A 144,179-nucleotide genomic window follows, 5' to 3' on the forward strand; every position below is an offset into this window, starting at 1 on the left:
TAATAATTTTTTATACCCTCTACCATAGGATGGGGGGTATATTAACTTTGTCATTCCGTTTGTAACACATCGAAATATTGCTCTAAGACCCCATAAAGTATATATATTCTGGGTCGTGGTGAAATTCTGAGTCGATCTGAGCATGTCCGTCCATCCGTCCGTCTGTCTGTTGAAATCATGCTAACTTCCGAACGAAACAAGCTATCGACTTGAAACTTGGCACAAGTAGTTGTTATTGATGTAGGTCGGATGGTATTGCAAATGGGCCATATCGGTCCACTTTTACGTATAGCCCCCACATAAACGGACCCCCAAATTTGGCTTGCGATTGCTCTAAGAGAAGCAAATTTCATCCGATCCGGCTGAAATTTGGTACATTGTGTTAGTATATGGTCCCTAACAACCGTGCAAAAATTGGTCCATATCGGTCCACTTTTTCGTATAGCCCCCATATAAACGGACCCCCAAATTTGGCTTGCCGGGACTCTAAGAGAAGCAAATTTCATCCGATCCGGCTGAAATTTGGTACATGGTGTAAGTACATGGTGTAAGTACATGGTCTCTAACAACCATGCAAAAATTGGTCCATATCAGTCCGTAATTATATATAGCCCCCATATAAACCGATCCCCCGATTTGGGTTGTGGAGCCCCTAAGAAACGAAAATTTCATCCGATTCGGCTGAAATTTGGTACATGGTGTTGGTATATATTCTCTAATGACCATGCTAAAATTGGTCCATATCGGTCCATAATTATATATAGCCGGAGCTCTCTAACCGGAACCTCTTGAAGGAGCAAAATTCATCCGATACGGTTGAAATTTGGAACATGGTGTTAGAATGTGGTCTCTAACAAACACGCAAGAATTGGTCCATATCGGTCCATAATTATATATAGCCCCCATATAAACCGTTCCCCAGATTTGATCTCCGGAGCCTCTTGGAGGAGCAAAATTCATCCGATCCGGTTGAAATTTGCAACGTGGTGTTAGTATAAGGCCGCTAATATCCATGCCAAAATTGGTCCATATCGGTCTATAGTTATATATTGCCGATCCCCAATAACACAAAAATTGGTCCATATCGGTTCATATTCATGGTCGCCACTCGAGCCAAAAATAATCTACCAAAATTTTAGTTTTATAGAAAACATTGTCAAAATGTTATTTCTATAGAAAATTTTGTAAAAATTTTATTTCTATAGAAAATTTTGTCAAAATTTTATTTCTATAGAAATTTTTTTCCAAATTTTATTTCTATAGAAAATGTTTTCCAAATTTTACTTCTATAGAAAATGTTGTCAACATTTTATTTCTATAGAAACTTTAAACTTAATTATATACGTATTTAATCGACCTTTTTTAGTTTAATATATACTACGTATGGACTACCTTGTAATTTAGAAGACGGTATTAGGAAGTTTTAAGATACCTTGCCATCGGCAAGTGTTACCGCAACCCAAGTAATTCGATTGTGTATGACAGTCTTCAGTAGAAGTTTCTAAGCAATCCATGGTGGCAATCCATGGCGGCCGTATATACTTGTTTTTATTTCACATTCAATATCTACATTTTATTTATTTATTTATTTATCGATTAATTACATTTGCAATAAAATTATAAGCTTGAAGTTACCCTTTTCAATCATTCACTAACTGAAATTTTTGAAAATTATTTAAATTTTCTTCGTGTTCTCATTTACCACTCGTTTATTTCTCTGTTTTGTTTCGGTTTCATAAAATACTTGCTAGCTTCATTTCACATAAGATTTCGTTTGGTTATTAGAAGGTGAAAACAATTTGTATACCCTGCGCCACACTGTGGAACAGGGTATTATAAGTTAGTGCATATGTTTGCAACACCCAGAAGGAGACGAGATAGACGCATGGTGGGCTCCTGAGTCGCTATAGCCATGTCCGTCTGTCCGTGAACACATTTTTGTAATCAAAGTGTAGGTCGCAGTTTTAGTCCAATCGACTTCAAATTTGGCACAAGTATGTGTTTTGGCTCTGAATAGAACCCTATTGATTGATTTGAAATCGGTTCAGATTTAGATATAGCTCCCATATATATATTTCGCCCGATATGGACTTATATGGCCCCAGAAGCCAGAGTTTTATCCTAATTTGCTTAAAATTTTGTACTAGGAGTACAATTAGTAGTGTAGTCAAGTGTGCCAAATTTTATTGAAATCGGTTCAGGTTTAGATATAGCTCCCATATATGTAAATATACATTTGCTCGAAAATGTAAATATACTGGTATTGTATTCTTGTTACCGGTTATTTTGGTAAGTTATCGATATAGACCGATTTCTCTTCTTGATGGTACACCCAAAGGTTACGTTAGGTTAGGTGGCAGCCCGATGTACCAGGCTCACTTAGACTATTCAGTCCATTATGATACCACATTGGTGAACTTCTCTCTTATCATTGAGTCCTGCCCGATTCCATGTTAAGCTCAATGACAAGGGACCTCCTCTTTATAGCCGAGTCCGAACGGCGTTCCACATTGCAGTGAAACCACTTAGAGAAGCTTTGAATCCCTCAGAATTGTCACCAGCATTACTGAGGTGGGATAATCCGCCGCTGAAAAACTTTTTGGTGTTCGGTCGAAGCAGGAACCCAGATTATTCAAATTTTACTACTCGTAATCATTTAAATAATGGCGGTAAAAATCTATAGATTTAAGATTTCAAATCAAGGCGTTATTTCATCATTTGCAAGATATGTTTAGGATTTCTCTACAACTCAAAAAAATATGGTTCTTATAAATCCAGAATCTGATCTAGTTTTCGTAGTTAGAATCTTTTAATTTATCTTCGGGAAGGGTACTGGATGAACTGATTTGCTTGGGAGACTATTTGTCATCAAACCCCCTGAAATTATATATATTATCAACTAACCCGCCACGACGAAGAGTTTTCAAAGTAAACTATTATATTTGATTCATGGTGGTGGGTATTTAAGATTCGGCCCGACCGAACTTACTGCTGTATATACTTGTTTTTTATACCCACCACCATAGGATGGGGGGTATATTAACTTTGTCATTCCGTTTGTAACACATCGAAATATTGCTCTAAGACCCCGTAAAATATATATATTCTGGGTCGTGGTGAAATTCTGAGTCGATCTGAGCATGTCCGTCCGTCCGTCCGTCTGTTTAAATCACGCTAACTTCCGAACGAAACAAGCTATCGACTTGAAACTTGGCACAAGTAGTTGTTATTGATGTAGGTTGGATGGTATTGCAAATGGACCATATCGGTGCAATTTTACGTATAGCCCCCATATAAACGGACCCCCAAATTTGGCTTGCGAGACCTCTAAGAGAAGCAAATTTCATGCGATCCGGCTGAAATTTGGTACATGGTGTTACTATATGGTCTCTAACAACCACGCAAAAATTGGTTCACATCGGCCCATAATTATATATAGCCCCCATATAAACCGATCTCCCGATTTGGCTTGCGGAGCCTCTAAGAGAAGCAAATTTCATCCGATCTGGCTGAAATTCGGTGCATGGTGTTAGTATATGGTCTCTAACAACCAGGCAAAAATTGGTCCATATCGGTCCATAATTATATATAGCCCCCATATCAACCGATCCCCCGATTTGGCTTGCGGAGCCTCTAAGAGGAGCAACCTTCATCCGGTCCGGCTGAAATTTGGTACATGGTGTTAGTGTATTGTCTCTAATAACCATGCAAAAATTTGTCCACATCGGTCCATAATTATATATAGCCCCCATATAAACCGATCCCCATATTTGGCTTGCGGAGCCTCTAAGGGAAGAAAATTTCATCCGATCCGGCTGAAATTTGTTACATAATGTTAGTATATGGTCTTTAACAACCATGCAAAAATTTGTCCACATCGGTCCATAATTATATATAGCCACCATCATAAGCGTAGGAAGGCCTCCGGGGAGGGGGCTTAAACCCCCCCCCAGAAAAATTTTAGCCCCCCCCCAGAATTTGAAATAGTTTTTTTTAACTTTTTTAACAACTAAACAAGTATATACAATCGCACAAAGTTCCGCTAAAGACTTTCATGAACAATCGAATTACTTGAGTTGTGGTAGCAGTTGCCGATGGCAATGTTTGAAGTCAGATATTTCTGAAATAAAGCTGTGGTTGACCTTTTGATTAATTTAGTTTAGTCAATTTAATTAAAAAAATAGTAATTGATATTAAAACTATTCTTTCATAAATTAATATCTTAATAATGCTGCGAAAAAGCGTCGCCAAAAAAGTAGTGAAATGTTCTTTTTGGGTGTAGAAGTGGTGCAAAATTTGCGGAGAAGCAATGAATGTAATATGAGCTTGCCATAGGACAAATGTCCACCGTTTCAACAGCCGTTGCAATGAATTTGCATCACTTCTTAAGGTGAGATCCGAATTCAGTGTTTTGAATGTGAATTAAAAAATTTTGTGATATTTTCCCAAATAAATAATTTTTTTATTGTTTTTATGATTTTTAATGCATTCTGATGCTTGTTTGAAACGTTTTTCTTCGAATAATTTCCAAAAGTATCGATTTTTCTATAATGGATTTAGCAGTTTTATGGCAAAATTTGAATAATTTGTACCAATTTATTTATTCTTACTCTTTTTTTAAACTATTTAAAAAATAGAAAACAAAAAATTACACATTAAAATATGAAAAAAATGAAGTAAAAAAACTTCCTGTGTAGTTAAAAAAAACTGAATTGAGAATAATTTTTGGAAGTGCTTTTAAAGTTGTGCCTTTAGAACAACTCACAATTTTTTTGCTGGGAAAAGTGTGGAACTACTTTTAGTTGCTTTATGATAAATTAATTGTCCAGTTATTTTGATGTCTAATTTTTTATTCAATTTTATGAAATAAAACATTAATTGAACCTATAAGTTCAGTCTATAAATTTTTAGCTAGGGGGGCTATAGCCCCCCCCCTAGGAAAATTGCCTAGCTACGCTAATGGCCACCATATAAACCGATCCCCAGATTTGGCTTGCGGAGCCTCTAAGAGAAGCAAATTTGGTACGTGATGTTAATATAAGGCCTCAAACACTTATGCAAAAATTGGTCGATATCGGCCCATAATTATATATAGGCCCCATATAAACCGATCCCCAGATTTGACCTCTGGAGCACCTTGGAAGATCAAAATTCTTCCCATTCGGTTGAAATTTGGTACGTGATGTTAGTATATGGTATCCAACAACCATGCAGGAATTAGTTCCTATCAGTCCATAATTATATATAGCTCCCATATAAACCGATCCCCAGATTTGACCTCCGGTGCGTTTTGGAGAAGCAAAATTCATCCGATCTGGTTGAAATTTGGTACGTGGTGGTAGTATATGATATTTAACAGTTGAAATTTGTGGATGACAGTCTTTCGTAGAAGTTTCTACGCAATCCATGGTGGAGGGTACATAAGATTCTTCCTGGCCGAACTTACGGCCTTATATACTTGTTTTTTGTTTTTTGATTTTCATTGATTTGCCAGTTTTTTTTTTTTGGAGTTTTGATGTTCTTTCACCAAAATTGGAATTGTTAACAATACTCACGTTTAATTGGATGTTACCACGTCTTACAAGTAGGTGCTATATTCCTTTCACTCAGCCTGGCAATATTCATCAAGAAGGACAATTGTAATTCAGGACCTAGCTTACATCAATGTAATTGTCAACATCTTGTGTTTTTTCTTCTTTTTTTTGTATTTAGCTTATAAGAGAAAAATATGCTTAACCTTTAGTGCCAATTCATTGCGGGAAGGTGTTACATATGACGATGATGAAGATGGGAATTTTGCTGATGGTGTCGTAAGTTAATTATAACTCCTGTGCTTTAAGCTAAAATGAAGGCATATCCTAAATATCAGAAAGCACACAACGAATCCAAATGGAAGACGTGACATAATTTCCAAACGAGCACATACATTTTCATCAAAACAATAGGAAATGTGAAAATAGCTATACCTCGGTCGCCTATTCACCGATGCATGGAAACCGACAGATGTTGAGCAGAAAATAATTGTGTATTAGGGCTAGGGTGGAATTTAAATGGAATCTCAGTCCAAAGTTAAAGATACATATTGGGAGCTCCATGTGGGATATTTTCAAAAGGTTGAGAATTTATTTCAAGAAAAATTGCAACAGACTGATCACTCACAGTATTAGCCAGTACAAGTCACTACTTGTTCTATCTTTCTTGCCACATATGGATACAACGACCAAAAATCATTCGTCGTTTGACTCAATCCTCGAATCGACCCAATTTCTGGCTTCTTCATAACAACGAAAATGCTGATTAGCCTGATCATGCTTCATCCATCAGAACAAAGGTAATCAGAAGGAGCAATGTCTGGGCTATACTGCGGGTTTGATTGAACTTCTCATTTGTGTGTTTCCAAATAAAGGTTTACTAGTTTTTGTAACATACCTTTACAAGAGTTTTCGTGCTGGAAAATCACCTTCCTCGGAAGGCACTACAGGGAAGGGGCTTGTATCGCATCATTACTGGCGACCCACTACGAAATTCCCTAGCGAAAACCATCATATCGCCCAACAGTTTGGGTTAGATATAGTGTAACGTGGTTTTCTTTGTGGGCTGAGGTAGGCCGTCCAGGGTTACTTTTTAAGGATCCACAAGCCTTAAATAATAACACGACGGCGAATGGTACGGTGTCGGTTGGTGTCGACGAAGAAGCGCTGTCGCTGACGAAACGGTGCGGTGTTAGTGGTGTCGGGAGGACAGTGTGGTTTTGACTGGTAACTGTGGGTGGACGGTATGATGCTATTGTGGTGTCGGTCGGCGAAGCTCGTGTATGGAGTTAACGATGATGTCGGGCCAGCTGGTGTTCAGGAACGAGGATGACGAAGGTGTCGGGCTGGTTGTGTTCGTAAACGAAGATGACGATGACGTCGCGCCGACGGTGTTCGTGTGTACGGAAGTAGCGATGATGTCGGGCCAACTGGTGTTCGGGAACGAGGATGACGAAGGTGTCGGGCCGGTTGTCTTCGTAAACGGAGATGACGATGACGTCGCGCCGACGGTGTTTATGTGCGTAGATGACGATGGGGTCGTGCCGGAGATGACGATTGTGTCGTGCCGACGGTGTTCGTGTGCGGAGATGACGACGATGTCGGGCCGACGGTGTTCGTGTGCGTAGATGACGATGGTGTCGGGCCGGTGATGTTCGTATACGGAGATGACGATGGTGTCGGGCCGATTGTGCTCGTGCCGGTTTCTGTAACGAGAAGAGGGGCAGGGAAAAGGGCTCGGCTATACTAGAAATTGAATGATGCGATCGGAAGAACCGCGTAAGCAGCCGAACTGCGTAAGCGAACGAATCGCGTAAGCCGACGAACCACGTAAGCAGCCAAACTGCGTTAGCGAACGAATCGCGTAAGCGGACGAACCGTGTAAGCAGCCGAACTGCGTAAGCGAACGAATCGCGTAAGCAGCCGAACTACGTAAGCGAACGAATCGCGTAAGCGGACGAACCGTTTAAGCAGCCGAACTGCGTAAGCGAACAAATCGCGTAAGCGGACGAACCGCGTAAGCAGCCAAACTGCGTAAGCGAACGAACCGCATAAGCGGACGAACCGCGTATGCCGACGAACCGTGTAAGCAGCCGAACTGCGTAAGCGAACGAATCGCGTAAGCAGCCGAACTACGTAAGCGAACGAATCGCATAAGCGGACGAACTGTTTAAGCAGCCGTACTGCGTAAGCGAACGAATCGCGTAAGCGGACGAACCGCGTAAGCAGCCGAACTGCGTAAGCGAACGAATCGCGTGAGCGGACGAACCCCGTTAGGGGGGATGCTAGTATAACCTTAGGGAAGAGGGGGAGGGGGATAGGAGAAGGTAGTGGGGAGTGCTGGTTTATTACAAAGATTGGATGCGAACGAATCGCGTTAATTACAAACGGGATGCGAACGAATTTTGTTAGGATGAATCGTGTGCTGCTATCGGAAGTTCGGCTGCGTCGGTACCACTCGCTTGACTACTCGTCAAGCCTCGGTTGATTCATGCCTTCGTCCCAACAAACCCACATTCTTAAGTCGGTAGTGACACCAACCAAATGGGAATTATCAACGTATTATTGGAAAAAGTTGGGTGATGAAAGTAAACTCCCTTCGATATCACATGTACTTTATGCAAGTAATGACAACTGTTGCAATGCGTACAGTGACACAAAGCAAGTAAGTGGGTACAGTGGTACGAAGGGGGAAAAATGGGGAAATCAAATAAAATGAGGTACAGTGGTAGGAGGGAAAAATTAATTACATAAAAAACAATATGTACGAGCAATTGGCTCGTTACAATATTTGCAGCCCGTTATGTATACCAACTTTGTCGTTCCGCTTGTAACACATCGAAATATTGGTCTCAGACACCACAAAGTAGTCGATCTAGCGATGTCCGTTCGTCTGTTGAAATCACACGAAACAAGCTATCTACTTGAAAGTTGAAACAGGTAGTTGTCGGATGCTATTGAAATTGGGCTATATCCAATCATATATATCGGACTATATATCATCCGATTCAGTTGAAATGTGGTATGTGATTTTAGTACCCAAATTTTTACCCTGCCTTTTTTGAATCCACTGACCAATTTACTTTGATTTAAAATATTTGATGACTGATTTGTAGAATGCATGAATTTTAAAATCTTAAATAATTCGTACAATATTTTTTGGTTTTGGCATTGCAAAATGATTTTCTCAAATAATCAAATAATAGCTGATTGACTTTTTTGTCAAATATTTTTTTTTTTATTTCCCAGACTCTTTTTCCAACAAAATTCGTTGAGTGTAAAGTGCTACTCGAAGTAGCTATTGACTGTTTGTACATGAGCTATATAAATTTCAACATAACTCATTCTGAGGACCTTTCCGTTTACCGGTCAACATGCGACATGGGACTGCAGTCAATTTCAGTGATTCTGCAATGAAGGAGCTTGTTGGTGAATTTCTTTTTGTTCTGTAAAAAATATTTATGAAGTTATGCACATAATAATAACGACCAAGAGGGCGTGTGTATGGGTGAATTTAAGTGTAGATGTATACGAGATATGGATTTTAAAACGGAAAATATGTACACACTACTACATGTCATGAGCAGGTTGTACGCAACAGTGTGGCATATAATAACGTCAGAAACAAACATACACAGAACACCAACGATTGCTTTAGCATTTTAAAATTCATCTTTATCCTTCTCCATGGAAACATTGCTGAATTTTCGTTTTTTTTGTTTCTTTTTATTTTTGCAACACCACACCAACTGTGTTATACTGCGGACATATGACAAAGGAATATTTTATATTAAAGAATTTAAATTGACCAATAATATTGCTTATTCCAAAGAATGTCAAAAATTGGGCAAAGAACGTGTTGTAAGTTCCATTTACGACATATAAACATATTTTTAAAAACCATGAAGAAATAAAATTTTGGCAAAAGTTTCTATAGAAATAAAATTTTGACAAAATTTTCTATAGAAATAAAATTTTGACAAAATTTTCTATAGAAATAAAATTTTGACAAAATTTTCAAAAGAAATAAAATTGTACAAAATTGTCAACAAAAATCACAAATTGAAAAAAAAAAAATTATAGAAATAAAATTTTGACAAAATTTTCTATAAAAAATACAATTTTGACAAAATATTCTTTAAAAATAAAATTTTGCTAAAATTTTCTATAGAAATAAAATTTTGACAAAATTTTCAAAAGAAATATAATTTTGACTAACTTTTCAATAGAAATTTAAATTTTGACAAAATTTTCTAAAGAAATAATATTGTACAAAATTGTCAATAGAAATAACAAATTGAAAAAAAAAAATTTATAGAAATAAAATTTTGACAATATATATATAGATAATAAGACAATATTCTATAGAAATAAAAAATTGAAAAAAAAAATTCTATAGAAATAAAATTTTGGCAAAATTTTCTATAGAAATAAAAAATTTAGAAAAATTGAGGCTTCGAAGCGGTGCGGTCGTAGTGGTGTCGGGAGAACGGTGTGGCGTTGACTGGTGATGGTGGGAAGACGGTAAGATGCTGTTGTGGTGTCGGTCGGCGATGCTCGTTTACAGAGGTAGCGGGCCGGTTGTGTTCGTATACGGAGATGACGTCGGGCCGACGGTGTTAATGTGCGTAGATGACGATGGTGTCGGGACGGTGATGTTCGTATACGGAGATGACGCATGTGTCGGGCCGATAGTGTTCGTATGCGGAGATGACGTTTGTGTCGGGCCGATGGTGTGTTGGTTGGTTTCTGCAACGAGAATAGGGGCAGGGAAAAGGATTCGGCTATACTAGCACTTGAATGATGCGAACGAATCACGTAAGCAGCCAAATTGCGTAAGCGAACGAACCGTGTAAGCGGTTCGTACGATTAAGCGGTTAGTGCGCTTACGCGGTTCGTTCGCTTACGCAGTTCGGCTTCTTATTCGGTTCATCTGCTTACGCGGTTCGTCCGCTTACGCGGTTCGGATGCTTACGCAATTCAGCTGATTACGCGATTCGTTCGATTACACGGTTCGTACGTTATAAAAATAAAATTTTCAAAAAATTTCTATAGAAATAAAATTTGGACAAATTTTTCTATAAAAATAAAAATTTTACCAAATTTTCTATAGAAATAAAATTTTCAAAAAATGTTCTATAGAAATAAAATTTTGACAACATTTTCTGTAGAAGTAAAACGTTGGCAAAATTGTCTGTGGAAATAAAATGTTGACAAAATTTTCTATAGAAATACAAAATTGAAAAAATTTCTTTAGAAATAAAATTTCGACAAAATTTTCTATAGATATAAAAAATTGAAAAAAAAAAATCTATAGAAATAAAAGTTTGACTAAATTTTCTATAGAAATATAATTTTGACAAAATTTTCTTTAGAAATAAAATTTTGACTAAATTTTCTATAGAAATATAATTTTGACAAAATTTTATATACTAAAAAAATTTGACAAAATTTGCTATAGAAATATAATTTTAACAAAATTAAAGAACTAACATTTTGACAAAACTTTATTTAGAATTAAAATTTTGACAAAATTTTCTATAGAAATAAAATTTTAACATAATTTTCTATAGAAATTGAATTTTGGCACAATTTTGACAAAATTTTTTATAGAAATAAAATGTTGACAAGATTTTCTATAGAAATAAATTTTTGACAAAATTTTCAATAGAAACAAAATTAAAAAAATATATATCAACAGTAATATTTGATAAAATTTTCTATAGACATAAAATTTTGACAAAAATTTCTATAGAAATAAAATTTCCGTTTTGTTTTGTTATTGTTAATTTTGTTCTTTAATCATTGTTGTTGTTTTTTTGATTTCAACTTCAAAACCATACATTGACTAAACTACAAGTGTAGCTTAACAAACAGAGGAAAAGAATGTTTATCAAATTTATTTGGGCAAAGCCCTATAGACTGCAAGATGGTTGGATGGACGCACGTTTCGGAATTACAACATTCCTCATCAGCATCCTCTACTTGCAGCAAAACTATCATCCAATTATCAGAATAAATTCAGGCAGTTCATGATAGCCGGCTTATGCCGAAATAAATAAAATTTTGATAAACATTTCTAGAGTAAAAAAATTTTGACAAAATCTTCTATAGAAATAAAAATTTTACAAAATTTTCTATAGCAATGAAATCTTGAAATAAATTTCTATAGAAATCAACATTTTGGCAAAATTTTCTTTTGAAATAAAATTTTGAAATAAATTTCTATAGAAATAAAATTTTGACAAAATTTTCTATTGAAATAAAATTATGAAAAAATTTTCTATAGAAATAAAATTTTGACAAAATTTTCAATAGAAATGAAATTTTGACAAAATTTGCTATAGAAAGTGAATTTTGGCACAATTTTCTGTAAAAATAAAATTTTGACAAAATTTTTTATAGAAATAAATTTTTGACAAAATTTTCTATACAAATAAATTTTTGACAAAATTTATTTCTATAGGAATAAAGTTAAAAAAATATATATAAACAATAATATTTTGATAAAATTTTCTACAGAAATAAAATTTTCATAAAAATTTCTAGAGTAAAACAAGTAAGGAAAGCCTAAAGTCGGGCGGGGCCGACTATATTATACCCTGCACCACTTTGTAGATCTAAATTTTTGATACCATATCACATCCGTCAAATGTGTTGGGGGCTATATATAAAGGTTTGTCCCAAATACATACATTTAAATATCACGCGATCTGGACAGAATTTGATAGACTTCTACAAAATCTATAGACTCAAAATTTAAGTCGGCTAATGCACAAGGGTGGAACACAATGTTAGTAAAAAACCAGTAAGGAAAGTCTAAAGTCGGGCGGGGCCGACTATATTATACCCTGCACCACTTTGTAGATCTAAATTTTCGATACCATATCCCATCCGTCAAATGTGTTGGGGGCTATATATAAAGGTTTGTCCCAAATACATAAATTTAAATATCACTCGATCTGGAAGAATTTGATAGAATTCTACAAAATCTATAGACTCAAAATTTAAGTCGGCTAATGCACTAGGGTGGAACACAATGTTAGTAAAAAAAATATGGGAAACGTTTAAATCTGAAGCAATTTTAAGGAAACTTCAAAAAAGTTTATTTATGCTCGATATATATGTATTAGAAGTTTAGGAAAATTAGAGTCATTTTTACAACCTTTCGACTAAGCAGTGGCGATTTTACAAGGAAAATGTTCGTATTTTGACCATTTTTGTCGAAATCAGAAAAACATATATATGGGAGCTATATCTAAATCTGAACCGATTTCAACCAAATTTGGCACGCATAGCAACAATGCTTATTCTCCTCCCTGTGCAAAGTTTCAACTAAATCGGAGCTAAAAATTGGCCTCTGTGGACATATGAGTGTAAATCGGGCGAAAGCTATATATGGGAGATATATCTAAATCTGAACCGATTTCAACCAAATTTGGCACGCATAGCAACAATGCTAATTCTACTCCTTGTACAAAATTTCAACTAAATCGGAGTTAAAAATTGGCCTCTGTGGACATATGAGTGTAAATCGGGCGAAAGCTATATATGGGAGATATATATAAATCTGAACCGATTTCAACCAAATTTGGCACGCATAGCTACAATGCTAATTCTACTCCCTGTGCAAAATTTCAACTAAATCGGAGTTAAAAATTGGCCTCTGTGGTCATATGAGTGTAAATCGGCGAAAGCTATATATGGGAGATATATCCAAATCTGAACCGATTTCAACCAAATTTGGCACGCATAGTAGCAATGTTAATTCTACTCCCTGTGCAAAATTTCAACTAAATCGGAGTTAAACATTGGCCTCTGTGGTCATATGAGTGTAAATCGGGCGAAAGGTATATATGGGAGATATATCTAAATCTGAACCGATTTCAACCAAATTTGGCACGCATGGCTACAATGCTAATTCTACTCCCTGTGCAAAATTTCAACTAAATCGGAGTTAAAAATTGGCCTCTGTGGTCATATGAGTGTAAATCGGGCGAAAGCTATATATGGGAGCTATATCTAAATCTCCTAGTGCAAAATTTCGACCAAATTGGGGAAATACTTAGGCTTCTAGGGCCGTATAAGTGCATATCGGGCGAAAGATATATATGGGAGCTATATCTAAATCTGAACCGATTTCTTCCAAAATCAATAGGGTTCTATTTTGACCTAAACCACATACTTGTGCCAAATTCGAAGTCGATTGGGCTTAAATCCCTTGGTTACAAAAATGTGTTCACGGACAGACGGACAGACGGACATGGCTATATCGACTCAGGAACCCACCCTAAGCATTTTTGTAAAAGACGCCATGTGTCTATCTCGTCTCCTTCTGGGTGTTGCAAACATATGCACTAACTTATAAAATTTTGACAAAACGTTCTATAGGAATAAAATTTTGAAATAAATTTCTATAGAAATAAGATTTTGACAAAATTTTCTATTGAAATAAAATTATGAAAAAATTTTTTATAGAAATAAAGTTTTGGCGCAATTTTCTATAGAAATAAAATTTCGGCAAAATTTTCTATAGAAATTGAATTCTGACAAAATTTGCTATAGAAATAAAATTTTGACAAAATATTTTATAGAAATAAATTTTTGACAAAATTTTCTATAGAAATAAATTTTTTACAAAATTTTCTATAGGAATAAAGTTAAAAAAATATATATAAACAATAATATTTTGATAAAATTTTCTACAGAAATAAAATTTTCATAAAAATTTCTAGAGTAAAAAAATTTTGACAAAACGTTCTATAGGAATAAAATTTTGACAAAATTTTCTATAGATATAAAAATTTGACAAAATTTTCTATCGAAATAAAATTATGAAAAAATTTTCTATAGAAATAAAGTTTTGGCGCAATTTTCTATAGAAATACAATTTCGGCAAAAATTTCTTTAGAAATAAAATTTTGACAAAATTATCTATAGAAATAAAATTTTGACTAAATTTACTATAGAAATCAAATTTCGGCAAAATTTTCTATGGAAATAAAATTTCGGCAAAATTTTCTATAAAAATAATTTTTTTACAAAATTATCTATAGAAATAAAAATTTGACAAAATTTTCTATAGAAATAAAAATTTGACAAAATTTTCTATAGCAATAAAATTTTGAAATAAATTTCTATAGAAATAAAATTTTGACAAAATTTTCTATTGAAATAAAATTATGAAAAAATTTTCTATAGAAATAAAATTTTGACAAAATTTTCTATAGAAATGAAATTTTGACAAAATTTGCTATAGAAATTTAATTTTGGCACAATTTTCTGTAAAAATAAAATTTTGACAAAATTTTTTATATAAATAAAATGTTGACAAAATTTTCTATAGAAATAAATTTTTGACAAAATTTTCTATAGGAATAAAGTTAAGAAAAATATATAAACAATAATATTTTGATAAAATTTTCGATAGAAATAAAATTTGTATAAAAATTTCTAGAGTAAAAAAAATTTTGACAAAATGTTCTATAGGAATAAAATTTTGATAAAATTTTCTATCGAAATAAAATTATGAAAAAATTTTCTATAGATATAAAATTTTGGCACAATTTTCTATAAAAATAAAATTTTGACAAAATTATCTATAGAAATAAAATTTTGACAAAATTTTCTATGGAAATAAAATTTTGACACAATTTTCTATAGAAATAAAATTTCGTTGCTGTTTTTATTGCAGCTTAAAACCATACATTGACTAAGCTACAAGTGTAGCTTAACCAAAATTTCGGCAAAATTTTCTATAGAAATAAAATTTTTACAAAATTATCTATAGAAATTAAATTTTGTCACAATTTTCTATAGAAATAAAATTTAACAAAATTTTTCTATAAAAATACAAGTTTGACAAAATTTGCTATAGAAATAAAACTTTGACAAAATTTTCTACCAAAATAAAATTTTGCAAAATTTTTTATAGAAATAAAATTTTGATAAAATTTTCTATAGAAATAAAAAAAAAACAAAAATTTCTATAGAGTTTAAATTTGGACAAAATTTTCAATAGCAATAAAATTTCTTTCGTCTTGGAAGATGATTGTGGCCTCATTTTGACAACAAGTATATACTGTAGTAAGTTCGGTCAGGCCGAATCTTAAATACCCACCACCATAAATCAAATATAATAGTTTCCTTTGAAAATTTCAGGGGGTTTTAATGATCAGTGCGCCTTCGATACCCACAAGAAGTGAAATCGGTCTATATGGAGGACTTACCAAATTACCCGATAAAAACTAACTCCAATACACGTTTTTGTGAGTCTAAAATACGAGTATATTTGCAATTTCAGGCAAATCGGATAACAACTACGGTTTATGGGCCCTATACTAAAACATGGACCGATACTCACCATTTTAGCACACCTCTTTGTGGTCCGAAAATACCTCTAGATTTCAATTTTCAGGCAAATTGGATAAAAACTACGGATTCTAGAAGGCCAAGAAATATAATCGAGAGATCGGTCTATATGGGGGCTATACCAAAACAGGGACCGATGCTCACCATTTTTAGCACACCTCTTTATGGTCCTAAAATACCTCTACATTTTCAATTGCAGGCAAATTGGATAAAAACTACGGTTTCTATAAGCCCAAGACCCCAAATCTGGAGGTCGGTTTATATGGGGACTCTATCAAAACCTGTACCGATATAGCCCATCTTCGAACTTGAGCTGCCTGCAGACAAAATACGAGTTTGTGCAAAATTTCAGCACGATTGCTGTAGCGTGATTACAGCAGACAGACAGAAGGACATGGTTATATCTTCTTAGAATTTCTCCCTGATCAAAAATACATATATTTTATATAATCGGAAATCGATATTTCGATGTGTTACAAACGGGATGACAAACTTATTATACCCCCATCACCATTCTATGGTGGTGGGTATAAAAATGGCTAAATGTTTAATTATTGCCTCTAAAATCTGATCAAATAACTATAGTGGTTTATATAGATATTTAATCGGCCTATCCTATATAAAATTTCCAAATCAATTTTAAAAAGTTTTAAGATACCTTACCATCGGTAACTGTTACCTCAAAACAATAAGTTCCATTGTGGATGTCAGTCGTTAGTAGAAATGTGTATATGATCCAAGGTGGAGGGTACACACGATTCGTTCTGGCTGCACTACCGACCCTGTATACTTGTTAAATTATAAACGACTTTATTTTTGTGAGCATATATCAACTTCACAACATTCTCTACAAATTGCATCGTACACAATCATAACTCATTTCAAATGTGTGAATATAGTCGATGAGATTTTAACCGAATTAAACTTTGTGTCCATTTGTACACAGACTTAATACTCATACAAGAAAAGTAATTTTCGTTAAATCGTACCCGCCATGACCATGGCAGTAAAAAAGGACATTTTGCTTGAGCTAACCATACAAACACAAACAACATAAGCCTAGCCGATAGCCATGTCCTACCAACACAAGGTACCTATGGTATTCGATTGTAATGTAAAACAAAGTATTGCTACCAACAACGAGCTGAAAAGGATTAATTTGAATTTTCAGAAAAATAAAGCCATTCACGAAACATAAATTTTATGTAAATGATATTAAATTTTTTGTTTTGGCAAAATTTATAGCCAGAGATCAAATTACATCATATTATAGCAACCAATCATGGTAGTCGACTGTAGTTGGGGGAGAAGTTATTTACGACTTTTATACATAACAAGCGAAATGAGTTTATTGTGGCCAGGCGATAAATAATTTAAAGGGCTTAGTCAAAATTGCCTTTTTGTGCAGCTTTGAAATCAATGGCTTTTGAATTATGTAGAGTGTTTTTCTTTTTTCCCATCACCATGAGGTAATCTAACCTTGTCATACTGTTTGTAACGCATAAAAATATTAGCCTAAGCCCTTAAAAAAGTGTATGTAAATGAAATGTGAATGAAATAAAAAAAAAAAACAGCAACAACAAAATGACGCCAATTTTGTAACTCGTATTTAAGATATCTGCTTGAAATTTGGCACAAAGGATTCTTTTTACCATAGCTCACCTAGTATTGATTATATTGGCATATATCAGACATAGACCCCATTATAGATAGATCCTCAGAAAAAAAAATTTTTGACAAAAAATTCTTTAGACATTTTTTATAGATCAAAATTAAGACAAAATTTTCTATAGAAAACAAGTAGGGAAAGTCTAAAGTCGGGCGGGGCCGACTATATTATACCCTGCACCACTTGGTAGATCTAAATTTTTGATACCATATAACATCCGTCAAATGTGTTGGGGGCTACATAAAAAGGTTTGTCCCAAATACACACAGTTAAATATCATCCGATTTGGACAGATTTAGATAGACTTTTACAAACTCTATAGACTCAAAATTTAAGTTGGCTAATGCACTAGGGTGGAACACAATTTTAGTAAAAAACAAGTAAGGAAAGTCTAAAGTCGGGCGGGGCCGACTATATTATACCCTGCACCACTTTGTACATCTAAATTTTCGATACCATATCAAACCCGTCAAATGTGTTGGGGGCTACATAAAAAGGTTTGTCCCAAATACATACATTTAAATATCATTCGATCTGGACAGAATTTGATAGACTTCTACAAAATCAGTAGACTCAAAATTTAAGTCGTCTAATGCACTAGGGTGGAACACAATGTTAGTAAAAAAATATGGGAAACATTTAAATATGAAGCAATTTTAAGGAAACTTCGCAAAAGTTTATTTATGATTTATCGCTCGATATATATGTATTATAAGTTTAAGAAAATTGGAGTCATTTTTACAACTTTTCGACCAAGCAGTGGCGATTTAACAAGGAATCAAAAAACATATATATGGGAGCTATCTCTAAATCTGAACCGATTTCAATAAAATTTTGCACACTTGACTATACTGCTAATTGTACTCATAGTGCAAAACTTCAACGAAATGCGGGCAAAAATCTGGCTTCTGGGGCCATATAAGTCCATATCGGGCGAAAGATATATATGGGAGCTATATCTAACTCTGAATCGGTTTCAACCAAATTTGGCACACATAACTCCAATGCAAAATCTACTCCCTGTGCTAAATTTCAACCAAATTGGGCCAAAACTCTGGCTTTTAGGACCATATTAGTCCATATCGGGAGAAAGATATATATGGGAGCTATATCTAAATCTGAATCGATTTCAATGAAATATTGCACACTTGACTATACTACTAATTGTACTCATAGCGCGAAATTTCAACTAAATTCGGGCAAAAATCTTTATTCTGGGGCCATATAAGTCCATATCGGGCGAAAGATATATATGGGAGCTATATCTTAATCTGAACCGATTTCAATCAAATTTTGCACACTTGACTATACGACTAAGTGTTATGTTTGTACAAAATTTCAAGCAAATCGGTATAAAACTCTGGCTGCTGGGTCCATATTAGTGCATATCGGGCGAAAGATATATATGGAGCTATATCTAAATCTGAACCGATTTCTTCCAAAATCAACAGGGTTCTATTCTGACCCAAATTAGGATTATGTGCCAAATTTGAAAGCGATTGGACTTAAATTGCGACCTAGACTTTTAATCACAAAAATGTGTTCACAGACAGACCGACGGACGAACAGACGGACATGATTATATCGACTCAGGGACCCACCCTGAGCAATATTGCCAAAGACACCATGTGTCTATCTCGTCTTCTTCTGGGTGTTACACACATATGTACTAACTTATAATACCCTGTTCCACAGTGTGGCGCAGGGTATAAAAATTTTGACAAAAGTTGATATTGTTGACAAAATTTTCTATAGAAATAAATTTGGCAAAAAATTTTATAGAAGTAAATTTTTACAACATTTTCATAGAAATATAATTTTGACATAAATTTTTAGAAATATTAAATTTTGACAAAATTTTCTCGAGAAATAAAATTTTGGCAACATTTTGATCAAAAACTTTAAAATAAATTTTAATTTTTTTTTTTTTATATACCCACCACCATAAAATATTGGCGGGGGTATAATAAGTTTGTCATTACGTTTGTAGCACATCGCAATATCGATTTCCGACTATATAAAGTATATATATATTCTTGATCAGAGAGAAATTCCAAGACGATATAAGCATATCCGTCTGTCTGTCTGTCTGTTGTAATCATGCAACATACTTCAATAATGGCGCTATCGTCCTGAAATTTGGCACAGATTCGTCTTTTGTTTGAAGGCAGGTCAAGTTCGAAGACGGGCTATATCGGTCCAAGTTTTGATATAGTCCCCATATAAACCGACCTCCCGATGTATTTTCTGTCCGATTTGCCTAAAATTGGAAATCTAGTGGTATTTTAGAGCCATAAAGAGGTGTGCCGAAAATGGTGTGTATCTGTCCATGTTTTGGTATAGCCCCCATAGAGACCGATCTCCCGATTTTACTTCTCGGGCTTCTAGAATCCGTTGTTTTTACCCCATTTGCCTGAGATTGGAATTGTAGAGGTACTCTAGGAACATAAAGAGATGTACCGAAAATGGTGATTATCGGACCATGTTTCGATATAGCACCCATATAGACCTATTTCCAGATTTACTTCTTGGGCTTCACCCGATTTTACTTCTTGGGCTTCTAGAATCCGTAGTTTTTATCCAATTTGCCTGAAATTGGAAATGTAGAGGCATTTTAGGATAATAAAGAGATTTGCCGAAAATGGTGAGTTCCGGTCCATGTTTTCATATAGCCCCCATATAGACCGATCTCCCGATTTTCCTTCTCGGGCTTCTAGAATCCGTAGTTTTAATCCAATTTACCTGAAATTTGAAATCTAGAAGTATTGTAGGACCACAACTACGTGTGTCAAAAATACCCCCCATATAGACCGATCTCCCGATTTTACTTCTTGGGCTTCTAGAATACGTAGTTGTTATCAAATTTGCCTGAAATTGGAAATGTAGAGGTATTTTAGGAAACTAAAGAGATGTGCCGATAATGGTGATTATCGGACCATGTTTCGATATAGCCCCCATATAGACCGATCTCCCGATTTTACTTCTCGGGCTTCTAGAATCCGTTGTTTTAACCCAATTTGCCTGAATTTGGAAATCCAGAGGTATTCTAGGAAAATAAAGAGGTGCGTCGAAAATTGTGATTATCGGACCATGTTCCGATATAGCCCCCATATAGACCGATCTCCCGATTTTACTTCTTGGGCTTCTAGAATCCGTAGTTTTTATCCAATTTGTTGTAAATTGGAAATCTAGAGGTACTCTAGGACCATAAAGCGGTGTGCCGAATATATTGAGTATCGGTACAGTTTTTGATATAGCCCCCTTATAAACAGGCCCTCCGATTTGTGGTCTAGATTCTAGAACTACAATTAAATGTGCTGAATACTGTGTATTACACCGAACTCCCGATTTAACTCCTAGGGCTTCTAAAAATTGTAGTTTTTATCCTATTTGCCACAAATTGAAAATATAATGGCATTTTAGACCCATAACAAAGTGTATATGATTTAGTTTTATCGGTCAATTTGGTAAGGCCTCCATATAGACCGATTTCACTTATTGATGGTATAGAAGGCGCACTGATCATGAAAATTGCTTGGCACTGAATGCAAAATTTTCAGATTTTACTTCTCGTAATCATTTAAATAATTGGGATGAAATTCTACAGATTTTAGATTTCAAATCAAGGCGTTATTTCATCATTTTCGTGCACACTTACAAGAGATGTTTATGATTTTTCTAAAACTCAAACAGAAAATGGTTCTTATAAATTCAGAATCTGATCTAGTCTTCATAGGTAAAATATTTACATTTATCTGTGGGAAGCGTACTGGTTGAACTGATCTGCTTGGGAAAATATCTGTCATCAAACCCCCCCTGATATTTTCAAAGGAAACTAGTATATTTGATTCATGGTGGTGGGTATTTAAGATTCGGCCCGGCCGAACTTACTACTGTATATACTTGTTAACATGTATTTTATATCATCAATCGGCCCATGAAACTGCGTCATATATGAACGAACACCTATGCGTATACTTATTATGGCTAATAATCACAAGGTAAATCATACGCCACCGTATACATTGAAAACAGTAAGCTAACACCACGGTTAGTTTACTGTTTACGGTTATGCGATTTTAGTCGCATTATGCAAACTTGCTGACATCATGCGACTTTTTTAAAATATGTAAAATGTGCGACTTTAGTCGCACTTTAGACGCTAAAGTCTCACAAAAGGGAAATGCTTCAATTTGGAGCAATTTTTATACCCTGCGCCACACTGTGAAACAGGGTATTATAAGTTAGTGCATATGTTTGCAACACCCAGAAGGAGACGAGATAGACGCATGGTGTCTTTGGCAAAAATGTTCAGGGTGGGCTCCTGAGTCCATATGGCCATGTCCGTCTGTTTGTGAACACATTTTTGTAATCAAAGTCTAGGTCGCCGTTTTAGTCCAATCGACTTCAAATTTGGCACAAGTATGTGTTTTGGCTCAGAATAGAACCCTATTGAAAGAAATCGGTTCAGATTTAGATATAGCTCCCATATATATATTTCGCCCGATAGGGACTTATATGGCCTCAGAAGCCAGAGTTTTACCCTAATTTGCTTAAAATTTTGCACAAGAAGAAAATTTAGTACTATAGTCAAGTGTGCCAAATTTTATTGAAATCGGTTCCGATTTAGATATAGCTCCCATATACATATTTTGCCCGATATGGACTAATACGGTCCCAGAAGCCAGAGTTTTACCCCAATTTGGTTGCACAGGAAATACCATTAGCATTGTAGCTATGCGTGCCAAATTTGGTTAGGTTAGGTTAGGTTAGGAGGCAGCCCCATATTTCAGGCTCACTTAGACTATTCAGTCAATTGTGATACCACATTGGTGAACTTCTCTCTTATCACTGAGTGCTGCCCGATTCCATGCTAAGCTCAATGACAAGGGACCTCCGAGTCCGAACGGCGTTCCACATTGCAGTGAAACCACTTAGAGAAGCTTTGAAACCCTCAGAAATGTCACCAGCATTACTAAGCTGGGATAATCCACCGCTGAAAAACTTGTTGGTGTTCGGTCGAAGCAGGAATCGAACCAACGACCCTGTGTATGCAAGGCGGGCATGCTAACCATTGCACCGCGGTGGCTCCCAATTTGGTTGAAATCGTTTCAGATTTAGATATAGCTCCCATATATAGCTTTAGGCCGATTTACACAGATATGACCACAGAGGCCAATTGTTTGCTCCGATTTAGTTGAAATTTTGCACAGAGAGTAGAATTAGCCTTGCAGCTATGCGTGCCAAATTTGGTTGAAATCGGTTCCGATTTAGATATATCTCCCATATATAGCTTTCGCCCGATTTACACTCATATGACCACAGAGTCCAATTTTTAACTCCGATTTAGTTGAAATTTTGCACAGGGAGTAGAATTGGCATTGTAGCTATCTGTGCCAAATTTGGTTGAAGTCGGTTCAGATTTAGATATAGCTCCCATATATATGTTTTTCTGATTTCGACAAAAATGGTCAAAATACCAACAATTTCCTTGTAAAATCGCCACTGCTTAGTCGCAAAGTTGTAAAAATGACTCTAATTTTCCTAAACTTCCAATACATATATATCGAGCGATAAATCATAAATAAACTTTTGCGATGTTTCCTTAAAATTGCTTTAGATTTAAATGTTTCCCATATTTTTTTACTAACAATGTGTTCCACACTAGTGCATTAGCCTTAAACGTAAATTTTGAGTCTATAGATTTTGTAGAAGTCTATCAAACTCTGTCCAAATCGAATGATATTTAAAGTGGTGCGGGGTATAATATAGTGGTGCAGGGTATAATATAGTCGGGCCCGCCCGACTTTAGACTTTCCTTACTTGTTTTTGAGAGGTTGGTATTGATCCAATCCTCCTGAAATTAGAAATGTGGGGTCCGTGTTCAATCTAAAGTAACAACACCAAAATTTCTCTATAGCCCCTGTTTGGATTCATTTTCATCCGACCCACCTGAAATTCTGTACATAATATCGGATTGCACCCTTAAGTAATCACACAGAAATTGGTCTGTAACGGTCTATCTTTAGATATAGGTCCGATCCTCAGATATAACCGATCGTCAAATTTGAGCGTCCTTATGTTGTCTCTCCTAAGTTATCATACAAGAATTGATGCACATAAATCTATATTTGGGTATAGCCTTATAAAAAACGAGCAACTCTGAAGGTTTATTTTTCATCCTTTGTCTCAGTTTGTCCGTATTAATCCCAAAGCACATTATCACTATGCATCCATAATTAGAAGTAGTAATACGATGGTGAACGACCATTGTTAGTTGAATTGTGTAAGGAACAGCATTGCCAAAATGAATTTTTAATTTGGCCCAACATATTTCCAAAATTGGATTAAAATTGTTACCAGCAGACCTTTTTTCCAAATTAAATTAATATCATTTAAAAGTTAAAACTTTTCCAAAATTGTATTTCGATAGAAAATTTTGTAAAATTTTTATTTCTATAGAAAATTTTGCAAAATTTTATTTCTATTCAAAATTTTTATTTCTATAGAAAAAATTGTCAAAAATTATATTCCTATAGAAAAATTTAGCAAAATTTTATTTTAATAGAAAAAAATTGTCAAAATTTTATTTCTTTTATTTCTTCTTATTTTACCAAAGTTTTCTACAGAAATAAAATTTTGTCAAAATTTTCCACAAAAATAAAATTTTGGTAAAATTTTCTACAAAAATAAAATTTTGTCAAAATTTTCTACAGAAATATAATAGCAATTCAAGAGACATGGTTTCAAAATGCAATCACTCAAATTTATTCGATTCCTGGTTATAAGGTAGTTCATTGTTGTAAAATTTTGTCAACATTTTCCACAAAAATAAAATTTTGGTAAAATTTTCTACAAAAATAAAATTTTGTCAAAATTTTCTACAGAAATATAATAGCAATTCAAGAGACTTGGTTTCAAAATGCAATCACTCAAATTTATTCGATTCCTGGTTATAAGGTAGTTCATTGTTGTAGAGAAGATGGGTATGGAGGAACATCGGTTTATGTAAGGGATAAATGGGTATATATTGTAGATTATTGCAAAAGTGAATCGTTTTTGGATATTATTGCTATTTCCTTATTAAACTTTAAAGTTAATGCAAGACCAATGAAATTTGTAACTTTTTATCGTTCTCAGAAATGTTCTGTTGAACAATTTAAGTTTACACTGGAATCAATGTTGAATGATCACGCTGGAAGTCCAATAGTTTTGGTTGGAGATACTAATATAGATCGTTATCACAGCTCTTATTATAACGAAATGCTGGATCTCTTTCAGAGTTTTGGATGTGAGAATGCTCATGAGATGGTTACAAGACCTTTAAGTGATACATGCATTGATCATGTGTTTTCCAATTTTGTAGAGAGAGTCGATGTTGACTCTGTGGAATGTGATATTTCAGACCATAATTTAGTTTTTTGCAAGATAAAAAGTAAGATTATGAGAAATGATTTTGTGGAGGTAATGAAAACTAAGTGTGACTACCAAAAGGCCAAACGTTACTTATCAGATGAGTTGTCTCCTGACTTTGGTTCACTGAATGTACAGGATCAGACAGACAGATTAACATCTTGTATACAAGGTGCTATTGCACGTTCAACAACAGTCAGTAAAACTTTGAAACATGCTAGGTTTATGATGACCCCATGGATAAATGTCAATTTACAACATTTGATAACGATTAAGTTTAAATTGCTGAAGAGGAGAAAGAAGGAAAGAGGAAATGGGGCGATACAGGATTCCTTAAAGAGGATTAGTAGAATAATTAGTATTGCCAACAAGAGAAGTAGAGAGGCGTATTATGCAGAGAATATTGACAGGGCAGCAAATGATCCCAAAAGGGGATGGAATTTTATTAATGAGGTTCTAGGGAAAAAGGGGCATAAAGAACTAGAACTTAAAGACGTACAAGGACGAAGGATTTCAAATAACATGGATAAGGCGAATGCACTCAATACATACTTTTTAGATTCTGTAATGAGTTTGAGGCGAGGAATTTTAGTTGATCCTGGGGATAACATTAATATTTTCCATACATTGTCAGGTGATATAGATTTCGTATTTTCCATTGAACAAGTCGATAACAACTGTATTATGGAAGTTATAGAGAATCTGAAGGCAGATAAGAGTCCAGGACATGACGGCATTTCTTCCAAATTCCTCAAAGAATGCAGTGAAATAGTTTCACCTTTCTTAGCAAAAATTTTCGATGGGATGATCAGTTTATCGATATATCCAGACATTTTGAAATTACATAGAATTGAAAATAGTGAATGCTAGTGACGTATCTAACTTCAGACCAGTGGCCATATTGTCAACAATAGACAAGATTTTTGAAAAGATTATCTATGATAAATTATACACATACTGTGAATCGAATAATTTGCTTTATGAGAATCAATATGGATTTAGGCGTGGATGCGGAACAGAGGAAGCTGTATTAAATGTAATTAAGTTTATTTGTAGTGGTTTAGACGGGGGATTCAATGGAGTTGCTGGAGTATTTTTTGATTTTTCAAAGGCATTTGATCTTGTCGATCACCAATTATTGCTGAAAAAAATGCATATCTATGGGATTCGAGGGAAAGAGTTGTTATTATTTAGAAGTTTTTTGGAGAATAGGAAACAGTACGTTGATGTCAGTAAATCGAAAAGTTTTGTAGGGCCCGCAGTGCACGGAGTTCCACAGGGGAGTTGTTTGGGTCCATTATTGTTTTCCATTTTTATTAATGATATCCGGAATCTCCAGCTTAGAGGAAAATTATTTATGTTCGCTGATGACATTTGCTTGTTCTATCCCTATAAATATGACATCGCTCTGCGTGCAAACATAGAAAGGGATTCTGCATTACTCTGTGAGTTTGCACGAGTAAACAAACAGACTAGTTCTGAACGCTGATAAAACAAAACTTATTCGATTTCGACCAAATCCTTCAGTTAACAACGATTTCAGTGTCTATATTGATGGAAAATCAATACATGAATGTAAAAGCGTAACATATCTAGGCGTGATGTTACAAAATAATTTAGCATGGGATTGTCATATACGCAGTTTAAAAAGGAAAATAGCTCCAGCAATTGGATTTCTCTACAAGATGAAAAACAAATTAAACACAAAGACAAAATTAACAATATTTTCCTGTTTAATACAATCGCATTTAAATTATATGGTTACATCATATGCATACAATAAAAATAATAGTGAGCTAAGATCACTTCAATCTATGCAAAATAAAGCTTTGAAAGTTGTTTTTAATCTACCTCCAAATTTCTCAACCTTGTCGCTATTTGAAGAGTTTGCAAAAAATATTTTACCAATCAATGGTTTATATAAATATAATATTTTAAAGTATGTTTTCAAGTGTAACTACAACATTGGTTACCATACAATAAAGTTCTATACGAATCAAACAAATTTTAATACAAGGAATAGAATGAATTTGCGTTTGCCCAGGTGTAGATTCGAAAAAACAAAGCAACGGGTTGATTATATAGGTGGCTTAACTTACAATAATATTCCACTCGAATTGAAATCCATTCAACGTATATCGAGATTTAAGGAAATGAGCAAATACTATCTTTGCAATAGCTTTGAATCGCTTCTGCTATAATTGTAATATTTATAATATTGTAATTTGAAACAAATATTAAACCATATATGAATGAATCTTTTAAATACGTATAATTTTTGTCTTAAATATTGTATAAATAATTGGCCAACTAGTCCCATTAATGCCTTATGGCGCGGGACAAACTGGTATTGTATTAAAGTTGAATTGTTGAATAAAATAATAATAAAACAAAAAAAAATCAAATTTTGTCAAAATTTTCTATAGAAATAAAATTTTGACGACATTTTCTATAGAAGTAAAATTGTGGCAATATTTTCTATAGAAACAAAATTTTGACAAAAATTTCTCCAAAAGTAACATTTTGACAAAAATTCTATAGAAATAAAATTTTGACAAAATTTTATTTTTGTAGAAAATTTTACCAAAATTTTATTTTTGTGGAAAATTTTGATAAAATTTTATTTCTGTAGAAAACTTTGGTAAAATTTTAGTTCATTCGAAAATTTTGTCCAAATTTTATTTCTATAGAAAGTTTTGTTAAAATTTCATATCTATAGAAAATTTTGTCAAAATTTCATTTCTATAGAAAATTTGTCAACCTTTTATTTCTATATATAGTTGTCGCAAAATTTTATTTCTATATGAAATTTTTAAAAGATTTTCTTCCTATACAATTTTTTTAAATGTTTATTTCTGTATAAAATTTTGGCAAAATTTTATTTCTCTAGAAAATATTGTTAAAATTTTATTTCTATAGAAATTTTTGTCAAAAATTTATTTCTACAGAAAATTTTGCCAAAAATTTTTTTCTATATAAAATTTTGAAAAAATTACTGATTTAATGAAAATGGATCAAAATCAACCAAATTGCATTTGGTCCGACCATCTATAGAAAATTTTGTCAAAATTGTATTTCTATAGAAAATTTTGTCAAAATTTTATTTCTATAAAAAATGTTGTCAAAATTTTATTTCTATTGAATTTTTTGTAGAAATTTTTGTCAAAATTTTATTTCTATAGAAAATATTGTCACAATTTTACTTCTATAGAAAATGTCGTCAAAATTTTATTTCTATAGAAAATTTTGACAAAATTTGATTTCTGTAAAAAATTTTGACAAAATTTTATTTTTGTAGAAAATTTTACCAAAATTTTATTTTTGTGGAAAATTTTGACAAAATTTTATTTCTGTAGAAAACTTTGTCCAAATTTTATTTCTATAGAAAGTTTTGTTAAAATTTCATATCTATAGAAAATTTTGTCAAAATTTCATTTCTATAGAAAATTTGTAAACCTTTTATTTCTATATAAAGTTGTCGCAACATTTTATTTCTATATAAAATTTTTAAAAGATTTTCTTCCTATACAATTTTTTTTCTTCCTATACAATTTTTGTCAAAATTTCATTTCTATAGAAAATTTTTGTCAAAATTGCATTTCTATAGAAAATTTGTCAACCTTTTATTTCTATATAAAGTTGTCGCAAAATTTTATTTCTATATAAAATTTTTAAAAGATTTTCTTCCTATACAATTTTTTTAAATGTTTATTTCTGTATAAAATTTTGGCAAAATTTTATTTCTCTAGAAAATATTGTTAAAATTTTATTTCTATAGAAATTTTTGTTAAAAATTTATTGCTACAGAAAATTTTGCCAAAAAAATTTTTTCTATATAAAATTTTGAAAAAATTACTGATTTGATGAAAATGGATCAAATTCAACCAAATTGCATTTGGTCCGACCATCGGACCAAATTTAAAAATTAATAAATTTTTGGACCAATTATGGTCCGATCGGACCATAATGGCAACCCTGGTAAAGAATCCATGGTAGTGAATATATCGATTCGACATGGCCGAACTTTCGGCCATGTATATTTGTTGTTGTAGTTTTTCCAAGCATTATGAGCAAGTATTCTGCCATCGTATAGGAACAACAAAAAAAAAAATTATACCATTAACCATCAAGTTTAGAAAATTTTACCAAAATTTTATTTTTGTGGAAAATTTTGACAAAATTTTATTTCTGTAGAAAACTTTGTCCAAATTTTATTTCTATAGAAAGTTTTGTTAAAATTTCATATCTATAGAAAATTTTGTCAAAATTTCATTTCTATAGAAAATTTGTAAACCTTTTATTTCTATATAAAGTTGTCGCAACATTTTATTTCTATATAAAATTTTTAAAAGATTTTCTTCCTATACAATTTTTTTTCTTCCTATACAATTTTTGTCAAAATTTCATTTCTATAGAAAATTTTTGTCAAAATTGCATTTCTATAGAAAATTTGTCAACCTTTTATTTCTATATAAAGTTGTCGCAAAATTTTATTTCTATATAAAATTTTTAAAAGATTTTCTTCCTATACAATTTTTTTAAATGTTTATTTCTGTATAAAATTTTGGCAAAATTTTATTTCTCTAGAAAATATTGTTAAAATTTTATTTCTATAGAAATTTTTGTTAAAAATTTATTGCTACAGAAAATTTTGCCAAAAAAATTTTTTCTATATAAAATTTTGAAAAAATTACTGATTTGATGAAAATGGATCAAATTCAACCAAATTGCATTTGGTCCGACCATCGGACCAAATTTAAAAATTAATAAATTTTTGGACCAATTATGGTCCGATCGGACCATAATGGCAACCCTGGTAAAGAATCCATGGTAGTGAATATATCGATTCGACATGGCCGAACTTTCGGCCATGTATATTTGTTGTTGTAGTTTTTCCAAGCATTATGAGCAAGTATTCTGCCATCGTATAGGAACAACAAAAAAAAAAAATTATACCATTAACCATCAAGTTTTCCAAAACAAAAATTTAATGAACAATAAATATGAAATGAATTTTTTCTTTATGGTGCCATTAATTGTAAAACAGCAAAATCATGAACACCAAATATAATGGTCTTCAAACGCCCTTCAAAAGTTATTTCCATTGGCCTTTTTTTTAATAGCGGTTACTATGAAATATTCGCAATTTTTAATATTCGTTAATATGTATGTGTTTGTACATGTGTTTTTATTTGGTAAATTAATTCGAATACCGAAAAACATAATTTACATTTGATAAACCACAGTTATGGCCCAACCATTTTAGGAAAAGTGTATGGTTTCGCATGCCTTTTCATATTAAATAACAATTTTCCCAGCAAGCAAAACTTGTGTGGTTACTAGAGGAAAGTTCAACTAGTATTTTTTGGTAGTTTTTTTTTTAACCAACACTAAACGTTCACTTAGAAGACCAAATACAGTATTTAATTTACAAAATAAATGTTCGGTGGTATAGCAGGAATTTTGCATTGTTGTTTTGTGGTAACGAATAATGCTACCTCTAAAAATATATAACATATGTTACGTATTAGGAATAAACAAGTAAGTTCGGCCAGGCCGAATCTTATGTACCCTCCACCATGGATTGCGTAGAAACTTCTACGAAAGACTGTCATCCACAATCGAATTACTTGGGTTGTGGTATCTTAAATCGTTTTCCAAATTGTGAGTTAGTCCATACGTGGTATATATTAGACAAAAAAGGTATGTGTAGGTAAGTCTACAAATAATTACGAATCGATATGGACTTTTGCACGGTAAGTAAGAAGCCAGAATTGAAATATGGGGGTCGCTTATATGCTATATACAATTATGAACTTGATATGGACCAATTTTTGTGTGATTGGGCATCGGATTATCTGAGGGCTATATATAACTATAGACCGATATGGACCTAGTTAGGCAAAGTTGTTAACGGTCATATAATAGCACAATGTACCAAATTTCAATTGACTCGTATGAAATTTGCTCCTTCAAGAGGCTCCAAAACCAAATCTCGGGATCGGTTTATATGGGGGCTATATATGATTATGGACTGATATGGACCACTTTTGGCACGTACCAAATTTCAACCAGATCGGATGAATTTTGCTTCTCCAAAAGGCACCGGAGGTCAAATCTGGGGATCGGTTTGTATGGGGGCTATATATAATTATGGACCGATTTCGACCAAATTTTGCATGGGTGTTTGAGGCCATATATTAACACCACGTACCAAATATCAACTGAATCAGATGAATTTTAGTCTTTCAAGAGGCTCCGGATGTCAAATCTGGTGATCGGTTTATATGGGGGCTCTATATAAAATTATGCACCGATGTGGACCAATTTTCGCATGGTCATTGGAGACCATATACTAACAGCATGTACAGAATTTCAGCCGGATCGGATGAAATTTGCTTCTTTTAGAGGCTCCGCAAGCCAAATCTAGTGATCAGTTTATATGGGGGCTATATATAATTATAAACCGATGTGGACCAATTTTTGCATAGTTGTTAGAGACCATATACTAACATCATGTACCAAATTTCAGCCGAATCGGATGAAATTTTCTTCTCTTAGAGGCTCCGCAAGCCAAATCTGGGGATCGGTTTATATGGGGGCAATACATAACAAGTAAGAAAAGTCTAAAGTCGGGCGGGGCCGACTATATTATACCCTGCATCACTTTGTAGATCTAAATTCGATACCATATCACATCCGTCAAATGTGTTGGGGGCTACATATAAAAGTTTGTCCCAAATACATACATTTAAATATCACTCGATCTGGAAAGAATTTGATAGACTTCTACAAAAGCTATAGACTCAAAATTTAAGTCGGCTAATGCACTAGGGTGGAACACAATGTTAGTAAAAAATATGGGAAACATTTAAATCTGAAGCAATTTTAAGGAAACTTCGAAAAAGTTTATTTATGATTTATCGCCCGATATATATGCATTAGAAGTTAAGGAAAAACAGAGTAATTTTTACAATTTTACAAGGAAAATGTTGGTATTTTGACCATTTTTGTCGAAATCAGAAAAACATATATATGGGAGCTATATCTAAACCTGAACCGATTTCAACCAAATTTGGCACGCATAGCAATAATGCTAATTCTACTCCCTGTGCAAAATTTCAACTAAATCGGAGTTAAAAATTGGCCTCTGTGGTCATATGAGTGGAAATCGGGCGAAAGCTATATATGGGAGATATATCTAAATCTAAACCGATGTCAACCAAATTTGGCACTCTTAACTACACTACTAATTGTACTCCTAGTGCAAACTTTCAACCAAATTGGGCCAAAACTCTGGCTTCTGGGGCCATATAAGTCCATATCGGGCGAAAAATATATATGGAAGCTATATCTAAATCTGAAACGATTTCAACCAAATTTGGCACGCATAGCTACAATGCTAATTCTAGTCCCTGTGCAAAATTTCAACCAAATTGGGGTAAAACTCTGGCTTCTGGGACCGTATTAGTCCATATCGGGCGAAAGATATATATGGGAGCTATATCTAAATCTGAACCGATTTCAATAAAATTTGGCACACTTGATTGTAGTATTAATTGTTCTTCTTGTGCAAAATTTCAACCAAATTGGGGTAAAACTCTGGCTTCTGGGACCGTATTAGTCTATATCGGGCGAAAGATATATATGGGAGCTATATCTAAATCTGATCCGATTTCTTCCAAAATCAATAGGGATCTATTCTGAGCCAAAACACATACTTGTGCCAAATTTGAAGTCGATTGGACTAAAACTGCGACCTAGACTTTGATTACAGAAATGTGTTCGCGGACAGACGGACATCGCTATATCGACTCAAGAGCCCACCCTGAGCATATTTGCCAAAGACACCATGTGTCTATCTCGTCTCCTTCTGGGTGTTGCAAACATATGCACTAACTTATAATACCCTGTTCCACAGTGTGGCGCAGGGTATAATTATGAACCGATGTGGACCAATTTTTGCGTGGTTGTTAAGGACCATATACTAACACCATGTACCAAATTTCAGCTGAATCGAATGAAATTTGCTTCTTTTAGAGGGTCTGCAAGCCAAATCTGAGCGTCGGTTTATATGGGGGCTATACGTAAAAGTGGTCCGATATGGTCCATTTGCAATACCATCCGACCTACATCAATAACAACTACTTGTGCCAAGTTTCAAGCCGATAGCTTGTTTCCTTCGGAAGTCGCGTGATTTCAACAGACGGACGGACGGACGGACATGCTTAGATCGACTCATTTCATTTCACCACGACCCAGAATATATACTTTAGGGGGTTTTGGAGCAATATTTCGATGTGTTACAAACGGAATGACAAAGTTAATATACCCCCCATCCTATGGTGGAGGGTATAAAAAATTGAATTAAAAGAACTTCCTGATTAGTTAAAATAAATAACATCTCTGGAAGTGATTTTAAAGTTGTAGAAGTACTTTCAAATTTTGTTTTGCTGGAATGGCTATATACCATGGCGAAATATTGTTGGCTTTGCTTATAATGCCTGATAACATTATGAGCGAAGTCGACAACAAATTACACCCCATATTCTATTGTGTAGGGTGAAAAATAACAATTCTCCTTAGCAGACATTTTAGTCAGCTTCAGCTTCAGCTTATAATCTTCCAAGCTCATCAACAGATTGCTTTGGTAGCAAAATATAACAAAATGATTATGTTCTCTAGTCGATGGAGAAATGCTTTCTCAAAGCCTCAAAATTAAAAGTGCATCCCCATTTAGTGTGGCTGGAAGTTTCAACAAGCAATATTTAAGAAGTTTCATATAAAGTCCATTAATTATAAAATCTCTGTAAATACGAGAAATGAAAAACAAAACACCAGCAACAGCCATTGAAACTATAAAACAAGTATATACAGCAGTAAGTTCGGCCGGGCCGAATCTTAAATACCCACCACCATGAACCAAATATTAGGGGTTCCATTGAAATTTCAGGAGGGCTTGAGGACTTGAGGACACTTCCCGAAGATAAATTTTAAGATTTCACCTATGAGGACTATATCAGATTCTGGATTTATAAGAACCATTTTTGTTTGAGTTTTAGAGGAATCATTAACATCTCTTGTAAGTGTGCAAGAAAATTATAAAATAACGTTTTGATTTCAAATCTTAAATCTGTAGAAGTAAAATCTGGAAATTTTACATTGAGCAATTTTCATGATAAGTGCGCTTTCTACACCCTCAAGAAGTGAAGTCAGTCTATATGGAGGCATTACCAAATGGACCGATAAAACCTTAATCCGATACACGTTTTTGTGAGCCTAAAATACCAGAATATTTACAATTTAAGGCAAATCAGATAAAAACTACGGTTTCTAGAAACCCAAGGAGTTAAATCGGGAGATCGTCCTTATGGGGGCTATACTAAAATATGGACCGATACTCACCGTTTTCGGCATACCTCTTTATGACCCCAAAATACCTCTAGATTTCAAATTTCAGGCAAATAGGATAAAAACTTCGGAATCTAGAAGCCCAAGAAATAAAATCGGGAAATCGGTCTATATGGAGGCTATACGAAAGTATGGACCGATACTCACCATTTTCGGCCCTAAAATACCTCTAGATTTCCAATTTCAGACAAATTGGATAAAAACTACGGTTTCTATAAACCCAAGACCTCAAATCGGAAGGTCGTTTTATATGGGGACCATACCAAAACATGGACCGATACTCACAATTTTTGGCGCACGTATTTTTGGTACTACAATACCTCTAGATTTCCAATTTCAGGTAAATTGAATAAAAACTGCGGTTTCTATAAGCCCAAGAGTAAAATCGGGAGATCGGTCTATATGGGGGCTATACCAAAATATGGACCGATACTCACAATTTTTGGCACACATAATTGTGGCCCTACAATACCTCTAGATTTCCAATTTCAGGCAAATAAGATAAAAACTTCGGATTCTAGAAGCCCAAGAAGTAAAATCGGGAAATCGGTCTATATGGGGGCTATACCAAAATATGGACCGATACTCACCATTTTCGGCACACCTCTTTATGGTCCTAAAATACCTCTAGATTTCCAATTTCAGACAAATTGGATAAAAACTACGGATTCTATAAGCCCAAACCCCAAATCGGGAGGTCGGTTTATATGGGGACCATACCAAAACATGGACCGATACTCACAATTTTTGGCACACGTATTTGTGGTCCTACAATACCTCTAGATTTCCAATTTCAGGTAAATTGAATAAAAACTACGATTTCTATAAGCCCAAGACCCCAAATCAGGAGGTCGGTTTATATGGGGACTATATCAAAACCTGGACCGATATAGCCCATCTTCGAACTTGACCTGCCTGCAGACAAAAGACGAGTTTGTGCAAAATTTCAGCACGATTGCTTCATTATTGAAGACTGTAGCGTGATTACAACAGACAGACAGACAGACAGACAGACAGACGGAAAGACGGACATCGTTATATCGTCTTAGAATTTCTCCCTGATCAAGAATATATATATTTTATATAGTCGGAAATCGATATTTCGATGTGTTACAAACGGAATGACAAACTTATTATACCCCCGTCACCATTCTATGGTGGTGGGTATAAAAACGTCATTATCCCCAAAGACAATAAACTCTAGGAAGATAGGAAATTGGCTGCTGAGGAGATCAAACCATTTACCGTGTTCGTTTCATACTCGAACCAAACGCGTATACGTCAAGTATTGACATAGCATTAAAATGCAAATAAAAAGAAATTGAGTGCACGAAATAAATTTCCTTAAACGGGAAAATGTAATTTTTTTGTTGTTGTTGTTTTGTTTAACATTGTTTCATTAACAAAATTAAGTTTTTCATTTAAAAAATAAAAACGAAAAACAAATAAAAAAAATTACAAACATGTATGAAACTAACATGGTAAATGCAACATTTGGTATGACGCAAGCCAATTTCCTATCTTCTAAAAGTTTATTGTCTTTGATTATACCCATCGCCGCGTCATCATCGCCACTGCCACGACAACTATCACATCCACTAATATAATGTCTGCCAACAGAATTCTATGGTTAGAAAATAGTGTTAAACTTCACCAGTAAAAGCCACAGAGAATATAGGGAACCACATGGCTAAAATTGTCCAAAATGTTATCCAAGCCACACGTAATGTATTTGCGTTAGAAAACATTTTGAGATTTATTTACATTTTATGAACCGGTTCATCTACCTTAACCCTCTAATGCCCCAATTTTTTTGCCAACTGATTAAATATTCCATGGTAACGATACAAAAGCAAGAAAACTAAACAAGAAAAAATTTATATGGTAAAATTCAGTATATGCTGCAAAGCCTCATGAACAGTTTTAACTAAGTTTTCTTTTTATTTTATCCACTTTTGTTGTCTTAAGGCGTGCTTTACTAAAAGCTTCCTGAATTAATGAAGCCCGACTAAAGACGGGATTGGTCATTAGAGGGTTAATTGACATATCGAGCTGTCACTATAACTAACTTAGGTTAGGTTAGGTTAGGTTTAGTGGCAACCCGATATTTCATGTTCACTTAGACTATTCAGTCCAATGTGATACTTCAGTGGTGAACTTCACTCTTATGATTAAGAGCTAAATATAGAGGTCAATGACAAGGGGACCTCCGTTTTATAGCTGAGTCCGAACGGTGTTCCACATTGCTGTGAAACCACTTAGAGAAGTTATGAAACACTCAGAAATGTCACCAGCATTAATGAAAGGGGTCAATCCACCGTTGGAGAACTTTTTGTATCTCGGTCGAATGTGGGGTGGAACCCACGACCCCATGTATGCAAGGAGGGAATGCTAACCATTACACCACGGTGGTTCTCGTAAACTAAGATTTCTCTAAAATTCGGACAAACAGTTTTTATACCCTCCACCATAGAATGGGGGTATATTAACTTTGTCATTCCGTTTGTAACACTTCGAAATATTGTTCTAAAACCCCATAAAGTATATATATTCTGGGTCGTGGTGAAATTCTGAGTCGATCTGAGCATGTCCGTCCGTCCGTCCGTTGAAATCACGCTAACTTCCGAACGAAACAAGCTATCGACTTGAAACTTGGCACAAGTAGTTGTCATTAATGTAGGTCGAATGGTATTGCAAATGGGCCATATCGGTCCACTTTTACGTATAGCGCCCATATAAACGGACCCCCAAATTTGGCTTGCCGATCCTCTAAGAGAAGCAAATTACATCCGATCCGGCTGAAATTTTGTATATGGTGTTAGTATATGGTTTCTAACAACCATGCAAAACTTGGTCCACATCGGTCCATAATTATATATAGCCCCCATATAAACCGATCCCCAGATTAGACCTCCGGAACCTCGTGGAAGAGCAAGATTTAACCGATTCGGTTGAAATTTGGTATGTGAAGTTAGTATATGATATTTAACAACCATGCCACAAGTGGTCCATATCAGTCCATAATCATATATAGCCCCCATATAAACCGATCCCGAGATTTAGTTTTGGAGCCTCTTGGAGGAGCAAATTTCATCCGAGTCAGTTGAAATTTGGTACATTGTGCTAGTATATGGCCGTTAACAACCACGCCTAACTAGGTCCATATCGGTCTATAGTTATTATAGCCCTCAGATAAATAGATCCCCAATCACACAAAAATTGGTCCATATCTCTGCGTACCGTGCAAAAGTTCATATCGATTCGTAATTATTTGTAGACTTACCTATACATACATTTTTTGTCTAATACATACCACGTATGGATTAACTCACAATTTAGAAAACGATGTTATGAAGTTTTAAGATACCACAACCCAATTAATTCGATTGTGGATGACAGTCTTTCGTAGAAGTTTCTACGCAATCCAAGGTGGAGGGTACATAAGATTCGGCCTGGCCGAACTTACGGCCGTATATACTTGTTTTTTGTAAATCCATAATCTGATTTAGTCTTCATAAGTAGAAACTTCAAATCTAACTTCGAAACCAAGGGAGCCACCATGGTTACAATGGTTAGCATGCCCGCCTTGCGTACACAAGGTCGTGGGTTCCATTCCTGGTTGGACCGAACACCAAAAAGTTTTCAGCGGTGGATTATCCCACCTCAGTAACGCTGGTGACATTTCTGATTGTTTCAAAGCTTCTCTAAGTAGTTTCACTGCAATGAGGAACGCCGTTCGGACTCGACTATAAAAAGGAGGTCCCTTGTCATTGAGCTTAACATGGAATCGGGCAGAGAAGTTCACCAATGGACTGAATAGTCTAAGTGAGCCTGATACATCGGGCTGCCACCTAAGCTAACCTAACCTACCTTCGAAACCAAAGGAGACTATTATACTTGGTCCATGGTGGTGAATATTTAAGATTCGGTCTGGATAAACTAACAGATGTACATATTTGTTAAACCCACAATCAAAAAAAAGTCTCCTTGGATCCAAAGATTTTGAACTTCCCTTGAGGATTTTGGTATTGATTCCGAGCCATAGATGTGGCTTCTTTAAAATATAGACATTCTTAACGATCTATCCGTAGTGCAATGGCCGGCATACCCGTCCTTGCATACAAAGGGTCGTGGATTCGAATCCTTTTATTTAGTCGTTACTGAATTAATAAAAACCCATAAAATCAATTTTTGTCAGGCAGTTTCATTTTGGGCGTTAATGGGTTAATTAAAATAGCATTATTTCAAAAACAATTGTCCTTAATATTATGTAAATTGCGCATCTAAAAATTTTGGTTGCATAATCTTTAATATGGCGTAAAATTTTTTTATGTATGTGAGTATGTATATTCTTGATCAGGCAGAAATTCTAAGAGAACCTAGGATGTCCGACTGCCCATATGTCTGTTTTAGCCATGCTACAGTATTCAATAATGAAGCTTCCGTGCTGTTTTGTTTGCAGGCAAGTCAAGTTTGAAGTTGGGCTATATCGGCCCATGTTTCGTTATAGCCCCCATATAAACCGCCCCACCGATTTGACTTCCTGAATTAAAGGAAGCCATTTCTTTTTTTTTTTCGATTTCCATGAAATTGGAAATCCCGAAGTATTTCAGGTACATTAAGATCTATTCTAAATTTGGTATATACCTGTCCATTTTTTATACCCTGTTCCACAGTGTGGCGCATATATTTGCAACACCCAGAACGAGACGAGATAGACACATAGTGTCTTTTGGGAAAAAAATTATATCAGAGAAATACGTTTTCTATGTTAAGCAAAATTTGAATTTCGTAGTATTTTAAATAGTAATGAAAATAGTCCAACCTACCTGTTGAACTCCGTTCCCCAACTTTTTTGTTTTTTTATTAACTATTGAATACTTTGAATATCTACATTATTGAATATTTTGAATTTAACGTAAATAATTGAATTGCCAATACCTAATATGAATTATTGTTATCGATACTTGAATTCAACCTTTATGCGATAACCCTAAAGCTTTTACTCAAAATGAATTTAATTGTTGTTAATTCTAAACCACAATGTCTGACTGACACTTCGTCTGTTGTAAAACTTCACTTGTGCTTCGTCATTGCCCTTGGTAAGCTGCCGTCATCCTGAATAAAGCCATACTTTGAATTCTAAAACTTATAACTTGCCGTTTGTTTTCTTCTCTTTTCGTTACAAAAATCTTCACATTTCCGAGAGTTAATCTTTATATACAGTCCACTCAAGGAAACTTCTCTTGGAATTGTGCACTACCATTTGTGTATATATCCGGGTTTGTAAATGATCTAACTTTATTTTGTTTTTGCAATATTTCTAAATTCTATGGTAGCAGTATTTCACAGTGTTTACAAATTCTAAGCGGAAGTAGTTAGTGGTTTGCCAAAATTTATAAACTTCAACCAGAAAGGGCTGTAGTAACATTAGAGAGATTTTTATACCCTCCACCATAGGATGGGGGTATATTAACTTTGTCATTCCGTTTTTAACACATCCAAATATTGCTCTAAGACCCCATAAAGTATATATATTCTGGGTCGTGGTGAAATTCTGAGTCGATATGAGCATGTCCGTCCTTCAGTCCGTCTGTTGAAATCACTCTAACTTCCGAACGAAACAAGCTATCGACTTGAAACTTGCCACAAGTTGTTGTTATTGATGTAGGTCGGGTGGTATTGCAAATGGGCCATATCGGTCCACTTTTACGTATAGCCCCCATATAAATGGACCCCCAAATTTGGCTTGCGATTGCTCTAAGAGAAGCAAATTTCATCCGATCCGGCTGAAATTTTGTACGTGGTGTTAATATATGGTCTCTAACAACCATGCAAAAATTGGTCCATATCGGTCCATAATTATATATAGCCCCCATATAAACCGGTTCCCAGATTTGGTTTGCGGATCCTCTAAGAGAAGCAAATTTCATCCGATCCGACTGAAATTTGGTACATGATATTAGTATAAAGTCTCTAAGAACCATTCAAAAATTGGTCCATATCAGTCCATAATTATATATAGCCCCTATATAAACCGATCCCCAGATTGGAACTCCGGAGCCACTTGGACGAGCAAAATTCATCCGATCCGGTTTAAATTTGCAACATGGTGTTAATATATGGCCGCTAATAACCATGCCAAAATTGGTCCATATCGGTCTATAGTTATATATAGCCGATCCCCAATCACACAAAAATTGGTCCATATCGGTTCATAATCATGCTTGGCACTCGAGCAAAAATAATCTAGCAAAATTTGTCGAAATTTTATTCATATAGAAAATTTTTTCGAATTTTATTTCTATAGAAAATTTTGGCAAAATTTTATTTCTGTAGAAAATGTTGTCAAAATTTTAATTTTATAGAGAATGTTGTCAAAATTTTAAATCTTTTGAAAATTTAGTAAAAATTTTATTTCTATAGAAAATTTTGTCAAAATATTATGTCTATAGAAAATTTTGTTAAAATCGTATTTCTATAGAAAATTTTGTCCAAATTTTACTTCTATAGAAAATGTTGTCAAAATTTTATTTCTATAGAAAATTTTGTCAAACTTAATTATATACGTATTTAATCGGCTATTTTAAATTTAATATATACCACGTATGGACTACGTGGTATATATTACGGTATTAGGAAGTTTTAAGATACCTTGTCATCGGCAAAAGTTACCGCAACCCAAGTAAATCGATTGTGGATGACAGTATTCAGTAGAAGTTTTTACGCAATCCATGGTGGAGGATACATAAGCTTCGGCCTGGCCGAACTTACGGCCGTATATACTTGTTTCTGTTGCTTTTCTTGCGCGCGCTATGCACAAGATTGTAAATTTCAAACTAAAAATAAAATAAAAACACTATCAGCAGATGCAATATATTGTGGGCAACTGGAAATGTGTCCCTTGTCATTGAGCTAAGCATAGAATCGGGCAGGACCCAGTGGTAAGAGAGACGTTCACCATTGTGGTAACACAATGGATTGAATAGTCTCAGTAAGCCTGAAATATCGGGCTGTCACTGTAGCTGACCTTAACCCAATATAGTATCATATAGATCGATTAAAGTAAATGTGTCAGAAGTGTTGCGAAGATGGCAACAAATTTTAGTAACGTTTAGTTTTTCATCAGATCTCGTACTCAGGTCATACTTCGTGTGCTCCATATGAAAACTATATAAAAGTGACAACTTTTTAAAATGCAACAACAGAAAAAATGTAGCCAATCTTTTTTTTTTGTTTTTTTTTTTTTTTTTTTTAGCATGTATAGTAAACCATGATTATCCCATGGTTGAGAGACGAAAGTCCAATCACAATCCTATTTTGTATGATTTGATGTTCTCAAATACTATTCATGGTATTACATTAGTTCAGAAATCCATTTGTATGTTAGCCACAATATATGTACTGACTTGGACAAGAGAAATTCATGGCAATTCATTTCGTGTTGCTGTAATTGAAAAAAAAAAATCTTCTGCTTGAAAAGCAAATGATTATAACAAACCATTTGCTTTAAATGAGCATTCTCAATTTAAAACAAGTTCGGCCGGGCCGAATTTTTAATAAAGGGTAATCCGGTCAATATTTGGTCAATATAAACTTGACGTATTTCTTTCAATTTTGCATTTAAAAAACCTGAACACTCCTCATTTTGAAGGTGTGTGTGTGTAGAATTTGCTCCTATTTTGATTTTGGAATTCACTCTTCAGTTGTCAAAATGCCGTCCAAGCAAGAAGAGCAGCGTATAAAAATTTTGCTCGCGCATCGCGAAAATCCGAGCTACTCGCACGCAAAGTTGGCAAAATCGCTAAAAGTTGTAAAATCAACCGCTACAAATGTAATTAAAGTGTTTGGGGAACGTTTGTCGACAGCCAGGAAGTCTGGATCGGGGGGAAATCGAAAACCGGAAGCCGCTGAGACGACAAAGAGAGTTGCCGGTAGTTTCAAGCGAAACCCTAACCTCTCTCTCCGAGATGCCGCAAATAAGCTGGGTGTATCGTCTACAACCAGGCATCGAGCCAAAAAACGAGCCGGACTATCCACTTACAAGAAGGTAGTGACTCCAAATCGCGATGATAAACAAAATACGATGGCCAAAGCGCGATCCCGGAGGCTGTACACGACGATGCTGACGAAGTTTGACTGCGTGGTAATGGACGACGAAACCTACATCAAAGCCGACTACAAGCAGCTTCCGGGTCAGGAGTTTTATACGGCAAAAGGAAGGGGAAAGGTAGCAGATATTTTAAGCACATAAAACTATCAAAGTTCGCAAAAAAATGTCTGGTTAGGCAAGCCATCTGTACCTGTGGCTTGAAAAGCAGCATTTTCATAGCTTCCAGGACTATCAACCAAGAAATTTACGTGAAAGAGTGTTTGAATAAACATTTGCTGCCTTTCCTGAAGAAGCACGGTTGTTCCGTACTGTTTTGGCCGGATTTGGCATCTTGCCGTTACGGTAAAAAGGCCATGGAGTGGTACGCCGTCAACAACGTGCAGGTGGTTCCCAAGGACAAGAACCCTCCCAACACGCCAGAGCTCCGCCCAATTGAGAAATACTGGGCTATTGTCAAGCGGAACCTAAAGAAGACCAAAAAAACTGCTAAGGACGAGCAGCAGTTCAAGGCAAACTGGCTTTCTGCGGCGAAGAAGGTGGACAAGGTGGCTGTACAAAATCTGATGGCAGGTGTCAAGCGTGAGGCCCGGCAATTCGGATTTGGAAAAGCGAAAACCTAATTGAATATTTTTCCTGAATTTTATACTAATTGAACTTGAAAAAGAAATTTAATTTGATTTTTTAAATAAACGATTTCACCGATTTACACGCATTTTCCCTTGACCAAATTTTGACCGTATCACCCTTTATCCATCACCATGAATCACCAGCGCAAGGAGTTACATCGGGAAATCACTCTAAAATATCCACCGATACACAAAATTCAGCACACCTAATTGTGGTTCTGAAAAAAAACTATAGAATCTAGACCCCAAATCAGAGGTTGGTTTTTTTAAAGGGGGATATATCAACATCTGTACCGATACACAATATATTCGGAACACCTTTTTATGGTCCTACAAAATCCTCTAGATTTCAAATTTCAGGCAAATCGGATAGAAGATATAGTTTCTACATACTCAAGAAGTAAAATCGGGAGAGCGATCTATATGGGGGCTATACCAAAAAATGGACCGAAAGGCACCATGTTCCGCACACCTATTTGCGGTCTTAAAATACTTCTAGATTGCAAATTTCACGGATATCGGATAGAAAATACAGTTTCTATAAGATCAAGAATTGAAATCGGAAGACCGGTCTATATTGGGGCTGTACCACAACATGGACCAATACTCACCCGTTTCGGCATACCAATTTGTAGTCTCAAAATACCTCTAGCTTTGCAATTTTAGGCAAATCGGAAAGAAAATATAGTTTCTAGAAGCCCAAGAAGTAAAATTCGGAGACTGGTCTATATGGGGCTAACCCAAAACATGAACCGATACCCCCCCCCCCCCATTACGAAACACCTAATAGTGGTCCTAATAAAAAGTAAAATCGGGAGATTAGTCTATTCTCATTCCCATTCTCATCACATCTATTATCCCATTCTCATCACATCTATTTGTGGTCCCAAAATACCTCTAGATTTCAACGTTGAGGAAATTAAATTGATGATACGGTATCTAGAAGCCCAAAAAAATTAAATCGGGGTACTGGTCTATATGGGGGATATACCAAAACATGGACCGATACACCCCATTTTCGACACACCTATTTGTAGTCGTAAATTACCTAAAAATTTCCAATTCCAGGTAAATCGGAAAGAAAATACATTTTCTAGACTCCCAAGAAGTAAAATCGGGAGATCGGTCTATAAGGGGGCTATACCAAAACATGAACCGATACGCACCATTACCGGCTCACCTATTTACGGTCCTCAAGTAGTAAGTCGCCAAATTTTAGTTTTTTTACTGTACTTAAAAAAAAAAAAAAACAAGTATATACGGCCGTAAGTTCTGCCAGGCCGAAGCTTATGTACCCTCCATCATGGATTGCGTAGAAACTTCTTCTAAACACTGCCATCCACAATCGAATTACTTAAGTTGCGGTAACGCTTGCCGATGGCAAGGTATCTTAAAACCCAACACCATCTTCTAAATTGTATGTAAGTCCATACGTAGTATATATTAAATCAAAAAAGATCGATCCAATACGTATATAATTCAGTTTGACAAAGTAGACATAAAATTTCGGCAAAATTTTCAACAGAAATAAAATTTTAACAAAATTTTCTATAGAAATAAAATTTTCACAAAATTTTCTATAGAAATAAAAATGTTGACAAAATATTTTATAGAAAGAAAATTTTGACAAAATTTTCTATAGAAATAAAACTTTGACAAAATTTTCTATAGAAATGAAATTTTGACAAAATTTTCTATAGAAATAAAATTTTGGTAGATTATTTTTGGCTCTAGTGGCAACCATGATTATGAACCGATATGGACCAATTTTTGTGTGATTGGACCAATTTTGGTATGGTTGTTAGCGACCATATACTAACACCACGTTCCTAATTTGAACCGGATCGGATGAATTTTGCTCCTCCAAGAGGCTCCGGAGGTCAAATCTGGAGAACGTTTTATATGGGGGCTATATATAATTATGGACCGATATGGACCAATTCTGGCACGGTTGTTAAAGATCATATACTAACACAATGTTCCAAATTACAACCGGCTTAGATGAAATTTGCTTCTCTTGGAGACTTCGCAAGCCAAATCTGGGGATCGGTTTATATGGGGGTTATATATAATTATGGACCGATGTGGACCAATTTTTGCATGGTTATTAGAGACCATATACCAACACAATGTACCAAATTTCAGCTGGATCGGATGAAATTTGCTTCTCTTTTAGGCTCCGCAAGCCAAATCTGGGGATCGGTTTATATGGGGGCTATATATAATTATGGACCGATGTGGACCAATTTTTGCATGGTTATTAGAGACCATATACCAACACCATGTACCAAATTTCAGCGCGATCGGATGAAATTTGATTCTGTCTTAGGCTCCGCAAGCCAAATCTGGGGATCGGTTTATATGGGGGCTATATATAATTATGGACCGATGTGGACCAATTTTTGCATGGTTATTAGAGACCATATACCAACACCATGTACCAAATTTCAGCCCGATCGGATGAAATTTGCTTCTGTCTTAGGCTCCGCAAGCCAAATCTGGGGATCGGTTTATATGGGGGTTATATATAATTATGGACCGATGTGGACCAATTTTTGCATGATTGTTAGAGACCATATACCAACACCATAAACCAAATTTCAGCCGGATCGGATGAAATATGCTTCTCTTAGAGGCTCCGGAAGCCAAATCTGGGGATCGGTTTATATGGGGGCTATATATAATTATGGACCGATGTGGACCAATTTTTGCATGGTTGTTAGAGACCATATACCAACACCATATACCAAATTTCAGCCGGATCGGATGAAATATGCTTCTGTTAGAGGCTCCACAAGCCAAATCTGAGGGTCCCTTTATATGGGGGCTATACGTAAAAGTGGACCGATATGGCCCATTTTCAATACCATCCGACCTACTTGTGCCAAGTTCCAAGTCGATAGCTTGTTTCGTTCGGAAGTTAGCGTGATTTCAACAGACGGACGGACGGACATGCTTAGATCGACTCAGAATTTCACCACGACCCAGAATATATATACTTTATGGGGTCTTAGAGCAATATTTCGATGTGTTACAAACGGAATGACAAAGTTAATATACCCCCCATCCTATGATGGAGGGTATAAAAAGTCGGACAAAAGGGAGGCCCTCCTCGACCAAATATTGAAAAATAAGGTAGCTGTTCTTTGCCTAGACGTCCCCTTCAACCTTCCCTGAAAATTTCCAAGCAATTCGGATAATTTTGTTCCAATTTTCAAAATGTCGGGCAAGGGGGAGGTCCCCCTCCCCGTGCAAATATTAAAAAATCATATAATAAATTCATAACTTCAAAGCGTGTTCTCGGTGAATCTCCAGTAAATCAGAGAATTTTTGTTTTTTTTACTGAGTGGTCGACCTCCGCGACCAAATATCGAAATATAAAATAGCTGGTCTTTGTCCCTCCTTGGAAATTTCACCCAAATCGGAGAACTTTGGCCCAATTTGGAAAAAGTCGGGCATGGAGGATGTCCCCTTCCCCCATCAGATATCACCACATGATTACCCTCTACGTTCTCCGCACCCAATTTCATGTAAATCGGATAGAAAATACGGTTTCTTGAAGCCCAAGCCCCAAATCGGGAGGTCGGTTTATATGGGGACTATATGAAAACTTTGACCGATATAGTCCATCTTCGAACTTGACCTGTCTGCAGACAAAAGACAAGTTTGTGCAAAATTTCAGCACGATTGCTTTATTATTGTAGATTGTAGCGTGATAACAACAAACAGACGGACATGGTTATATCGTCTTAGAATTTCTCCCTGATCAAAAATATATATTCTTTATATAGTCGTAAATCGATGTTTCGATGTGTAACAAACGGAATGACAAACTTATTACAACCCCATCACAATTCTATGGTGGTGGATATAAATAAATTCACAATTTCTTATACCACATGCATTTATCCATAGAGGGCGACACGAAATAAAGACCTGCGATATAAATCTACAAAATCACAAATGAAACCGATAAGGAAACTCTATAGTCGGGCGGGCCGGTGGTACACTGCACCATTCTATAAACCAACATTTTCGATACCATCTGCAGTCTCTCAAATTTGTTGGGGATTATATAAAAGACTTAAAGGGTGATACGGTCAAAATTTGGTCAAGGGAAAACGCGTGTAAATCGGTGAAATCGTTTATCTAAAAAATCAAATTAAATTTCTTTTTCAAGTTCAATTAGTATAAAATTCAGGAAAAATATTCAGTTAGGCTTTCGCTTTTCCAAATCCGAATTGCCGGGCCTCATGCTTGACACTTGCCATTAGATTTTGTACAGCCACCTTGTCCACCTTCTTCGCCGCAGAAAGCCAGTTTGCCTTGAACTGCTGCTTGTCCTTAGCAGTTTTTTTGATCTTCTTTAGGTTCCGCTTGACAATAGCCCAGTATTTCTCAATTGGGCGGCGCTCTGGCGTGTTGGGAGGGTTCTTGTCCTTGGGAACCACTTGCACGTTGTTGGCGGCGTACCACTCCATGGCCTTTTTACCGTAATGGCAAGATGCCAAATCCGGCCAAAACAGTACGCAACAACCGTGTTTCTTCAGGAAAGGCAGCAGACGTTTATTCAAACACTCTTTCACGTAAATTTCTTGGTTGACAGTCCCGGAAGCTATGAAAATGCTGCTTTTCAAGCCACAGGTACAGATGGCTTGCCAAACCAGATATTTCCTTGCGAACTTTGACAGTTTTATGTGCTTGAAAATATCTGCTACCTTTCCCCTTCCTTTTGCCGTATAAAACTCCTGTCCCGGAAGCTGCTTGTAGTCGGTTTTGACGTAGGTTTCGTCGTCCATTACCACGCAGTCAAACTTCGTCAGCATCGTCGTGTACAGCCTCCGGGATCGCGCTTTGGCCGTCGTATTTTGTTTATCATCGCGATTTGGAGTCACTACCTTCTTGTAAGTCGATAGTTCAGCTCGTTTTTTGGCTCGATGCACGGTTGTGGACGATACACCCAGCTTATTTGCGGCATCTCGGAGAGAGAGGTTAGGGTTTCGCTTGAAACTACCGGCAACTCTCTTTGTCGTCTCAGCGGCTTCCGGATTTCGATTATCCCCCGATCCAGACTTCCTGGCTGTCGACAAAAGTTCCCCAAACACTTTAATTACATTTGTAACGGTTGATTTGGCAACTTTTAGCGATTTTGCCAGCTTTGCGTGAGAGTAGCTCGGATTTTCGCGATGCGCGAGCAAAATTTTGATTTCCCCCCGATCCAGACTTCCTGGCTGTCGACAAACGTTCCCCAAACACTTTAATTAAATTTGTAACGGTTGATTTGGCAACTTTTAGCGATTTTGCCAGCTTTGCGTGCGAGTAGGTCGGATTTTCGCGATGCGCGAGCAAAATTTTGATATGCTGCTCTTCTTGCTTGGACGGCATTTTGACAACTGAAGAGTGAATTCCAAAATCAAAATAGGAGCAACATTCTACACACACACTCCTTCAAAATGAGGGGTGTTCAGGTGTTTTAAATGCAAAATTGAAAGAAATACGTCAAGGTTATATTGACCAAATTTTGACCGTATCACCCTTTATATTCCTATATGTTAATCCGAATCCATAGAAGGGCATCGATAAATCGGAAAGATCAAAATCTTTAGATTTAAGAAAGATTATTTCTTTCACGAATATAGTTCTAGGGCAATTTTAAGGTTATTCCATTTTACATTGTATCCACTCATGTCCAGTCACTTGCATAAAAGTCGACCATGGATACATCGTGCATATAATAGTTCATTTGCAATGTTTCAAGTCCACATTGTCCCGGAGGAATCTGTATTGGTGAGAATCTAGGGTTCATAGTTCCATGTTATTGAAGCACTTTTATGCAATAACAACATTGCATGGATAGCTTTACCCTCTGATGGGGCTCCTTGCTATTGATTACTATCAATGTGGAATATTTGCATACATGAATGGATTTTGAGGTGTGGTTTTCAAGTAACGTAGTATGGAGGGAATGGGGCAATCAATGGAAAATTTATTTTCATCAGACTGAATGCCAGAGTAAATATTTAAGTTACAATTTACCAAGTGAAACACACACAATAGTACACAAATATTGATCCAACGTAGAAATAATCCTTTCACAAATGGAAATGATAAAATGTTGAAAAATTATCTGGTCCAAATAATGGAACTACATGGAGAAAATGTAGCATGTAGCAATTATATAAATAAAATTAAAACCTAGTTCTACTTATCTCATATAAATACCTTCGATAAACTATTTATAATTTTTTTTTTGGATATTGGCATAAGTGTTTGGCATATATTTTTTAAACGAATTTCTATAATATAGGTTATATTAGATTGAAAAGAGGATTCAGGTTGCCCTGTCTTATGTCGGATGTCATAAACTTAACACAGTGTTTGGCTTCTTGTGCGTTCTAACTTCTTCTTCTTCGTACCCATCTTTTAATCCAGGAACTCTGTGTATTTAACGAATTCACTAATTCCTTACATGTCCCTGCTGCCCAGCCGGGTCACCCCACCTCTTTACCGATATGGTTAACTACTTGCCTAGTAAAGGCAGAGAGAGGCTCATCATCCTCAAAACACGACCTAAGTGCACCATTTCTGCTGTTCCTAGTCGGCACATATGTGCTCTCAATTCTAGAAGCCCGGTCACTATTCCCATGGTCCTTTCGACTGTCGCCCTACTCTCCTTAAGTAGTTCTGCAATCTTTTTTTTATCATAATCACCCCTTAGGATATTCTTCGATCTTCCGACAGTTGTATTGGTCCACATCGATTTACGTTCTCTCGTGCACATTCATTCAACTGGACCCGCATTTCCCCTATTGGCTTTGTGTTCTATAAGTTCACTGTGTCCTAGTTCTTAATCTTAATGACCTTATCACCTCCGATGGGTGATAAGGTCATTATGGATTTTTAAACCCTAAACCACATATTGGTCAGGGTATAATAACTTTGATCTGCCAAAAAATTTGCCTAACAGAAATATTGTTTTAAGACCCCATAAAATATATACCGATCGACTCAGAATCACCCCCTGATCATCTCAAGACGGCACTTTGCCGTTTATATGCCAAAATATAGCAGATCCATTCTCGTGCAGCGTATGATGGCTTTTTCGGGCGTTTGAAAGCCATAATTCGTGTCTAAGGCAGCCATTTGGTGCAAAACTAAAGTGATTCCAAAATTTTATATTATTTCCGAAATTGTTTTCTTTTGAACTGTAATATAAAAAAAAACTAAAGTGATTTACTTTATTACACTACATATCAGCCAATCTGTCTGTGTCCATGGTTTCTTTTGTCTAACTTCCCAAAAATGGATTAATTTTTTTTTTTTCAAATTTTAATTTTTTTCCTTTAAATGGATTTAGCATTTTTTTTTTATCAAAATTTAAATAAGTAGTATCATTTTATTAATTCTTACTTTCTGTTTAACCTCTTTGAATAAAAAAAAAATAAATAAACAAATAAAATTATTTATTAACAAGTATATACAGCAGTAAGTTCGGCCGGGCCGAATTTTAAATGCCCACCACCATGAATCAAGTATAATTTGAAAATTCATTTGAAAACTCATCGTCGTAGCGGATTACTTGATAATATATAGCATTTTAGGGGGTTTGATGACAAATCTTCTCCCAAGCAAATCAGTTCAACCAGTACGCTTCCCGAAGAAAAAATTAAAGATTCTACCTAAAAAGACCAGCTCAGATTCTGGATTTGTGAGAACCAATTTTGTTTGAGTTTTAGAGAAATCATACACATATCATGCATATGATGAAATAACGCCTTGATTTGACTTCCTAGAAATAAATTCGGGAGTTAGGCCTATATGGGGCCAATACTCACCACCTCTTAATGTTCCTCAAATACCTCTAGAATTCCACTTTCAGACGAATTGGTGAAAACTACGAATTCTAGAAGCCCAAGAAGTAAAATCGAGAGATCAGTCTATATAGGGGCTATACCAAAACATGGACCGATACATATGGACCAATAGGTACCATTTGCGACACACCTATTTGTGATTTTAAAATACCTCTAGATTTGCAAATTCAAGCAAATCGGTTAGAAAATATAGTCTCTAGAAGCCCAAGAAATAAAATCGGGAGATCGGTCTATATGGGGGATATACCAAAAAATGGACCGATATACCTCAATTTCGGCACACATATTTGGGGTCCCAAAATACCTCCAGATTTCCAATTTCAAGCAAATCGGGTAAAAAATACAGTTTACAGAAGCTAAAGAATAAAAATCGGGAGATCGGTCTATATGGCGACTATACCAAAACATGGACCGATACGGACCATTTTCGACACACCTCTTTATGGTCCTAAAACACGTCTAAATTTCCAATTTCAGGCAAATCGGATAGAAAATACAGTTTCTAAACGCCCAAGAAGCAAAATAGGGAGACCGGTCTGTATTGGGTCTATACCAAACCATGGACCGATACGAACCATTTTCGACACACCTCTTTAAGGTCCCCAAATACTTCTAAATTTCCAATTTCAGGCAAATCGGATAGTAAATACAGTTTCTAGAAGCCCAAGAAGCAAAATCGGGAGATCGCTCTATATGGCAACTATACCCAAACATGGACCGATACAGACTATTTTCGATACACCTCTTTATGGTCCTAAAATACCTCTAAATTTCCAATTTCAGGCAAATCGGATAGAAAATACAGTTTCTAGACGCCCAAGAAGAAAATCGGGAGATCGGTCTATATGGGGGCTATACGAAACCATGGACCGATACGAGCCATTTTCGACACACCTCTTTAGGGTCCACAAATACTTCTAAATTTCCAATTTCAGGCAAATCGGATAGTAAATACAGTTTCTAGACGCCCAAGAAGCAAAATCGGAGGATGGGTCTATATGGGGGCTATACCAAAACATGGTCCGATGGGCACCATTTTCGGCACACCCCTTTATGGTCCTCAAGTACCTCTAGATTTTCAATTTCAGGCTAATTGGACTAAAACTACGTTTTTTATAAGCCCAAGACCCCAAATCGAGAAATCGGTTTATATGGGAACTATATCAAAATTTGACCTGCATGCAACCAAAAAACGAATCTGTGCCAAATTTCAGGACGATAGCGCAATTATTGAAGGCTGTAGCGTGATTACAACAGACAGACGGACATGCTTATATCGTCTTAGAATTTCTCCCTGATCAAGAATATATATACTCTATATAGTCGGAAGTCGATATTTCGATATGTTACACACGGATTGACAAACTTATTATACCCCCATCACCATTCTATGGTGGTGGGTATACAAATATGAAAAAAGTGAGTTATAAACATGTATATACGGCCGTAAGTTCGGCCAGGCCGAATCTTATGTACCCTCCACCATGGATTGCGTAGAAACTTCTACGAAAGACTGTCATCCACTATCGAATTAATTGGGTTGCGGTAACATTTGCCGATGGCAAAATATCTTAAAACTTCTTAACATCATTTTCTAAATTGTTAGTTAGTCCATACGTGTTAACATATATATTAGACAAAAAAGGTATGTATAGGTTGAGGCCATATATTAACACCACGTACCAAATTTCAACTGAATCAGATGAATTTTGGTCTTCCAAGAGGCTCCGGAGGTCAAATATGGTGATCGGTTTATATGGGGGCTATATATAATTATGGACCGATATGGACCAATTTTTACATGGTTGTTAGAGACCATATTCTAACACCATGTACCAAATTTCAGCCGGATCGGATGACCAATTTTTGGCATAATTGTTAGAGACCATATACCAACACCATATACCAAATTTCAGCCGAATCGGATGAAATTTGCTTCTCGTAGAGGCTCCGCAAGCCAAATCTGGGGATCGGTTTATATGGGGGCTATATATAATTATGGACCGCTGTGGACAAACTTTGCATGGTTGTTAGAGACCATATACTAAAACCTTGCACCAAATTTCAGCCGGATCGGATGAAACTTGCTTCTCTTAGAGAGTCTGCAAACCAAATTTGGGGGTCCGTTTATATGGGGGCTATACGTAAAAGTGGGCCGATATGACCCATTTGCAATACCTATCTGACCTACATCAATAACAACAACTTGTGCAAAGTTTCAAGTCGATAGCTTGGTTCGTTCGGAAGTTAGCGTGATTTCAACAGACGGACGAACGGACGGACATGCTCAGATCGACTCAGAATTTCACCACGACCCAGAATATATATACTTTATGAGGTCTCAGAGCAATATTTCGATGTGTTACAAACGGAATGACAAAGTTAATATACCCCCATCCTATGGTGGAGGGTATAAAAAATTTTTTTGTATGTAAAATATAGAATATCTTTGGGAGGAAATTTTTTGAAGTGCCTTTAGAACAAGTGCCAAATTTTTTGTTGCTGTTTTTCTATTTCCGGCAAAGTGAATTTGTTTGCACATTTCCCGGATCCCACTCGAAAAACAAAAAACACAACCCTTATAAAAAATGCGTAATATCTGAAAAGCTTTTAATATAAAAATTTTCATTTTCGATTTGAGAATCAATTATATAAAATAACAAGTAAGGAAAGTCTAAAGTCGGGAGGGGCCGACTATATAATACCCTGCACCACTTTGTAGATCTACATTTTCGATACCATATCACATCCGTCAAATGTGTTGGGGGCTATATATAAAGGTTTGTCCCAAGTACATACATTTAAATATCACTCGATCTGGACAGAATTTGATAGACTTCTACAAAATCTCAAAGACTCAAAATTTAAGTCGGCTAATGCACTATGGTGGAACACAATATTAGTAAAAAAATATGTGAAACATTTAAATCTGAAGCAATTTTAAGGAAACTTCGCAAAAGTTTATTTATGATTTATCGCCCGATATATATGTATTAGAAGTTTAGGAAAATTAGAGTCATTTTTACAACTTTTGGACTAAGCAGTGGCGATTTTACAAGGAAAATGTTGGTATTTTGACCATTTTTGTCGAAATTAGAATAACATATATATTGGAGCTATATCTAAATCTGAACTGATTTCAACCAAATTTCGCACGCATAGCTACAACGCTAATTCTACTCCCTGTGTAAAATTTCAACTTAATCGGAGCAAAAAATTGGCCTCTGTGGTCATATGAGTGTAAATCGGGCGAAAGCTATATATGGGAGCTATATCTAAATCTGATTTCAACCAAATTTTACACGCATACACGCTCACAAAAAATCGCTTCTGTAATATATACTCCCAAACATATTTTGCTTCAAGCATATACATTTTTGGCTATTGCCCAAACATTTATATGTTTGATCTCTTCCAATATATAATATGTTTGAAAGCATATTGGTCTAAACAATATATGTTTGGGTAGTCAATTTCCAAACATTTTGTATTTTTGCATCCAAATTCAATAATGTTGTCTTCCAAAAAACAATATGTTATTATGTGAACATATAATATGTTTGGAAGCATTTTGCACCCAAAAATATTATATGCTTAAAAACTTCTCCCAAACAATATTGTGCTCAAAATTTTATTTATTTATTTATATATTTACAATCATAATGAATTATGAAAATAAACAGGTAATATAGGTGCTAACAACATATGTTTTCGACCTGAATGCTCAAAATTTTGTTTTTGCCCAATTGTATATTCCTCCACATCTTTCTCACTTCCACGAGATTTTTTAGTTCTTAGCACCTTTTTCTGTAATAAAAACATTGTAGAAGAAATTATTCAATTGTATGATTTTTTTATTTATTTTAATTTTACCTTTTGCCGGACGGGGATTCGAACATCGGACCACACAGTTTGTAAGGATCAAAGAAGTAGCTGATCAATTGCCCAAGGAAAAATAAAATGTTAATTTTGTAATAACAAGCAACAACCACCAACTTAATTCAATATCGCTCCCTGTTAAATAGCGCTCCAAGCTACTAAACACATATATGTTTATAGGCTATTTCTAAATTAATATATGTTTGCATCCAAGCATATTATATTTACAAACATTTTATGTACGAAACATAATATGTTCTAACATATTAACATATATGTCCCAAACATGTTATGCTAGTTTATGAACATTATATGCTTGCACTCAAAAATATTGTGTTTAAAAGTTTGTGTTCCAAACATATAATGTTTATAGCCAAACATATGAAAAACAGTCTTTTTCATCCGTGTAGCTACAATGCTAATTCTACTCTCTGAGCAAAATTTCAACTAAATCGGAGCAAAAAATTGGCCTCTGTGGGCAAATGAGTGTAAATCGGGCGAAAGCTATATATGGGAGATATATCCAAATCTGAACCGATTTCAACCAAATTTGGCACGCATAGCAACAATGCTAATTATACTCCCTGTGCAAAATTTCAACTAAATCGGAGTTAAAAGTTGGCCTCTGTGGTCATATGAGTGTAAATCGGGCGAAAGATATATATGGGAGATATATCTAAATCTGAACCGATTTCAATCAAATTTGGCACGCATAGCTACAATGCTAACTCTACTCCCTGTGCAAAATTTCAACTAAATCGGACCAAAAAATTGGTCTCTGTGGTCATATGAGTGTAAATCGGCCGAAAGCTATATATTGGAGCTATATCTAAATCTGAACCGATTTCAACCAAATTTTGCACGCATAGCTACAATGCTAATTTTACTCCCTGTGCAAAATTTCAACTAAATCGGAGCAAAAAATTAGCCTCTGTGGTCATATGAGTGTAAATCGGTCGAAAGCTATATATGGGAGCTATATCTAAATCTGAACCGATTTCAACCAAATTTGGCACGCATAGCTACAATGCTAATTCTACTCCCTGTGCAAAATTTCAACCAAATTGGGTTAAAACTCTGGCTTCTGGGACTGTATTAGTCCATATCGGGCGAAAGATATATATGGGAGCTATATCTAAATCTGAACCGATTTCAATAAAATTTGACTATAGTACTAATTGCTCTTCTTGTGCAAAATTTTAAGTAAAGTAGGGTAAAACTCTGGCTTCTGGGGTCATATAAGTCCATATCGGGCGAAATATATATATGGGAGCTATATCTAAATCTGAACCGATTTGTTCCAAAATCAATAGGGATCTATTCTGAGCCAAAACACATACTTGTTACAAATTTGAATTCGATTGGACTAAAACTGCGACCTAAACTTTGATTACAAAAATGTGTTCACGGATAGACGGACATGAATATATCAAATCAGGAGCCCACCCTGAGCATTTTTGCCAAAGACACCATGTGTCTATCTCGTCTCCTTCTGGGTGTTGCAAACATATGCACTAATTTATAATACCCTGTTACACAGTGTGGAGCAGGGTATAAATATGGGAAACATTTAAATCTGAAGTAATGTTAAGGAAACTTCGCAAAAGTTTATTTATGATTTATCGCTCGATATATATGTATTAGAAGTTAAGGAAAATTAGAGTAATTTTAACAACTTTTCGACTAAGCAGTGGCGATTTTACAAGGAAAATGTTGGTATTTTGACCATTTTTATCGAAATCAGAAAACATATATATGGGAGCTATATCTAAATCTGCACCGATTTCAACCACATTTGGCACGCGTACTTACAATGCTAATTCTACTCCCTGTGCAAAATTTCAACTAAATCGGAGCAAAAAATTGGCCTCTGTGGTCATTTGAGTGTAAATCGGGCGAAAGCTATATATGGGAGCTATATCTAAATCTGAACCGATTTCAACCAAATTTGACACGCATAGCTACAATGCTAATTCTACACCTACTCCCTGTGCAAAATTTGAACTAAATCGGAGTTAAAAATTGGCCTCTGTGGTCATATGAGTGTAAATCGGGCGAAAGCTATATATGGGAGATATATCCAAATCTGAACCGATTTCAACCAAATTTGGCACGCATAGTTACAATGCTAATTCTACCTCCTGTGCAAAATTTCAACTAAATCGGAGCAAAAAATTGGCCTCTGTGGTCATATGAGTGTAAATCGGGCGAAAGCTATATATGGGAGATATATCCAAATCTGAACCGATGTCAACCAAATTTGGCACGCGTACTTACAATGCTAATTTTACTCCCTGTGCAAAATTTCAACTAAATCGGAGTTAAAAATTGGCGTCTGTGGTCATATAGTTGAAAATCGGGCGAAAGCTATATATGGGAGATATATCTAAATCTGAACCGATTTCAACCAAATTTGGCACGCATAGCTACAATTCTAATTCTACTCCCTGTGCAAAAAATTGGCCTCTGTGGTCATATGAGTATAAATCGGCCGAAAGCTATATATGGGAGCTATATCTAATTCTGACCGATTTAGCTGATATTTTGCAAGTTTTTCGAGACTCATAAAATATTCGAATTTACGGAATTTGAGAAAGATCGGTTGATATACACGCTAATTATGACCAGATCGGTGAAAAATGTATATGGCAGCTATATTTAAATCTGAACCGATTTTTTTCAAAATCAATAGGGATCGTCTTTGAGCCGAAATAGGACCCTGTACCAAATTTTAGGTCAATCGGACTGAAACTGCGAGTTGTACTTTGCACACAAAAATACATCAACAGACAGACAGACGGACGGACACCGCTAAATCGACTAAGAGTTTAATTCTAAGCCGATCCCTATACTAAAAGGTTGGTCTATGATTACTCCTTCTTGGCGTTACATACAAATGCACAAACTTATTATACCCTGTACCACAGTAGTGGTGAAGGGTATAAAAATTAATTCAATCAATTAAAAAATTAATTGAAATTTGCTAATGAAATCAATTAATTTGTGAATCAAATATTGTTTGATGCTCAATTAAAACTTTAATTGATACTATCATTTTCGTGATTGAAGACATTTCAATTAGAAAATTAACTGGATCAAATAATTTTGTGATTGAATCTGAAAACACAAAAAAAGTTTGTATGCATGTTTGTATTTTAGTAGTTCTCCAATTATATCGTTTATAATGTGAGATATATTTTAATTTATTTTTATCTATTCATAATTGTTTTTATTGCAAATTTATTCATGTTCTTTAAGCACATAGCTTCGCACGTAAACATAAAACCTGATTTGCTATTTTATAAAACTAATTGGCATTTTGTATATGTATGCCTTCTGCATCTGGCCCCATGACATTCTTAACAATTTAATTATTGTGAAATTGAAATTCCCCCTAGCATAAGAGTTCCGACAATTGACCATTTCATAATGTTGGCACATTCTGCCATCGACCAAAGCGACAGGTAGGAGTATAAATAACCAATAACACTTACGGATCTAAACCAGTCTATGGTGCACTTCACTCAAACATGAGTTCTCCCAAGAGGACAAACAATGCCAGTATGATTTTGCAAAAGTACTTGGACAAAAACGAAGCAAAATAAATGTTAAAAGCAGAGAAACAGAAAACATCGATTACCTTGATACAATCCGACCATGGTCATAGACATGGAGAATGCTACAATGGGATGGACACAGTTGAAAGCGCTACTGCAATATGGTCCCTTCCATTCACAAGAAATATTCTAAACTGTTGGTGTTGAGTAGGGATTGTAATGAGAAGCAAAAAGTCGATTTTTCGAATTCACAAAAAAGTAAAAATCTATAGTTTGTTTAATTTTATTGTTGGAAACCAAATAATGTCGAAAATAACATTAAATATAATATCTAATCCAGATGAGTTCGAACGGGCTAAATTTGGCTCGAATTATGCCCTTCAAACGTCAAACAAAACCATCATATTCTGCACAAGTGGATTGACAGTATTTTAGTCCATTCCCAGCGAGATTTTCAACACTTTTTAGTGTCACCCTTACCCTTCCTGAATTTTACAGCTCCAAGTGCAAAAGTCCAATGGTTGGAGATCGGGAGATTTTTCAAAAAAAAAAAAATGTTTACCAATTTCTTTCTATACAAAATTTTATCAAAATTTTTTTCTATAGAAGATCTTGTCAAAATTGTTTTCTAGAAAAAATTTTGTCAACTTTTTTTCCACAGTAAATTTTGTAAATGCTTTTCTGTAGAAAATGTTATCAACTTTTTTTTCTATCCAACAAGTTTTCAAAATGTTTTTCTATAGAAAATTTTGTCAAAATTTGGCCTATAAAAAATTTTGTCGAATCTGTTATTAATATCGAAAATTATGTCAATATTTTATTTACTCGTATATGGAAAAGTTTGTCACAATTTTATCTCTATAGAATATTTTGTCAAAAAGAAACATTTTTCAAAATTTTATTTCTATTGAAAATTTTGTCGAATATTTTATTATACCGAAAATTATGTCAAAATTTAATTTATATCGAAAATTTTGTCAAAATTTTATTTCCATCTAAAATTTTATCAATTTTTTTTTCTATATAAAAATTGGTCCAATTTTTTTGTATAGAAAAATTCGTCAAATTTTTTTTCTATAGAAAAATTTGTCAATTTTGGTTTTGTATAGAAAATTTGGTCAAACATTTTTTCGAACAAAAACTAAAGTTTTTTTCTATAGAAAATTTTGTTAAAATATTTTACTATAGAAAATTTTGTCAAAATATTTTACTATAGAAAATTTTGTCAAAATATTTTACTATAGAAAATTTTGTCAAAATATTTTACTATAGAAAATTTTGTCAAAATTTTGTTTTTTTTTTTCTTTATTGAAAACTTTATCAACATTTTTGTTGTATTTTCTATACAACAAAAAATTTTTTTTTTGGAAAACTTTATTTTTGTCCAATTTTTTTCTACATAAATTTTGCCAAAACCTTATTTCTATCTAAAATTTTATAAAATTTTTTTCTATAGAAAATTTCATCAAAACTTTTTTCTATAGAAAATGTTGTCAACATTTTTCCATCCAAAATTTTTTCAAAATGTTTTTCTTTAGAAAATTTTGTCGAATGTCTTATTTATATAGAAATTTATGTCAATATTTTATTTATCTCGAAAATTTTGACGAATATTTTATTACATCCAAAATTATGTCAATATTTTATTTATATCGAAAATTTTGTCAAAATTTTATTTCTATCTAAAATTTTATCAAAATTTTTTTCTATAGAAAAATTGGTAAATTTGTTTTCTATAGAACAATTTGTCAAAATTGTTTTCTATAGAAAATTTTGCAAATGTTTGTTGTGTATAGAAAATTGTGTCAAATATTTTTTCTATACAAAAATTAAAGTTTTTTCTATAGAAAGTTTTTTTTTCATAGAAAATTTTGTTAAAATATTTTACTATAGGAAATTTTGGCAAAAAATTTTTTTTGTTTTTCTATTGAAAATTTTATCAAAATTTTTGTGGTATTTTCTATACAACAAAACAATTTTTTTTAAACTTTATTTTTTAAAAATTTTTGTCCAATTTTTTTCTACATTAAATTTTGTCAACATTTTATTTCTATGGAAAATGTAATAAAATTTTTTTCTATAGAAAATTTCATCAAAACTTTTTTCTATTTTTCTATCCAAAATTTTTTCAAAATGTTTTTCTTTAGAAAATTTTGTCGAATGTCTTATTTATATAGAAATGTATGTCAATATTTTACTTATCTCGAAAATTTTGACGAATATTTTATTACATCGAAAATTATGTCAATATTTTATTTATATCGAAAATTTTGTCAAAATTTTATTTCTATCTAAAATTTTATCAAATTTTTTTTCTATAGAAAAATTGGTAAATTTTTTTTCTATAGAACAATTTGTCAAAATTGTTTTCTATAGAAAATTTTGCAAATGTTTGTGGCAAATATTTTTTCTATACAAAAATTATAGTTTTTTTCTATAGAAAGTTTTTTTTCATAGAAAATTTTGTTAAAATATTTTACTATAGAAAATTTTGTCAAAAAAAAAAAATTTTTTTTGTTTTTCTATTGAAAATTTTATCAAAATTTTTGTGGTATTTTCTATACAACAAAACAATTTTTTTTAAACTTTATTTTTTAAAAATTTTGTCCAATTTTTTTCTACATTAAATTTTGTCATAATTTTATTTCTATCGAAAATTTTATCAAATTTTTTTTCTATAGAAAATTTCATCAAAACTTTTTTCTATAGAAAATTTTTTCAACTTTTTTCTATCCAAAATTTTTTCAAAATGTTTTTCTTTAGCAAATTCTGTCGAATGGCTTATTTATATAGAAAATTATGTTAATATTTTATTTATCTTGAAAATTTTGTCGAATATTTTATTACATCGAAAATTATGTCAATATTTTATTTATATCGAAAATGTTGTCCAAAATTTATTTCTATCTAAAATTTTATCAAATTTTTTTTCTATAGAACAATTTGTCAAAATTGCTTTATATAGAAAATTTTGTAAATTTTTGTTGTGTTTAGAAAATTGTGTCAAACATTTTATCTATATACAACAATTTTTGTCCAATTTTTTTCTACATTAAATTTTGTCAAAATTTTATTTCTATCGAAAATGTTATCAAAATTTGTTTCTATAGAAAATTTCATCAAAACTTTTTCTATAGAAAATTTTGTCAACTTATTTCTATCCAAAATGTTTTTCTTTAGAAAATTTTGTCAAATGTCTTATTTATATAGAAAATTATGTCAATGTTTTATTTATCTCGAAAATTTTGACGAATATTTTATTACATCAAAAATTATGTCAATATTTTATTATACCCACCACCATAGGATGGGGGGTATATTAACTTTGTCATTCCGTTTGTAACACATCGAAATATTGCTCTAAGACCCCATAAAGTATATATATTCTGGGTCGTGGTGAAATTCTGAGTCGATCTGAGCATGTCCGTCCGTCCGTCCGTCCGTCCGTCCGTCCGTCTGTTGAAATCACGCTAACTTCCGAACGAAACAAGCTATCGACTTGAAACTTGGCACAAGTAGTTGTTATTGATGTAGGTCGGATAGTATTGCAAATGGGCCATATCGGTCCACTTTTAAGTATAGCCCCCATATAAACGGACCCCAAAATTTTGCTTGCGAGGCCTCTAAGAGAAGCAAATTTCATCCGATCCGGCTGAATTTTGGTACATGGTGTTAGTATATGGTCTCTAACAACCACGCAAAAATTGGTCCACATCGGTCCATAATTATATATAGCCCCCATATAAACCGATCCCCCGATTTGGTTTGCGAGGCCCCTAAGAGAAGCAAATTTCATCCGATCCGGCTGAAATTTGGTACATGGTGTCAGTATATGGTCTCTAACAACCATGCAAAAATTGGTCCACATCGGTCCATAATTATATATAGCCCCCATATAAACCGATCCCCCGATTTGGCTTGCGAGGCCTCTAAGAGAAGCAAATTTCATCCGATCCGGCTGAAATTTGGTACATGGTGTTAGTATATGGTATCTAACAACCATGCAAAAATTGGTCCACATCGGTCCATAATTATATATAGCCCCCATATAAACCGATCCTCCGATTTGGCTTGCGAGGCCTGTAAGAGAAGCAAATTTCATCCGATCCGGCTGAAATTTGGTACGTGATGTTAGCATATGGTCTCTAACAACCATGCAAAAATTGATCCACATCGGTTCATAGTTATATAGCCCCCATATAAACCGATCACCAGATTTGACCTCCGGAACCCCTTGGAAGACCAAAATTCATCTGATTTAGTTGAAATTTGGTACGTGGTGTTAATATATGGCCTCAAACTCCCATGCAAAAATTGGTCGATATCGGTTCATAATTATATATAGGCCCCATATAAACCGATCCCCAGATTTGGCCCCCAGAGCCCCTTGGAAGGGCAAAATTCTTCCCATTCGGTTGGAATTTGGTACGTGATGTTGGTATATGGTATCCAACAACCATGCAGGAATTGGTTCATATCAGTCCATAATTATATATAGCTCCCATATAAACCGATCCCCAGATTTGACCTCCGGTGCCTTTTGGAGAAGCAAAATTCATCCGATCTGCTTGAAATTTGGTACGTGGTGGTAGTATATGATATTTAACAACCATGCCAAAAGTGGTCCATATCAGTCCATAATCGTGCATAGCCCCATATAAACCGATCCCGAGATTTGGTTTTGGAACCTCTTGGAGGAGCAAATTTAATCCGAGTGAGTTGAAATTTGGTACATTGTGCTAGTATATAGTCGTTTACAACCATGCCTAACTAGGTCCATATCGGTCTATAGTTATATATGGCCCTCAGATAAATCGATCCCCAATCACACAAAAATTGGTCCATATCAAGTTCATAATTGTATATAGCCCCCATATAAGCGACCCCCATATTTCAATTCTGGCTCTCTACGTACAAAAAGTCCATATCGATTCGTAATTATTTGTAGACTTAACTATACATAACTTTTTTGTCTAATATATACCATGTATGGACTAAATCACAATTTAGAAAACGATGTTAAGAAGTTTTAAGATACCACAACCCAAGTAATTCGATTGTGGATGATAGTCTTTCCTAGAAGTTTCTACGCAATCCATGGTGGTGGGTACATAAGATTCGGTCTGGCCGAACTTGCGGCCTTATATACTTGTTTAGTTTTTTTTTTTTCTATAGAAAGTTCTTTTCCATAGAAAATTTTGGTTAAATATTTTACTATAGAAAATTTTGTCAAATTGTGTTTTTTTTCTATTGAAATTTTTATCAAAATTTTTGTTGTATTTTCTATACAACAAAACAATTTTTTTTGAAAACTTTATTTTTTAAAAATTTTTGTCCAATTTTTTCTACATTAAAGTTTGTCAAAATTTTATATATTTAAAAATTTTTTTCTATAGAAAATTTTATCAAAACCTTTTTCTATAGAACATTATTTTATTTATCTTGAAAATTTTGTCGAATATTTTATTACATCGAAAATTACGTCAATATTTTATTTATATCGAAAATGTTGTCCAAATTTTATTTCTATCGAAAATTTTATTAAAATTTTTTCTATAGAAAATTTTTTTCTTTTGTTTTCTATAGAAAAATTGGTCATAAGTTTTTTGTATAGAAAAATTTGTCAAAATTTTATTCTATAGAGAAAATTTGTAAAATTTTTTTCTAAAGAAAATTTTGTCAATTTTTGTTTCGTATAGAAAATTTTGTCAAACATTTTTTCTATACAAAAATTAAAGTTTTTTCTATGGAAAAATTTGTCAAAAATTTTAGCCATAGAAAATGTGGTTAAAAAGTTTTGCTATAGAAAATTGTCAAAATTTTATAAAAATTTTTGTTGTATTTTCCATATAACAAAACAATTTTTTTGGATTTTTTTTTTTTAGACATGTTAGGTTAGGTTAGGTGGCAGCCCGATGTATCAAGCTCACTTCAGTCCATTGTGATACCACATTGGTGAACTTCTCTCTTATCACTGAGTGCTGCCCGATTCCATGTTAAGCTCAATGACAAGGGACCTCCTTTTTATAGCCGAGTCCGAACGGCGTTCCACATTCCAGTGAAACCACTTAGAGAAGCTTTGAAACCCTCAGAAATGTCACCAGCATTACTGAGGTGAGATAATCCACCGATGAAAAGCTTTTTGGTGTTCGGTCGAAGCAGGAATCGAACCCACGACCTTGTGTATGCAAGGCGGGCATGTTAACCATTGCACCACGGTGGCTCCCTTTAAATTTTAATATAAATTTGTATATAAATTAAATTTTATCAAAATTTTATTTATATACAAAAATTTTATCAAAATTTTTTCTATAGAAAATTTTATCAAAATTTTTTTCTATAGAAAATTTTATCAAAATTCTTTTCTATAGAAAATTTTATCAACATTTTTTTCTATAAAAAATTTTATCAAAATTTTTTGTATAGAAAAATTTGTCAAATTTTTTTCCTATAGAAAATTTTGTCAATTTTTTTTTTGTTTTTGTAGAGAAAATTTTGTTAATTTTTGTTTATAGAAAATTAGGTCAAAGTGTTTTTCTATAGAAAATTTTTTCAAAATTTTTGCTATGGAACATTTTGTCAATTTTTTCCTATGGAAAATTTTTTTGAATAGAAATTTTTTTCTATTCAAAATTAGGTCAAAGTGTTTATCTATAGAAAATTTTGTCTCAGTGTTTTTTATAGAAAAAATTTTCAAAATGTTTTTCTATAGAAAATTTTGTCTAAATTTTTTCTATTGAAAATTTTTTAAACATTTTTGTTGCATAGAAAAAGTTTTATTTTTTTAGAAATTTTTGTAATTTTTTTTCTACATTAAATTTTGCAAATTTTTATTTCTATAGAAAATTTTGTCAAAATTGTTTTCTGTAGAAAATTTTATAGTTTTTTTTCAAGAGTTCTACAAAACTATAAAAAATCTACAATTTTTGGGAAAATTCTACCAACTGTGATAGCCGTGATTGAGATCCGGAGATTTGGTGGCCACTTGCGGTTGTAATGAATCAACAAACCTCTATTTTAAGTCATTCTTGGTTTACGCGTGTTGAGTACGTTGATGCCAAGACCACTGCCGATATTTTTGTCTTTCCAGGGCTCCACCACTATCTTGTGAATAATTTCCCGATAATATACATAATTTTGTGAACTCCACGGTCGATGAAACCAAGGGGGACCGACCGTCGGCCGTTACTGCGAACCACACCATTATCATCGGAGGTGGTAATGGTGACATAGAATTTTTGACAAAATGTCGATAAGTCGAAGAGTCGATTTTCATATTTTGTATATCTAATGCTAAGAACGTAGCATATGGATGTAAATGCCGGAAATCAAGTTTACAACTGTTCAGCGATTTGTCAAAATAGTCGACTTTTTATAACTACACGCAGAGAAGGAATATGATCACCTCAAACATGTTTCAAGATCAAAATGTTATTTTTGTATGGTGACCATGTAACATGTTTGTCACTAAAATGTTATTTTATCGTCAAATATAACCTGCTTGTCGAAATCACATACATGATTTCCGAGAAAATAACATGGTTGCAAACCCATGTTTTATGGTCACCACCCAAACATAACATTTTGCTCTTAAAACATGTTTGAGGTGATCATATTCCTTCTCTGGGTGTACTGCTAACTAATGCTAAACATTTTTACAAACACGGAAATTCGAAAACGATTTTCTAAATTAAAACAAGTAGGAAAGTCTAAAGTCGGGCGGTGCCGACTATATTATACCCTGCACCACTTTGTAGATCTAAATTTTCGATACCATATCACATCCGTCAAATGTGTTGGGGGCTATATATAAAGGTTTGTCCCAAATACATACATTCAAATATCACTCGATCTGGACAGAATTTGATAGACTTCTACAAAATCTATAGACTCAAAATTAAAGTCGGCTAATACACTAGGATGGAACACAATGTTTGTAAAAAACCAGTAAGGAAAGTCTAAAGTCGGGCGGGGCCGACTATATTATACCCTGCACCACTTTGTAGATCTAAATTTTCGATACCATATCACATCCGTCAAATGTGTTGGGGGCTACATATAAAGGTTTGTCGCAAATACATACATTTAAATATCACTCGATCTGGAAGAATTTGATAGACTTCTACAAAATCTATAGACTCAAAATTTAAGTCGGCTAATGCACTAGGGTGGAACACAATGTTAGTAAACAAATATGGGAAACGTTTAAATCTGAAGCAATTTTAAGGAAACTTCGAAAAAGTTTATTTATGATTTATCGCTCGATATATATGTATTAGAAGTTTAGGAAAATTAGAGTCATTTTTACAACTTTTCGACTAAGCAGTGGCGATTATACAAGGAAAATGTTGGTATTTTGACCATTTTTGTCGAAATCAGAAAAACATATATATGGGAGCTATATCTAAATCTGAGCCGATTTCAACCAAATTTGGCACGCATAGCTACAATGCTAATTCTACTCCCTGTGCAAAATTTCAACTAAATCGGAGTTAAAAATTGGTCTCTGTGTTCATATGAGTGTAAATCGGGCGAAAGCTTTATATGGGAGATATATCCAAATATGAACCGGTTTCAAGCAAATTTGGCACGCATAGTTACAACGCTAATTCTACTCCCTATGCAAAATTTCAACTAAATCGGAGCAAAAAATTGGGCTCTGTGGGCAAATGAGTGTAAATCGGGCGAAAGCTATATATGGGAGCTATATCTAAATCTGAACCGATTTTGCTGATATTTTGCAAGTTTTTCGAGACTCATAAAATATTCGGATGTACGGAATTTGAGGAAGATCGGTTGATATACACGCCAATTATGACCAGATCGGTGAAAAATATATATGGCAGCTATATCTAAATCTGAACCGATTTTTTCCAAAATCAATAGGGATCGTCTTTGAGCTGAAACAGGACCCTATGCCAAATTTTAGGACAATCGGACTAAAACTGCGAGCTGTACTTTGCACACAAAAATACATCAACAGACAGACAGACAGACAGACAGACGGACAGACGGACAGACGGACATCGCTAAATCGACTCAGAATTTAATTCTAAGCCGATCCGTATACTAAAAGGTTGGTCTATGATTACGCCTTCTTGGCGTTACATACAAATGCACAAACTTATTATACCCTGTACCACAGTAGTGGTGAAGGGTATAAATATGGGAAACGTTTAAATCTGAAGCAATTTTGAGGAAACTTCGAAAAAGTTTATTTATGATTTATCGCTCGATATATATGTATTAGAAGTTTAGGAAAATTAGAGTAATTTTTTCAACTTTTCGACTAAGCAGTGGCGATTTTACAAGGAAAATGTTGGTATTTTGACCATTTTTGTCGAAATCAGAAAAACATATATATATGGAGCTATATCTAAATCTGAACCGATTTCAACCAAATTTGGCGCGCATAGCAACCTGTGCAAAATTTCAACTAAATCGGAGTTAAAAATTGGCCTCTGTGGTCATATGAGTGTAAATCGGGCGAAAGATATATATCGGAGCTATATCTAAATCTGAACCGATTTCAATAAAATTTGGCACACTTGACTATAGTATTAGTTGTTCTTCTTGTGCAAAATTTTAAGTGAATTAGGGTAAAACTCTGGCTTCTGGGGCCATAGAAGTCCATATCGAGCGAAATATATATATATGGGAGCTATATCTAAATCTGAACCGATTTCTTCGAAAATCAATAGGGATCTATTCTGAGCCAAAACACATACTTGTGCCAAATTTGAAGTCGATTGGACTAAAACTGCGACCTAGACTTTGATTACAAAAATGTTTTCACGGACAGACGGACAGACGGTCATCGCTATATCGACTCAAGAGCCCACCCTGAGCATTTTTGCCAAAGACAACATGTGTCTATCTCGTCTCCTTCTGGGTGTTGCAAACATATGCACTAACTTATAACACCCTGTTCCACAGTGTGGAGCAGGGTATAAAAAGTTTAAATCTGGCTTCTGTGGCCATATTAGTAGATATCGGGCGAAGGATATATATGGGAGTTATGTTCTAAATCTAAATCGATTTCTTCCAAATCAATACGATTCTATTCTGACCCAAAATACATACTTGTGCCAAATTTGAAGTCGAGTGGACTAAAATTCCGACCTAGGCTTTGATGACATACAGACGGACATTCCTTATGTGTGTTGCAAACATATGAACTAACTTATTATACCCTGTTCCACAATGTGGCGCAGGGTATAAAAAAAACACGAAAATTCAACTTTTCCAAATTTTGAAAAAGAGTCGGAAGAACGAAAAAACGAATTTTAATTCTGATAACAATCCCTAGTTTGACAGTTTGTGACTGACAGCAACAGCAGTATTTATCCGTTTTTATTGAAAAGTGGTCACGAAGTAGGAAAACAAAAATGAAACGTGAATGAAATGAACAATTTTCCATGAATACCATCGAAGGAAAGAGTTACATTCCCACATATTTCACATATTTGTACGCTTTGCTTAACTCAAAGGTATTCGACTAGAATTCATTGTCGTTCTTTTTATTTTTTGTTTTGGGGAAAACCGTCAATACAATAGTGTTGTTTTCCTTTTATGTACGAGTATTCGTGCCAAATTCAAACAAAAATTTTGATCGATTATGTGAAAGTTGTAATTTTTTTTTAAACAGTTCCAAAAATGTCGATTTAATAAAGAGTAGGTGAGGTTAGGTATAGGGGCAACCCGATATTTCAGGCTCACTTAGACTATTCAGTCCATTGTGATACCACAGTGATGAATTTCTCTCTTATCACTGAGTACTGCCCGACTCTAATTTAAGCTCAATGACAAAGGGACCTACATTCTATAGTCGAGTCCGAACGGCGTTCCACTTAGAGAAGCTTTGAAACACTCACCATAATTACTGAGGTGGAATAATCCACCGCTGAGAAAATTTTTGGTCTTTGGTCGAAACTGGGTTTGAACCCACGACCCTGTGTAAATAAGGTGGACATGCTAACCATTGCACCACGGTGTCTCCCTTAATAAGGAGTAAGTATTTAATAATCTGCTTATATATACCCAGAAAAAAAATTTGCAACTTCTTCCAAAGGCACAACTTTAAAAGCACTTCCAGAAGATGTACTCCCAATGATGTTCTTTATTTTAACTACACAGGAAGTTCTTTTTATTCAATTTTTTTATAACAAAATTTTTCATATTTTTAATGGGTAATATTACTTTGTTTTTATACCCACCACCATAGGATGGGGGGTATATTAACTTTGTCATTCCGTTTGTAACACATCGAAATATTGCTCTAAGACCCCATAAAGTATATATATTCTGGGTCGTAGTGAAATTCTGAGTCGATCTGAGCATGTCCGTCCGTCCGTCCGTCCGTCCGTCCGTCTGTTGAAATCACGCTAACTTCCGAACGAAACAAGCTATCGACTTGAAACTTGGCACAAGTAGTTGTTATTGATGTAGGTCGGATGGTATTGCAAATGGACCATATCGGTCCACTTTTACGTATAGCCCCCATATAAACGGACCCCAAAATTTGGCTTGCGAGGCCTCTAAGAGAAGCAAATTTCATCCGATCCGGCTGAAATTTGGTACATGGCGTTAGTATATGATATCTAACAACCATGCAAAAATTGATCCACATCGGTCCATAATTATATATAGCCCCCATATAAACCGATCCCCCGATTTGGCTTGCGAGGACTCTAAGAGAAACAAATTTCATCCGATCCGGCTGAAATTTGGTACATGGTGTTAGTATATAGTCTCTAACAACCATGCAAAAATTGGTCGAAATCGGTCCATAATTATATATAGCCCACATATAAACCGATCACCAGATTTGACCTCAGGAACCTCTTGGAAGACCAAAATTCATCTGATTCAGTTGAAATTTGGTACGTGGTGTTAATATATGGCCACAAACTCCCATGCAAACATTGGTCGATATCGGTCCATAATTATATATAGGCCCCATATAAACCGATCCCCAGATTTGACCTCCAGAGGCCCTTGGAAGAGAAAAATTCTTGCCATTCGGTTGAAATTTGGTACGTGATGTTAGTATATGGTATCCAACAACCATGCAGGAATTGGTTCCTATCAGTCCATAATTATATATAGCTCCCATATAAACCGATCCCCAGATTTGACTTCCGGTGCCTTTTTGAGAAGCCAAATTCATCCGATCTGCTTGAAATTTGGTACGTGGTGGTAGTATATGATATTTAACAACCATGCCAAAAGTGGTCCATAACAGTCCCTAATCGTACATAGCCCCATATAAACCGATCCCGAGATTTGATTTTGGAACCTCTTGGAGGAGCAAATTTCATCCGAGTGAGTTGAAATTTGGTACATTGTGCTAGTATATGGTCGTTAACAACCATCCCTAACTAGGTCCATATCGGTGTATAGTTATATATGGCCCTCAGATAAATCGATCCCCAATCACACAAAAATTGGTCCATATCAAACTCATAATTGTATATAGCCCCCATTCGTAATTATTTGTAGACTTAACTATACATTACTTTTTTGTCTAATATATACCATGTATGGACTAAATCACAATTTAGAAAACGATGTTAAGAAGTTTTAAGATACCACAACCCAAGTAATTCGATTGTGGATGACAGTCTTTCGTAGAAGTTTTTACGCAATCCATGGTGGTGGGTACATAAGATTCGGCCTGGCCGAACTTACGGCCATATATACTTGTTTTGTTTCAAATTGGTTAAAAACGTTGTAAGAATTCATCGAATGGTACAAATTATTAAAATTTTGTCGAGAAAAATGCTACATCCAATCTGAAAAAATTGTGAATTTTTGAAAATATTTGATGTCAAACGTTCCAGATATGGACCAATTTTCGCACGGTTGTTATAGACAATATACTAACTTTATGTACCAAATTTCAGCCGGATCGGATAAAATTTGCTTCTCTTAGAGGCTCCGCAAGCCAAATCTGATCGTCGGTTTATATGGGGGCTATACGTAAAAGTGGGCCGATATGGCCCATTTGCAATACCATCCGACCTACATCATTAACAACTACTTGTTCCAAGTTGCACGTCGATAGCTTGTTTTGTTCGGAAGTTAGCGTGATTTCAACAGACGGACGGACGGACTGACATGCTCAGATCGACTCAGAATTTCACCACGACCCAGAATATACATATACTTTATGGGGTCTGAGAGCAATATTTCGATGTGTTATAAACGGAATGACAAAGTCAATATACCCCCATCCTATGGTGGAGGGTATAATAAAGGTTTGTGGACCAAATACTAGAAAATGACACCGGTATAGAAAAGTGCAATTTGAGTTCATCATCTGTCTGTCTGTTGTAATCACGCTACAGTCTTCAATAATGAAGCAATCGTGCTGAAATTTTGCACAAACTCGTCTTTTGTCTGCAAGCAGGTCAAGTTCGAAGATGGGCTATATCGGTCCAGGTTTTGATATAGTCCCCATATAAACTGACCTCCTGATTTGGGATCATGGGCTTATAGAAATCGTAGTTTTTATCCAATTTGCCTGAAATTTGAAATCTAGAGGTATTTTATGACCATAAAGAGGTGTGCCAATAATGGTGAGTATCGGTCCATGTTTTGGTATAGCCACCATATAGACCGATCTCCCGATTTTACTTCTTGGGCTTGTAGAAACCGCAGTTTTTATTCAATTTTCCTGAAATTTGAAATCTAGAGGTATTGTGAGACCACAAATACGTGCGCCAAAAATTTTGAGTATCGATCCATATTTTGGTATAGCCCCCATATAGACCGATCTCCCGATTTTACTTCTTGGGCTTATAGAAACCGCAATTTTTATCCAATTTACCTGAAATTGGAAATCGAGAGGTTCTTGAGGACCATCAAAAGGTGTACCGAAAATGGTCCGTATCGTTCCATGTTTTGGTGTAGCCCCCATATAGACCGATCTCCCGATTTTACATCTTGGGTTTATAGAATCGGTAGTTTATATACAATTTGCCTGAAATTGGGAATTTATAGGTATTTTAGGACCATAAAGAGGTGTGCCACAAATGGTGAGTATCGGTCCGTGTTTTGGTATAGCCCCCATATAGACCGATATCCCGATTTTACTTCTTGGGCTTCTAGAATCCGAAGTTTTTATGCAATTTGCCTGAAATTGGAAATCTAGAGGTATTTTCGGGCCATAAAGAGGTGTGCCGCAAACGGTGAGTATCGGTCCATATTTTAATATAGCCCCCATAAGAACGATCTCCCGAACTTACTGCTGTATATACTTGTTATACCCTCCACCATAGGATGGGAGTATATTAACTTTGTCATTCCTTTTGTAACACATCGAAATATTGCTCTAAGACCCCATAAAGTATATATATTTTGGGTCGTGGTGAAATTCTGAGTCGATCTGAGCATGTCCGTCCGTCCGTCTGTTGAAATCACGCTAACTTCCGAACGAAACAAGCTATCGACTTGAAACTTGGCACAAGTAGTTGTTATTGATGTAGGTCGGATGGTATTGCAAATGGGCCATACCGGTCCAATTTTACGTATAGCCCCCATATAAACGAACCCCCAAATTTGGCTTGCGATTGCTCTAAGAGAAGCAAATTTCATCCGATCCGGCTGAAATTTGGTACATGGTGTTAGTATATGGTTCTTAACAACCATGCAAAAATTTGTCCATATCGGTCCACTTTTATGTATAGCCCCCATATAAACGAACCCCCAAATTTGGCTTGCGATTGCTCTAAGAGAAGCAAATTTCATCCGATTCGGCTGAAATTTGGTACATGGTGTCAGTATATTATCTCTAACAGCTATGCAAAAATTGGTCCACATCGGTCCATAATTATATATAGCCCCATATAAACCGATCTCCAGATTTGGATTGCGGAGCCTCAAAGAGAAGCAAATTTCATCCGATACGGCTGAAATTTGGTACATGGTATTAGTATATGGTCTTAAATAAGCGTGCAAAAATTAGTCCATATCGGTCCATAATTATATATAGCCCCCATATAAACCGATCCCCAGATTTGAACTCCTGAGCCTCTTAGTGGAGCAAAATTCATCCGATCCGGTTGAAATTTGCAACGTGGTGTTAATATATGACCGCTAATAACCATGCCAAAATTGGTCCATATCAGTCTATAGTTATATATAGCCGATCCCCAATCACACAAAAATTGGTCCATATCGGTTCATAATCATGCTTGCCACTCGAGCAAAAATAATCTAGCAAAATGTTATTTCTATAGAAAATTTTGTCAAAATTTTATTTCTATAGAAAATTTTGTCAAAATTTTATTTCTATAGAAAATTTTGTCAAAATTGTATTTCTACAGAAAATTTTGTCGAAATTTTATTTCTATAGAGAATGTTGTCAAAATTTTAAATCTTTTGAAAATTTTGTATAAATTTTATTTCTGTAGAAAATGTTGTCAAAATTTTAATTCTATAGAGAATGTTGTCAAAATTTTAAATCTTTTGAAAATTTTGTATAAATTTTATTTCTTTAGAAAATTTTGTCAAAATGTTATTTCTATAGAAAATTTTGTTAAAAACGTATTTCTATAGAAAATTTTGTCCAAATTGTACTTCGATAGAAAATGTTGTCAAAATTTTATTTTGTCAAAATTTTATTTCTATAGAAAATTTTGTCAAACTTAATTATATACGTATTTAATCGGCCATTTTAAGTTTAATATATACCACGTATGGACTACGTGGTATATATTACGGTATTAGGAAGTTTTAAGATACCTTGTCATCGGCAAAAGCTACCGCAACCCAAGTAATTCGATTGTGGATGACAGTCTTTAGTATATACTTGTTATACCCTTCACCACTACTGTGGTACAGGGTATAATAAGTTTGTGCATTTGTATGTAACGTCAAGAAGGAAGGAGTATACCGATCGTCTTAGAATTAAATTCTGAGTCGATTTTACGATGTCCGTCTGTCTGTCTGTCTGTCTGTCTGTCCGTCTGTCTGTCCGTCTGTCTGTCTGTTGATGTATTTTTGTGTGCAAAGTACAGCTCGCAGTTTTAGTCCGATTGTCCTAAAATTTGGTATAGGATCCTGTTTCGGCTCAAAGACGATCCCTATTGATTTCGGTTCAGATTTAGATATAGCTGCCATATATATTTTTCACCGATCTGGTCATAATTGGCGTGTATATCAACCGATCTTCCTCAAATTCCGTACATCCGAATATTTTATGAATCTCGAAAAACTTGCAAAATATCAGACAAATCGGTTCAGATTTAGATATAGCTCCCATATATAGCTTTCGCCCGATTTACACTCATTTGCCCACAGAGGCCAATTTTTTGCTCCGATTTAGTTGAAATTTTGCACAGGGAGTAGAATTAGCATTGTAGCTATGCGTGTCAAATTTGGTTGAAATCGGTTCAGATTTAGATATAGCTCCCATATATAGCTTTCGCCCGATTTACACTCATTTGCCCACAGAGGCCAATTTTTTGCTCCGATTTAGTTGAAATTTTGCACAGGGAGTAGAATTAGCATTGTAGCTATGCGTGTCAAATTTGGTTGAAATCGGTTCAGATTTAGATATAGCTCCCATATATAGCTTTCGCCCGATTTACACTCATTTGACCACAGAGGCCAATTTTTTGCTCCGATTTAGTTGAAATTTTGCACAGGGAGTAGAATTAGCATTGTAGCTATGCGTGCCAAATTTGGTTGAAATCGGTTCAGATTTAGATATAGCTCCCATATATAGCTTTCGCCCGATTTACACTCATTTGACCACAGAGGCCAATTTTTTGCTCCGATTTAGTTGAAATTTTGCACAGGGAGTAGAATTAGCATTGTAGCTATGCGTGCCAAATTTGGTTGAAATCGGTTCAGATTTAGATATAGCTCCCATATATAGCTTTCGCCCGATTTACACTCATTTGCCCACAGAGGCCAATTTTTTGCTCCGATTTAGTTGAAATTTTGCACAGGGAGTAAAATTAGCATTGTAGCTATGCGTGTCAAATTTGGTTGAAATCGGTTCAGATTTAGATATAGCTCCCATATATAGCTTTCGCCCGATTTACACTCATTTGACCACAGAGGCCAATTTTTTGCTCCGATTTAGTTGAAATTTTGCACAGGGAGTAGAATTAGCATTGTAGCTATGCGTGCCAAATTTGGTTGAAATCGGTTTAGATTTAGATATAGCTCCCATATATAGCTTTCGCCCGATTTACACTCATATGACCATAGGGGCCAATTTTTAACTCCGATTTAGTTGAAATTTTGCACAAGGGGTTGAATTAGCATTGTTGCTATGCGTGCCAAATTTGGTTGAAATCGGTTCAGATTTAGATATAGCTCCCATATATATGTTTTTCTGATTTCGACAAAAATGTTCAAAATACCAACATTTTCCATGTAAAATCGCCGCTGTTTAGTCGAAAAGTTGTAAAAATGACTCTATTTTTCCTTAACTTCTAATACATATATATCGAGCGATAAATCATAAATAAACTTTTTCGAAGTTTCCTTAAAATTGCTTCAGATTTAAACGTTTCCCATATTTTTTTACTAACATTGTGTTCCACCCTAGTGCATTAGCCGACTTAAATTTTGAGTCTATAGATTTTGTAGAAGTCTATCAAATTCTTCCAGATCGAGTGATATTTAAATGTATGTATTTGGGACAAACCTTTATATATAGCCCCCAACACATTTGACGGATGTGATATGGTATCGAAAATTTAGATCTACAAAGTGGTGCAGGGTATAATATAGTCGGCCCCGCCCGACTTTAGACTTTCCTTACTGGTTTTTTGTTATATTTATTTATCTCTCTGAATTCTTTACTTTTTGTTTTTCGTTTTTTGTTGTTTTATTTAGAAGAAGGAATAAAGGAAAAATAAAATTATTTTCAGTTTGTTTATTACTGCTTATTTTATTAGTTTAGAAATGAAAAAAATAATTATGTACTCATTTCTGCACGCCACTGGATGTTTGCAACACCCAGAAGGAGACGAGCTAGACATATGGTGTTTTCGGCAATATTGCTCAGGGCCGGCCTCTGAGTCGATCTAGCCATGTCCTTCTGTCCGTCTGTCTGTGAACACATATTTGTAATCAAAGTCTAGGTCGCAATTTTAGTCCACTCGACTTCAAATTTGGCACATGCTTGTATTTTGGGTCAGAATAGAACCCTTTATATTTTACACAAGGAGTGCAATTAATAGTGCCGTAAAGTGCGCCGAATTTGGTTGAAATCGGTTCAGATTTGGATATAGCTCCCATATATATCTTCCGCTCGATATGCACTTTCCAGAAGCCAGAGTTTTGTGATAATTCGCTTTGAATTTTGCGCAGGAAGTAAAATTAATATTGCAGCTATACATGTCAAATTTGGTTGAAATCGGTTCAAATTTATATATAGCTCCCATATATATATTTTTCTTATTGCGGCAAAAATGGTCAAAATACCAAGACTTTCCTTGTAAAATCGCCACTGCTTAGTCGAAAACTTGTAAGAATGACTTAAATTTTCCTATACTTACAATATTACATGACTATCGACCGATAAACCATAAATACACGTTTGCAAGGTTGCCTAAAAATTGGTAACAAAATAGGTTAAAACCTTGATATAATCTACGAAAAGACAACTTTATAAAAACGTTAAAAACCCGTTTTGTATTTTATTAGAAGGTGATAATTCGTGGAAGCCATTGAATGAATCCCAATTATAATACAAAGTTAAATAATTATAATTATTTGATATTCATCTAATTTTTGTGTCATCATATTTGCTAACATTTTCCTTGCCCTACAAATGAACCCTTATATTTTTTCCCCAAAAAAATTTCATCATCGTATATTGTGCTGTAATCTAAACCATAATGTTATAAATTTTTAATAAAGGAAAACACCTCTTCGAATAAAATTCCAATGCTTCACAATCTCTGTTGTTATCCTCTGTAATTAATTTTATGGTATATCCGAAAAATTGTCATGACCCAAACTGCTTCTTTGGCATGACCGAAACAAAAAGGACATCATCAATTCTATCTCGACCTACGGAGGATGGAGTAACAGTGAAAAGTAGAATTCGTAAATCCTTAATGCATATTAAAGAGTTGAGAATGTTAAGGATATTTTCATAATATTATGTAAACATATCAATTCACTTGTAAGTTCATTCGTCCATTTATCCATGCTTCTTTGGCTCATCCAAGCGTTCATCCATTCAGTCGTAGCCACTACGAATAGCCACCGAAAAAAAGACTACACAAGTTTTATTTTCGTTTTTTATATGAGAGAAAAATGTGTAAAGGTCATGATGTAATTTGAATTTATAATTGTATAGAAAGAAGGTTTGTTCCAGGTTTATTATTCAGGAATATACATGTGAACACCATTTCTCAAATTCGAACAAAATTTTTCAAGTGTAAAAACATATTTTCAAAAAGTTAAAATGTTTATATGAAAAACTTATTTTGGACTATATCTTCCAAAATATCAGTCCAAGATCGAAAAAGATTCCAATTTGTGACCACCATCAAAAAAATCAAAACTTCAATGGAAATTCTCCAAAAATTTAAATATGCGTCCCAAAAAATATTATTTCAGTCCTATATGCTTCCTAGGGCGAAAAATCCCTAATTCGTTAGCACCCTCTAAAAATCAAAGTTTCGAAATTGCGCAAAAACAAAAAACAAATTTTTATATGAAAACATATTTTTTGTCATATTTTCTTACATGTGCATATGTTGGCGGCTTGAGAGCCACATTTTGTGTACGAGTATATGCGGTATGGTTTTTTTATTTCCACCACAAACGATAAAAATTTTAGTCTAAGACCTCATAGATTATAATTATTCTTGGTGGTAATGAAATTTTGAGCGAGGTCCGTCCGTTCATTGAAACTGCACTAACTTTAGAAGCTATAGAGATATTTGTCTCATAGGGAGTCTGTTGGATTGTATTTAGGTATTTAGGTATACCCTCTATGTAGACCGATCGCCAGTTTTGATTTTTTTTCTCGGAATAGGAAATGCCTTTGGGTCTATGCCAAATTTGAAGACAGGACGACAAACATCACAAAATTGATTAAAAATTTGATGTAAAGACTCCGTTGGAAGATACATACAAATTTGGCTCAGGATTTGATTCTAAGACGACTTGTTTACTAACCTCTAAGTTCAACCAATCTTTAGTTTTATGGTGTATAGGAGAGAGAGGGTTGAACGAATTGTTTAAAAAATGTTTAATATACTCCCAAATTTTCGGAGTTTTTTTGGAAATTGTGTAGATTTCTTTTTATACCCTCCACCATAGGATGGGGGGTATATTAACTTTGTCATTCCGTTTGTAACACATCGAAATATTGCTCAAAGACCCCATAAAGTATATATATTCTGGGTCGTGGTGAAATTCTGAGTCGATCTGAGCATGTCCGTCCGTCCGTCCGTCCGTCTGTTGAAATCACGCTAACTTCCGAACGAAACAAGCTATCGACTTGAAACAAGTAGTTGTTATTGATGTAGGTCGGATGGTATTGCAAATGGGCCATATCGGTCCACTTTTACGTATAGCCCCCATATAAACGGACCACCAAATTTGGCTTGCGAGGCCTCTAAGGGAAGCAAATTTCATCCGATCCGGCTGAAATTTGGTACATGGTGTTAGTATATGGTCTCTAACAACCATGCAAAAATTGGTTCACATCGGTCCATAATTATATATAGCCCCCATATAAACCGATCCCCCGATTTGGCTTGTGGAGCCTCTAAGAGAAGCAAATTTCATCCGATCCGGCTGAAATTTGGTACATGGTGTTAGTATATGGTCTGTAACAATCATGCAAAAATTCGGTGACATCGGTCCATAATTATATATAGCCCCCATATAAACCGATCCCCAGATTTGACCCCCCGAGCCCCTTGGAAGAGCAAAATTCTTCCCATTCGGTTGAAATTTGGTACGTGATGTTAGTATATTGTATCCAACATCCATGCAGGAATTGGTTCCTATCAGTCCATAATTATATATAGCTCCCATATAAACCGATCCCCAGATTTAACCTCCGGTGCCTTTTGGAGAAGCAAAATTCATCCGATCTGGTTGAAATTTGGTACGTGGTGGTAGTATATGATATTTAACAACCATGCCAAAAGTGGTCCATATCAGTCGATAATCATATATAGCCCCCATATAAACCGATCTCGAGATTTGGTTTTACAGCTCCCCAGATTTGACCCCCGGAGCCCCTTGGAAGAGCAAAATTCTTCCCATTCGGTTGAAATTTAGTACGTGATGTTAGTATATTGTATCCAACATCCATGCAGGAATTGGTTCCTATCAGTCCATAATTATATATAGCTCCCATATAAACCGATCCCCAGATTTAACCTCCGGTGCCTTTTGGAGAAGCAAAATTCATCCGATCTGGTTGAAATTTGGTACGTGGTGGTAGTATATGATATTTAACAACCATGCCAAAAGTGGTCCATATCAGTCGATAATCATATATAGCCCCCATATAAACCGATCCCGAGATTTGGTTTTAGAGCTTCTTGGAGGAGCAAATTTCATCCGAGTCAGTTGAAATTTGGTACATTGTGCTAGTATATGGCCGTTAACAACCATGCCTAACTAGGTCAATATCGGTCTATAGTTATATATAGCCCTCAGATAAAACGATCCCCAATTACACAAAAATTGGTCCATATCAAGTTCATAGTTGTATATATATATACCATATTTCAATTCTGGCTCTCTACGTACCGTGCAAAAATTCCAGTTGGAGACTTAACTATACATAACTTTTTGTCTGACCACGTATGGACTAACTCACAATTTAGAAAACGATGTTAAGAAGTTTTAAGATACCACAACCCAAGTAATTCGATTGTGAATGACAGTCTTTAGTAGAAGTTTCTACGCAATCCATGGTGGAGGGTACATAAGATTCGGCCTGGCCAAACTTACGGCCGTATATACTTTTTCTTATTTACCTTTTTTAGTTGCTTTGCATTTTTCGATTTTAACACAAAAAGGACATCTAACTTAAAAATGTGTTTGGGCTTTGTTAATTTCAACAAATGGAAGAGACAAAAAATTGTCTATTTCTCTTCCATTTGACAGCCACACTTTGAATATTCCTACTTCTACGCAATGTAATTATGCAAATCAGTATCTGCTGGTTTCTAATTAGAAGTGTCCTTTTTTAAGGATTCTATGATAAGCCCACAGAAGACAAAGAGTAAATGGAGGTCATGTCTCGAAGGTAGTTCTTGAGAAAACCGGCCTTAAAACTACCTTGTTATAAAGATAATCATATGGTTACTATCGAAGAGGTTGTCATCACCTCATGGCATACTTAAGGATAATAGGCCAGGTAATTAGCTAAATATGTGATGGTTGGCCGTGTACTGTCACCTTTAATAAATAAGTAGGGTTGGTAAGAAAATAATTTCATATTGTTAACATGATTTAAAATCTTAATAACAAAGCAGAGCACAAAAAATTATTATAATCATTTAATTTTGCATTGACTATCAATGGAGATTTTGTTCATTTATTAAGGATCAGCTGCACTTATTTCACTTTAGGTGTCATTACCAAACAAAAACTAGTGAGTAAAGTAGAAAAACAAGTGAGTAAAGTAGAGCATATACATGGGAGCTATATCCAAATCTGAACTGATTTCGGTTCAGATTACTTTGCACCAAATTTGACGATGATCGGTTAGTAAACAAGCGCAATGTGGCCACGGTTGTCACTCAATCCAAAAAATAATCTACCAACAAATGGAGAAAATTTTACCAAAAAAAACTACCAAACAAAAAACCTATTTTGCAAAATTTTATTTCTATATTTAGGAAATTTTGACAAAATTTTATTTCTATAGGAAATTTTGTCAAAATTTTATTTCTATAGAAAATTTTATCAAAATGTTATTTCTGTACAAAAATTTTATCAAAATTTTATTTCTTTAGAAAATTTTGTCATGATTTTATTTCCATAGAAAATTTTGTCAACATTTTATTTCAATCGAATATGGAAATTGTACCAAAAGTTTATTTCTACGGAAAAATTTTGCCGAACGTTTATTTTCATAGAAAATTTTGCCAAAAGTTTAATTCTACAGAAAATTTTGCCAAAAGATTATTTTTTTTTTTAATTTTGGAAAAAATGTTATTTTTATACCCTCCACCATAGGATGGGGGGTATATTAACTTTATCATTCCGTTTGTAACACATCGAAATATTGCTCTAAGACCCCATACAGTATATATATTCTGGGTCGTGGTGAAATTCTGAGTCGATCTGAGCATGTCCGTCCGTCCGTCCGTCTGTTGAAATCACGCTAACTTCCGAACGAAACAAGCTATCGACTTGAAACTTGGCACAAGTAGTTGTTATTGATGTAGGTCGGATGGTATTGCAAATGGGCCATATCGGTCCACTTTTACGTATATAAACGGACCCCCAAATTTGGCTTTCGAGGCCTCTAAGAGAAGCAAATTTCATCCGATCCGGCTGAAATTTGGTACATGGTGTTAGTATATGGTCTCTAACAACCATGCAAAAATTGGTCTATATGGGTCCACTTTTACGTATAGCCCCCATATAAACGGACCCCCAAATTTGGCTTGCGATTGCTCTAAAAGAAGCAAATTTCATCCGATCCGGCTGAAATTTAGTACATGGTGTCAGTATTTGGTCTCTAACATCCATGCAAAAATTGGTCCACATCGGTCCATAATTATATATAGCCCCAATATAAACCGATCCCCCGATTTGGCTTGCGAGGCCTCTAAGAGAAGCAAATTTCATCCAATCCGGCTGAAATTTGGTACTTGGTGTTAGTATATGGTCTTTAACAACCATGCAAAAATTGGTCCACATCGGTCTATAATTATATATAGCCCCCATATAAACCGATCCCCCGATTTGGCTTGCGAGGCCTCTAAGAGAAGCAAATTTCATCCGATCCGGCTGAAATTTGGTACATCGTGTTAGTATATGGTCTCTAACAACCATGCAAAAATTGGTCCACATCGGTCCATAATGATATATAGCCCCCATATAAACCGATCCCCCGATTTGGCTTGCGAGGCCTCTAAGAGAAGCAAATTTTATCCGATCCGGCTGAAATTTGGTACATGGTGTTAGTATATGGTCTCTAACAACCATGCAAAAATTGGTCCACATCGGTCCATAATTATATATAGCCCCCATATAAACCGATCCGCCGATTTGGCTTGCGAGGCCTCTAAGAGAAGCAAATGTTATCCGATCCGGCTGAAATTTGGTACATGGTGTTAGTATATGGTCTCTAACGACCATGCAAAAATTGGTCCACATCGGTCCATAATTATATATAGGCCCCATATAAACAGATTCCCAGATTTGACCTCCAGAGCCCCTTGGAAGAGCAAAATTCTTTCCATTCGGTTGAAATTTGGTACGTGATGTTAGTATATGGTATCCAACAACCATGCAGGAATTAGTTCCTATCAGTCCATAATTATATATAGCTCCCATATAAACCGATCCCCAGATTTGACCTCCGGTGCCTTTTGGAGAAGCAAAATTCATCCGATCTGCTTGAAATTTGGTACGTGGTGATCGTATATGATATTTAACAACCATGCCAAAAGTGGTCCATATCAGTCCATAATCATATATAGCCCCATATAAACCGATCCCGAGATTTGGTTTTGGAGCCTCTTGGAGGAGCAAATTTCATCCGAGTGAGTTGAAATTTGGTACATTGTGCCAGTATATGGTCGTTAACAACCATGCCTAACTAGGTCCATATCGGTCTATAGTTATATTTATCCCTCAGATAAATCGATTTCCAATCACACAAAAATTGGTCCATATCAAGTTCATAATTGTATATAGCCCCCATATAAGCGACCCCCATATTTCAATTCTGGCTCTCTACGTACCGTGCAAAAAGTCCATATCGTTTCGTAATTATTTGTAGACTTACCTATACATAACTTTTTTGTCTAATATATACCACGTATGGACTAACTCACAATTTAGAAAACGATGTTAAGAATTTTTAAGATACCACAATCCAAGTATTTCGATTGTGAATGACAGTCTTTCGGAGAAGTTTCTACGCAATCCATGGTGGAGGGTACATAAGATTCGGCCTGGCCGAACTTACGGCCATATATACTTGTTTTATTTGTTGTTTTGATCTCAGCTTTAAAACCATTGAGTTGACTAAACTACAAGAGTAGCTTAACCAACAGAGGAAAATAATGTTTGTCAAATTTATTTGGGCAAAGCCCTATAGACCGCAAGATGGTTGGATGGACGCAACGTTTCGGACACTATTGGACACACATTTTCCCGGAAATCAGACGGTTGAACTATGCACTGGCGGTGCCACAGTGGCTCAGCGGTCGTTTCCTATCGAGGAAATTGTATCAGAATCTAGAATAAAATGGGCGTTAAATAGCTTTGGGTCATTCAAATCCCCCGGACCTGATGGAATTACTCCGGCGGAGTTACAAGCGGTGGCTGACAGATTTATCCCCTGGTTGTCGGCGATATATATAGGATGTATCAACTTAGCATATATTCCACGAAAGTGGAGGGAATCAAAAGTCGTTTTCATACCTAAAGCGGGAAAAGCCTCTCACTCGAATGCGAAGGATTTCAGACTAATCAGCTTATCATCATTCCTACTTAAGACTCTGGACAGGATGAGAGATATTTATCTTAGAACTAGCGTCGATTCAAGTTTGCTCTCGAAACGACAACATGCATACTCGAAGGGCAGGTATACTGAGACCGCATTACATGAACTAGACAGTTTTATTGAAATCTCACTATCTGTCAAAGAATACACAATCGTGGCATTTCTAGACATCGAAGGGGCGTTCAATAACTTCCATCCGAGCTCGATATTAAATGGACTGACAACTCTGAATGTTGATCCATGTATATTTAGGCTGTTAGACGAACTTCTAAGGAAGAGACGCATTTCATCCACACTAGGACAAGCAAACATACAAAGGTATGTGAACAAAGGCACTCCTCAAGGAGGAGTTCTATCACCTCTCCTTTGGAATGTTGCTATAAACGACCTTCCGGTTTCCCTAGAAAAAGAAAGGATACAAGTGGTGGCATACGCAGATTATGTGGCGCTAGCAGTCAGGTGAAAATTCCCTTCAACAGTTAGAGATATTATACAGAGAGCCCTCAGGATGACTGAGAAATGGGCGAAAGATAATGGTCTTGCGGTAAATCCTGCAAAGACAGTACTAGTCATATACTGCAAAGATAGCAAAACTCCCACGGTTAGGCCCATTTCTTTAGGGGGTACTGAAATTCCGTTTAGGGAGTGTGCAAAATACCTTGGCGTTATTTTGGACAGGAAGCTGAACTTTAAGCTTAATATTGAAGAAAGGGCGAGGAAAGCAACGATAGCTTTATACTCGTGCAAAAAGGCAATAGGGAAGAAGTGGGGACTAAAACCAAAAATTGTACATTGGCTATACACGGCAGTGGTTAGACCTATAATGCTATATGGTGTTGTAGTCTGGTGACCGGCACTTCACCAGCCGACAAGTTTAGACAAAGTTTAGCGTATGGCGTGCTTGTGTATCTCAGGTGCATTCAGCAAGACAGGAACAAACTCCCTTAATGTCATACTGCATCTATTGCCTTTAGACATTTTGGCCAAACAGTCAGCTGCAACAACGTCTGTGCGGTTACTTGGGCTATCGCTGTGGTCGGAAAAAAGTTACGGTCCCAGTTCGGTCCTCAAAATAATGCCAGATGTGCCCAACGTAGTGGATTATACTTTGGCGAGTCCACTTTTCGACAAAAAGTTTGAGAGTCAAATTCCCAACAGTGAGGCGTGGTGTACACGGACCCCGGGGAATAAAGGATATATAGATTTCTACACTGATGGCTCCAAATTGGATGGCCAAGTGGGTTTCGGAGTATATTCTAAAGATCTGAAACTTCGAATAGCGAAAAGATTACCTGATCACTGTAGTGTTTTTCAGGCTAAAATATTGGCAATAAGAGAAGTGGTGAATTGGCTGAGAAGTAATGCTTCAAGCAATATTGGCATTAATATATACTCAGACAGTCAACCTGCAATAAAATCCTTGGACTCTGTGTTCATCAACTCGAAAACGGCCATCGACTGCCGCAAATCTCTCAATGAGATGGCTGAGCAGAACAATATTCACCTAATATGGGTGCCTGGCCATAGGAACATACCGGGGAACTGCGAAGCAGATGAGCTAGCAAGGCTAGGAACTACCTTACATATTCCAGGGGAACTAGAATCTGTTGGCATGCCTCTGGCTACATGCAAGCTCTTACTGCGTGAGAAGGCTGTCATGATGGCAAATGTTCGATGGGAGAATTGTAAGGGTTGTAACGACACCAAGCAAATATGGCCCCATTTAAACATAAACCGCACACTAGATATGCTAGTGTTCTCGAGACGCCTGATATCACTCCTGATATCTGCTATAACTGGTCGCTGCCTGATAGGCGATTTTGCAAAAACTATTGGTGCGAGGTATAATGACTATTGTATGAGCTGTCATGATGCGGAGGAAAAGGAATCAATAAAACACCTCTTGTGTGAGTGTCCTGCATTTTGTGTAAGGCGTAAGCAAATTTTAGGGGCATATAGCTTCAGATTAACTTAAGCAGTCTGTTAATGTTTTTGGAACAATCTGGTTGGTTCAACAGAAGAAAATAATCGAGAAGGTTCAACGGTTAAAACTAGAAGTGCCCATATGTAATAGGTACTTTTAGTTAATGTGGTATCACAATGGACTGAATAGTCTAAGTGAGCCTGAATCTTAATCGGGCTGCCACTTTAACCTAACCTAACCTAACCTAACGTTTCGGAATTACCACATTCCTCATCAGCATCCTCTACTTGCAGCAAAACTATCAACCAATTATCAGAATAAATTTAGGCAGTTCACTAAACCCATGGTGAACCACACTTGAACCTTCCGAAAAATGGTTTATGATAGCTTGCTTATGCCGAAATAAATTCATACAAACATTTCTCTTTTCCTTTGCCACCATCAAATCATCGATTTGAGTGCAGTTGGCTGGGTTTATTTTGAGCGTGCTTCCTCTTACTTCATTCGTGTTTTGTTTTTTATTGTGGGTTTGTACTTCAATCATATTTGTTGTTTTGATCTCAGCTATAAAACCATTGAGTTGACTAAACTACAAGAGTAGCTTAACCAACAGAGGAAAAGAATGTTTGCCAAATTTATTTGGGCAAAGCCCTATAGACTGCAAGACGGTTGGATGGAGGCACGTTTTTTATTTTCGTAGAAAATTTTATTTTTCGTAGAAAATTTTGTCCATATTTTATTTCCATCGAAAATATTGTCAAAATTTTATTTCTATCGAAAAATTCGTCAAAATTTTATTTATATTGAAAATTTTATCAATGATTTATTTCTATACAAAATTTTGTTAAAATTCTATTTCTATATACAATTTTGTCAAAATTTTTTTTCTATTCAAAATTTTGTCTAAATTTTATATCAATAGAAAATTTTGTGAAAATTTTATTTCTATAGAAAATTTTGTCCATATTTTATTTCTAGAGAAAACTTTGTCCAAATTTTCTTTCTATACAATTTTTTTGTCAAAATTTTATTTCTATAAAAAAATTTTGTCAAAATTTTATTTCTATGGAAAATTGTACCAAAATTTATTTCTACGGAAAAATTTTGCCGAATGTTTATTTTTATAGAAAATTTTGCCAAAAGTTTACTTCTATAGAAAATTTTGCCAAAAGTTATTTTTATACAAAAAAAAAATGCCAATATTTTATTTCTATAGAAAATGTTGTCTTAATTTTGTCAAAATTTTATTTCCGCAGTAAATTTTGTTCATATTTTATTCCCTTCGAAAATTTCGTCAAAATTTGTTTTCTATCGAAAATTTTGTCAAAATTTTAATTCTAAGCAAAATTTTTTCAAAATTGATATTCTATTCAAAATTTTGTCAAAATTGTATTTCTGTACAAAATGTTGTCAAAATTTTTTTTCTATAGAATGATTTATCCAAATTTTAGTTCTATAGAAAACTATGTCCATATTTTATTTCTGTAGGAATTTTTGTCCGTATCTTATTTCTATAGAATAATTTGTACAAATTTTATTTCTATAGAAAAATTTGCCCAAATTTTCTTTCCATAAAAAAATTTGTCAAAATTTTATTTCTATAAAAAATTTTGTAAAAATTTTATTTCTGTAGGAATGTTTTTCCGTATCTTATTTCTGTTGAATAATATGTGCAAATTTTATTTCTATAGAAAAATTTGTCCAAATTTTCTTTCTTTGTCTTTATTTGTCCAAATTTTATTCCTATTTAAAAATTTTGTCCAAATTTTATTTCTATAAAAATTTTGTCAAAATTTTATTTCTATAGAGAATTTATGGAGTACACCATAGCTGGACAGGAATATTGTGCAAAATCTACCAAAGCATCAACAATTCTTTTAGTCTTCCAAACAGTGAAAAATCTACCATTTTCGGGTATAGCTGTGTCAACCGTGAATGTGCCACATTTATAGAAATCGGGCGATACATATGCACATTTTATTTCTATAGAAAATTTTGTCAAAATTTTATTTCTATAGGTAATTTTGTCAAAATTTTATTTCTATAGAAAATTTATGGAGTACACCATAGCTGGAGAGGAATATTGTGCAAAATCTACCAAAGCATCAACAATTCTTTAAGTCTTCGAAACAGTGAAAAATCTACCATTTTCGGGTATAATTCTACCCCCTGTGGCAACGGTGAATGTGCCGCATTTATAGAAATCGGGCGATACATATGCACATTTTATTTCTGTAGAGAATTTTGTCAAAACTTTATTTCTATAGAAAATTTTGTCAACATTTTATTTCTATAGAATATTTTGTCAAAATTTTATTTCTGTAGAAAAATTTGTCGACATTTCATTTTTATAGAATATTTTGTCAAAATTTTATTTCTATAGAAAATTTTGTCAAAATTTTATTTGTATAGAAAATTTTGTCTAATTATACAATTATTTTTCGAGCTTTATGGACAGATATAGATTAAGGAACATGGTCAATAGAGCCATTGAAAAGAAAACGCCAGATACAAATCTATACACGCCTGGACTGTACATGTTTCGGTTCGGGCGAATGAACCTTTCCACAGCCTTTAGTATAGATCTGGCTGGGAGATTTTTGTCAAAATTTTATTTCTATAGAAAATTTTGTCAAAATTTTATTTCTATAGAAAATTTATGGAGAACATCATAGCTGGAGAGCAATATTGTGCAAAATCTACCAAAGCATCAATAATTCTTTTAGTCTTGGAAACAGTGAAAAATCTGCCATTTTCGGGTATAATTCTACAAACAGTGGCAACCGTGAATGTGCCGCCTTTATAGAAATTGGGCGATACATATGCACATGGGCGTTATATCTTAATTTGATGTGATTTTTTTCCAATAATTTTTTCAATTCAAAATCTTATTGCTATAGAAAATTTAGTCAAAATTTTATTTCTATATAAAATTTAGTAAAAATTTTATTTCTATATAAAATTTAGTAAACATTTTATTTCTATATAAAATTTAGTCAAAATTTTATTTCTTTAGAAAATTTTGTAAAAATTTTATTTCTATAGAAAAATTTGTCAAAATTTTATATCTATCGAAAATTTATGGAAAAATGTCTGTAGAAAATTTCATTTCTAAAGAAAATTTTTTTAAAATGTTATTTCTATAGAAAATTTTGTCAAAATTTTATTTCTATAGAAAATTTTATCAAAATTTTATTTCTATAGATTTTTTTTAAATTTTATTTTTATAGAAAATGTTGTCAAAATTGTATTTCTATCGAAAATTTTGTCAAAATGCCATATCGACAAAATTTTATTTCTATAGAAAATGTTGTCAAAATTTTATATCTATAGGTTAGGTTAGGTAAATTTTAGTTAGGAAAAATTTCTATGGAAAATTTTATATCTAAAAAAAATGTTTTGAAATGTTATTTCTAAAGAAAATTTTGTCCGAATTTTATTTCTGTAGAAACTTTTGTCAAAATTTTATTTCTATAGAAAATTGTGTCCAAATTTTATTTGTATAGAAACTTTGAAACTTTGTAATTTCACATTGCAGTGAAACCACATAGAGAAACTTTCCAACATTCAGAAATATCACCAACATTACTGAGAGGGGAGAATCCACCGCTGAAAACTTGTTTGGTGTTCGGTGCGATGTATGCAAGGCGGGCATGCAAAACATTGCACCATGGTGGCTCCCTTTATGTGTTCTAAAATCAATATTTCTGGTGGGTACATCATTTTTTGCAAATCAATGTTATTATACCCCGAACACTTTATTATTTTTACATTAATTTTCCAATTTTGTTTTATATTTGATGCATTTTTCAATAGTAGTTTCACATCTCGGCAAACTAGCATTTTTTCTCGATCCAGAAGTGGTACAAAATTGGATCAGAGGCAATAAATTTCACATGGATTTTTTTTATAGGGCGAGCATTATCTTATCAAAAATTTGCTTTCATAATTTCGTATTAACCCGCTAATGACCCATTTTTAGTTTAGCCGAATTTTAAGTTGTTTTTTCGACATTTTGTATAAAAAGTCGACGATGTTCGACTCATGTATCTCTAATATTCATTGAGAAGAAAAATTCACAACTATCGCAAGCATGTTTACAATAGAAGCCTGTCACCATATGTTAACTAACTAACCCCTCTCTAAAATTTCTCCAACATTTTGTCCAGCTGAGCTTGCTGCTGTATATTCGTATTTCTTTATTATTCTTGCAGTGAATTTCCTCCTTATTAATATCACCCAACATAAAGTTCACATGTTATGACATTTTCGTATATTAAAATCGTATATGATTTATTACAGAAAGTTCGTGTGTTATTTTATTCAAATGAGACTGCCTTTAAATTATAATTATGAAACACAAAAATTTGCACTTTACTTCTGTCCTCCATGGACATTTAAAATAATTTCTGAGAATTCCGGCCAACCCACAGAGAATTTGAACAAAACTTCCATTGCCAAATGAAATAGAATGAAGAGAGCCTTTGAATTATAATTAAAAAAGGCATTACAGTTATTGAATTTTCTTACTTGGCAAAGTAGAAAATGTGACAATTCCCCCCAGCATGTTATCCAAATTATTTAAATATCTGGATAATATTATACATTTTGTTTGTCATTAGCTGTGTATGGTATGGAGAAACTCCACAATTAATTAGTTAAGATTTCAGATATACAATGACGGACAGAAAAATAGGATAACCTTTCGGGCACAAACACTTTTATCAGTATGAGTCATTTTTATTACATTCATCTAAACATGCTTTTTGAAATTATTTATAATGCTGAGTTTCTCGAAATGCGATAGTACGTCAATGATGCTCTTCCTATTAAACCTAAAACTATGCCCCATAGTGTATAATCATGGATGCCACCTATAACGATAGACAACCAAATAGTGTCAAAGACATATTAGAATACAGGGTGACTGATATGAATGAATCCAATGAAGTAAATTGTTTCATTTTATTGAAACAACATCAAATTTAGAATCAGTTTAGATTTGTTCGAATTGGCTATCTTTGACAAGAGTTATGGCCTTGAAAAGGACGAGAAAGCCGTAACAGGAAAATGATTCTGCGGTATCTGTGTCGTATTGAGATGATCGACACTTTGGTATTTATTCTCCCAAATTTCACAGGTAAAAAAGTCCAATTGATTAAGATCCGGATAAAGCCATTTTTGGTTGAGTGTTATGGTGCCGAAACTAGTTGGAATGTCCATGGTCTGCCACCGAAATGTTTGTCTGCCCAGGGCTTCAATACTGTCTTTAGGATATTTTTCTGATAATATACGGCATTTATTTTGACCACAAGGGTATCGACTACATCGGCAAATATTCATCTTACCTCTTTGGCTAGTAAAATCGATCATTTTGTTTGTTCACAACTGCTCAATTTTGAATGACTTCTTATCAGAGAAAACTAACAGCCACTTTCGTACAAACGAGGCAACTCCCTAGCTATTATCACCATAACTGATTTTATGTAAATGCAAGGCAAAATCTTTAGATCAAGCTTATTTTTCAATATCACAGAAGAAAAAAAAAATCGTGAAAAATTTTCCAATCAAAGCCTTAATTGAGTTTTAAAACATATTCAATTAAAATTTAATTGATTCAATAAATTGTTTAATTGAAACACAAACCAATCAAAAAATTAATAGTATCAATTAATTTCTTATTTGGATCAATTAATTTTTTAATTGACTTTCAATTATTTTTTTAAATGATACTATCATTTCTGTGATTTCATTTTCAATTAAAAAACAAGTATATACAGCACTAAGTTCGGCCGGGCCGAATCTTAAATACCCACCACCATGAACCAAATATTAGAGTTTCCTTTGAAATTTCAGGAGAGCTTGAGGACTTGAGGACAATTCCCGAAGATAAATTTAAAGATTTCACCTATGAGGACTATATCAGATTCTGGATTTATAAGAACCGTTTTTGTTTGAGTTTTAGAGGTATCAACATCTCTTGTAAGTGTGCAAGAAAATTATAAAATAACGTCTTGATTTGAAATCTTAAATCTGTAGAAGTAAAATCTGGAAATTTTACATTGAGTTTGAAGCAATTTTCATGATCAGTGCGCCCTCAAGAAGTGAAGTCGGTCTACATGGAGGCATTATCATGTGGTCCATATCGGTCCAAAACATGGACCGATATGGACCATTTTCGAAAAAACCTCTTTATAGTCCCAAAATACCTCTAGATTTAAAATTTCAGGGAAATCTGATAAAAACTACGGTTTTTATAGGCCTGTTTATTTGACTACTTGTCTCTAATATAAGTAGACTATAATTTATAAATTTGAACTTAGGTTCAGACGTATACCGAAGTACACGTATGGCAAAATGGAGCTTATGTTCCGAGAGATTTATAAGAGAGTGGAAATCTGTGAAGGTTTCCAACTCTGCTTCAATTTTGTGTCCAACAAACCGGCAACCCAAAGACAATATCAACACAACAAAGTTTCGTTGAACTTACATTTATTATATATAGGGATATGTGTGTATGTATACAACGAGAGTGCAGAACGCAAAAGGGCGGCTGTTCGATCTGGTCGCACTGATGGTCAGCAGAAAAAGAAGGACGAGAGTTCCTGTCTTAAATGACAGGTGGCCTTTGAAAAGGAGGTGTGGAGAAACGGCCAAATCGAGTTGCCACTCTTCTGTTGAAAATAGGAGTTTTGCTTACAACTAGTTTAAGATACGTTTAAGTAATTCATAATGTACGTAACTGAAAGAAACTTATGCACTATATATAAATTCATATGTATAGATCATTGTTTCAATTATTTAATTCATTTTCAATTTAATACTATTTGCAAATATATTTGGTGAAAGACAAAAGTAAGTTGAACATCCTCCCCGCCTTGACGGAAGGTCAATGATTACTCCTCGAGGACCCACTAATTGCGTTCAAGGACTTCATTCAATCGCCTCAAAGCGCGAATAGCTATTCGGAGAATATGCTGGGACAGGGACCGTTGAGCACGTTCAGGTCTAGCAAGGCGTAGCTCTCTTCGGCGTTCTGCAGCTACTCGTCTTATGGCTTCCATGCGGTTGAGCTCATCTCGTAAATCATCTTGGTGCTCCCGGGGTGGTAGACGATGTTCCGAGTTGTTAAGATTTCGATTTCGTTCGATGTCCTGAATGCTGACCCTTGGCACGGGGTACAGGTGAAGAAGAGAATGATGGGCGTCATTACATATTTTGCACCCATTTTCTGAAGTGCATTCATATGTTCTGTGGGACCGCGCTAAACAGTTAAAGCAGTACCCCAACCGGCGAACTTCTCTTCGTCGTGCCCCTACGTCCAAATCCAAAAATTGACGACAAAATCGAAGGGAGTGAAATCGCTCGCACATTAAACATTTATGATGGTTGGGGTTCCGAGGAGCCCTGCGAAAATAAATAAAGGATTTTGTAAGAATTTGATAAGATTACGCTTACTGGCTATATGTATCTAATAAGTAAATACGGAGAAGATTTGGGAGAAAGAAAATTGGGAGTAGTGATTTATGTTTGAGGAGAGGATTCCAGTGTTAATGGACATAATTTAGTTATATCTCTAGTAACTATTCCGCTAGAGGTTTGTATGTCCACCACCCGCACATAACCGTCGTTACCTTTATGTACTTTACATATTCGCCCAAGTCTCCATTCACAGGGAGGGAGTTGATCGTCTTTAATTACGACAAACTGATTAATTTTTACACTTTCTTTTGGGCTCTGCCACTTGTATCGTCGTTGCAATTCCTTTAAATATTCGTCCTTCCAACGCCTGGCGAATTGGTGCTGTAGTGTTTTCACTTTTTCCCATCGATCCGTGAGAGATAGCGTATCACTTGCAACTTCAGGTACAGCTACTAGAGGAGCACCTCGTATGAAATGACCGGGAGTAAGAGCGTTCAATTCGAGAGGATCATCCGTGATTGGAGAAAGAGGACGCGAATTAAGGACGGCTTCGATTCTAGTTAATAAAGTTGTAAACTCTTCATATGTATACTTGTAATTCTGAGCAACCTTTTTAAAGTGAGTTTTAAAGGATTTTACGCCAGCCTCCCATAAACCACCCATGTGAGGGGCGTTAGGAGGAATAAATGACCATTCAAGTCCTTGAGACATAAATTTTCTAGAGGTATAGTCGGCAACGTTGTTAAGAAATAACTGGAATTCTTTCCGAAGTTTTCTCTCAGCACCAACGAAGTTCGTTCCGTTATCGGACATTATTTTCTGCGGCAGCCCTCTTCGGCTAACAAATCTTGTGAATGCAGCTAAAAATGATTCAGAGGAAAGGTCAGAGCATAACTCTAAGTGAATCGCTTTTGTGCTGAAACATACAAACAAACATACGTAACCCTTCTGATATACTGCGTTTCTAAGTGTTGAGGTTTTTATAGAAAATGGACCGGCAAAATCTAATCCGGTTATGGTGAATGGGAGCGAATAAGAACTTCTCTCTTGGGGTAGAGGTGCCATGAGTTGAGCTTGAGTTTTCCGTTTATAAATGACGCATATTTTACATCGACGAATACATTTTTTGATTGCCGAGCGCAGTCTCGAAATGTAGTATTCCTCGCGTATACTCCGTAATAGTAGATTATTTTCTGCATGTAGTAACAAAATATGAGTAAATTCGATTAAAAGTTCGGCATAACGCGATTGTACGGGAATGACGATGGGGTGACTCTCATTAAATCTGAGATTTCCATTTGATATTCGTCCGCTGACCCGTATAACTCCTCTCATATCTAGAAACGGGTTCAAAGGGAATAGACAGCTTTTCTTAGGGACAAATTTATTATTCTCCAATAATGAGTATTCACGACTGAAGTATCTCTTCTGAGTCAATACAATTAATTTCTCTTTCACACTCTGAAATTCGCTATGTGTTATGGAAACTGAAGTGAAAATTGCCGTCTTGCGGGTTCTAAATATAAATCGGAAAACATACACCATCACTCGTATTGCTCTATCCCATCTTGAAAAGCGACTCAGAATGTCGTCTTCTTCAAGAGAAAGAAAAGTTTCAACCCTTCGTACCTCGGGGGGATTTTCAAGAGAAACTGTGGGCTTAGGCCATTCCTCTGGGGGACTTTGTAGCCAAATTGGTCCATGCCACCAAAGAGCATTTTCAGCGAGCTCTTGTGGACTACATCCTCGGGATCCAAGGTCAGCAGGATTGTCAACAGAACGTACATGTCTCCAACTACAATTTCCTACGTTTCTTATAATCGTTGCTACTCGGTTTGCTACATATGTCTTCCAAGTAATGGGAGGTTTCCTTAACCACGCAAGTGTGATAGAAGAATCACACCATAAAAAGACTTCAGTCCGTTCAAAGTCTAAGTTCGACAGTACATGTTTAACTAGTTTTGATAACAGCACAGCTCCACAGAGTTCTAGTCGAGGAAGGCTTATAGGGTCGATGGGAGCTACTTTAGTTTTCGATGTTAACAGATGGGAATAAATAGACTCGTCTGTTTTTACTGTGAGATACAGTACTGCACAATATGCCTTCTCGGAGGCATCACAGAAACCATGCAATTGAGAACAGTAAAAGGGAGAAAACTTAACCCACCGCGGAAGTTTTATGAGGGATATGTGTCTCATGTTTTCAACGAACGTTGTCCACTTCCGCAACGTAATGGGGTTCACTTCTTCATCCCACTGTGTTCCGTCTATCCACAACTGCTGAAGCAATATTTTCGCTTGAATAATTATTGGTGATACCCATCCTAAAGGGTCAAATAACTTCGAAACCGCTGAAAGAATTTTTCGTTTCGTCACGGAGGACTCAATCGGAGATATTTCGGTATTATACGCAAATTCATCACTCATTGCATTCCATTGAATGCCTAGTGTCTTCGTACCACTTGTTTCATAAAATTTCAAAAAATCTGTGTCTAACGTATTTTCTTTGGGAACTGATTCAAGAATTTCAATGCAATTGGATGTTATTTTCTTCAATGGAAAACCTGCAGATTTTAACATTACGTTCAATTGTGAAAGGGACCGTATAGCTGTCGATGGGTCGTGCGAACCTGATAATATATCATCTACGTACGTTTCATTGAGAATTATTTTAGAAGCATGCGGAAATGTGTCTTGGCAATCTCTAGCGAGCTGAATTAAAGTTCGTATAGCTAAGTAAGGAGCACAGTTTACTCCAAACGTCACAGTGTTCAAAGCGTAATCTTTTATTGGCAAACCTGGGGACGGTCTGAATAAAATTCTTTGATACGGAACATCATCTTTGTGCACAAGTATTTGGCGATACATTTTCTCGATGTCGCCACAGAAGACGTATTTATATAGACGCCACCTAAGAATAATGGTGGTTAAATCCAATTGAAGAGTTGGTCCGACATGGAGAATGTCGTTAAGAGACGTACCAGAACTTGTACGTTTTGAAGCGTTAAATACCACTCTGACCTTTGTACTACGACGTTCAGGTTTTATAACGGCATGGTGGGGTAAGTAGTAAGAGTGAAATGAAGAGTTTAAGGATATTTCCTGGGATGTTGTTTCGGACATATGTTTCAAGTCCAAGTATTCCTGAAGTACGTGATTGTATGCTTGAGAAATTTCAGGATTTTTCAAGTTAGATTTCTCCATTCTAATGTATTGACATAATGCCTGAGACCTAGAGTGACCTAATGGCGAGTGTATTTGATGATCCTTTCTGAATGGTAGTCGAACTACGTAGCGGCCGTCTGAATTCCGAACTGTTGTTTCCCTGAAAAGATTCTCACAATATTCCTCATCTGGTGTAGAGAGAACTTCTTTTGGAATCTCCTCCTGTTCCCAAAACTGTCTAAGTTGCTGACCGAGCATATCATTTGAGATTTCCGTAGCCTGTATCGAAAATGATGAGACAGAAGAATCTGCTACCGGACCACTAATCACCCAACCAAATATCGTTGCCTGTGCAATCAAAGAACCACATACATTTCGGACACCTTCTAGAAGCAAGTGAGGAATCACGTTACTTCCCAAAAGCAAATCGACGTGGCCGGGAGAATCAAAATTAGGATCAGCTAAATCCAATTGATTCAAATCGGAGGCCGAATTTGGCCTCGGTACAAAGAAACTAGGGAGAAGACGCGTTATTTTCGGAACAACTATCGTCTTTATGTCAACCACTTTGTCATTTAATTCAGAAAATAGGGATATGGAACATACGGAATTAGAGTTGGCTACAATTTGACCACCTAAACCTCTAATTTCGAATTTCCTCGTCTCAGTTGGAAGCATTAACCTTTGTTGTAGACCTTTAGAAATAAAAGACTTTTCAGAACCTTGATCGAGAAAAGCCCTTGCCTTAAAAGTATCACCCCTATGACGAGTGGTAACGACCGCAGTCGGTAAAAGCGTATGCTCACAGTCCACCGTTTTATGGGAAGAGAAATGAGAAGAAGTTTGATGAATATTTGCAACCTCTATCTCCTCGGAAGTTCCATCGCAAACTCCTTGAGAAGGGGCAATGTTCTGTGAGCTAGTTGACGCCTGGCAGTTCGAAATATCTGGCCCTATTACTTCTTTTGGCTTGACATTCGGGAAATGCAATAATGTATGGTGATTTCTTTTACACACTAAACAAAGTGCCTTACTTTTACATTCTTTGCGAGAATGCTTATCCGAGAGACAATTCAGACACATATTGTTCCTTGAAACAAATTGTGAGCGATCCGCAGGATTGAGATTTTTAAACTTCTGACAATTCTTCAGAGGATGATTCTTATCGCAAAATTTGCAGGTAATTTGAGAAACACTTTCAGTATTGAAGGAATTCACTTCAGGCAATTTACGAGATCCTGTCCGCGACCCATGTATACTATCCAACCTTTCCACTACCTCGTACCTATCAGACAAAAAGGTATCCATTTCCGACCATTTCGGCAAATCCTTATGAGACTTCAATGACTGTTCCCAAAGCGATAAAGTTTCATGAGGTAATTTCGTTGAACACAAATACACTAATACGGGGTCCCAATCTTTTGTGGAAATACCTTGCGCCGTTAGGGCTGACAGACAATCATTTATGGTTGTCTGGATCTTCTGCAAAGCCTCGCTGCTCTCCAATGGAATGGTCTTCAAATTCAAAAGTATCTTCAGCTGATTATCTACCAGTATCCTCTTATTTTCATACCGACATCTTAGTGCCTCCCAGGCTATTGGGAAGTTGTCCCCACATAGCGTATATTTCCTTACAATAGCTGCGGCCTGACCCTTCACTTTCAGGCGAAGATGGTATAATTTCTGAACCGCAGATAATTTCGAGTGGTTAATGTAGACGGCAGTAAACATATCCCGAAACGAGGGCCACTCCTCGTATCCTCCCTGAAAGTTCTCAGTGTCACAGGGAGGGACCTTCATACAACTAAAGTTCGAATCTGAATTCTCTAAAGGAATCGACACTTTTGAGGAATCCGGCGGGGTAACGAAAGTTCTTTGAAAATCCAAAATTTTCGTCATAAGCCTATGAAAACTTTTTGTACAATTTCCATACTTCTCCAAAGCAGACTCTTTGAAAGCCTTCTCAATATCAGTATCCGGTGCCATAGACACCCTTTTATGAAATTCCTGAACATTCGCCCACCTTTCCTTCAAATCCTGCCGTAATATCTCCAGGGATGAGTCCGTGTAATCAGCAGGTATCTCATCGAAACTTGAGCAAAACACAACCAAGTCGTCCGAATGGTAAATGAACTCCTTTTTTATCGCCTCCATTTCCCCACGAGAAATGACAAAAAGGAGAAACGGTCGTTGTCAACGAGATCCAATAAAAGATAAATGAGTGCAAAGATAATTGCGAACCAGACAAACACGGGTGATTCTAATCTACCAGCTCATACAAACTCAAAAAATACATTAAACCTGTTTAACGATTGAATTCACGAAAGAGCCCTTGAGAAAAGTCTCACGAAAGCTTGGTGACAATGTTTGGGAAGGCAAAATTCAGTAATGAGAATTCCACTAAGACGAGGTTGAAACTTGGGAGTATTTTCCGTTATGCCCACTGAGAAATTAGAACTTCCGTGTGAGTTGGAATACGAGAAAAAAAAACTAGGAGACTAAGTTATCCAATCAGCCAAATCCCAATCAGCATATAGTCCAGTGATGATGATGAAAAAACATAGAAATCCCTGAACGAAATGTACGAAAAACGCAGAAAAATGAGTTGCACCGAATCATCAACTGTTGACAAACTCGTGCCAAAAATTAAAGCTCAGTATAATATAGCAATGTAGTTTCACAAGAAACAATGGCAAAATCACCTAGTGTGATAATGAACAAAATTCCGTTCAAAAAATAAAATGAATAGATTTCAGTTTCAAGGGAGACAGCTCATATAGTAATTGAGTGAACAATTTTCAAGGTATAAAATATGAGTGCGTGTAAAACAGTTCCAAAAAAGAAATAAATAGGTTTCAGTTTCACGAGAAACAAGTTATATAGTAATCCAGTAAGTGATACTTAAGGTGGCAAATATGAGTGCGTGTAAACAAAAAATTCCTCTTTTTTTTTTTTTTTCAAAAACTGAGACCCGACAAAGGTTCAAGATAGATGTAGCTTGGAATTATATTCCACTAGTCAGATCAAATCCCGAGGTGAGAGTACACCATATAAGTATCTATCCCAGTAACTTCATGTTTTAGATAAATTCCAAATCGTAAATTAAGAGACCAAGGGTGCACTGGAGAATCCGAGGATTGATGTAGATGGAAACTACCGAAGTGAGACATACACTATAGCCGACGATCTAAAAGAGGTCAATTTGTGACCGCCTTTGAATCCCTCTCAACCTCGGAAGCCATTTGAAACCATGACACAAGCCAACAAGTTTGAGATCAGACCCCAGGATTTAATTCAGATCGAATTTATGGCGAGCAATGTTCAATTAGGCAGTTTTCAGGTAATCGCTCACTCGACACACACCAGAGCGATCGAAAAGGCCTTAATACGAGATATGAGGAAGCAGTTATCTGCGGAAATGTTATAGATATCGGACTCGTTTTATTTATTTTATTATGGAGCTTAAGGGGAATCAGTACTTCACACAAACCCCAAACCGTAGAAGTAAAATTGTATTCATGAGAACCATAAAGTTTCTATACAAATTAATTCGCAAAGAGTATAACGATACAATTTATATGGTAGCACTATGTTATCGGTTTTATTTTAAATTTTCCAATACGGGAGCAAAACCCTAGTGCAATGGATGTAAGATCTATTATCAATAATAATATTAAAATCCTTAAGTATTCAAGACCCGTAAGAATAAAAAAAAACTCCGAACTGCTTAACGAGATGTTTTGTTAGGAAATTTCAATACAGCGAATTGCGGTACACTGAATTTGTACTCGTTCTTAATATTCATTTAGCGAATGGAAATACGCTATATCAGTGGCGAAGAGTTGGGTCAAATATCCACAGACCCCTGTCTTAGTAATTTCCAAAAAAATATATATATATATGTATTTCCAGGAGAATGTGATTAACTAAACGGTTCGAATTTGTGGTTTACAGTGCTTCCATTTATTTATTCATGTCCATTAATGTATCATAGAATTTCGTGTTATGGTAGCTAACACAGCGTAAGTATCAATGAGTATTGGATTCAGCCCTAATGCCCGTATCTGGGCTTAAATTTATCTATTTTATTTTTTTTTTTTTCAAATTACGTGCCCTCGTTGTATTGAAAATTTGCCATTGGGATTTGTATTTCAAGTTTTTATTAAATTATTTAATGGGCACTTTCAGTGATGGTATTATATATGCCAATACTGTGGTCTAATTTAATATATATACTAGAAATTTCCTTTTTTTTTTTTTTTTACGAAATATTTCTTACTGTCAGTAAAGGACTGCTTATTCAAGACAATATTAATCGCCACCACGGCAAACCAATATAAAATATTTTTACTTATTATTTTAAGTTTTAATTTGTTGTCGTTGCAACTTTTTCCAATTAAATCAGCATTCCTTTACTAAAATAGTTTATGCAACATTGATATTGTTTTTTCTGATATTTAAAAAAAAAAATTAAAATGCATTGCATATCTTTAGGATCTTAATAAATGCAGTGAATTACATTGACGTATGAGACTGTTGCTTAGACTTTGCAACGTCCTTTAAGAAAACTCGACAATGTTGTAGAATGAATAAAATGAATGGACTTACAGATATTTCCACATTTAAAAAGTGTTCATTCTGCTTCAACCCAAGACACATTCAAAAATTCGTTTTACTGCAGATGCGTTATCGATGATGTGGTATGTTTCAGACAGATGGAAAGATTCAATGTTGCGATGTTTACTCTTATTTGGTTCACTACTGGTGTGCTTGCAGCGATGTTGATGATAGTGACGAGAGCTTTTGAGAATGTTGATGCCTGCTTTGTGACGAGAGCTGTCGAAAATGTTGCGAAAGATCTTGCGGCCTGTGTTGTGAAGAGATTTTTTGTAAATGTTGCGAAAGATTTTTGCGGCCTGTGTTGTGAAGAGTGATGTAGCTGACTAATGATGAATTCCATAAATGAACATGTCACAGTAGCATTTTCAAATGAACTGGTTGAATTATTCTTAAGTGTTGGTTGTGATTGAATACGGAGTAAATGTTTTTGAGAAAGGTTTCGTGCTGGTATTACGATGTTGCGCTATCACAAAATTTTTTTTGGATTCCAAACTCGAAAATGTTGCCAATACCTTTTGATTGTTGCTTTATTGTTGAAAGTTAATTGTATTCCACATAAAATGTTTCCAATCTTGAGACGGGACAATTCTTTTTGATGACTTATTGACCATAGAGTTTTGATGATTCATATGACATCTTCGATGTTGGCTACGATTGGATCTGAAATATAGTGAACGTTTACCAAAATGCTAATACAAAATTCAACCATATATAATTCCTGGAATACAATTATTTGATTACCGGGACACAGTGGATCTGCCAGCCGATTTGTAGACCAGATTACTTATTATTTTTTTTTTTTTACGTTTTGTTTGAGTTTAGTCTCGTACCCAAATTTATTTGTTATTGGCGCTGCGTGTTGTTAGCTTCGAAGGATGAGAGTATGAAATATGATATGCTACCGACGATTGGCGGTGTCGTGTCCTCTGACAATGACGTAATTTGTGGCAAGATTTTGCTAGAGCACGTACCACTACACTTCTGTTCTTGCAATTGTGACTTTACTTACGCCGGCTTATGAAGAATGCTGAAGCAGAGATTAAGGTTATGCGCAGATAGTTCTGCAGCTGCGTCTCTGCTTACACGAAGGAGTCTCCGTCCTCACCTTAACTTTTAGGTTATGTACCACGTTGATAATCTCTTATTAACCAAATTTAGGGAAAAATTCTGCAAAATAAATACATATATATCTGACTCCAAATTCACTTAAATAAATTTGCCAAATAAATTATTCCAACGATTTCCATTCTTAGTTATATACCTGCCGCAGTTAAACCATTTATGTTTGTGGTTGCTTTAACCAAATTTATCTTTTCCGCTCTACAGTAAAGCTTATAAATTTTTCACTTTCAATATTGCTAGGTTTGACAAATTAGTCTTTTTTGCAATATTGTAATTAAATTTCTGCGCTTTCTGGTGGCGTGTTGGTCAAAAGAGAAAATGGAGTTTTATACAATGACAGGTTTGAAGTTACCGTATCTCCAATATAAAGGTTCTTAACAACCCTGTGTTTTATGGGTAATTTTCTCCCATCATCACCATTACAAATCCCCGAATAGATGATTGTCTCGGATTTTATCTTGTATTTCTTGTAACATTTAATTTTTATGTGCAATATTTAATAATAAGACGATTCACAAGATATTATTATGAAAAATTTTCAGGATGGCCAATCGGGTTTTGCTTGCCTTTTCTCGTGCTTTGTTTTCAGTGATTTTTCACAATATATTCTTTGAGTCGTCTTCTTACCATGAACTATATAACGCATAGAGCTGACGAATTAAATTTCGAAGGACCATGTTTATTTGACTACTTGTCTCTAATATAAGTAGACTATAATTTATAAATTTGAACTTAGGTTCAGACGTATACCGAAGTACACGTATGGCAAAATGGAGCTTATGTTCCGAGAGATTTATAAGAGAGTGGAAATCTGTGAAGGTTTCCAACTCTGCTTCAATTTTGTGTCCAACAAACCGGCAACCCAAAGACAATATCAACACAACAAAGTTTCGTTGAACTTACATTTATTATATATAGGGATATGTGTGTATGTATACAACGAGAGTGCAGAACGCAAAAGGGCGGCTGTTCGATCTGGTCGCACTGATGGTCAGCAGAAAAAGAAGAACGAGAGTTCCTGTCTTAAATGACAGGTGGCCTTTGAAAAGGAGGTGTGGAGAAACGGCCAAATCGAGTTGCCACTCTTCTGTTGAAAATAGGAGTTTTGCTTACAACTAGTTTAAGATACGTTTAAGTAATTCATAATGTACGTAACTGAAAGAAACTTATGCACTATATATAAATTCATATGTATAGATCATTGTTTCAATTATTTAATTCATTTTCAATTTAATACTATTTGCAAATATATTTGGTGAAAGACAAAAGTAAGTTGAACAAGGCCCAAGACCCCAAATCGGGAGGTCGGTTTATATGGGGACTATATCAAAACTTGGACCGATATAGCCCATCTTCAAACTTGACCTGCCCGCAAACAAAATACTAATCTGTGCCAAATTTCGGGACGATAGCGCCATTATTGAAGGCTGTAGCGTGATTACAACAGACAGACAGACGGACAGACGGACATGCTAATATCGTCTTAGAATTTCTCCCTGATCAAGAATATATATACTTTATATAGTCGGAAATCGATATTTCGATGTGTTACAAACGGAATGACAAACTTATTATACCCCCGTCAAAATTTTATGGTGGTGGGTATAAAAATATGGGAAACGTTTAAATCTGAAGCAATTTTAAGGGAACTTCGCAAAAATTTATTTATGATTTATCGCTCGATATATATGTATTAGAAGTTTAGGAAAATTAGAGTCATTTTTACAACTTTTCGACTAATCAGTGGCGATTTAACAAGGAAAATGTTGGTATTTTGACCATTTTTGTCGAAATCAGAAAAACATAAATATGGGAGCTATATCTAAATCTGAACCGATTTCAATCAAATTTGGCACACATGACTATATCACTAATTGTACTCCTAGTGCAAAATTTCAACAAAATTGGGTCAAAACTCTTGCTTCTGGCGCCATATAAGTCCATATAGGGCGAAAAATATATATGGAAGCTATATCTAAATCTGAACCGATTTCAATCAAATTTGGCACACATGACTATACTACCTTGTGCAAAATTTCAAGCTAATCGGGATAAAACTCTGGCTTCTGGGTCTATATAAGTGCATATCGGGCGAAAGATATATATGGGAGCTATATCTAAATCTGAATAGATTTCAACCAAATTTGGCACGCATAGCTACAATGCTAAATCTACTCCCGGCGCAAAATTTCAACCAAATTGAGTCAAAACTCTGGCTTTTAGGACCATATTAGTCCATATCGGGCGAAAGATATATATGGGAGCTATATCTGAATCTGAACCGATTTCAATCAAATTTTACACACTTGACTATACTACTAATTGTACTCCTAGTGCAAAATTTCAACCAAATTCGGCCAAAATCTGGCTTCTGAAGCCATATAAGCCCATATCGGGCGAAAGATATATATGGGAGCTATATCTAAAACTAAACCGATTTCAATCAAATTTTGCACACTTGACTATAGTACTAATTGTACTCCTAGTGCAAAATTTCAACCAAATTCGGCCAAAACTCTGGCTTTTAGGACCATATTAGTCCATATCGGGCGAAAGATATATATGGGAGCTATATCTGAATCTGAACCGATTTCAATCAAATTTTGCACTTTTGACTATACTACTAATTGTACTCCTCGTGCAAAATTTCAAAATCGGCCAAAAATCTGGCTTTTAGGACCATATTTGTCCATATCGGGCGAAAGATATATATGGGAGCTATTTCTGAATCTGAACCGATTTCAATCAAATTTTGCACACTTGACTATACTACTAATTGTACTCCTAGTGCAAAATTTCAACCAATTTCGGCCAAAAATCTGGCTTCTGGGACCATATAAATCCATATCGGGCGAAAGATATATATGGGAGCTATATCTAAATCTGTACCGATTTCAATCAAATTTAGCGCACTTGACTGTACGACTATGTGTTATGTTTGTACAAAATTTCAAGCAAATCGGTATAAAACTCTGGCTGCTGGGTCCATATTAGTGAATATCGGGCGAAAGATATATATGGGAGCTATATCTAAATCTGAACCGATTTCAATCAAATTTTGCACACATGACTATACTACTAATTGTACACCTAGTGCATAATTTGAACCAAATTCGGCTAAAAATCTGGCTTCTGGGGCCATATAAGTCCATATCGTGCGAACGATATATATGGGAGCTATATCTAAATCTGAACCGATTTCAATCAAATTTTGCACACATGACTATATGACTAAGTGTTATGTTTGTACAAAATTTCAAGCAAATCGGTATAAAACTCTGGCTGCTGGGTCCATATTAATGCATATCGGACGTATATGGGAGCTATATCTAAATCTGAACCGATTTCTTCCAAAATCAATAGGGTTCTATTCTGACCCAAATTAGGAACATGTGCCAAATTTGAAGGCGATTGGACATAAATTGCGACCTAGACTTTGATCACAAAAATGTGTTCACAGACAGACGGACGGACAGACGGACATAGCTAGATCGACTCAGGGACCCACCCTGAGGATTATTGCCAAAGACACCATGTGTCTATCTCGTCTCCTTCTGGGTGTTGCAAACATATGCACTATCCGGTTGAAATTTGGTAAATGGTGGTTATATGTGGCCTCTAACAACCTTGCAAAAATTGGTCCATATCGGTCCATACTTATATATAGGCCCCATATAAACCGGTCCCCAGATTTGACCTCCGGAGGCTCTTGGAGGAGTAAAATTTATCCGATCCGTTTAAAATTTGGTAGGTAGTGTTATTATGTGGTATCTAACAACCATGCAAAAATTAGTCCATATTGGACCGTAATTATATATAGCCCCCATATAAACCGATCCCCACATTTGACCTCCGGAGCCTCTTGGAGGAGCAAACTTCATCCAATCTGGTTGAAATTTGGAATGTGGGGTTAGTATGTGGTCTAGTATATGGCCGCGAACAACCATGCCAAACTTGGTCCATATCGCTTTATAGTTATATATAGTCCCCCAGATAACCGATCCCCAATCACACAAAAAATTGATCCATATCGGTTTATAATTGTATATAGCCACCATATTGTATATAACCCCATATTTCAATTATGGTTTTCCAGTTATCGCCCAAAAGTTCATATTGGTTCGTAGTTATTAGTAGACTACCCTACATAGTTATTTGATCTGCCTTATATGTCTAATATATACTAGAGGTCTGCACAATTCCATTTGTAAATGCAGAGTTCACGTGTACTTGCTACATGAGTACATCTATTTGAGAGAGTCGTAAAACTATTGGTACACATTTTGATGAACACCAAAAGCCACGAGTAACTTCTTGTTGCTACTCTGATGTCTTCACTACCAACAAAAACATATTCCTCTTTCTCTCTTATTGAAGTGTACTCAGAGTGATCACGTCGAGTATGTTGCGAGAACAAAACTTCATAGAGTACTCCATGTACCACGTGCAGTTTCAGAAATACAAAAAAAACAGTTACTCTCCATAATATATGTTTTGGTTTGTTATAAAGAACGGCAAACGTTAAGGTAAGTGTGTGACATACATAAATATATGAAATATGTGATATACATACATATCTATGATTAATAATAATGGAAAGTTTTGCTTCGCACATAACTGAGCAATACTTGTGGTACCACGTGAAGTGAAGAGAATCCATGTTGTACTTTTTCTCAAGTACTTACATTTTTATTGTTCCTTTTTTTCGGAACACATATTGTTTCGGATAAGTACTTGGTGGTATTTGACAAGCAAGTGTTCTCCTCACTTCACTACTTGCGCTCTGAGAGAAAGACAGAGTACGTACTATATTCGACAGCGAATTGCATACATGTAGTGAAAAGTTATTCGATGCAGACCTCCAATATATACCACCTAGGTTATGTTAGGTGAGGTTAGGTGGCAGCCCGATGTATCAGGCTCACTTAGACTATTCAGTCCATTGTGATACCACATTGGTGAACTTCTCTCATATCACTGAGTGCTGCCCGATTCCATGTTAAGCTCAATGACAAGGGACCTCCTTTTTATGGCCGGGTCCGAACCGCGTTCCACATTGCAGTGAAACCACTTAGAGAAGATTTGAAACCCTCACAAATGTCACCAGCATTACTGAAGTGGGATAGTCCACCGCTGAAAAACTTTTTTGTCGTCGGTCAAAGCAGGAATCGAACCCACGACCTTGTGTATGCAAGGCAATGACTCCCACCGTGGTGCAATGGTTAACTTTAACTGAGAGTTCAGAAGTCGATGTTAACAAGTTTTAAGATACCTTGTCATCGATAAGTAATGCCACAACCCAAGTAATTCGATTGTGGAGGACGGTCGTTAGTAGAAGTTTCTACGCAATCCACCATGGATTAAGATTCGGCCTGGCCGAACTTACGGTCGTATATAATTTTTTATCATTTTATGAATTTAATTTTTATGGGTACAGTTCTTGGTAAAACCTCCATATAATCCGATCGATTTAACTTCTTGTGAGAATAGGAAGCGCTCTGGTCATCCGAATTGCTCGTAACTAAAATTTAAAATTGCCACATTTTAGTTTTCGTAATAATTCGAAATGAGAGTAAACATCTACACTATTAAAGGGTGATACGGTCAAAATTTGGTCAATATAAACTTGACGTATTTCTTTCAATTTTGCATTTAAAAAACCTGAACACCCCTCATTTTTAAGCTGTGTGTGTGTGTAGAATGCTGCTCCTATTTTGATTTTGGAATTCACTCTTCAGTTGTCAAAATGCCGTCCAAGCAAGAAGAGCAGCGTATCAACATTTTGCTCGCGCATCGCGAATATCCGAGCTACTCGCACGCAAAGCTGGCAACATCGCTAAAAGTTGCCAAATCAACCGTTACAAATGTAATTAAAGTGTTTGGGGAACGTTTGTCAACAGCCAGGAAGTCTGGATCGGGGAGAAACCTCTCTTTCCGAGATGCCGCAAATAAGCTGGGTGTATCGTCTACAACCGTGCATCGAGCCAAAAAACGAGCCAGACTATCGACTTACAAGAAGGTAGTGACTCCAAATCGCGATGATAAACAAAATACGAAGGCCAAAGCGCGATCCCGGAGGCTGTACAAGACGATGCTGACGAAGTTTGACTGCGAAGTTGGACGACGAAACCTACGTCAAAGCCGACTACAAGCAGCTTCCGGGACAGGAGTTTTATACGGCAAAAGGAAGGGGAAAGGTAGCAGATATTTTCAAGCACATAAAACTGTCAAAGTTCGCAAAGAAATATCTGGTTTGGCAAGCCATCTGTACCTGTTTGAAAAGCAGCATTTTCATAGCTTCCGGGACTGTCAACCAAGAAATTTACGTGAAAGAGTGTTTGAATAAACGTCTGCTGCCTTTCCGGATTTGGCATCTTGTCATTACGGTAAAAAGGCCATGGTGTGGTACGCCGCCAACAACGTGCAGGTGGTTACCAAGGACAAGAACCCTCCCAACACGCCAGAGCTCCGCCCAATTGAGAAATACTGGGCTATTGTCAAGCGGAACCTAAAGAAGACCAAAAAAACTGCTAAGGACGAGCAGCAGTTCAAGGTAAACTGGCTTTCTGCGGCGAAGAAGGTGGACAAGGTGGCTGTACAAATTCTGATGGCAGGTATCAAGCGTGAGGCCCGGCAATTCGGATTTGGAAAAGCGAAAGCCTAACTGAACATTTTTCCTGAATTTTATACTAATTGAACTTGAAAAAGAAAGTTAATTTGATTTTTTAAATAAACGATTTCACCGATTTACACGCGTTTTCCCTTGACCAATTTTTGGCACCCTTTACTGAACATGCTTTTTACGATTCCTCTAAAAACTCGAACAAAAAATCCAGAATTTTATATGTAGAAACATTAAAATTATCATATGGAATATTAGTTGAATCTCCCATAATTCGTAATTGAGTCGACCGAATTAGTCAGGTGACACCCCTGCCAACAAATAATTGCTGCAACTGCCATATTAAGATTGTCAATAAATTCGGTTATCGCAACCAATCCGTATCCAATCTGTCTGTGCATGTATATGGTTGACGAGACAACAATTTTACGACAACAAAAATATTCCATATTCAAAATAACATTTTGCCTGTGGAAGCCTCTTTAAGATGATCATATTTCCTCTCTCCGTGAAAGTAAGGAGTTGGGAATTTTTCTTTTTCGGGGTACCATTGTTGTAGCTCTGCTTCGAAATAAAACCCCCGTTTTCATTTGTTCAGATTTAAATTGACAATTTATCATATCGAACTGCAATAACATGTAAAAACTATTGCCCAAAACGTTCATATTAATATACGCAAAAAACAACAAAACTTAAATAAAACATCCCTACGACATGGTGATTGGTGGCAGTTCACATATCATTCATTTCATTACATGCCAACACCCTTGGAGATCTTAATTGACGGGTACACAATTGGCGATATTGGTGTTTTAACATCGGGAGCTCGGTGCTACAACATGGTTGAGTTTTGGGGGGGTCATTTAACGATGAAAGATTGCCCGGACACGCTGATAGTAAAATCCAACAGTGTTAATGGCTATGACGAATTGCCGCCAATATTGTCATCCATCCATGCGGAGAATGTTATTTTGTCATTAAACCATTATCGTATGATGTCAATTTTGTGAACTGGAACGAAAAAAGAAAAGAAATACAACAAATCCTAAATGAATGAAAGAAAATCAAATGTGAACAAAAAATGCCATAAATAATGTAATCATCGATATGTCATCGATTCGGAGCATGTGTTGCTTGAGGCGATAGTCCAAAATGGCTACAAAGATAGCCTACCAAGAAGTCTCCATTTTGGATCTTTAATTTGTGCACATTCATATCCGATGCCATCGTCATCATCATCATCATTAGCAGAAGCAGCAGCAGCGACAGCAGCATTGTCCATCTATCCATTTAAAGAAAGGCTGAGTAAGAGAATCCAGGGGCTGGAAAAAGAAAACAATAAAAGTAAAATAACTCACATTAGAGTAAGAAAAATGTCCTTCTGTTATTGTCTTTGTTCTTTCGATATCCTTTTTATTTTGATACGGTAGGTATATGGCGCAGGGAAGCCTTGTGACTGGCTTAGCTGATACAGATAATAAATGAACAATGCCTACTACGAAAAATTTATTACTTTCATAATGAAGAACTATGATTGTCATCAACATTTTCAACAATCCCGTCCAAAATCCCAAAACAAATGCCCTAGGATTCCAAAAGTCACTAAAAGAAGAAATGTTTACGTTTCAAAGAGGTTAGGCTGCAGGCATTAATCCATCATAATAATCATCGTCGTTGTCCAGAATGGTCAGGTGATAAAATAATCCATAAAATGCGAAATATGAATGTTTTGCTTCTAATTTGATTTTTAATATCCTTTTGTCTTCTTTGAACTTTTATAACCTTCTGTTACGACATGAGAATTATATAAGAGATTTTAGAAGTTCTGTATAATACAAGACGGAACAAGTATATACGGTATATACGGTATAAGTATATACCATATGTTCGGCCAGGCTTCGGCATTATGTTTCCTCCACCATGGATGGCGTAGAAACTTCCACAACAGAATTACTTGGGTTGTTGTAACAAAATTTTATTTTATAGAAAATAGAAAATTTTTTCAAAATTTTATTTCTATAGAAAATTTCTACAAAATTTTATATATAAAGAAAATTTTGTCAAAATGTTACTTCTATAGGAAATTTTGTCAAAACTTGATTTCTATAGAAAATTTTATCAAAATTTTATTTCTATAGAACATATTGTCATAATTTTATTTCTATAGAAAATTTAGTCAAAACTTTATTTCTATAGAAAATTTTGTCAAAATTTTATTTAAATAGAAAATTATGTTACAATTTTATTTCCATAGACAATTTTGTTAAAATGTTACTTCTATCGAAAATTTTGTCAAAATTTTATATATATAGAAAATGTTGACAACATTTTATTTCTATAGGAAATTTTGTCAAAATCGTATTTCTAACTAAAATTTTGTCACAAATTTTATTTCTATAGAAAATGTTGTCACAATTGTATTTCTATAGAAAATTTTATCAAAATTTTATTCACATAGAAAATTATTTCAAAATTTTATTTCTATAGAAAATTTTATCCAAATCATATTACTATTTAATTTTGAAAAATGAAAAAACTTTATATTTTTATGTTAGCCTGATATCAATGCAGGCTGGTTCAATGTCCAAATCATTTTAAACTAGAAATTATTACAATATCTATTCGAGCTTATTGGACAGGAAGATTAAGGGAATTGACATCATTAAGTTACTGAAAAGAAAATGCCAGATACCCATCTCGCAAGCCTGACTATACATATATGTTTCAGTGTTGGCCACTACACATTTCCATAGTCTTTAGCGAGATCTGGCCGGGTGAGATGATTCAATTTGATTCTTTTATGTTAATTTCTTATGAAATTTACATACGAGAATTATTTTTCCCAAATTTAACCATTTTTCACCCGTAATAATTTCTAGTAAAAAACTTTATACTATTGAAAATTTTGTAAACATTTTATACTATAGAAAATTTTGTCAAAATTTCATTTCTATAGAAAATTTTGTCAAAATTTCATTTCTATAGAAAATTTTGTCAAAATTTTATTTCTTTAGAAAAGTTTATCACAAATTTTATTTCTATAGAAAATTTTGTCAAAATTTGATGTTTGTAGAAAATTTTGTCAAAATTTGATTTCTATAGACGATTTTGTCACAATTATATTTCTATAGAAAAATTTATCCAAATCATATTTCTATTGAAAATTTTGTCAAAATTTTATTTCCATAGAAAATTCTGTCAAAATTTCATTTCTTTAGAAAATTTTGTCACAAATTTTATTTCTATAGAAAATGTTGTCACAATTTTATTTCTATAGAAAATGTTGTCACAATTTTATTTCTATAGAAAATTTTATCAAAATTTTATTTACATAGAAAATTATTTCAAACTTTTATTTCTATAGAAAATTTTATCCAAATCATATTTCTATTGAAAATTTTGTCAAAATTTTATTTCTATAGAAAATCTTGTCACAATTTTATTTCTATAGAAAATTTTGTTACAATTCTAATTTTTTAGAAAATTTTGTCACAAATTTTATATCAATAGAAAATTTTGTCAAAATTTGATTTCTATAGAAAATTTTGTCACAATTTTATTTCTATAGAAAATTTTGTTACAATTTTATTTTTTTTTTTTTTAGAAAATTTTGTCACAAATTATATTTCCATTGAAAATTTAGTCTACATTTTTTTACAAAATTTTATTTCTTTAGAAAATTTTTACAAGTTTTATTTCTTTCGAAAATTTGTTCAAAATTTTATCTCTATAGAAAATTTTGTTAAAATCTGATTTCTATAGAAAATTTTGTCAAAATTTGATTTCTATAGAAAATTTTGCAAAATTTTTATTTCTAAAGAACATTTCTACAAAATTGTATTTCTATAGAAAATTTTGTCAACATTTTATTTCTTTAGAAAATTTTGTCACAAATTTTATTTCTCTAGAAAATATTGTCAAAATTTGATTTCTTTAGAAAATGTTGTCACAAATTTTATTTCTATAGAAAATTTTGTCAATATTTGATTTCTGTAGAAAATTTTATTAAAATTTTATTTCTATAGAAAATTTAGTCAAAACTTAAATATTATAGAAAATTATGTCAAAATTTTATTTCTACAGAAAATGTTGTCATCATTTTACTTCTATAGAAAATTTGCAAGATTTTTCGAATTGTCTACCTTTAGCACAAATTATGTCATTCAAACGTCCTTCAAGCCACTGACGTCGAGGCCAATTGAAAGTGTACAGAACAAGTATATACGGCCAGGCCGTATCTTATGTGTCCTTCACCATGGATGGCGTAGCAAAATTTTATTTCTATAGAACATTTTTTTCAAAATTTTATGTATATAGAAAATTTTGTCAACACTTTATTTCTATAGGAAATTTTGTAAAAAATTTATTTCTATAGATAATTTTTTAAAATCTTATTTCTGAAGAAAATTTTGTCAAATTTTTGTTCCTATAGAAAATTTTGTCAAAATATTACTTCTATAGAAAAATTTGTCAAAATTTTATTTCTGTAGAAAATTTTGTCACAATTTTATTTCTATAGAAAATTTTGTCAAAATTTTATTTCTGTAGAAAATTTTGTCACAATTTTATTTCTATAGAAAATTTTGTCACAATTTTATTTTTATGGAAAATTTTGTTACAATTTTATTTCTATAGAAAATTTTTTCAAAATTTTATATATGTAGAAAATTTTGTCAACATTTTATTCCTATAGGAAATTTTGTCAAAATTTTATTTCTATAGAAAATTATTTCAAAATCTTATTTTTTTGGAAAATTTTGACAAATTTTTATTTGTTTAGAAAATTTTGTCAAAATATTATTTCTACAGCAAATTTTGTCAAAATTTTATTTATATACAAAATTTTGTCAAAATTTTATTTCTATAGAAAATTTTTGCAAAATTTTATTTCTATAGAAAATTATGTCAAAATTTTATTTCTATAGAAAATTATGTCAAAATTTTATTTCTATAGAAAATTTTATCTAAATTATATTTCTATTGAAAATTTTGTCAAAATTTTATTTCTTTAGAAAATTTTTACAAAGTTTTATTTCTTTCGAAAATTTGTTCAAAATTTGATTTCTATAGAAAATTTTGCCAAAATTTGATTTCTACAGAAAATTTCGCAAAATTTTTATTTCCAAAGAAAATTCAAAAAAAAAAAAACAAGTATATACGGCCGTAAGTTCGGCCAGGCCGAATCTTATGTACCCCCCACCATGGATTGCGTAGAAACTTCTACGAAAGACTGTCATCCACAAATTTCAACTCACATGGTTGTTAAATATCATATGCTACCACAACGTACCAAATTTCAACCAGATCGGATGAATTTTGCTTCTCCAAAAGCACCGGAGGTCAAATCAGGGGATCGGTTTATATGGGACCTATATATAATTATGGACCGATATCGACCAATTTTTGCATGGGTGTTTGAGGCCATATATTAACGTCACGTACCAAATTTCAACTGAATCAGATGAATTTTGGTCTTCTAAGAGGCTCCGGAGATCAAATCTGGGGATCGGTTTATATGGGGGCTATATATAATTATGGACCGATATGGACCAATTTTTGCATGGTTATTAGATACCATATACTAACACCATGTGCCAAATTTCAGCCGGATCGGATGAAAATTGTTTCTCTTAGAGGCCCTGCAAGCCAAATCGGGGCATCGGTTTATATGGGGGCTATATATAATTATGGACCGATGTGGACCAATTTTTGCATGGTTGTTAGAGACCATATACTAACACCATGTACCAAATTTCAGCCGGATCGGATGAAATTTGCTTCTCTTAGAGGCCTCGCAAGCCAAATTTGGGGGTCCGTTTATATGGGGGCTATACGTAAAAGTGGACCGATATGGCCCATTTGCAATACCATCAATAACAACTACTAGTGCCAAGTTTCAAGTCGATAGCTTGTTTCATTCGGAAGTTAGCGTGATTTCAACAGGCGGACGGACGGACATGCTCAGATCGACTCAGAATTTCACCACGACCCAGAATATATATACTTTATGGGGTCTTAGAGCAATATTTCGATGTGTTACAAACGGAATGACAAAGTTAATCCTATGGTGGAGGGTATAAAAATGCATATCTTTATAAAATTTTGTGGAAATTTTATTTCTATAGGAAATTTTGTCAAAATGTTATTTCTATAGGAAATTTTGTCAAAATTTTATTTCTATAGAACATTTTTACAAAATTTTATTTCTATCGAAAATTTTGTAAAATTTTTATTTCTATGGAAAATTTTGTAAAAATTTTATTTCTACAGAAAATTTTGTAAAAATTTTATTTCTATAGAAAATTATATTCAAATTATATTTCTATTGAAAATTTTTTCAAAATTTTTATTTCTAAAGGAAATTTTTTCAAAATTTTTATTTCTAAAGAAAATTTTTACTAAATTTTATTTGTATATTGTATTTTTTTTTTAGTAAAATTTTATTTCTTTAGAAAATTTGTTCAAAATTTGATTTCTATAGAAAATTTTGTCAAGATTTTATTTCTATAGAAAATTTTGTCAATATTTTATTTATTTAGAAAATTTTGTCACAATTTTTTCCAATAGATTTTTTTTTTTTTCTTAAAATCGGTCTCAATTCAAAGCTATACCTAAACATTTAGCGATGCACACCTTATTATTGACGTATAGAGTCGGAAATCGATATTTCAATGAGATATTTATCATCATGATTTCATGGTAGTGGTAATAAAAATATTACAAATACAATAAATATCAATTAGAATTTAATGCAAAATACCTATTCACTCCATTAAAAACCTACGAACCTCTGTGCTTTTCACCTCTAAACACCCACAGTAACTGCCTCCGTATTTTGCCTTCGCCTATCGCATTAGCATAAGAATGCAATTAACTTTTGCAATTTCGGCAAGCAATAAATTCATGAACTTGCTATGCTTTATTCGTATCACTAGTCGAAACACCAAAAGGAATTCCAACTCAAATTTATTTACACCGGAGATCTATAATAATATCCCGTGGCATAGGCCCCCTACTACACATCAGTAGGATTTTGTCGATTTGCTTTTATTGTTGAAATATTCCATAATAAATAACATCATTTTCAAAAAAGATTAAATGACAGCAATATTGTAAATTACAGCCATTTAAGTGAACACCAATATACACAGCTATGATGACTACGTCGTTAATGGCCACAGATACAAGGATGAATGGTGGTTAACCATGGGACAGGGCCACCCATCCAGCCAGCCAGACAGACAGACAGCCTAGGGAGATAGCTCAATAACACCCAATAACCATCTTATTACCACAAAACTCCAATACACATTGCCACACTACACCACCACACATACTTGCCCACACACACACATCCATATGAGATTTCGTGTGGTTAATGATAATGACACGACATAAAATTAAAATTAAAATAAAATTAATGCTTGTCTTTAACACGGAATTGATGAAATGCAAAAAGGAATAATTGAAAATAAACAAAAGCCATTAATTACACACGTCAAGTATGTGTTCGTGTGCTTCAAATCCTAAGAGGCTGGTGAGTGAAGAAAAGAACATCGCCAGCATTGTCTTTGAGGCTGACATGAGCATACTCCTTAAAGAAGTCGCTAATATACACATAGCGAAATACGAAACATGAATTTAAGAAGATGTACTTAAGGTGTTATTAGAAGAGGGAAGTAAAATTAACCAACTCATATATATCGAAATATTTGATTGCAGTTCGGTTATAAAACCCCTTGACTGGAGATTTGTAATACGAATACTGCAAATCGATATATACACATAGCTAAGTAATATTTACTCGATAATCCTGACCTGACTAACATATACTCAGCGTGTCATTTTAAAATTTTGAAAGAAATTGAAGTTTGCCAAAATTTTATCTCTATATACAATTTTATCAAAATTTTATTTCTATAGAAAATTGTGTCAAAATTTTATTTCCAAAGAAAATTTTCTCAAAATTTTATTTCCATAGAAAATTTTGTCAAAATTTTATATGTATAGAAAATGTTGTCAAAATTTTATATATCTAGAAGTTTTTTTATGAAAATTTGATTTCTATAGAAAATTTGATTTCTATAGAAAATTTGGTTAAGATTTCATTTCTATAAAAAATTTTGTCAAAATTTTATTTCAAGAGAAAAGTTTTGTCAAAATTTTATTTCTATCGAAAATTTTGTCAAACTTTTATTTCTATAGAAAATGTTGTCCAATTTTTATTTCTATTCTGTCAATATTTTATTTCTATAAAAATTTTTGTAAAAATTTTATTTCTATAGAGAATATTGTCAAAATGTTTTTTCTATAGAAAATGTTGTCAAAATGTTATTTCTATTGAAAATTCTATCAAGTTTTTTTTTGCAGAAAATTCTATCAAGAGTTTTTTTCTTTATTTCTATAGAAAATGTTGTCAAAATTTTATTTCTATAGAACATTTTTACAATTTTGAAGATATATATATATAAAATTTTGTCTAAATTTTATTTTTATAGGAAAATATGTCAAAATGTTACTTCTATAGAAAATTTTGTCAAAATTTTATTTCAATAGAACATTTTGTCGAAATTTTATTTCTATAAAAAATTTTGTAAAAATTTTATTTCTATAGAGAATATTGTCAAAATGTTATTTCTCCATCTGTTTTGTTTTGTTATTGTTGGTTTTGTTCTTTAAGCATTGTTGTTGTTTTTTATTTCAGCTTAAAACCATACATTGATTAAACTACAAGAGTAGCTTAACCAACAGAGGAAAAGAATGTTTGTCAAATTTATTTGGGCAAAGCCCTATAGACTGCAAGATGGTTGGATGGACGCACGTTTCGGAATTACCACATTCCTCATCAGCATCCTCTACTTGCAGCAAAACTATCAACCAATTATCAGAATAAATTCAGGCAGTTTATGAAACCCAACAAAAACCACACTTGAACCCTCCGAAAAAAGGTTTTACATTGATAGCCGGCTTATGCCGAAATAAATTCGAAACAAACATATCTCTTTTCCTATGCCACTGTCAACAATAACAAAACAAAACAGATGGAAAAAGAAGAGGAGGCACGCTCAAAATAAACCCAGCCATGTGAATTCAAATCGATGATTTGACAGTGGCATAGGAAAAGAGATATGTTTGTTTCGAATTTATTTCGGCATAAGCCGGCTATCAATGTAAAACCTTTTTTCGGAGGGTTCAAGTGTGGTTTTTGTTGGGTTTCATAAACTGCCTGAATTTATTCTGATAATTGGTTGATAGTTTTGCTGCAAGTAGAGGATGCTGATGAGGAATGTGGTAATTCCGAAACGTGCGTCCATCCAACCATCTTGCAGTCTATAGGGCTTTGCCCAAATAAATTTGACAAACATTCTTTTCCTCTGTTGGTTAAGCTACTCTTTTATTTTAATCAATGTATGGTTTTAAGCTGAAATAAAAAACAACAACAAAATGTTATTTCTATAGAAAATTATGTGAAAATGTTATTTATATTGAAAATTCTATCAAGTTCTCTATAGAGAATATTGTCAAAATGTTATTTCTATAGAAAATGTTGTCAAAATGTTATTTCTATTGAAAATTCTATCAAGTTTTTTTTTTGCAGAAAATTCTATCAAGATTTTTTTTTCTTATTTCTATTGAAAATGTTGTCAAAATTTTATTTCTATAAAAAATTTTGTCCAACTTTTATTTCTATAGAAAATTTTGTCAAAATTTTATTTCCGTTGAAAATTTTGTCAAAATTTTATTTCCGTTGAAAATTTTGTCAAAATTTATTTCTACAGAAAATTTTGTTAAAGTTTTATTTCTATAGAAAATTTTTTCAACTTTTTATTTCTATAGAAAATTTGTATCGTAAATTTTGTCAAAATTTTATATCTATAGAAAATGTTGTTAAAATTTTATATCTAACAGGTTGGCTGATAAGTCCCCGGTCTGACACATAGATGGCGTCGCTAGTATTAAATGCCTATTAGTTTTATATAGTACCAACCTTCAAATGATTCGTGTCAAAATTAGACGTCTGTAAGTCAATTAGTTTGTGAGATAGACCTTTTCTTTTGTGAAGCAACTTTTGTTATTGTGAAAAAAAATGGAAAAAAGGAATTTCGTGTTTTGATAAAATACTGTTTTGTGAAGGGAAAATATACGGTGGAAGCAAAAACTTGGCTTGATAATGAGTTTCCGGACTCTGCCCCAGGGAAATGAACAATAATTGATTGGTATGCAAAATTCAAGCATGGTGAAATGAGTACGGAGGACGGTGAACGCTGTGTACGCCCGAAAGAGGTGGTTACCGACGAAAATATCAAAAAATGACTTTTTTTTTGAATGACCCTAAAATGAAGTTGATCGAGATAGCAGAGGCCTTAAAGATATCAAAGGAACATGTTGGTCATATCATTCATCAATATTTGGATATGCGGAAGCTCTGTGCAAAATAGGTGCCGCGCAAGCTCACAATTGACCAAACACAACAACGTGTTGATGATTCTGAGCGGTGTTTGCAACTGTTAACTCGTAATTCACCCGAGTTTTTCCGTCGATATGTGACAATGGATGAAACATGGTTCCATCACTACACTCGTGAGTCCAATCGACAGTCGGCTGAGTGGACAGCGACCGGTGAACCGTCTCCGAAGCGTGAAAAGACTCAAAAGTCGGCTGGCAAAGTAATGGCCTCTGTTTTTTGGGATGCATATGGAATAATTTTTATCGATTATCTTGAGAAGGGAAAAACCATCAACAGTGACTATTATATGGCATTATTGATGCGTTTGAAGGTCGAAATCGCGGCAAAACGGTCCCATATGAAGAAGAAAAAAGTGTTGTTCCACCAAGACAACGCACCGTGCCACAAGTCATTGAGAACGATGGCAAACATATTCCAGCAAACGTATTCCCAGATCTGTATAATCGTTGTATCGCTCTTGAAGGGAACTAAGTTGAATAATAAAAACGAATTTTGACAAAAAAAAAACTGCGTTTCTCTTTGTTAGACCGGGGACTTATCAGCCAACCTGTTATTTTCTCAATATTTTATTTCTATAGAAAATTTCGTCAAAATTTTATTTCTATAGAAAATTTTGTCAAAATTTTATTTCCATAGAAAATTGTGTCAAAATTTTATTTCCATAGAAAATTGTGTCAAAATTTTATTTCCATAGAAAATTTAGTCAATTCGATATTCAAAACTTTATTTCCATAGAAAATTTTGTCAAATTGTTATTTTTATAGAAAATTATGTCAACATTTTTTTTTTCTATAGAAGACATTGTAAAAATTTGGTCTAGATTTCATTTCTATAGAAAATTTTGTCAAAATTTTATTTCTATTCTCTCAATATTTCATTTGTGTAGAAGATTTTGTCAAAATTTTATTTCTGTAGAAAATGTTGTTAAAATTTTATTTCTATAGAAACCATTTTCAAAATTTTTTTTCTACAAAAAAATTTTGTAAAACTTTTTATATCCTTCACCACTACTGTGGTTTTTTTTTAGAAAATTGTGTCAACATTTTTTTTTTTTCTATAGAAGACATTGTCAAAATTTTGTCAAAATATTATTTCTATAGAAAATTTTGTCAAAATTTTATTTCTGTAGAAAATTTTGCCAAAATTTTATTTCTATAGAAAATTTTGTCAAGATTTTATTTCTATTCTCTCAATATTCATTTCTGTAGAAGATTTACTCAAAATTTTATTTCTGTAGAAAATTTTGTTAAACTTTTATTTCTATAGAAGACATTTTCTAAATTTTATTTCCATAGAAAATTTTGTAATACTTTTTATATCCTTCACCACTACTGTGGTACAGGGTATAATAAGTTTGTGCATTTGTATGTAACGCCAAGAAATAGTGGTCATAGACCCAACTTTTAGTATACCAATCGGCTTAGAATTAAATTCTGAGTCGATTTAGCAATGCCCGTCTGTGTGTCTGTCTGTCTGTCCGTCTGTCTGTATATGTAATTTTGTGCACAAAGTACAGCTCGCAATTTAAGTCCGATCGTCCTCAAATTTGGCATAGGGCCGTTTCTTGGGGCAGAGACAATCGCTATTGGTTTTGGAAAAATCGGTTCAGATTTAGATATAGCTGTCATATATATTTATCCCCGATTTGGTCATAGTTAGCGTGTTTATCAACCGATTTTCTTGAAATACCGTACATCCACATATTTTATGAATCTCAAAAATCTTGCAAAATATCAGCCAAATCGGTTCAGATTTAGATATAGCCCCCCAATATAGCTTTCGTCCGATTTATACTCATAAGACCACAGAGGCCAAAATTTACTACCAAAAAACCCTAATTGTGTTCTACCCAGGGGATTAGACTGAAATTGTAAAACTACAGTTTTTTAAGTCTAACAAATTTTGTCCCGGTCGGGTCAGATTTAAATGCATGTACAGGGGCACAGAAATCTTTATATATAGCACCCAACACATTTGACGGATTTGATATGGCGAAAATGGCTCTACAAAGTTGTGAAGGGTATAATATAGTCGGCACCGCCCGACTTTAGACTTTCCTTACTTGTCAAAATTTTATTTCTATAGAAAACATTGTCAAAATTTTATTTCTATAGAAAATTTTGTAAAACTTTTTTCTATAGAAAATTCCTATAGAAAATTTTTATTTTTTCTTTAGAAAATTTTGTCAAAATATTATTTCTATGGACAACTTTGTCAAAATTTTATTTCTACGGAAAATTTTTTATAAGTTTTTTTTTTGGTGATTTTGACATATAAAATCGTCTGTTTTTTTCTATAGAAAATTTTGTAAAAATTTTATTTCTATAGAAAATTTTGTCAAAATTTTATTTCTATAGAAAGTTTTGTCAAAATTTTATATACAAAATTGTAAAGAAAATTCTAGCAACTGTGGCAAGCGTGTTTGTAATACGAATACCCCAAAAGTGATGCATGGGATAAAATAACTTCATGGAAAATGGGTCGTAGTATCTTATCGGCTTTCTGAGGTCCAGATAGGCCCTTCCCCACCCATGTAAGGTAAACGCTGAAATCACGAATAGGGATTGCAATGAGAATCAAAAAATTTAAATTTTTGAAAATTTAGATAAAAAAAAGAAATTTCCCTCTTTTTATAAAAAAATTATAAGAGTCGGCTTTTCGGCTTATTATTGTTTTGAAAAACTTGCCTTTTGACTTTGGTGATTATTGAAAATGCGACTTTGGTCGTCAGGACTCATTGACTTATTAAGAACTCATTGACATATCGTTAGCAACAAATATATAAAGTTCCCTTCTATATAGTACATAGAAAAACACTAAACTGTTTTATATAATAATTGAACTACAGGGTGGGTGGTACGCATTGCAATCTTTAGGTTTCTATCATTTCTAAACCGCTCTTTTGACAGCTGACACATTTATTCCACTGACATTTAATTATACCCTCCACCATAGAATGGGGGTATATTAACTTTGTCATTCCGTTTGTAACACATCGAAATATTGCTCTAAGACCCCATAAAGTATATATATTTTGGGTCGAGGTGAAATTCTGAGTCGATCTGAGCATGTCCGTCCGTCCGTCCGTCCGTCTGTTGAAATCACGCTAACTTCCGAACGAAAAAAGCTATCGACTTGAAACTTGGCACAAGTAGTTGTTATTGATGTAGGTCGGATGGTATTGCAAATGGGCCATATCGGTCCACTTTTACGTATAGCCCCCATATAAACGGACCCCCAAATTTGGCTTGCGATTGCTCTAAGAGAAGCAAATATCATCCGATCCGGCTGAAATTTGGTACATGGTGTTAGTATATGGTCTCCAACAACCATGCAAAAATTGGTCCATATCGGTCCACTTTTACGTATAGCCCCCATATAAACGGACCTCCAAATATGGCTTGCGATGGCTCTAAAAGAAGCAAATTTCATCCGATCAGGCTGAAATTTGGTACATGGTGTTAGTATGTGGTTTCTAACAACCATGCAAAAATTGGTCCACATCGGTCCATAATTATATATAGCCCCCATATAAACTGATCCCCCGATTTGGCTTACGGAGCCTCTAAGAGAAGCAAATTTCATCCGATCCGGCTGAAATTTGGTACATGGTGTTGGTATATGTTCTGTAATGACCATGCAAAAATTGGTCCACATCGACCCATAACTATATATAGCCCCCATATAAGCCTATCCCCAGATTTGACCTCCGGAGCCTCTTAGAGGAGCAAAATTCATCCGATCCGGTTGAAATTTGGTACGTGGTGTTAGTATATGGTCTCTAACAACCATGCAAGAATTGGTCCATATCGGTCCATAATTATATATAGCACCCATATAAATCGATCCCCAGATTTGTCCTCCGGAGCCTCTTGGAGGGGCAAAATTCATCCAATCCGGCTGAAATTTGGTACATGGTGTTAGAATGTGGTATCTAACCAACACGCAAGAATTGGTCGATATCGGTCCATAATTATATAGCCCCCATATAAACCGTTCCCCAGATTTGATCTCCGAGCCTCTTGGAGGAGCAAGATTCATCCGATCCGGTTAAAATTTGCAACGTGGTGTTAGTATAAGGCCGCTAATAACCATGCCAAAATTGGTCCATATCGGTCTATATATAGCCGATCCCCAATCACACAAAAATTGGTCCATATCGGTTCATAATCATGATTGCCACTCGAGTCAAAAATAATCTACAAAAATTTTATTTTTATAGAAAACATTGTCAAAATGTTATTTCTATAAAAATTTTTTTCAAAATTTTATTTCTATAGAAAATTTTGTCAAAATTTTTTTTCTATAGAAAATTTTTTCCAAATTTTATTTCTATAGAAAATTTTGTCAAAATTTTACTTCTATAGAAAATGTTGTCAAAATTTTATTTGTATAGAAAATTTTGTCAAAATTTTACTTCTATAGAAAATGTTGTCAAAATTTGATTTGTATAGAAAATTTTGTCAAAATTTTATTTCTATAGAAAATTTTGCCAAAATTTTATTTCTATAGAAAATTTTATCAAAATTTTATTTCTATAGAAAATTTATTTCTATAGATTTTTTTTTCCAAATTTTACTTCTATAGAAAATGTTGTCAAAATTTTATTTCTATAGGAACTTTAAACTTAATTATATAAGGCCTTTTCTAGTTTAATATATACCACGTATGGACTATGTGGTATATATTACGGTATTGGGAAGTTTTAATATACCTTGCCATCGGCTTCAGTAGAAGTTTCTACGCAATCCATGGTGGAGGGCACATAAGCTTCGGCCTGGCCGAACTTACGGCCGTATATACTTGTTTTATTGTTTAAAAGCTTGTAAAAGCTAGTGATCTAAAAATATATTGAGAACGGATGTAACGCATATTGACAAATAAGTTTGGACTAAAGCCATTGAAGTCCCAAAAAGTGCAAGAGCTCACCAATGTACAGACAGGAAAGAGTGAATGATGATTTTCTTCGCTTTTCGAAATTGAGCAGTTTGTGAACAGACAAAATGATCGGGTTTACTTGCCAAAGAAATCAGCAGAAAATGAACGGTGAGGCCCACAGTAATGGCCAATGGTTGCTCCCCGCTCGAATTCATCAATCGTTGGATTGAAATAAATGACGAATATTATGAGGAAAATGCCCTAAAGAGAATATTGAAGACAAACATTACGACCCTTACCATGGGCATTTCAGCAGGACTCAGTACCATCGTACTCAGCTCCATCGGAGCCACCGTGGGCAATGGTTAGCATGCCCGCCTTGCATACACAAGGTCGTGGGTTCGATTCCTGCTTCGACCGAACACCAAAAAAAAATTTAAGCGCTGGATTATCCCACCTCAGTAATGCTGGTGACATTTCTGAGGGTTTCAAAGCTTCTCTAAGTGGTTTCACTGCAATGTGGAACGCCGTACGGACTCGGCTATAAAAAGGAGGTCCCTTGTCATTGAGCTTAACATGGAGTCGGGCAGCACTCACTGATAAGTTAGAAGTTCACCAATGTGGTATCACAATGGACTGAATAGTCTAAGTGAGCCTGATACATCGGGCTGCCACCTAACCTAACCTAACCTATGGTACTCAGCACGTGTCACCCGAGAATGGCTTTATTTCTACCGCATAATGACTATTAAAAAATCTCAGGATCTCAATTAGTTAGATTTTTGCGGTTGGGGCATTTTTGAGAGAAAAGTTAGCGCTAAAAAATACCATAGTGTCGATTACCTCAAGACGGCGCTTAGACGGGAATTGACCAAATCGTGCTGCTATGATTCTAATAATAATTCTTGAAGTCTATAATTCTACAAAAAAGTAGATTTTAAGTTTGGTTAAGCGATTCTAGTCGATTAGTTTATTTGAATCGACAACCAAAGACAATTTTATTCGGTTAAAAAATCAAAAGTAGACTACATGATTTTGGGATTACAAACATCCGACATCGAGTTTTCGACACATAAGGATTCTGAAAAACTCTGTAAATCTGTGACACCAAAATTCGATTTTTTTGCCTTGTACATTCCTATTCATCGTCATCTCATCAATCTTAGACGATTCCTTAGCTAATGTTTCATCATAAAGAGTTCGGTTATTTATTATAGCACGATAATGTTAGCTACAAATTTTATGTAGCATGCGTGAGTACGTGTCAATAAAAATGCAACAAAACTTAAATGTTGCTTTAAACGAAAGTGCCATAAATACGGAAATTAAATGTCAAACATGAAATGTCATAGAAATGTAGTTAAGATTTATTAGAAAATGAACTTATATTACAATCTAGCACAGAGAGATGAATCATCAAAATGGAATGGAGAATAAATTAATTTGAGGGGTACGAAATTGATTTTCCAGAATTTTCAAATTAATAACAAACCCCCCGGTTCTGGTTTACGAATTCGCAAAACGCAATTTTTATACCCTTCACCACTACTGTGGTACAGGGTATAATAAGTTTGTGCATTTGTATGTAACGCCAAGAAGGAGTAATCATAGACCAACCTTTTAGTATACGGATCGGCTTAGAATTAAATTCTGAGTCGATTTAGCGATGTCTGTCTGTCCGTCTGTCTGTTGATGTATGTTTGTGTGCAAAGTACAGCTCGCAGTTTTAGTCCGATTGTCCTAAAATTTGGTATAGGGTCCTGTTTCGGCTCAAAGACGATCCCTATTGATTTTGGAAAAAATCGGTTCAGATTTAGATATAGCTGCCATATATATTTTTCACCGATCTGGTCATAATTGGCGTGTATATCAACCGATCATCCTCAAATTCCGTACATCCGAATATTTTACGAGTCTCGAAAAACTTGCAAAATATCAGCCAAATCGGTTCAGATTTAGATATAGCTCCCATATATAGCTTTCGCCCGATTTACACTCATTTGCCCACAGAGGCCAATTTTTTGCTCCGATTTAGTTGAAATTTTTCACAGGAAGTAGAATTAGCATTGTAGCTATGCGTGCCAAATTTGGTTGAAATCGGTTCAGATTTAGATATATCTCCCATATATAGCTTTCGCCCGATTTACACTCATATGACCACAGAGGCCAATTTTTAGCTCCGATTTAGTTGAAATTTTGCACAGGGAGTAGAATTAGCATTGTTGCTAAGCGTGCCAAATTTGGTTGAAATCGGTTCAAATTTAGATATAGCTCCATATATATGTTTTTCTGATTTCGACAAAAATGGTCAAAATACCAACATTTTCCTTGTAAAATCGCCACTGCTTAGTCGAAAAGTTGTAAAAATGACTATAATTTTCCTAAACTTCTAATACATATATATCGAGCGATAAATCATAAATAAACTTTTTCCTTTATTTAAAATTGCTTCAGATTTAAACATTTCCCATATTTTTTACTAACATTGTGTTCCACCCTGGTGCATTAGCCGACTTAAATTTCAAGTCTATAGATTTTGTAAAAGACTATCAAATTCTGTCCACATCGACGGATGTGATATGGTATCGAAAATTTAGATCTACAAAGTGGTGCAGGGTATAATATAGTCGGCCCCGCCCGACTTTAGACTTTCCTTATTTGTTTTATTGTTTAAAAAGCTTGTAAAAGCTAGTGATCTAAAAATATATTGAGAACGGATGTAACGCATATTGACAAATAAGTTTAGACTATAAAATGACGAATATTATGAGGAAAATGCCCTAAAGAGAATATTGAAGACAAACATTACGACCCTTACCATTGACATTCCAACAGGACTCAGCACCATCGTACTCAGCTCCATCGGAGCCACCGTGGTGCAATGGTTAGCATGCCCGCCTTGCATACACAAGGTCGTGGGTTCGATTCCTGCTTCGACCGAACACCAAAAAAAAAAATTTAAGCGCTGGATTATCCCACCTCAGTAATGCTGGTGACATTTCTGAGGGTTTCAAAGCTTCTCTAAGTGGTTTCACTGCAATGTGGAACGCCGTTCGGACTCGGCTATAAAAAGGAGGTCCCTTGTCATTGAGCTTAACATGGAATCGGGCAGCACTCAGTAATAAGAGAGAAGTTCACCACTGTGGTATCACAATGGAGTGAATAGTCTAAGTGAGCTTGATACATCGGGCTGCCACATAACCTAACCTAACCTAACCTAACCTAACCTATGAACCAAATATTAGGGTTTCCTTTGAAATTTCAGGACGGCTTGAGGACTTGAGGACACTTCCCGAAGATAAATTTAAAGATTTCACCTATGAGGACTATATCAGATTCTGAATTTATAAGAACCATTTTTGTTTGAGTTTTAGAGGAATCATTAACATGATGGCCAATATTCGATGGGAAAATTGCAAGGGTTGTAACGACACCAAGCAAATATGGCCCCATTTAAACTTAAACCGCACACTAGATATGCTAGTGTTCTCAAGGCGTCAGATAGCACTCCTAATATCTGCTATAACGGGTCGCTGCCTGATAGGCGAATTTGCAAAAACTATAGGTGCGAAGTATAATGACTATTGTATAAGCTGTCATGACGTGGAGGAAAAGGAATCAATTAAACACCTCTTGTGTGAGTGTCCTGCTTTTTGTGTAAGGCGTAAGCGAATTTTAGGAGCATATAGCTTTAGATTACTGGCTGACCTGGAAAACGTTAACTTAAGCAGTTTGTTAATGTTTTTGGAGCAATCTGGTTGGTTCCACAAAAGTAAATAATAGAGAAGGTTCAGTGGTTAAGACTAGAAGTGCCCATATGTAATAGGTACTTTTAGTTAAATGTGGTATCACAATGGACTGAATAGTCTAAGTGAGCCTAAAATTTTATCGGGCTGCCACTTTAACCTAACCTAACCTAACATCTCTTGTAAGTGTGCAAGAAAATTATAAAATAACGTCTTGATTTGAAATCTTAAATCTGTAGAAGTAAAATCTGGAAATTTTACATTGAGCTTCAAGCAATTTTCATGATCGGTGCGCCTTCTACACCCTCAAGAAGTGAAGTCGGTCTATATGGAGGCATTACCAAATGGGCCGATAAAAACTTAATCCGATAGACGTTTTTGTGAGCCTAAAATACCAGAATATTTACAATTTCAGGCAAATCGGATAAAAACTACGGTTTCTAGAAAACCAAGGAGTTAACTCGGGAGATCGTTCTTATGGGGGCTATACTAAAATATGGACCGATACTCACCGTTTTCGGCACACCTCTTTATAAACTGAAAATACCTCTAGATTTCCAATTTCAGGCAAATAGGATAAAAACTTCGGATCCTAGAAGCCCAAGAAGTAAAATCGGGAAATCGGTCTATGTGGGGGCTATACCAAAATATGGACCGATACTCACCATTTTCGGCACACCACTTTATGGTCCTAAAATACCTCTAGATTTCTAATTTCAGACAATAAAAACTACGGTTTCTATAAGCCCAAGACCCCAAATCGGGAGGTCGTTTTCTATGTTTTTCGGCAGTCTTGGACTTTCTTTGTCTTCCACATGAAAATCACCTCATCTGAAACGTATGTTGAAATCGGAAGAGTACACTCCGGATAAGCTTTGGATAGTAATGGATGCAATTCATCTGCACTTTTCCCAAAATTACAGAAGTAAATCAAAACTTTTCGAAAAATGCTGTTTTCTGAGCGCAAATGTCGAAAAAGACAAATGACACATACTGAAAATGAAATCTATGGAATGAGGTTATGACATGAAGTTCCATTATTGTCTGTTGTGTATATCCAAAACTACGGCATCTGCTGTCTAACTCTAAAGGTTGGGTTACATATCATGCGTTAATCCGTGCGTTGACGGAAGGGTTGATTTTTTCCAGTTTGAAGCACTCTAACAAAACCGTTGCTTTCAAAGAGCAAATGCAACTCTTCAATCAACCAACGCATTAACGCCTGGTATGGAAATCAATCTTAAGAAATAAACGCCTTCAATGAAAAGTTTATCAACCTATGCTCAAGTAAAACTCTTCTTCTTCAGGGAAATACGCCGTCTTCACTACGCAAAAAATCCATTCGTATTTTAAGGGCTTGAAATATTTGGGCTTATAAGAATATTTTGTTTTTCAGTCTACTCAAAGCTTAAACTAATATGTCAGACTAATCTTCGTTTGTTGGGGACAGAACTATGAACCATTATTGTGTTCTCACTTACAGCTCATCTTTAAACCCAATCTCCATTATTTTTTTATAAACTCCCTTCATGTAAGCCCCCTCCCTTCAAATGATGAGGGTTTTTTTTTCAACTTTAGGTCTATATCTTTCACACACTTTGTTTCCTCTCTGTTGTTCTTCACTGGAAACGGATAAAAATAAATCACCCATCTTAAAGAGACTTTTTCATATCACTTCCTTCCGTTTTAGCTGGGCCTTATATTGGATGGTTGTTTAGGAAATGGAAAATTCTAAGAAAAACTTTTAAGCTTTTTGCATATTATTTTTCCTTTTATAAATTACATTCCCTCTTGATGGTGGGTTTCATAGTGGAATACAAAGAAGAAAAAAAATGAACACTTGTTGCAAGTGTACATGAGGCAGCTGCATTATTGTAGTGCACAGAGCAGCTATATAAAATGTAGTCTACGATCATGGGCCGGTGAGGAGAAATGCTAGAAGGTTGGTAATGGCTATAGACATTATGCAAATAAATGTTAAGTGCATACGAACGTGTCAGTGGTTATTACCAAAGGGATTAAATGCCAAGAGGTGAAAAATATTAATAAAATATATAAAGAGAATTTAAGACCATTTAAGAGGTATGTACTGTTATCCCACTGATTGTATTATGAGAAATATTTATTTTTATTTCAATTAAAAACTAATGAAAATTCTTAACAATGAACTTAATCTATTCTAGTGGATACTCTTATGTTTTTCATTGAATTGCAGAAAAAACATCTAGTGCTTCCCTTCACAATACAATTCAAGGTATATTACATTTGTCATTACATTTGCAACACATTCAATTAATGGTTTCTTGCCCATAGTGAAATTCTCGCCAAACTTTCGATGTCCGTCCATCCTTCTGAATGTTGAAATTAAGCAAGCTTCTGAACGAAACAACCTATCGACTTGGATTTACGTAAGAATTTTGTCAAAATTTTATTTCTCTAGAAAATCTTGTCAATTTTATTTCATGGAAAATTTTGCCAAATTTTATTTCTATAACATATTATGTCAAAATTTAATTTTTAGAAAAAAATTTTATCAAAATTTTATTTCAATTGAAAATTTGGTCAAAATTATATTTGTATAGAAAATTTTGTCAAAATTTTATTTCTATAGAAAATTTTGTCAAAATTTTATTTCTATAAAAAATTTTGTCAAATTTTTTTTCTATAGAAAATTTTTTCAAAATTTTATTTCTATTGAAAATTTTGTCAAAATTTTATTTCTATAGAAAATTTTGTCAACATTTTAATTCTGTTGAAAATTTTGTCAACATTTTATTTCTATAGCAAATTTTGTCAAAATTTTATTTCTGTAGAAAAATTTTGTCAAAATTTTATTTCTATAGAAAATTTTGTCAACATTTTATTTCTATAGAAAATTGTAACAACATTTTATTTCTATAGAAAATTTTGTCAAAATTTTATTTCTATAGAAAATTTTGTCAACATTTTATTTCTGTTGAAAATTTGGTCAACATTTTATTTCTATAGAAAATTTTGTCAAAATTTTATTTCTATTGAAAAATGTAACAAAATTTTATTTTTATTGAAGATTTTGTCAAAATTTGATTTCTATAGAAAATTTTGTCAAAATTTTATTTCTGTAGAAAAATTTGTCAAAATTTTATTTCTGTAGAAAAATTTGTCAGGATTTTATTTTTATAGAAAGTTTTGTCAACGTTTTATTTCTATAGAAAATTTTGTCAAAATTTTATTTCTGTAGAAAAATTTGTCAATATTTTATTTCTATAGAAAATTATGTCAAAATTTTATTTTTATTGAAAATTTGGTCAAAATTTGATTTCTATAGAAAATGGTGTCAAAATGTTTTACTACAGAAAATTTTGTCAAAATTGTTTTTTTTTTTTATTGAAAATTTTGTCAAAATTTAATTCTATAGACAATTTTGTCAAAAATTTAGTCAAAATTTTATTTCTGTAGAAAATTTTCTCAAGATGTTATTCCTATAGCAAATTTTGTCAAAATTTTAATTCTATAGAAAATTTTGCCAAAATTTTATTTCTATAGAAATTTTTTTTAAGATTTAATTTTTATAGAAAATTTTGTCAACGTTTTATTTCTATAGAAATTTTTTTTCAATATTTTATTTCTATATAAAATTTTGTCCAAATTTTAATTCTATAGAAAATTTTATTTCTATAGAAAATTTTGTAAAAATGTAATTCTATAGAAATAAAATTTTGTCAAAGTTTTAATTCTATAGAAAATTTTGTAAAAATTTTATTTCTATAGAAAATTTTTTAAAAATTTTATTCCTGTAGAAAATTTTGTCAAAATTTTATTTCTATAGAAATTTTTTTTAAAATTTTATTTCTAGACAAAAAGTGCATGTTATGTTATTTCTATAAAAAATTTTATCAAAATGCTATTTCTATAGAATCTTTTATCAAAATTAGATTTCTATAAAAATTGTTGTCAAAATTTGATTTCTATAGACAATTTTGGCACAATTGTAATTTATATAGAAAATTTTGTCATAATTTTATTTCTATTTTGACAAAATTTTATACTATAGAAAATTTTGTCAAAACTTTCTATAGAAATAAAATTATTTTTATAGAAAATTATGTCAATATTTTGTTTCATTATTGTTGTTTTTGATTTCAGCTAAAAACCATGCATTGACTTAATTACAAGTGTAGCTTAACCAACAGAGGAAAATATGTTTGTACAAAGATTTATTTCGGCAAAAGCCGACTATCATAAACTTTTTTCGGAAGGTTCAAGTGTGGTTAATATTGGGTTTAGTAAACTACCCGAATTTATTCTGATAATTGGTTGATAGTTTGGCTGCAAGTACAGGATGCTAATGAGGAATGTGGTAATTCCGAAACGTGCGTCTATCCAAGAATATTGTAGTCTATAGAGCTTTGGCCATATAAATTTGACAAACATTATTTTCCTCTGCTGGTTAAGCAACTCTTGTAGTTTAGTCAACGCAATGGTTTTTAAGTTGAGATCAAAAAAACAAATAAAAAATTTTATTTCTATAGAAAATTATGTTAAAATTTTATATCTATAGAAAATTTTGTTAAAATTTTATTTCTATAGAAAATTATGTCAAAATTTTATATCTATAGAAAATTTTGTTAAAATTTTATTTCTTTTGACAAAATTTTCTATAGAAATGAAATTTTGGCAAAATCTTCTTGGCTAATAAGCTCGAATAAATATTGTAATAATATGTAGTTTAAATGAATTTGACATTAAACCAGTCTTCCTTGATATCAGGCTAGCATAAAAATATTTTTTTTCTTCAATTTTTGCGACGTTTACGTCTACATAGAGTAGTTTTGAAAAATACTAGCAATTATTTTGTCGTAAATTCCTCGGCTACCGAGAATTGCACAGGCATATATTTTGGATATTATCATTATATAACTTATCCTTACTGTGTTCTATATACAATAAGGAAATAAACATTTATTGGAAAATTTGCGTAAAACAGCGGATTGGTATGAATCATCTCAAAAGAAATTCTTGTGAAGTCAAAATTATGTACATTCCAAGAAGAGCCTTTTTGGACTAACTTACAATTTTAAAGATAATGTTAAGAAATTTTAAAATACCTTGCGATAAGCCTAGTAATATACTTTTGGATGTACTGAATCGACGGTGGAGGATACGTAAGGTTCGTCCTGGCTTCGCTTTCGGTCGTATACACTTGTTTCTATTTTATTTTTTATACCCTCCACCCTATGATGGGGGGGGCGGTTTATATTAACTTTGTCATTCCGTTTGTAACACATCGTAATATTGCTCTAAGACACCATAAAGTATATATATTCTGGGTCGTGGTGACATTCTGAGTCGATCTTAGCATGTCCGTCCGTCTGTCCGTCTGTTGAAATCACGCTAACTTCCGAACGAAACAAGCTATCGACTTGAAACTTGGCACAAGTAGTATTTATTGATGTAGGTCAGATGGCATTGCAAATGGGCCATATCGGTACACTTTTACGTATAGCCCCCATACAAACGGACCCCCAAATATGGCTTGCGAGGCCTCTAAGAGAAGCAAATTTCATCCGATCCGGCTGAAATTTGGTACATGGTGTTAGTATATGGTATCTAATAACCATGCAAAAATTGGTCAACATCGGTCCATTATTATATATAGCCCCCATATAAACCGATCCCCCGATTTGGCTTGCGAGGCCTCTAAGAGAAGCAAATTTCATCCGATCCGGCTGAAATTTAATACATGGTGTTAGTATATGGTCTCTAACAATCATGCAAAAATTGGTCCACATCGGTTTATAATTATATATAGCCCCCATATAAACCGATCCCCCGATTTGGCTTGCGAGGCCGCTAAGAAAAGCAAATTTCATCCGATCCGGCTAAAATTTGGTACATGGTATTAGTATATGGTCTCTAACGACCTTGCAAAAATTGGTCCACATCGGTCCACAATATAAACCGATCACCAGATTTGACCTCCGGAGACTCTTCAAAATTCATCTGATTGATTGTTGAAATTTGGTACGTGGTGTTAATATATGGCCTCAAACTCCCATGCAAAAATTGGTCGATATCGGTCCATAATTATATATAGGCCCCGATTTATATATAAACCGATCCCCAGATTTGACCTCCAGAGCCCCTTGGAAGAGCAAAATTCTTCCCATTCGCTTGAAATTTGGTACGTGATGTTAGTATATGGTATCCAACAACCATGCAGGAATTGGTTCCTATCAGTCCATAATTATATATAGCTCCCATATAAACCGATCCTCAGATTTGACCTCCGGTGCCTTTTGGAGAAGCAAAATTCATCCGATCTGCTTGAAATTTGGTACGTGGTGGTAGTATGTGATATTTAACAACCAATCACACAAAAATTGGTATATATCAAGTTCATAATTGTATATAGCCCCCATATAAGGGACCCCCATATTTCAATTCTGGCTCTCTACGTACCGTGCAAAAAGTCCATATCGATTCGTAATTATTTGTAGACTTAACTATACATAACTTTTTTGTCTAATATATACCACGTATGGACTAACTCACAATTTAGAAAACGATGTTAAGAAGTTTTAAGATACCACAACACAAGTAATTCGATTGTGGATGATAGTCTTTCGTAGAAGTTTCTACGCAATCCATGGTGGAGGGTACATAAGATTCGGCCTGGCCGAACTTACGGCCGTATATACTTGTTTTTATTTTAATGAACTTGTTAAGTGAATACTAGTGTTCCTTTTGAATTCATTTCCTGTGTGAATAAAACCGTTATATACTGAAAAAACTAGAACCCAAAAGGCATACTAAATGAAAGGAAAAACTACGTACAAATGGTCATAGTATAATTGTTAAAGCTAATTTAGTTGTTAGTTCCAGTGCATGCGAATGGAAAAACTTGTTCGTAATGAATTCCCTCGAAAAAGTTTAATTTACTATAAAACTGAAAAAAAATAAAAACAAAAAAAGACTTAAAATGCTTATATAAAATGTGGAGTGTAACATCATTATTTTGAAGCTTTAGAGATATATGAGAAAGACCTTATAATACAATGTACCAAAAAGGGGTTTGGGAAGGAATCTCTCTAACTAATTAAATGAAAGGTATACCCAAACCGTAGCCTGCATAACTTACAAATTCTCAAATAATAATAATTATGGTGTGCTAAATGGGACCCCTAAAATACCAAAAAGTTTCTAATAAAAATTAACGAAGAAATCCACATCTCAAAAAGGCATTTGATCAGAAAATTTAGATAACCCTCAATAAGCCTATTTGGGATTTCTATTTAATGTTTTAAAGGGTATAATAATATTGGAAGAATTCTTGTAAAAATGGTACAATTTTTATTGTTTGTAGATTGGTAGGGTTCTCGATGTTCTGTTAGACTTTGCAAAACATTCCTCCCTAACTAAGAGGTAGTTCACAAATTTTCTACAGAAATAAAATGTTGAGAAAAATTTTTATAAAAAAAGAATAATTGACTAAATTTTTCATAGAAATAAAATTTTCACAAAATTTTTCTTAAAAATGAAATTTTGACAATATAAATAAAACTTTTAAATAAAACATTTAAAAAGATTTTCTATAAAAATAAAATGTTGACAAAATTTTGTATAGAAATAAAATTTTGACAAAATTTTCTATAGAAATAATATTTTGATAAAATTTTCGTAAAAGTAAATTTTTGACAAAATGTTCTATAGAAATAGAATTTTGACAAGATTTTCTATAGAAATAAAATTTTGTAAATATAAAAGTTTGACAAAATTTTCTATTTAAATACAATTTTGAAAAAATTTTCCATAGAAATAAAATGTTGACGAAATTTTCTATAGAAATAAAACATTGACAAAATGTTCTATAGAAATAGAATCTTTACAGAATTTTCTATAGAAATAAAATTTTGACAAAATTTTCTATAGAAATAAAATGTTTACAAAAGTTCAATAAAAATAAAATTTTGATCAAGTTTTCTATAGACATAAAATTTTGACAAAATTTTCTAAAGAAATAGACTTTTGACGAATTTTCTTTAGGAATAGAATTTTTACAAAAATTTCTATAGAAATGAACTGTTGACAAAATGTTGTGCAAAAATAAATTTCAACAAAATTTTCTATAGAAATAAAATTTTGGTAAAACTTTTCATAGAAATAACATTTAGTCAAAATTTTATTTCTATAGAAAACTTTCTACAGAAATAAAATTTTGACAAAATTTTCTACAGAAATAAATATTTGACAACATTTTTTATAGAAATACAATTTTAACAAAATTTTTTATAGAAATAAAAGATCGTCTAACTTTTCTATAGAAATAAAAATTTTGACAAAATTTTTATAGATATAAAATGTTGACAAAATTTTCTGTAGAAATAAAATGGTGAGAAAATTTTGTATAGAAATTTAATTTTGACAAAATTTTCCATAGAAATAAAACTTGTACATAATTGTGTATAAGTTCTCCCCTATTATAGAAGTAGTTATTTTTCCTTGATTGTGAAAGATAAGATCGTTACTTCATTTAAAATCCGACACATTTACAATTCAATGGATATCTGTACACCGAAAAAAAAAACATAATATTATAATAATAAATAGTATAATAGTATAATAATAAATAATAAAACATTTAATTAAAAGAAAAAAACTTATTTTCATACTAACCAAAAAAATTTGCTCAAAAACTTCTAAAAAACATTTTTAAATTTTGTTGATGTGTAGTAAAATTTTATTAAAATTTAGGTTAATTACTTTTGGCACGAGTGCCAATCGTCCTCAGGGGTTGGCAGCATTGGCGGAACTAGGGGCCTAGCCCACTAGAAAAATTTTAAATTTGGACTCAAAAATTTAAAACGAAAAAAGTTTGACATCATTATTAAAATTATACGTTTTTAATATTTGAACAATTTAAGGAGAAACTATACAAAAATTTTACTTGTTCAAAAACAAGATCTGTTTTGGTTTAAACCACGTCCGAGGCGCAATATTTTTCCCTAAAAGTGGGTGTTAGGTTAGATTAGGTGGCAGCCCGATGTATCAGGCTCACTTAGACTATTCAGTCCATTGTGAGACCACGGTGGTGAACTTCTTTCTTATCACTGAGTGCTGCCCGATTCCATGTTAAGCTCAATGACAAGGGACCTCCTTTTTATAGCCGAGTTCAAACGGCGTTCCACATTCCAGTGAAACCACTTCGAGAAGCTTTGAAACCCTCAGAAATGTCACGAGCATTACTGAAGTGAGATAATCCACCGCTGAAAAACTTTTTGGTGTTCGGTCGTAGCAGGAATCGAAATTCCACGACCTTGTGTATGCAAGGCGGGCACCACGGTGGCTCCCTTTTGACACACATACCACTCCATTCATATCATTCCACTCTAGGTGCATTTAAATAGTAAAACTGTCGCCTTTGTAATTATAGTAGTATAAAAAGGAAGAAAGATATATATGGGATATACATACATACTTGGCGGTACTATCAATTGTAATCTTTGGACAAAATTTGAGGCAAATCAGGCTAACACTGTTGATTCTGTGACCATACAAGTTCATACCGGCCATATCTACATCTGAACCGATTTCTTCCAAAGAGGTTTTAATTTGAAGTCGACTGGATGAAACCAATGATCAATACTTTAATTACAAAAATATATTCACGGACAGACGGACATAACTAGATCGGCTCTAGGCCACGGCCGCCACAATTGGTAGAATTCTAGCATAAATCGTATTATTTTTACTGTTTGGTAGAATTCTTGATGTTTTGGTATATTTTGCAAAACATTCCTCTAGCCTACAAATTTTCTACAAAAATAAAATGTTAAGAACATTTTTCATAGAAATAAAATTTTTACAAAATTTTCTATAGAAATACAGTTTTGACAAAAATTTCCATAGGAATAAAATTTTGACAAAACTTTCTATAGAAATAAAATTTTGATAAAACTTTTTATACCCTTCACCACTACTGTGGTACAGGGTATAATAAGTTTGTGCATTTGTATGTAACGCCAAGAAGGAGTAATCATAGACCAACCTTTTAGTATACGGATCGGCTTAGAATTAAATTCTGAGTCGATTTAGCGATGTCCGTCTGTCTGTCTGTCCGTCTGTCTGTCCGTCTGTCTGTTGATGTATTTTTGTGTGCAAAGTACAGCTCGCAGTTTTAGTCCGATTGTCCTAAAATTTGGTATAGGGTCCTGTTTCGGCTCAAAGACGATCCCTATTGATTTTGGAAAAAATCGGTTCAGATTTAGATATAGCTGCCATATATATTTTTCACCGATCTGGTCATAATTGGCGTGTATATCAACCGATCTTCCTCAAATTCCGTACATCCGAATATTTTATGAGTCTCGAAAAACTTGCAAAATATCAGCAAAATTGGTTCAGATTTAGATATAGCTCCCATATATAGCTTACGCCCGATTTACACTCATATGACCACAGAGGCCAATTTTTAACTCCGATTTAGTTGAAATTTTGCATAGGGAGTAGAATTAGCATTGTAGCCATGCGTGCCAAATTTGGTTGAAATCGGTTCAGATTTAGATATATCTCCCATATATACCTTTCGCCCGATTTACACACTCAAAAAAAAGTGAACTCTCTATTTCACTAAAGCCAATTTAACTTTATATTAGTTCATAGAATCATTATGTTTGGAAAAAGTTTACTTTACTCAAATAATTTGTTGCGTACGTTAGTTAAATGAACTAAAAAACAGGAAAAAATTATACAAAAATAAAGCATAAAGGTTTCCTAATTTCGTATTTCTCACAAAATAGTTCATTATTTCTTTAAATTTGTAAATTTTACCAAAAATGTGTCCATCATGAACTTCGTATGGCACTAAAGACATTCTTGCAATTTTGAACTCCAAGATTTCTCTTAAAACTACAAAATTTTCTTTAACAAGTGCAAAAACTTAGTTAATACTAATAAATTTTCTTGAATTTGTCGAAAAATATTTACTTATTTTTACCATATCGGAGTGATGCCAGCGCTTGTAATACTGTTTAGTTAAAATTTTCTAAAAAAAATCAAAATTTTCTAAAATTAATCGAAAGTTATCTTTCCTGGTGGGTTCACTGTTTTTTCAGTGCACTCATATGACCACAGAGGCCAATTTTTAACTCCGAGTTAGTTGAAATTTTGCACAGGGAGTAGAATTAGCATTGTTACTATGCGTGCCAAATTTGGTTGAAATCGGTTCAGATTTAGATATATCTCCCATATATAGCTTTCGCCCGATTGACACTCATATGTCCACAGAGGCCAATTTTTAACTCCCATTTAGTTGAAATTTTGCATAGGGAGTAGAATTAGCATTGTAGCTATGCGTGCCAAATTTGTGAAAAAACTAAAATTCTCTAACTTATCTGAGAACATGCGGTGAGGTTATTTAATGAATATGGGGTTCCTGATGATTTCATATGGACGGGGAGGGGGACCTCCCCCTGGCCCTACTTTTTGAAACTTGGAAAAAAATTATGTGATTTGCTTGAAATTTTCATTGAATGTTGGGGTTGGCATCTAGACAAAAATTCACTACAATATTTTTCGATATTTGGTCGGGGAGGGGAACCACCCCTTTGCCGACTTTTGTTTTTAAAGTACAGTGATAACCAAACTAAACTCCCCAGACTGAAATTTTACGGAAAAAATGGGTGAGGTTATGAAATTTATATCAGGTTCCTGATTTTTTAAAAGGGCATAGGGAGACATCCGCTTCTCTTAAGTACATACAGAGAAATAATTAAATGTTGGGGGTTAACCTCAATACGCATGTGGAATTAGCGTGGACCAAAGACAAGTAAGAACACGTTGTTTAAATTCAATAGTTTATTATAAAAACGAATGACTATCCTATAAGGTGAACAAAACTAGAGTGATCAAATCTTCAAGACAGAGGTATAAAGAAAATTCAAAAAAGATCATATTCAAATCATATGTTTAGTTTGACATTTACATCATATGTCTACTTTCCAGATTTTTAGTACATTTGAGTTGCAGTGTTGTAATTTGTCGTTAACAATCGCCCTCTCAAGTCAAATGTACTTAATTCAAATTCAAATCTCAAAAATTACATTTCAATCTTTAATAATTTACATCCATTTAAATGCTTCTGCTTATTCAATGACTTTGTTAAAATATCTGCCGCGTTATCATCGGTGCCAACATATATAACATCGATGTCCTTATTTTCATACTTGTCCCGTATGTAATGGAAACGTATATCTATATGTTTACTTTTCTTCTGCACTGTTGGGTTTTTAACCATAAATTGAGCTCCTTGGTTATCACAATGTATACGAGTAGGATGATCAATATAGTCTCCAAAACCCATCTCCTTCAATAAGCCTCGATGAAATACGACATCTTTTGTGCCTTGACATAGAGCAATATATTCGGCTTCCATTGTACTCAATGCCACTACGGACTGCTTTCTGGATTCCCAGGCAATGGGTCCACCAGCCAAAAACACGACATGTCCTGAAAAGGACTTACGGTCGCTCGGATCATTTCCCCAGTCCGCATCTGTAAAGCAATCAAAATTTTCATATTTAGCAGAATAAATGATTTTACCCTCCGAATTATTTTTGAGGTATCTCAAAACATGCTTTGCAGCCAGGAAATGTTCCTTGTGTGGATGTGTGTTTTACTGTGACAGTTTAGATACAACATGCGTTATGTCCGGCCTCGTTACAACTGCCAAGTACATCAGTGCGCCAATAAGACTTTGGTATCCACTTGTATCCAAATCTTCACAATTTTTCTCGCACTTCGACAAAACTGTTCCATTCAACCAGGGAGTAACTGCCGGCTTGCAATTTTGCATTCCCCATCGTTCCAAAATCTCCTTAGCATACTTATTTTGATGAATGGTTATGTCACCAGTTAATCCACTTCTTTCAATTTCCATTCCCAAATAAAATGATACGGGTCCACGATCAACAGCTTCCACATAATTGTTGAGATATTTCACAATATTTTTCATTTCCACCGGACTCGATGATGCAAGCAACATATCGTCCACATAAATTGCAATAAAACTCAAACAATTGTTTTTTCTTCGAGTGTAAACGCAGGTATCAGATTTACATCTCTGGAATCCCATTTCAATTAGAATGTCATTAATGCGTTTATTCCATTCACGTCCGGCTTGCTTTAAGCCATATAAAGCCTTTTTTAGTTTACATACAAAATTTGGATTTTTTTCATCCTCAAACATCGGTGGCTGAACCATGTAAACTTCGTCCTCAATCACACCATTTAAATACGCCGCAGCAACATCTATGTGGTTCACGTATAGTTTGTACTTCGCTGCTAAAGCCAACAGTAATCGTATTACCGAATGTCTTACGACAGGTGCAAACGTCTCTTGGTAATCGATATTATATTTTTGTAAACATCCATGGGCCACTAAACGCGCCTTATATTTTTCGATTGAACCATCCGGCTGTTGTTTAATTGCAAAAACCCATTTACAACCAATAACATTTTTGCCACTAGGTCTTTCCACTAAATCCCATGTCCTGTTTTTCATTAAACTTTTATATTCTTCTGACATAGCCTTTTTCCACATTTCAGCATTTTCAGATTTTAGAGCTTGAGCCACAGTTGTTGGATTTTCGATAATTGAATTTAACATTTCAGGACCTGCTTCGGTACAATAAACTTTTCGGGGTCTACCAACACCTCCACTTTTTACTTTTTTAGGCCTTCCACGCTTTTTTTTATTTTCCACAATAATTGTATCTTCCCTTTCAGTTTCATTGTCGATATTTTCCAGTTCAAATTCGCCTTCTACGTTTTCTTCCATTTCTCCTTCTAAATTTTCATCTACTTCGCCGTCTACATTTTCTCCAATTTCAGAAAAATTTTCCGGGGTTTCTTCACAAGAAATTTCCATCAATTCGCCTTCATTGTGGTGTTCATTTAATTTTGGCTTCAAAATATCCGTATAAAATTTATCAGATTCGCCCTCTGCAGAATCTACCACTTTTTCGAAAGATTCTTCAAAAAAGATAACATCACGAGCTATAATAACTTGTCGGGTAATCGGATTATATAGTTTATATCCCTTGGTGTTATTCATGTAACCAACGAATTTCAATTTCATACCCTTGGGTAAAAATTTTCCACTTTTAGGTTTTGGACCTTTTTTCAAAATTACGGCATCACAGCCAAAAGTTCTAAAATAATGAACTGATGGTTTCCGTCCAAACCATTTTTCAAATGGGGTTACATTTCCCAATACCTTAGTTGGAGTCCTATTCCTCAAATATGTCGATGTATTTATCGCCTCTGCCCAAAGACTTTGAGGCAGACCAGAATATTCCAATAAACATCTCGCCTATTTGCCCTTTCGGACACACCGTTTTGTTGTGGCGAATAACCAACTGTGGTCTGGTGAACAATACCACGCCTTGAGAAATATTTTTTAAATTTGGAATTAATAAATTCCTTTCCATTATCACTCCTAACTATCTTAATCTGGCGGCCTGTCTGCTTCTCCGCAGTCGCAGCAAAATTGCAGAATGCTTCAAATGCATCTGACTTTCTTTTTAGAAAATATGTATTCACGTATCGTGTGTAATCATCAATAAATGTGATGAAATAATAAGATCCACCCACTGACGAAACACCCATTGGTCCGCATAAATCAGTATGCACCAATTCCAAAATATTATGGGTTTGTACACTGGCATAGCTTTTATATGGAGCTGCCGAAATTTTATATATCGCACACGTCATACAATCAATAGTTTTTGGTATTTTTGAAGGCAAACCTCTCACCAATTGTTGCGATGACAATTTCTCCAAATCTTTCATGTTAATATGACCGAACCTTTGATGCCACTTTTTTCCTTCAATTTCGTCTCTTACAGCATTTAATTTTTCAGTCCCTTTTGTTTTTATTATATTCTTTACTATAAACATATCTCCCATTAAGTCAGCTGTCAAAATCTTTTGATTATTTTTACTCATTATTTTCGCTTTATTTTTGTCAAATATAACTCGATGACCAGCCTTTACAACTTTTGTTATCGATAAAAAATTTGAATGTAGTTGGGGTACATACCAAACATTATGAAGAGTAAGTGTCGACTCTTTAAATCTCAGCTTAATGTCTCCAATACCTTGAGCAATAATAGTCTCACCAGCTGCCAATACGATGTTCTGCTTTGACTCTCTTAAATTCTCAAAACACTCTTTACGCCTACACATGTGTGATGTAGCACCGCTGTCCAGCACCCATGACTCTCTTATGTTAGTGTCACCTTCAAATAAACAAGAGGCAAAATCATGATCCCGTTTACCATTGACTTTGCATTGAGATCGTATATGCCCCCATCTCCCACAGCGAAAACATTTTACATTGTTTTTGTTGTTGCATACATTACCATCTCCACCTGTAGCTTCATTATTTGGATACTTGCGTGATTTATTTTTGTCAAAGTTGTTGGTATACTTTTTGCGGGCTTTATGGTCATTCCTTGAATTCGCCGCAAATACAGTTTCTGTACCATGAGCATTGTTTTTGTCTCCTCGTCGCATTTCTTCTTCTAGAATTTTGGATACCAGTATGTCATATGGTGGAAAATTATCACGACATTCTATTGCTACAACAAAATTTTCAAATTCATCAGGAAGACAACATAAAAGCAAAACAGTGAGCAAATCTTTATTTAAGTGAATTCCAATTTCTTTAAGCTCATCAACGGTCGAAGAAAAATCATTTAATTGTGGGGCAAACTTTTCGTGGAAATTTATTTTAAATCTCAACAACTTTTTGAACAATTGTACTTTCCTTGAGGCTGAAGCTGCATTATAAACCATGCTTAGTGCATCCCATGCACCCTTCGCGGTAAGTGAATTTTTGATATGGATTAATTGACAGGGCTTCACACTTAAAGTTATGGTAGCCAAGGCTTTCTTATCGTTGTTTAACCAAACTGCTTTTTCTGGATCGGTTTCTGGGCATTTATCAACAACAGTGCTCCAAAGATCCAACGTGACCAGCAGACTCTTAACTTGGATACACCACGTCATGTAGTTATCACCGCTCAACTTGTCT

General features: G+C 34.3%; 2 protein-coding genes and 1 long non-coding RNA gene across 3 annotated transcripts; 1 reads left to right on the top strand and 2 right to left on the bottom strand.

The window, feature by feature from the left end:
* The first annotated feature begins 24,590 nt into the window (after positions 1 to 24,590).
* LOC142233449 (uncharacterized) lies at positions 24,591 to 91,050 on the top strand. Its single transcript, XM_075304380.1, has 6 exons — positions 24,591 to 24,594; positions 24,668 to 25,747; positions 25,833 to 26,020; positions 26,096 to 26,216; positions 41,654 to 41,844; positions 90,916 to 91,050. The coding sequence occupies exons 1-6, from the start codon at positions 24,591 to 24,593 to the stop codon at positions 91,048 to 91,050; spliced, it is 1,719 nt and encodes a 572-aa protein (XP_075160495.1).
* A 2,535-nt stretch (positions 91,051 to 93,585) lies between these two features.
* Positions 93,586 to 98,802, bottom strand: LOC142233456 (uncharacterized). The gene has a single exon (XM_075304393.1). The coding sequence runs from the start codon at positions 98,800 to 98,802 to the stop codon at positions 93,586 to 93,588; it is 5,217 nt and encodes a 1,738-aa protein (XP_075160508.1).
* A 2,500-nt stretch (positions 98,803 to 101,302) lies between these two features.
* On the bottom strand, positions 101,303 to 102,689 carry LOC142242941 (uncharacterized). The gene is made up of 3 exons (XR_012724262.1): positions 102,530 to 102,689; positions 102,010 to 102,435; positions 101,303 to 101,928 (listed from the first exon to the last, which is right to left on the bottom strand). It is a non-coding gene; the product is annotated as an uncharacterized LOC142242941 (long non-coding RNA).
* Positions 102,690 to 144,179: the final 41,490 nt, after the last annotated feature.

This window comes from Haematobia irritans, chromosome 1 (genome assembly GCF_050003625.1).
Source record: "Haematobia irritans isolate KBUSLIRL chromosome 1, ASM5000362v1, whole genome shotgun sequence".
NCBI lineage: Eukaryota > Metazoa > Arthropoda > Insecta > Diptera > Muscidae > Haematobia > Haematobia irritans.

Coding starts and splice junctions, on each gene's coding strand:
- LOC142233449 (XM_075304380.1), top strand. Junction 26,021..26,095: donor CAGAGGAAGCTGTATTAAAT/GTAATTAAGTTT, acceptor GATTTTTCAAAG/GCATTTGATCTTGTCGATCA. Junction 26,217..41,653: donor GAAACAGTACGTTGATGTCA/GTAAATCGAAAA, acceptor TTTTTTTTTTAG/CATGTATAGTAAACCATGAT.
- LOC142233456 (XM_075304393.1), bottom strand. CDS start 98,802: ATGGAGGCGATAAAAAAGGAGTTCATTTACCATTCGGACGACTTGGTT.